Source organism: Poecilia reticulata, chromosome 9 (genome assembly GCF_904066995.2).
Source record: "Poecilia reticulata chromosome 9, P_reticulata-male-v2, whole genome shotgun sequence".
NCBI lineage: Eukaryota > Metazoa > Chordata > Actinopteri > Cyprinodontiformes > Poeciliidae > Poecilia > Poecilia reticulata.
The window spans coordinates 28,399,705-28,536,332 of record NC_088838.1 but is presented as its reverse complement, the minus strand read 5'-3'; the positions used below and the strand labels follow the sequence as shown (position 1 = coordinate 28,536,332).

Below are 136,628 nucleotides of genomic sequence, written 5' to 3'. Positions count from 1 at the left end.
AAGAATGTATTAAAATCACAAGTTGTTTTACTGAGAAAGAAGTTTGGATAAAAATAGTTTTGTTGGCGTTTTAATAAAATTAATACTTCACCCTCTTCATATTATGATTTTTTTCTGTAACATTGACTTTATTCATGTTATTAAAAAAGATATAGTAGCCTGACCCTTATATTTTATCACAAAGTTTACTTGAATTCAAAATAAAAATAAATAGAAACTGTAAAATATGGATGTCCAACAAGATGGCCACCTTGGCTGTCCTGACATCACTTTGAACTATGGAAACCCTAAGAGTTAATTGGTGAAAAAAAAAAAAAAAATCACTTTAATCTTCAAAAACCAAAACTTCAAGATGAATGTATGTAAATGCAAACAATTCTACATTTGTTTGCATCTGTCCTTTCATTCCATGTTGATCAAGTCAAAATAAAAAGAAGATGACTCAAAATCACAGTAAAAGCAGTGATCCTGATTCAGATGTTATCATCAGTGGAGGTTTTAACTGTTTGCCATACCGGCTGTAAGTCCAGGTACGTCTCGTGTTCCTCCTTGTTGGGGTTCAGGCCATCGACGGCGTTGATGTACGCCGGGTCGGCCTGGTAGAAGTGAGGGAAGGAAACGACGATGGGAGCACCTGGAAAGAACCGAGACAGGTTGGCGTTTGTTGGTGACGTTTGCAAAACAAATGAAGGTTAGAAAGAGAGGCACGTGAGGAACAATCTGGAGATTTTCCACATCATAAACAAACGCTGATAGCCGAGGATGGAATGTTCATAAAAGCTAATTTAAATAAGGAGGATTTTATTACAGGCTTTTACGTTGACTACTTAAGTTTTCCTACTTTACAGTAAAATCAATTCAAACTTAAGAAGAGAGAGCTATTGGGTGCATTACCTACAGCTGCAGGTAATGCATTAACATTTAGCACTGAGTGAGAAACACAAGACACAAACGCAGGAAACCAAGTCCTCAGAATTTTGCATAAAGAAATTAAGCTGATTTGTTCATGGAAATGTGGCTCGGTTTCATTTTAATGCATTACCTACACAAAGTAGTTCAAAAAGATTCTGCAGCTTAAGCACAGAAAGTCTATAAAACAAATTGAAAACAAGAGTGTTGTCCGTTTTAGACACACGCCTCAACCAAGACTCATAAAAAAAGAATTGTTATTGGGCGTAGAGTTAAATATTAAAATGAATCAGCAGAATATGATTCAAGTTCTCAGTGAGTCTGATGCTGCCGTTTTTAATCTAAAATGCTTGATTTGCACATAAAACTGCACTTTCTGTAGCTTCTGAAAATATGAATGAAACATAACAATGTTGTCAATTACCCATTTTCTCTGTGTTAGTAACAACTTTTCTAAGGTTTAAATGCAAATTCAAGACATAAATTACACCAGAATAAAAGCCTCAATTTCTACCCTACATTACTTTTTTACATTTTGGTAAATATTATCCTGCTTTTTTCCCCCTATTTAAGGAAGAAAAACTCCTCCCACTCTGCTTTGCCGTCACTTCTAACTTTACACACCCACTATAATATATTATAGGTCCTTTTCCTACTACTTTACTGCTTCAACACACCTGAATGAAATGAATGGTTCTCTACCAGGCCTCTGCAAAACTCGATAAAGTTACCAGTCACGAACATTTTCCCCCTTTTGTCTGAACCTTTATTGCACTTGAGAAGTTTTGAGTTTTGTCTAAAATGCAAAATGTCTATTTTCTGTACAGTTTTGGCTTCAAATCTGCTCTGATTGTTATTTCCTCAAAAAATTGTCTTTTTTGAGTCTGCATACTCCAGTTAATTAATTACTAAATTAATTGGCGATTATTTCAATAATCAATTTATTGTGATTAATCGTTTAGGCCCTATATTTAAGAATAAAAATGTAAAAATAAGCTGCAAGCGTAATCGGCAAGGTTAAAGGATCACAGCAGAGATTGTCTTTATTACAGCAATCCTACTGCACTTAATCAGTGCCATAAACCCTTCCTGCACAGTCAACAGAGTTAATCATTGAACCATTGTTGAGTCAAATCTGATGAGCTCAAACACCGGGAATGTCGGCGACCAGGCAGAGGAAAAGGTCGCCGTCCAAAAGAGTGGACATTTAGGAATGAAGGGGTTAGGAAACTGTGTCATGGGGTTGGTTGTGATTAAAGGGTAGTGATGATTACTGGGTCACTGTGTGACCCAGTAATCATCCGGTTGGTCGGGGTTGGGTCATACCTTCTCGACAAACGCTGACTTTCAGCACCCCGGTGCCGAGGCAGTCTCCCGCTGGCACACAGAAGCCGGCATTGGTGGGATTTTCCTTGGGGTTCATGAGGACGTCGTTGGGGGGGGCGAAGCGGTACGCCTGGATTCCCTTCACCTCCACGTCCTCCACGTACGCCAGGTGAATGGACCTGAGGAACGACAGCAACGTTGTAAGAACAACTGAGCTGCTTTATCCCCAAGTGTTCTGGAACTTTGCTTTGGTTGCTAGGTGACGGGTGGAGCTCTGCTGGGGTTGCTAGGTAATGGGCCGAAATTCATTGGGGTTGCTAGGTGAGGGCCAGTGTCTGCTGATTTGCAACGCTACATTCAGAAAGTTTTCAAAACTACTAATTTTCCAGACACCAAAAAACATTAATTCATCGCCAGAAAACAGCTGAGACTTTTTTTTTTAAGTGTTTGGGTTGTTTTTAGAAACAGTAGAAACCTAAATGGGTTAAAGCCCTCTAGGAGAGTATAAAAACCCAAATGGGTTTTTACTGCAGTAGAAACCCTGGGCCATGGGGAAAAATGATATCCCAAAAACAAACTCTTCAAAATCCAAAAATTCATCTACTCACTAAAATCAATTTATTACCCAGCCCTGCTAAAATTAGAGCGACACTCTGCAGAATGATTGTTTACTGAATAATAAACCCTGATATCCCTTTCCTGGTGTTTATACTTTGCTGCCAGTCTTATCACAACACATGCACTCAGTCAGTAAATGACTTCACACGTACGTACTTCCTTCCATACCATAAACCTGAGCGGAAACCTTCAGTCTCCTCTCTGCCACAGAGCTTTGACTGTAAACAAATTAACAAAACAAACAAACGTGCATACCGGCAGAGGTCAGCGGCGAAGATGTACAGCAGCTCGTTCCTGTCGATGAGCGGGTGGAAGACGGCGCCGTCTGTGCCGTTGATCATGTTGCTCTGATTGGAGGACCACCATGACATTTTCCTGCAGGAGAGAGAAATGAAGCAAGGAAACTATGAGCAAGATTAAGACGTCTGCTTTGTTTACACATTTAATTAGGACTGCTATGTTTATGTTGGACTAAAGAGAAAGTTCACGATTTTAATTAAAGTGACGGTCTGCTGTAGCAATTTTTATTCAAATTATACAGATTATCTGCAGACTTAAAACAACATTTTAATCTCTGAAATTTGATGGAGATCTTTGCAAAAACCTTATTTTATGACTTTTTAAACCATTTCACTTTGTATTTAACAGTTATTTACAAACAAGTCAATGACTTTCTCTACTGAAAGTGGAGGTAGGAGGCGGTGCGTCACCAATAATCTTGCTGTGTGAAAAGTTCTGGGAATGGAACATGCCAAATATTTCTACCTAATCAAAAAGTGGTTTAAAAATCTCTAAAATTATGTTTTCTTAGGCTGCCAATAAATTTTTTGCTCGTTATACCGATGAACTTTGATACCAAACAGCTACTTTGACAAGGAATGTTTCATAGAATCTGTTTTCAGTACACGTTTCACTCAAGTTTCTCATTGGTGGCGCACCTTCTTCTATCTTATTTTCCAGACTAAAGCGCGGAAATAATCTCCCTATATTAGAGTATAAGACATACTAAACGTAAAATATTAACTACTCTGACAGAACCTAACTTAAATGTTCTAAACTATGCCTTAAAGATACGAAGAAACAATTAATGATCAACTTCGTCCTGAATTACCTACAATATATTAATATACTTCCAAACTGCAAAGAAGTCTATTAATAAAATAAATCTCTTAGAATGTATTCCCATTCTTTCCTGATTGTCCAATTATAACCACATTTAAAAACTTCAAATGTAATCTTACAAGACACAGATAAAATCAGATAGATGGATTTTGCTTGTTCATGCTGACCGAGTTAAAACTACACTTTCACCCACATTTTTGTCTCCAAACATTCAAATTTTGCAATCCTTTTTAGCCTAAAAACCAAAGAGCAAAGGTTATCGCCTCTGTGCGTTTTGAAACAGAGCAAACATGGATATCAGGAACGACGGGACGTTTTAGGAACACGCTGACAGAGGAGTTTCATATCATTCAGACCAAAAAGCGTGGCTCAACTTGAAAGTTTACCTCAGGCCATTCCAGGTGTCGATCTTTCCGTAATCTAAGTAGTTCTGCTCGCCGGTGTGAAACACAAACTCTCCCTCATGAGTGCCGTTTTTCTGTGGAGGATGAGGAGGAAACAATGTTCAGACATGTTGTGTTGAGGAGCGACACAGCAGGAAGCAGTGGAAGTGCATTGTCAGAAACGGTGTTTATGACCGGTGACAAACGACCCTCTAAGGAGGGGAAAACAACAAAAAAACATACTCTTTTGCATTTCCACTGACAGGTCTTTTAATGCAGGAACAACACACGCTTTTACAAGAGCAGCAGTAATGTTTACGGCTATAAATTCTAATAATTTCATTGTGTTTACAATGTTTATTCTCCTGTTCGAACTGAAACATAACAGAGAACCAAACACGGTCATTTCCGTTCATTTTCCGATCAATTAGCAAAGCTCCATCTGCGTAACCCTTTAGAGTCATGTGCTTGATTACGTTACTGCTTGGGACAAACTGCAGACGCTGCTCTGTCAATAGGAAGTACAAAATATTCCGTCAGCATCAGGAGATGCCTTTTCAAGTGACATTACCACCAACTTCCCCCTTTTTTGTCTTTTCAGTAACTGAGCAACTAGCAAGGGATATAGTTACAAAAACAAAGAAAAAAGAAAACAACCTCACCTTCCACATCAGACCAAAGTATTCGTCCACTTCTGGCTTAAGTCTGCGGATCTTTGAAAGGAGAGGGTCCTTGAAGCCCCACAGAATCTCATGGACGGTGCGGGTCATGAAAATGTCAATGCCCAGGCTGCTTATATACATGGAAACCATGGGCCGCACATAAAAGCTGTAGGAGTTCAACTCGTTCATCACAGCCTTTAAAAGACAGCATGACAGAAAAACTTCACATTAACACATGGAAAGAGAAGCACCTTCTGTTTGGAATATTTTGCAGTTTTAAGTTCCTGTTATTTGCTTGATTTTGGCCTAATGTACATTTATAGTTTATACGTTTAAAACATTAGAAAATGTCACAATAAAACAAACATGACAGTGAGATGAAGCGAGTTGGTGGAAAACAAATGTCAGTCAAACCAGAGGACAATAAAGCAGACACTTTGTCTCACCACAAACGGGATGTTGACTGTCCTGATAATGTCGACCTCGGGGTCACCAGCTGACTTCTCAGGAACAAAGACAAAGGATTTGGGGTTCAGGGCATAAACCTTTGTGCCGTTTTCCAAGAAAGTTACATTTTCCCTTGGTCGGTATTCCCTGGTGTGGACAGGGACATCCGTTAATCATTGTAGACAATACAACCACTTTGGCACTGAATCACATCCAGCTTAGCAGCGACTGGTGCTAGCTGGGAGAAACGTCTTCATATCTTCTTAATCATAAATTAAATAAGTTATTTACTAGGCCTGGAACGATTAATCTGATTCATTATGATGAATCAGTTCTTAAAATAATCGTTGACTAATCTAATAAGGAATTAATAGTTAAGTATAAAAAACACAAAAATGCCACTTACTGAAAAAACATCCTATTAAGCCTAAACAGTACAAAATATTCATACATTTTTAATTTAAGATATAAAACACAGTCTATTGTAAAAAGTACTTTTATCCTTTATACTTCTTCACATTTTGCTGTTTTTTGTTATTCTGTGTCAGACTAACAAAACAAAACTTGAAGAGAAGGAGAAAAAACATTTTTAATCAACATTTTAACAAATAAACAAAATGTGGAGTCAATTTGTGTTTGAATTGATCATTTTTAAAAACCATGTTCTACTGAAATTACAAATGCAAGTAGGTTAGGAAATGCCTCTAACAGATTTGATACATTTTTAACCTTTTTAGCAAAACAGCCCAATTTCAGTCAAACTAGATGAAGCAAATTAGTTTTCTTTTCTTATTACTTTCACTTCTGCAAAGTACTGTCTGAATAAGTTTGTAATGAAGAACTTGTGTCACTTCCTTTTTCTGACATTTCCTCTGGGTGAGGATTACGTTTTGTGAGAAATAAAATAAAAATAAATTTTTTATTAATCCGTCACTGACTGTGAAACTTACCTGTAAGTGTAAGGGCCGATCTGTTTAACAGACGCCTTCCCTCCTGCCAAAAACTCCTCAGGATTGGTAACGTTGAAGAAGTAATACTCCATGTAAACAGGTACGGGTGGGTTCTTCCATGACTCAAACATTTGACTCTTCTCTGTCAAAGTAATTTCCTGTCAAGAAAAAAAAAAAAAAAAAAACACATTCAAGCTGAGAAACATCACAATACCAAACAAATATTGGTTTGGAAGTGGTGCTGTAAGCTTTTGGTTTCATCGTTGTCTAGGGACGATGTCAAAGCTTTTCACCGTCTTCAATGCCAGGCCAAGAACCTCAAAAACCAAAAAGGGAAGAAGGGCAAAATCTCACAGTGAATCGGAACAAAAAGCAGAAAATAGTCCAACTTCAACAAGCCTGGGCAAAATCCAGATTTGCAGAGGCACGGCCATATTTGGAGCATCAGCCATTCAAAACTACGTGCGGAAAGTAATTAAACACCCCCACAAAGTTAAGGTGTACACCCCTCCATGTGATTTCAAATGTGTTTGGGTTTGAAAGTGAGAAAGTTAGAAAGAACCGGTTAAACAGTAATGTTTAACTTGAGCACTCAGCTGTGAAGCAGCATGTTCGCTCAAGGCGTCTGCTGACTGGAAAAGTAAATCAGCATCTGGGAGTAGAGAAGTGCTCCACTTCCGGGTCGTTCCCTCCGAGAGGTGCACTTCATAGAAGTCGCACATTTCGTTTTCTGTGGTCTTTCACAGCCGAATACAGTTGAGAAAATATAGCATAATGTGTGACTAAAGCTTCCTGTGTGGGCAACAACTTCCACCATTTAAAGTGCTCTAATGGATGTTTTTTTTTTTAAATTACCCCCTTTGTTGCAAAGTTATTCACTGGATTGTTTTTGGAAACAAACAAAAACTAAATTTAAATGAAAACATAAAAGTTTTGATAGCAGAAACATCAAAATATCTTTTTATCCTAACAAAACTCCTCAAATTAAAAATGCACCAATAATCAGAGATTGTTTGGCCAAATTTCTATTGATCAGCTCTGATTGGTGACAAGCTACAATAAAATAAATATTCCCAACATTTTCATTCTTTTAATGCCATTATGTTTGATAATTTAACTATTCCTCAATTTTGTGTTGGGTTCAAAACAAGTACTTCTTAAAGAACCTGATACTATTCACTTTCTTCCATTGAGTCACAAAATAAAATAAAATCTCCAATGATCGATCGGTGCATCTCGACCTAAACTCAGATTAAGCAGAAAAACACTGAACTATGTCTTGGTTTAGGACGTTTTCAAACATTTGAACAAGCGATTTTTAGTTTGGAATCAGCTCTTTAAAGGGAACTACAGGTATTTAAAGAGCCGGACTCTCTGGAGTCTTGATGAGTCTGCTTCTTAATTAAAAAGCTGAAATGAAACCAGATAAAGTTAGAAGAAAAAGGTGTGACCGTCAGCTGAGTAAGAACAAATTGTAACAGCAACAAGCCGCTGCTTTAGAAAAGGCCTGCCTGTCGACTGGCTGCTTCCCTGCAGGCAGCGTACAGGGAGCCTGAACGTGTGACTCCAGCCTGCATGAATCGCTGTGTTTGTCAACCTTGGACAAACACTAAAAAGGGCTTTGGGCGAAGGGAAAAACAGCGATTTATCAGGGAAAATCCTTCCTTTGTCACAAACAAGAACATGTAGCTGTGTTTCCAGTGGACTGAAGGAGAAACAGTTTAATTAGGTTGAAAGTTGAAAAAGACTTCAGCTGCATGACCTTGCTCTTCAAGACTTCTTAACACCTCAGTGAAAAGGAGTGCCATGAATGACAGTTTCTTTTTTTTTTTTCTTCCTCTTTTCAGCTTTGTCACTTGAGCTGAACATTCATTTAAGCAGGATAAATAACAAGGAATTAGGTGACGTCTTTGTGGTAAAAATGATGCCCTCAGGGATGAGAAAGGCGACAAATTCCTGCCACCGCTCCTCTTGTGCTGCTGTACCTTTACATAAAAGCACATTCGGCCACAGATTAGATGGGTTTTTGGAGTCCATTCAACACGTCTGGGGCAAGTCTGATTTATTTGGCGAAAGAGGATTAGCTATGCTGTCATTTCTTGTAACCACCAGCTGAATCAGATTTAGATCCCCTGTTGATGAACTTTTCTCTTAATTTGGGTCCCACCGAGATGCTGCTGCTCTGATTTGGACCTAAATTTAACCCTGATGTGTCTGAGGCGCAGCATCCAAGTTTCTGAAGCAGCAGCAGGAACTTTAACACTTTGATGCATGCTGAACAGAGGAGTGTGAGGTATTTTAAAGGGTCTGCAACTGCCACTAACCCCACCCAACCAGGCTACAAATCCATCAGAATCATTCTGCTCTTACTTATACAACAGCAAAAAGGAAAAAGAAAGACATTCCGCACTTTTAGACGTAGAAAAACATGTCCTATACAAAAGTAGAGGATGCCATTTTCTAATTTCACACTTTTTTCCCTGCGAAAACTTTGATTTAATGATTGCAGATTTGGACTGCGTCCTGGTAAATACCCACTGCAAAGAGAAATAATGAACGAGAGAGTCAGTACTCCAGATTTGACTGCCTACTCACCCAATCTCCCTTCCCCCAAAGCTGCACACCTCCTGCCCCCTATTTACCAGTCTTCTACTACTGCCTCCTGTAATCACTGAAATGAATTAGAATGAAGCCTTCATCCTCACTAGGGGTGCAGCCAAGTGCTTTTTGAGAAATGGACACATTATAAGCATTTCAATGGATAAATGCAGAAATACTAGAAATTATTTTCCCCCATTTTGGCGCCCCCTCTAGCAAGGAGCCCCTATGCATCGAATATAGTGAATTCCCACTTTTTGCGCCACTCATCCTCAGAAATGTTTCACCGGCTCAAAAATGCCCTCAGAGGAATATCATACAACTTACACATCAAGTTCCAGTCAATAAAAAGCAGATATAAGCTTGATTGAATCAATTATTGGCATCAGGTGTTAAATATCCTCCATTATTCCCCTTCAGCGTGCGGAGTTGTAGGGGATTCCAAGCACAATTTCAAAACAGAAACCATTTGTTTAACAGCTGTGGAGCTTTTTGACTCCAAAGTGATTTTTTTTTTCCATTCCCGCTACGATGGAGACGAACAAACACCAACAAACCATCACTAATCATTCAAATCCCGGGGATAATTATGCCCTGGATGAGGTTGCTCGCTCATCCGCGACACACCGAATGCAGCAATGATCTGTCACTGCAGACCGCAACATTTAAAGCACATTTAAAGAGAGACACACATGGGGGGGAATAAAAATAACATGTTCACGGTGACTGCTCACCTTTTTTAGCCGGCTGTTAATCATCGTTTGGAAGACTTGAGCCACGACCAGGGCGATCCCCACAATCAGGAGGTGAGCGCAGACGATGCCGGTGGCGTAAATCGCACAGGATCTCCGAGTCATTATGCCGGTGTGGGGGGTGAGGGGGAAACTTCACTGAAGTCGACAAAAACTTCCAAAAATTTATATGTAAATTTATATATTTGAAGAAGCACAGGTTGAGGAAATGTAGGACCGTAAAAGGGTCGGGTCCGCCGTCTCCAGAGCAGCAGCTGCGGGTTTAAACTTCACTCTTCACCGGGGATGGCGGTGGCGTGCGGTCCTCCCGGTGAGGCTGAGGATTTTTAAATTGTTGGCACTTCTCGTCTAAAAACAACAAAAAAATAAACTAACACAATTTAAACCCCTGGAGAGGAAGAGGAGGACCAAGCTGCTCGGAGACGGAGGTGAAATGAAACAGCGGCTCTCTGCTCATCCGGAGGTAGAAAAACGGCAGCCCACCTCCTCCCCTTCCTCTACGTAGTAGGAAGCCAGTGAGACGAAAGCACAGATGTATAATACTAGACGCTACGCGAGGCCCTCTCAAAATGTTGCAAAACTTTACCAAGCATAGTCTCGGTAAAGTGATACAACTTGATTGACTGCATTGTGTTTTTTTATTTATTATTGTTTTGTTAAAACCCTTTTCATAAACTTGTCAGAATTTGTACAAGTTTATAGAAGTAACATAAACTCCTTCATGATCAGAAACAATAGAAAAACAAAACTAATTTGTGTGCATTTTTTCTAAATAAATCTGGTGCAAAGTATTACAATTTTAGAGAAAATAAAAACAAATATTGAGAAACTACAACACAAAAATAAAATAGCTAAAACTAAACTTAGCATCCTCGGGTGAGTGGTGTAATAATTACAAGAAGAAAAACACTTTGCTTCATGTTGATTAATGTTGCTAAAATTGAATAACAAATAGTTTGGGTAGGTATATTTTTTTACAGGTAAATAAAGTTTAGCAACACGTGTTCCATATTGGTTGATCTGTCTTTTTTTGTGTTGCAGATATTCGCCATCTCATTGATTGTCATTATTGAAGGTTTTAAAAAACAACAACAGATGTGCTGTAAAAAAAAAATTATTGTAAGTTTCAGTGTTTCTTTTATTCAGACAATTACTCTTGAATTCTTATCAAACCCCAACTTGCCACTTACAATATGGCGTACGCGCTGACGTTTGGTTTCCTCTGGGCAGCGAAGCCAACTCGTGTAGCTTCTACTCGTGCATTTCTATAATGAGATGACTCGTTTGGGGCGTCTGCATGGGCGGTGTGTGTTTAAATAAAAAGGAATCAGCTGTTGGAATACGGTTTATAGGAACGTTAATGTAATAAGTCAATAGCAGACGCTTTGAAACATATTTCACTTTATATTCCAGTTCATGCAAATGTTTATAATTGTGAATTGTCTGCTGTGATGATCTGCTGATCCCGTTATTCTTCCCGGGATTATGAATGAATTCAGCAGAGGCAGCGTGGGCTATCACATGGACTCTCTATTGGTAGTAGTTACCCCACCTGGGAGCTCTTAATATTTTCACTGTTATTATTATTATTATTATTTTCAGAGCTCAGATGCCATCAAACTATTCATAACGGTTCACTCTGCACGCTGGTAGGAAATGAGCCGGAAGCGCGGTCCGTTAGCTTTCATACAGAAACCGCTATCTCGCCTCATCACGTCGCCCCCTTAAATAGGCACCGCGTGCGAGATAATGTTGGATTCAAACAACCAACGGTCGTTCAGGCAAGCTCTGTGTCGGGCCTCCGATTGGCTGGCGTCCTCACGGACCACCATTCGAGGACCACCCACTCTGCGCTCTGATTGGTCGGCTGGTGGTGAGAGTGATGTGAAACGCAATCGACTGATTTCAGGGCGGAGCTTCTATAAAGGGGGAACCAAAAACACGAGAGGCTCTCCTCCAACAGAGCGGAGGGGGGAAAAAAAATAAAAATACGGATGTTTAGAGGCTTTACGGAACCACACATGGTGTTTCAGAGGAGAACAATAAAATGTGGACAATTTATGACCTACATTGTACTCATAAGGAGTTTAAGGCCATCAGATAATGACAAACCTTGAGATAAGGCCATGAATTCATTCATCCTTTACCTTGATTTGATTTTAGTGATTTGAAAGGTGTGACATTAAGTAATGGAGAAACTGATAACACTGTTACTTTACAACAAATATCTCATCATATTTCTTTTGAGTTGATAAGACTTTTGGATTAATTAATATCAAATTTGGAGATGATTACAAATCAAATTTTGAAGTAAAATGTTTTTCTCATCTAACAGAAAAATTACTAGTTTTGTGGATACACTATTTTGAATCCAAGTGCAGCAAATCTGACTAGGCCCAGTCAAAACCCATTATACTCACAAGGCCATCAGATAAAGCAAATAACAAATCCACAACTGCAACCTTGAGATAAGGAGCTAGACTTGTTTAGTTTTGAGATTTTGAAGATGTGGAAATAAACATTTAATGAAATAATAAAAATTAAATCCCTCTCACAGTGCAGTGTTAACAGATTCAGATTTACTCAAGTCCCTAATGGGCAATTCATGTTACAGCAAGTATATATGTAAAAGAAGATAAAAAACTATCAAACTATTTGTGGGGCAAGTCAAAAAGTGAGCAAAAATAACAATATGGATCAATTTAAAATGTAGATTTAAAACAAAACTCGCAGTTTCTTTGGGCATAATTTGTGATGCAACTAATTTAGGCCATTGCAAATCAATTACATCTCAGGTGGTGAAACAGCTGCATATGCATTAGAAGAGTAAGGCCTTCAGACGTTGACAACAACAAATCATAAAAACCATAGCCTTGAGATAAGCTGCTGGTCTCACTCAGTTTTACCTTGACCACAATTTGAAAGGTGGGAACTTAAACATCTGAGAAGCCAGTTTTACAATGTAATATCTAAAATGAGCTCAATAAAAATATTATTTTTTAAATAAAGTAATGTATTTTTATTTTCCTAACTATTTAAAGAATAAATTAGATAATATTTGGGAGGATGGAATTCTTTTTTCCTCTGAAAAATGTTTTCTTTTTATTTCCAGGTCCCCTTGAATCAAAATGGACCAAACCCTAGCTGATAAATAACAAAACCTGAAGGTTTCAGTTTACTACCACGAAGACATGTTAAGGATTGTTTGTTACATGGCGTATGCAAAAATATGACCTCATGTTTTACATAAATAAAACAACTTCTGCATGTTTCTATGGGTGATTCACTCTGCTTTGTAGATGTTTGTCCCTTGTCCCTTGAGAGTAAATCTACTTCCTGTTTCAAAGTGCATCATCAAAACAATGTGACACAAAGACAGAAACTGCTGTACTAAAAAAAAAAATCTTTTGCACAGCAAACATGGTGCTTTGCAGTATTTTCCTGCTGGTTCAGTGACTATTGATTTTAGCCTGAAACATATTATATAGTGAGAACTATATAGATGCAAGTCTATGATGTTTTGTTTTCTGCAATAACAAATGCAAAACGTTCATAAAATCTTATAAAATCTAAAACTTCTTTGAATAGTCTTTATTATCTAAGCTGCTGCAGATTATTTTTTGGTTTTTTGTTTCAAAGACAAACCCACGACTGTTCCAGCAAAACCCATCTGAAATGCATCAATGTTTCAGAGTCAGAAAAGGCCAAAGGGGAAATTTGCTCTAGGATTCTGCGGCACTCCAAGCATTTAGCCAGCAAATGGCTGAAACAAGACACTGGAAGCTGCAGGAACCTCTACAGTCAATGTTTACAGGCAAACAACAGCTGCTTCTCTTACGAGCAGACTTCTACCCAGAATTCAGACTGATAAGATCCCGCAGCAGATCCCAAACAAGATGAGAAAGCTGAACAAATCTGACTCCCATCCAGCAGTGACTAGTCACATAATCACCACTCTGACTGCATTTTTTCCTTCTGCAGCGAATCTAAGACGGTTTTCACATATCAGTGTGGAAGATTTGGTTCAATTGGGAACCAAAATTACAACATTGTTATATTTTTATCTGGTGCGGTTTGATTTCACGTTTCATTTTGTCAAATGATCCAAGCTAACTGAAAAACCCGTTCCTATCCTTGCCTTTGGTGGCAACTAGTAAAAAACACAATATGAAAGCCTCTGAAGACGACACTGAACAACTTCCTTCTTCGTGAAATCTAAACAAAAATGGACTAGCATCAGATCTTAGCAGTTGCAGGATTTCAAATTTGTCTTAGGTAAAAGACAATGACCCATTTTTCCTACTAGCTCTAGACACCTATTTGTTTTGGTTGTATTTACTCAGAATGCCCTGCACTATATTTGGCTTCCTGCTTTTGGCCTAGTCAACTAGACATTCATAATTTGAACCAGAGTTTAACTGATCTTAGACCTAGGTTTTTAGGCAGAACAGAGTTCATTTTATGGTCCAGATCTGAGCAAAAAAAAAAAAAAAAACGGATTTTCTCGGCAAACTGGAGTTTGTTTAAAGTCGACTAAACAGAGCTGGTGCGAATGCACCCTATTTTCCCCTTATGAATGCTCTGATATCTCACTGCTGACCGTTCATTTCCTACACTTCAGTAGCTGTGTTTCCATTAACCAAATCAAAAATAAATGTGCTTAATGAAAACACGCCAATTAAAAAAAAAAACAACGTGTTTTTCCCTAAAACGTTGATGCTCTAGATGAGGTTTTGGTTGTATCGAAATAGATGTATTTTGCAAAACTGCAATGAAACACTTTTTTCACATCATACAAGTCACATGATCAACAGCCGGATGTGGAAACGACAAAAAATATGACAGAAAGTGGAAAAAGGGTGATGGTTTGTTTTAATTTCTTTACAGACAATGTGCAGCTCACAGCATCGCACAATTCATCAAAAGTTGTTTCATTTCAAAGTGTTGAATCCATCGGGCGTCTGGAAAATCACCAACTACAGTTTACCCAAAACGCTCCCAAGTATAAGAGGTTTGATGCTCCATCAATAAGACCCCATGAATCATGAATATAGATGCTACATCCGTTGCTGCTATGATTTTTATTGACTTATCACGTCATTCTAAATTAATTTCTTATTTAACGAAAACACAACAATTGCGAAATTATGTTTTTTTTCAATATTAGCAGAGTATCAACCAAGATTTGCGTACATTCGTAATGACTTATTGACCAGCTACTGTTGGTCAATGAGTCCAGCTATAAAAAGCTCTTTGGACTGACTGAAAGGTGAACACGGTCATGCAGCTCCTGTTTCATAATCCATTCATAAATAAAGTTGGACAAAAGACCACGGGTTTGCCTGAGGAAGTGATATACATCACATCATTTGATGTTGCTTGCTGGAAGGAAGTGACTGGGCTGGACTCTCACTATCAATGAAATTGAGTGTTACCTCATTGTGCTAGGCCTTATGGCGGTCCCAGAGGATGGGGGCTGTAGCAGGAGGGCGGCATCTGTTCAAACAAGAGGGGTAAAAAATGCTAAAGAAAATCATCGGGGGGGAAGGATAACAGTCAAGTAATGCAGCAACATTGTTCCTGCCAAAAGAAAGAAGGGAGTTGGGAGGGTGAAGAGGGGTAAAACAGTTCAACCTTTGTAATCGTCTCTTTTTATGTTTGGTCAGCAGAGCGACACTGATGTCTTTCTCTTTTTTTGTAGAAGAAGAAAATGTTTGAAAGCCTCTTGCAAGAACAGATTATGCAAAATACCTACACGTACATGACCAATATGATGGTGCAACTAAGACAAGTATTTACATGCTTCTCAAAACGAAGCTTTTATTTGGAAATGAAACACCCATAAAGCTGTTTGCCTCCACAAACCATTCATTGTGTTCCGGCTCCGCTCCTTCTCCTCTGCCTCCTCCCCCGCAAAGTAATGCTTTTGTATAGCAGTTTCCAGAGCAAAAAAAAAAAAAAAAAGTGTCTCAAGAGCAAGTACATTTATCAGGACAGAGATCCCTATTCATGAGGTTTGGGACAGAAAATGAATGAATCGTTCATACATCCTGCAGTCAACTTCTCAGAGTCGTCTGGCTTCAGATTCCTTATCCGGGAAGAATTTAAGGCCACCAGTCTCACACGCCCGGTAATTAAAATAAGTTCAAGTCATAAACCTCGGGTCACTCTCACGTGGCAAAGGAAGAACTGCAGAACAGCAGAAAATCCTGTTTGGTATTTGATGGGTGGATTCACTTTGAGTTCTGTAGGGACAAGCATCTTTTACCTGGGGGAAGATCACATAATGCGCCTGGAAGGCAAACATTGATTCAAGCCTTTCAGACTGACGTGTCCTTCCCATTAAATTGTGTTTCAGTGTATTCATTTGTCCACAACTGTACAAATATTACGGCCCACGCCCAAGCTCACAAAGCTGCTGGAGGCTATACCTTCATGTATCAACAAAGATGTACAGGAATGCTTGAAGCAAAGCAGCTGCCTGTAAAATGAGCATGGCAAGGCTGTTCGGTGCCAGATGTCTGGCATGTTTCAGGTTTTAGTAACACACATGTATAAAATTATGAGAAAAGCAAAACATTTATATCAGAGGTGTCCAATGTGCGGCCTGGGGGCCATTTGCGGCTCCCGGAGACAGTTTAGAAATGGTCTAAGTGTTTTTGAGTAAAAAGTCGCTGGTGATTTGTGGCCCTACTTAGTATGATATTGAAATGAAAGCAAAAAAACATGGTTAGTAAAATAAAAACACCTGTTGTACCTAAAATTTTCTATTTATGAAATAAAGTTTGTCATTGAAAATTTCTTCAAACAAAAACACAGAAAGTCTCCGTCCTCATGAACTTCTTTTAACTTAGTCACACCAATAATTAAAATGGGCCAAATCCAGTGAAGGCTTTTCAAAGACAGTTCTCATTTATGTTCTTAGGAAGAAACTAATAATGAGACATTGGCCCATATTTTGGTCCACGGTGAAAAAGTTTGGACATGACTGATTTAAATGCCTACTTATATGACTTTGTACAAGTTTATATAGAAACTGTCATGGAGTGACGCATACAGTTAGATGAGTAACTTGTAACATTTGCTTACTTTGTTTACTTTGTTACATTTGAGCAGCTTTAAAAACTGTGCTGCTTGGTTGGTGTTGTAATGTAAAGTCAGTGTAATCAAGGTTGGGTTAAAAGGTTTGGAGAGCAGTTAACAGAGGAAATATTGCGCAAAATTCACATTTTACACTTTATTTTTCTTCCATACTGCTTTTAAAAACCTTAAAGTCCTTAAAAACACCCAGCTGTTTTTGGCAATTAGTTATTGTCTTTTGGTGTTTGGAAGATGAGCTGAAAGCACATTCAACAGGGACCTATCGAGGATGAACATGTTTTGTGTTTTAGGATAGTGTATGAACCCATACGCTATCCTAACCTGTTCTAGGAAGTATAGTAGGGCACCTGTAATATTTATACCTTGCTATTGTGATTATGAATATCAATCTTTTTCTTGTAGGAGGAGTTTGGGTCTCAGGATGTGCCAGCAGCCTTATAAATTTTGTCACAGGTTCAGTTTTATTAGTTTGAAAACGTCAGGAGTTTTTTTTTTTTGCAATGCAGTAATTGGTTGATCAATGCATTTCGGATTGCTGGGGAACAAAAAAATAAAATCAAGCCACTAGCTGAAGTCAGTGTAGAGCGATTAGAGAATAAAACCCAGATCTTTGAAGGCCTGCAGTTTTTCTGAAACAGTCCCACCTCCACACTCAAGGTATTTGTCAGCTCCCTCTCTATGGGTCTTTTCTCTCAAATTGTGTGGCAGGATGACCAGACCTTGGAGGAGCTCTGCTAAAGTTAAACGTCTTATATTTGAGACTTACAAAGGCCACTTTGCTCTCAGGAACCAGAAATAAACAGATTATCTTGTAGCATTCCTCAGATCGGTGTCTTGCAACTCAACAATCCTGTCTCACACATCTTAATTGCAGTCAGCATATAGTCTTCATGTAGGGAGGTGTAAGTTTCTCCAGTTCATGTTCAGTGACTTGCTTTACCACAGGTGAGTCAACTCCAGTAAACATGTGACAACATCAGCAGCGATGATAGGAAATGGGAGAAAATTTTAAATGTCGCAATGTGTCAACAACTTTAAAAAAAACTTGTGTAAACAGAATATTTCATCACTCTATCCACCCGTTTTTCTATCTACCTTTCTAAGGTCAGGTGAATTAATGAAAGCCAGAAATCCCTAGTAGTGTCGTCACTTTCCAGTTTATTGTGAGGATACAGAATTCAACATCAAAAGCTCCAAAAGGTGCATACTGGTACGGAACCCTAATCAGCTTAGGCCAAGATCACACAGCACATCTTGATTCTTAATTACGATTTTCCGCTAAAATCCGATTTTCTATGCATAGTCGTTCATCCCGCTAATTAAACCCGACCGCAGTCAGACTTCTGTGTGAAAGGTTTACGACTTCAAAGCGACGCGCATTCGCTGAAGAAGAACGTTGACGTCACACAGCAGCGCATTGTTTACGGAAGTATTAATGGACAGTATCGTTTATGGACTAGTTTAAACCAGGGGTGCCCAAAGTCGGTCCTCGAGGGCCGGCATCCTGCATGTTTTAGTTCTGTCCCTGGTGGTAGTAACAACCTTTTCAGCATGTCAGTGTTCCTGGTAGGCCTCTAATGAGCCATCATTTGATCCTGGTGCGTTAAACCAGGGAGAGAACTAAAACATGCAGGATGCCGGCCCTTAAGAACCGACTTTGGACACCCCTGGTTTAAACTTTAAGTTTATACCAACTGTTAAAGGTTGTTTTGAATTAGCTGTGACTATTTACATTGTGATGCAGGCATTAGCTTGTCTTGACATATAAATAGCGAGTGAGCTGCTCCTTCACCCTGATGTTCCTTCCCTGGGGGGAAAGGGGTCGGGGGGAGGGGGGGCGCCGATCCATGTTTTCGCATCCACCTGAATAATGTGTAGTTGCGCCACTGATGTGTAGTCAGAGCCAAGAGTGGCAAGAGTGGTGGGATTGTGATGTGATGCACTTCCCTGACAGACTTCTTTCATAAATTCATATTATAATTGTCAGCCATTGTTTATGTCCAAATTTCCATCACTTATCTTCTTCTGGTGCAGAATTATGACGCATGTCACATAAATGACATAAAAGTTGGATAAAATGTGACATTCAGACTGCAGTCATTTTGAAAACACAGGTGTATCTGAATTATCTGTGTAGCCATAGCCTTGGTTCTACTCTGAACTCCCAACCAGAGATTGACGTCCCTTCACCCTGTTCTACTGACCACTTGACGTAAATGTGTGACGTAAATGTCTTCATTTCTGCCCACCCACCAGGGGTCTCAGAGGATGTCCGCATGCTGCCCACATGTTTGAGACATTTTTCAGACAATGGCACCACATACACACAGCAGATAGTGAAAACAATGGATCAGATTGCAAGGAGATAAAGAAAAAGGCTTTTGAAGGAATCTTGTTCACTGAAAAACAAAATATTACCAGATATTTTTATTTAGTTTTTGGCACAAATATGTACATTTGAAATAAGACAAAACTAACTTTTAAGTAACATTTCAGAAGATATAAGAGCTTGTTTTCAGTCAATTATTAATTAATATTGATAAAGAAATTCTGGTTCCACTGGCAGACTATTTCATTTGTAACAAGACATTGTCCTCATTTTACAAGTGAAATAATCTGTCACAAACAGAACTTTGTCACCAAATAAAAATATTTATTTGCTTTTTTTAAACAGGAATAGATACTTATATATATATATACACACACACACACACAGTGGGGCAAAAAAGTATTTAGTCAGCCACCAATTGTGCAAGTTCTCCCACTTAAAAAGATGAGAGAGGCCTGTAATTTTCATCATAGATGTACCTCAACTATGAGAGACAAAAGGAGAAAAAAAATCCAGAAAATCACATTTTCTGATTTTTAAAGAATTTATTGGCACTACACCATAGTGTAGCTGACCAAATACTTATTTTCCACCATACAGTGCCAATAAATTCTTTAAAAATCAGAAAATGTGATTTTCTGGATTTTTTCTCTTCTCTCCTTTTGTCTCTCATAGTTGAGGTACATCTATGATGAAAATTACAGGCCTCTCTCATCTTTTTAAGTGGGAGAACTTGCACAATTGGTGGCTGACTAAATACTTTTTAGCCCCACTATATATATATATATATATATATATATATATATATATATATATATATATATATATATATATATATATATATATAAAAATAAACTGGGACTTACTCAGCATAATTTCTGTTCTGTAGAACATGAAAAACACACAAGTATCCAACACATAAACACAACACAAATATCACATAAATGTACATTACAGATACACAGATATAGCAATTTACAAATAGAAGAAAAGCAGTCAATAGTGTAACAGCATTTAATTCAGATCAAAAACTGTTTTAGTGACACTTCTATTTAGTTGAGGACTTAACAGACTGGTAATCCTGTGTTTCTCATAAATCACGCGGTGATCGATCAAAGTGAGGTAATTTCTTAACATGAAGTCAGGAGGAGAGTTAATTCCTACATGACAGCAACAGTCCTCCAGTTAGAGAAAAGTAAAAACCAAACACAGCCTCCATCTTCCACATGACTTCATCTCTCCTCCTTATCTCCAGCTCTCTCCTTACATCTGCTCTGAAGAAACAGCTTTAACTCTTTGTGCTGGGCTGATCGGCACGCAGGCCGGTGTCAGGCTCACTCCCCGGCGCAGCCTGGCACCGAGCATTGAGTCACAGCACTCCCAACCCAGACGCCCTCTTTGTGAAGGCACAGTCCTGATATATAGGCATGGAGACTGGTGAGGAGGGGGAGGCCTTTTCGCCAGAGGTGATTCATACAAACTGAGCCATTAACAGAGAGAGGTAAGAGGACACTAAACTAAATTTATTTCTATGTTAGCCCATTCTTTGTTCTCCAGAGACAGAAACTCAGTGACTGAAACTTTGTGTACTGGAGCAGACAAAAGAGATGTAAAGCAATACCATAACTCCAAAGGGGAGCCTGAGATAAAGGTGAACCCTTTTCACTTTTAAATGGGACCCATTGTGCAAAATTCACATTTTGAAAGTTTTTATACTTTAAGTGCTTCTAAAAACATCCTAAGCTCTTAAAAAAAAACCACCCAATTAACTTATTTTGGCAATAAGTTAATGTTTTTTGGTGTCTGGAAAAGAAATTGTTTAAAAAAACCTATTGATTGTTAAGTTGAAAGGCATTGAGCTGTTACCTAGCAACCCCAGTGGAATTCCGCCCATTATCTATCAATCCAAACAGAACTCCAGCACATTTTGTCAGCAGCTGTACAATTGCTGCTGGAAAAGAAACGTGTTTCGTTCAATTAATCAATCAGTCAAGTTTATTTACACAGCACATTTCAGCAACAAGGCAGTTCAAAGTGCTTTACGTCATAAAAACACAAGAAATACAGTCATAGGAGACACAGTCAACAACTGAAGCATAACATTTTGTCTGGTGGCGTTATTATATATCAGAATGCTTATCAATGTTTCATTTATAAAGTTTTTAAAGCAACTCTAACGTCTACGTTGTTGTTGACTTACGTCCCAGAGACCATTTGCTGTATTCTTGTTGGTTGTGCAGGAGGCTCTACTAATGCTTGCAGTAGGAAATGCATAGAGTTATGCAGGAAATGTCACACCACCAGTTTGGCAGTATTTGAGACATTTAAAACAAAAAAACTAATCAATAATTATCAATATTGACTGATATGAAACACTTATATCATGATATGTCTTTTAGTCATATTGTCCAGCCCTACGCTTGACAAACGTCTGGCATTCAAAACGGACAGTAATTAAATAACAATTAGAGAGTGTCTCTGCCAAAGAAACGTCATCCATATTTATTCCGGAGAAAAGTACTACAACTTTAAAGTTTATTTACACCAACAGCAGTTAAGTGATTGATCAGCCACAGCATTCCTTTGTCTGGCTAGGTGTGGTCTGTTTCCCACCATTGAGCCAAAGTGTTCCCTATGTGAAAACAGAGTCATTGTTCCCTCCAGGAGCAACAAAGTGTTAATTTAAGAAGTCAAGGAGCCACTGCTGTCACACCCGGTTTACAGAAAGTCACCAAAATAATCTCAATGACCTCTGCAACATTTTCAGAAAACAGCCTAAAACAGTTATTTTTTTATTTTAATGTTGTGTGTGGGTTGACCCTACTTAGCCTTGCTGACCTCAAGTTCAGAGCAGAGCTGGGCAAGAATGTATGCTCTGTGGATTACAAATATAATTTGATAAACCCATCTCAAAAGGATCTTCATTAACAGTTTTTTTCCTCCAAGATCTGCACAAAAAATATTAAAAGATACTGTGTGCATCACTTATATTTAATTACTTGTTTTGGGAAATGACTGAACTGAATTTCGTTCAGGGTTCTCCAAACAACATGAATTTGGTCAGAAGGACAAAAGTGGAGAAACCTGTGAGCAAGAATAACAGAGAAACTCTACAACTAAACTGAAACCAATAATAATGTGTGTGATCCACATAAGTGGAGCACATTGTAAAAGAATGTCTGATTTCGCACAGGGTTGAAACGTTAATTGGAATAATTATGAAGAATCAATTATTGAAATCACTGTCAAGTAATTAACTAGAGTACAGACTCAATAAAAGATCATTTGTTAAATAAACAAGAATATTCTGAGAGCAGTAATTAAGTCAAAACTGTACAGATATATTTACATTTTAAATTTAAGATACAAAAAACTCCTCCTTTGTCTATAAATATGTCATACAATGCAAAACCACAAAATCTTACCAAGTATTTTTGGTCTAGTTTCTAGTGCAAATATTGTAGTGCGCTTGAAATAAGAAAAATTAACCAACAAGTAACTTTTCAGAAATAACAGAGGAGCTTGTTTTTAATAAACAATTCCTTAATATTGATTAAAAAAAGCACTTTTTCTATTGGCAGATTTTTTCATTTATTACATTTTTCCCATTTTTAAGTGAAATAATCTGCCAATGAAACCAACATCAAGGAATTACTGACCTAAAAGCAAGCAAGCAAGCAATCAATCAATCAATCAATCAATCAATCAATCAATCAATCAATCAATCAATCAATCAATCAATCAATCAATCAATCAATCAAATTTTATTTGTATAGCACATTTCAGCAGCAAGGCATTTCAAGGTGTTTTACATAATTTAAAAAAAACAAAAAAAAAACAGCATGTGACATTGAATAAACAGTAAGAAAGAGAGAGATTTTTAAAAAAAGTAGTAGTAGCAGTAGCAAACTCCTACTTATTGCTGAAAAGTTACTTATCAGTTCATTTTGGCTTATTTAATGCATACAAAGATATTTGCGCTATAGAACAAAAATACTTGGTATAATGTATGTCTTGCAGTGCAACAAAGATGTGAGAGAACTGAGTCAAGTTATTGCTGCTAAAGATGGCTTTAGACGCTATTTAGGCATTTTAACATTCAGTTTTTCCAATTTTACTTCATATTCATTTGATATTTTGTTTTTGTACATTTGAGATGAGACTTAAATCAAGACAAAAACCAGCAAGTATCTATTTTTATACACACTAAGCCCAAGAAGAAGGCCCACCGCAGAGCAACCCCTTCAAAGTACCGCATATAACACATGAAAACCGTGCGATGCTTGACTGAGAATGATGATATTCTGTTATTTTAATTCCAACAAAGCGTCTAAAGCAGAAATCCTGAAGTGCAGACAGGGACATATTTTTATTGGCTTCGTTACGAGAAATGCATTGGCAGAGCTGCACATCCTTCTCGGCATATTGTTTTCTATGATTGCTCAACATCCTAATCATTGTTATAAGTGGCAATAAAGTCCTTTCAGGTGGAAAGCCCTCTTGCTACCAAAGTCTCTGATTTTACTGTAAACAAAAACATTTCCTGTGTAACTCGACAGGTTCCTCCAATTGTCCTTGTGCTGCTGATGGAAAGTCTCTAGAGGAAAATTAATGTGGTTCTGTTGTTTTTCGCTTGTTTATTTTTATTCTATTCCATGTGTCTGAAATAAATAATCAAACAATCAAAAGGGATTTCATATTTCTTCTAATATATTTCTGAATGACACAAAAATCAAATCAAATTAAACTGGACCTTTTATTTCTGCTTAATTTTTTGTTTTGTTTATAGAAACAGGGAAGTGTTCAGAAAATGTGCCAGCACTTTATCTAAGTGCAGATCACATTAGGAACCCTTCAACCAACGCAATGTCCCAAAGTTTGCATGTCAACAATAGAGTATGATTGTCCACATCCTAATGTTTACTCCAAGATTTAGTTTTTTCCAAAGGGGCTGTACTTGTTAAAGTCAGGCCATGTCGGCGCAGCCACTTAGAAACCAGATTACAGACAATGATCAATGACATGCGTGTCGTGTTTCAATATTTGTAAGCCAGGATGCTTGAGAAGGAAATCCTTCTTGCAAGGAAGGGAAAGTTTGGCATGGAGAAAAGTATGCAATGTTTTCGCATCAGAAATCATAACTTTGTCTCAAAAAAGACAATGACGAATATAAAGCTCTAAATGCAGATCACTTCTTCAGAAGAATCTTCAGGGCAGAAGCTGAAATAATGGAATAATCCTGAAAAGGCTTCTTTTATTGTATTTAAAAGGCAAGACCAAGCACTAACTGAATTGTTGAAATGATTACAGATAAAATAAATATGCAGAAGATTCTGAAGAAAACGTTTTAGAGGCGAGGTTTGAGCTAGATCTGCAAATTAGACAGAGACACACCCAAGTTATCTGCTTTTGAAACTGCAGGGAGTTTTAAAAGCAGATATTGATAAAAAAAAAAAAATCACAATTTTTTTTTTTTTTCCATTTGACAGTATTGTACTACTTTATGTTGGCCTATGGTAAATCGGTAGTTATAATGTGAAGAAATGTGAAAAGTTTCGAGCAGCATGAATCCTTTTTAAAGTTCCCAGCAGTCTGCTCAACATACTTTGACTTCATTAGATTATGAACGTTGCCACGCGCCACTCATAAGACATTTTGTACCACTTTGTGACCTTTTTTAAAGAAAAAACCTCATTTTTTGCTTTTTTTTTTTAAAGGGAAAAATATATTTTCAACATTCAATATTTTCTGGCTGCGTTCTGGCTGCCATGTTGTTGGCAGACAGTTTAAGCAACAAATTAAGCAATCCACTGACTTCACTGACAAGCTTTACTGAGTTAGCTTGTAGCTATAAATAGGGGTGAAGAAGAGGAAACAGTAGTCTCTCTGTCCCAGCAGAGCTTCCCCTGGTGTTTGAACAGCAGGGGAGTCCGGGGACCTGAACTGAGGCTAATTAACTAATTCATGGCCCCTGAAGGGAACGCCATGTGATTACATCCAGTCAACAACAAGCTCTACGGAGCTGCAGTTCGTCTGGGTTCATCCAGAATCTATCCACATTAGACAGAAACTGAATGAGGAGCAAAGTAAACGTCCTTCCTGGTAAAATACGAGTGAAGCAGGATGAAACATGAAAATAAATACTTGTAAAGTGAAATAATATTTCTCTCTATGCTTCGAAGGCTTAAACAGGTTTGTATACTTTTCCCAGAATAAAGTTCAAGCACTTTTCAAGGTAAGTTTTCAAACTTTTCCAGCACCAACCTTTGGAGATACAAACAATACAAATTAACTATCACTGCAAAAACACAATATGTTACCAAGTATTTTTGATCTAGTTTCTACAGCAAATATTTTAACACACTTGAAATAAGAAAAAAACTAACGTAAAAGTAAATTTTCAGTAAGATATAGAGGCTTGTTTTAAGTAAATAATGCCTTATTATTGATGAAAATGTACTTGTTCTATTGGCAGACTACTTCACTTAAAATAAGACCTTTTCCCCATTTTATAAGTTTATTCACCAATTGATATTTTCAAAACTGACGTAAAAAAAATCCATTTCCAAATATGTCAGGAAAACTCAGTAGCAACTTCTTGAAACTTTAAAACACACATAACTTTTATATTCTTAAATATTCTTGACTGTATAACAGTGTAATTGTTAGTCAATCTGCTTTGCAACAGGAAGATTCTTGATTAAAATCTCAGATGGATCCAGATTTTGTGATTCAGTCTGTACTTAATGAGGAAAGAGACATTTTGATTAGGATGTCAACATAATTCCTCTACTGATTAGAAATGCTGCCATATGCAATAATCCAGCAAAAGCGCTCCCTCTAGTGTTTAAACAACATAAAAGAAAGAGTAACTACAAAATATTTAAGGAAGTTTTTTAAATTTTAAGTGTCTCTAAAAAGGTTGTGAAGTATTTGGTATGTAAATACAACAACATAAAGATTCAAACATCAATTTAATGTAAATATTTCGATGCAATGCCGCAATAACTGACTGTTAAGATGAAAAAAAGCATTTCTGGTTCCTCATTTAGAATGGTAGCTTCATTTATGTTTACCTTCACTGGCGACATTCATGCTGATCGTTTGCTAGATTTTAGTTTCATTGATGCAAATGTAAGAGCCTGGTTTGCAGATAAAACTGCTAGGAATGCAAACCGAACACGACTCTATTCATTTTTAAAACAGTCGACAACTGGGAGGAGTGAATAATGGACAGTTTCTGCTACAAGTAGATCTGCAAAGGCAGCATTTACTATCAGTGAGGGATGTTTTCTTTTTTTTAATCCATTTAACTAAATCTAGACATCGCTATTCTTCTGCATCCTCACTTATTTTACTGTGACAATAAAACATGTTTTATCAGCTTGATTGCAGTAAATAGCTGAATCTGTTCAGTGCTTCAGGGCCTAAAAATTTGTGAAATTAAGCATTTTTTATTTGATACTTTTGAGAACTGATCATAAATTTATCTGAACTTGTTTTTGTTTTTTTCTGAAGCCCATTACTCTAAGCCTGTATTCAAAACAAGAAAGATAAGAGAACATGCAGTTTAAATCCATCAAATGTATGCAGATCTCTCCAATAACAGGAAACTGATACAAGAAAATACGTTCTTCAGAAAACAAGCAGAAGTATCACTGAGCAGGTCAAAGAAAGTAAAATCATCGTCAAAAAACTGCAACCATTTTTCAGTTTTATTGCTACTGCAATATAAGCTGAATTTATTTTAAGAATTTCTTCATGTCTTTCCTAAAGGTGCCAGTAAAAGTGGTGCATAAAATATGATTATTTACTTCGTTGTTGTAGCGTTTAACAGGATTTTTGTGTAATTCTGTCTCACTGTTATCAAGGTGAAACACATAAGGGACATTTATTAGGAACTTTGAGCCACTTCTCGTAGAAAAATTGTTTAAATTCGATTCCCCGTCAATTACCTAAAAAAAATGACGATTAAAACAACTGAAACAGCTTCAACTCAAACAGCTTTCACTTAAAAACAAAACAAACTCCAGAAAACATTGACTGCTTGTAAATCTGGATTTTCTTTTCAGGCTGATTCCTTTGTAAAATATAAAAACAATGAAGAAGCAGAATTCAGTTTTTATTCTCCTCTAATCTGGAACAAACTTCCAGAAAACTGAAAAACAGACGAAACACTGACTTGCTTTACATCAAGGCTGTTTAGCGCTGCCTTTGATTGATAATAACTGGAACATTTATCAATGTATTTGATGATTATGTGACAAAATGTAATGTTTATTGCTTACCTCATAACATGCTTTTATTTTAAAACACTTAACTGACTTTTTGCTAAAATTTTCAACAGAAATAAACTTGACTCGACTTAAACTTGACATAAAAACTTCACACTAGAAAAGGTTCCCCAAACTGAGCTCTCCTGCTCCAATAAAGTGTTTACAGAGTGTTATTTTGACGCCTCTTCGCTGCTCTGTCTGGTCGCTCGCACTAACTGTCTGAAGGGATATTGTGTTGGATATGAGAGAAGGTGATAAATACTTTGAATCCACAGGAGGTGGAAGAGTTTGAAGCTGGACAAACATGTTGCAGTGTGTCACTGCAGACATGTTTCTATTTAAAATGCTCCCTGAGCTGCTTTATTTTTATCCTGCGGGATGACAGCTCGGGTCTGTGGCCTCTGCTCAGAAGATTGAACATGAACAGATGTGAACGAAAAAGTTAAAAACTCTTGCAACAGTCAAGATAATTCAGTTGCAAAACCTACTCAACAATAAACTTCACACTGTTTCTGTCTGTTGGTTAGTTATTTCTTTTGCAAATGTTTTTTTTAATGTTTTTTTAAAAACTGGTTTATTTTTGTGCTTACTGGTCTTAGGATAAATGATGAAAATTAGCCATTTTGCTAATAAACTATTTAAAAGAATAAGATGAAATGACACACAATGAAAACATTCACCAGGTTTAAAAACAGAAAGTTTTTAACTGCTTCTTAAAGAGTTCACAGAGTTACTAAACATAGAGGAACACGGTTCCCCTGCATTGGCGCCACAGACTGAACGTCTCTGTCCTCCTTGGTCTGCTGAGTGAAACAAGCAGGAAATCTTTAAAAAGCAGCACGTCTTTGAAAAGCAGAAGTAGAGCCTCCTGCAGAACCAAAAATAATGCAACAAGGGGTTTCTGAATGGTAAGTCAACAACAAGACACTTGTGTTTTCCAGCAACCATTGTACAGCACATACAGAACCAGTTGGTTCTCTGCTTGTGTTGCTAGGTGACAGGCTACGCTGGGGTTGCTAGGTAACGGTGCATTGCCCGGAGAGTGTAACCTAAAATTCAGGAAGTTTTTGAAACGATTCATTTTCCAGACATCACAAAACATTAAATTATTACCAAAAACCAGTTGGGTGATTTTTTTAAGTGTTTGGATTGTTTTTAGAAGGAAAATAAACCAAAATGGAAGAACATGAAACTTTGAAACTATGTGGGGTTTACTGGTATTTTAAAATTATTTCCCACAATAGAAAATGTATGATATTATTATTATTATTATTATTAATTATTATTATTATTATTATTATTATTAAGTTTCACATTTACATTTTTCATTATTTTAAAACCTGAAATTATGAAAAAATACATTGGTTCCTTAAAAATGACAACATTTCTAGTAGATATGCGTCACTTATTTCCAACACTGAAAAAAAAACAAAATCTTACCAAGTAATTTTAATATGGTTTTAGTTGAAAATGTCTTAGTACAGTGGAAATAAGACAAAACAATCTTACAAGTAACTTTTCAGCAAAAAACTCACTTCACTTTAAACATTTTTTGCCATATTACAAGTGGAGCTAGTACATTTTCATCAATATTCAGGAATTATTGATTTTAACAAACTCATATTTCTTCCTGAAAAGTTACTTGTAAGTTGGTAAGACTTTGTGTTTTTGCAGTGAAAAGGTTAGGCAATATTTGTGGCTTTAAACAAGCAAAAATGTCTCTTTGTTTGACAATAAAGGTTGCAGACCCTTGATTTAAAAAGGCTACCGGATAGGAGGTGAGGTTTCCGCAGGTGACCTTAAACACAGCATGTTACGATATGTTTTAATCACTTTAAATATTACAAGATCCAAAAACTACAAACCAGGTTTTCAGCAGACCAAACACACCGGTTGTTTTACATCACCCCCTAAAACCAGACTTTGAAGATTACCTTAAAGCAGATGAAGTAGTAAATCAACAGAGCAACGGTGGGATCTGTAAAAGAACAGACTGGAGCAGAACCAGAGACACCAACAGGACTTCAGAACTGAGCTGTTCTGAGCCAGAATAAGAACTCAGATTAGACGAGAGAGAGCAGATAAACGTCTGAATGAAGCAGAGCGTGTTTATACCGCACCGACAGATATTTACATCACCGTATCTCTCTCCTTTAGTTATGCGTCTGTTCTGGATCAAACTGAGTGCAGTCATCACTTCCTGTGAAGAGGAGGATGAAGAAAGCTGGAGAGAGTCAAGCGGCGGTGAAGTGGGCAGAGTTCCCCAATAATCAATAATTACAAATATTTTCCCAGATCACTTCATGCAGCGCCTTCTTAAAGGATCCATACCCGTTTTTCACTTTTGTCACACAAAACAAACTTCAGTTGATTTTGTTATTCTAGAGAAACGTAAAGTAGTGAACTTTTCTTATAATGCACTGCAAAAACACAAAATCTTACCAAATATTTTGGTTTAGTGTCTAGTGTGAATATCTTACTATGTTTGACAAAACTAACTTACAAGTAAGTTAAAGCAAGAAAAATTTGCTTGTTTTAAGCCAATCATTCTTTAATATTGATGAAGAAGTATTAGTAATACTGGCAGATTATGTCCCTTATAAAAATATTTTTTTTCCATGTTATAAGTGAATTAATGCAAAAGTGAAACTAATATTTAGGAATTATTGACTTAGAACAAGTTCATATATTTTGCTGAAAAGCTACTTTTAAGTTAGTTTTGTTTTATTTCAAGTCTACTAAGATATCTACACTAGAAACTAAAATTATTTGGTAGGATTTTGTGTTTTTGCAGTGTGCGAAGTTTTTCTTTTTGTCCATTAAAATCTAAAAACTGTGGAGCACATTTGGTTTTTGCTTATTTTTTACGTTCTTTGCATTTGCATCAAGCTTCATCAGAATGCATAGTAAAAAGCAGCTTCAAGATTTAGATGTGGCCTTTGACTAGGCCATTCTGACATAAATATTCTTTCTTGGTCGTCAATGAAATTAATTTCAACTCTAAATCAGCTTAAGTGTAAAATACTACTAAAACACACCAACATTTGTGGTATATAACAAACAGAGAAAGTTTAACTACATTTATAGTGTTAAACTTTTATTAAAAGTTTTTTATTAAACTTTTATTCAAAAACTGAACAGCTGTGTAGAACTACTAAAAGATTAAACAAATGATTTATAATTATTTCCTGGCTACTTTAAACAACAAATCCAAGCCCAAGAAATAGCTTAACAATAGAAATAAATACAAGGTGAATAAAAAAAGAAAGAGTTAAATCTAACAAACACTTAAATGAGCAGTGATACGTTTCAGGAAATAGTCTGTCTTTCCCGTAAGACTCACTTTGAGACAAGATTAGATAATCTGAATGTTTCTGCTACACCAGAACAAACACAGATAATAAACACAAGATCTTCTGACAGTTCCCATCTGGACTGTTTTCATCCAGTTTCCACATTTATATGAGGAACGGATTCTTGTAACAGGAGGGTTAGGGTTAGGCCAAACAAAACTAAAAAACATTAGCATTTTCTGCAAAAACGCAGTCTGAATGCTTTAAGATTAATATTTTTAGTAAAAACTGCAGAAGCATTTAAAGTCAAATGCAGAAAAAAGATTTACAGAAATTTAAGAAAAAAGCAGAAACAGCAGAAAAAAACAAAGAAAAACTGCAGAAGAGGGAAAACTTTCTGTCAACACAAAAATAAAAGAGCATCAGAAATTTATGCTGAACACAGTTTACAAAGCTAAACCGAAAGGTAACAATCAGTCAGTCAGTCAGTCAATCAATCAATCAGTCAATCGGATTTTATTTGATTTTATTTTTCATTTCAGCAACAAGGCAGTTCAAAGTGCTTTACATCATAAAAACACAAAAATCAACAAAGAAAATTGGAAAGAAAGGAATGAAGGAATGAGTGAAGGAAGTGAACAAGAGAAGTGAAATGAGAGTTGAATCATGTTTAGATGGGAACTAACAGGAGTATCATTATTAAGTTTGTGTAATAATGTGTTGTAAACAATCTGAGTCATAATGTTTACATTTCTTTCCATCTTGACAGAAAATAATGAAGTGAAACGTTAATGTAAACTAAACACTTTATTAGATAAAGTGATGAAAAGTCGTGTGGTTTTTGGTTTATGAAATCTTCAGTGATCAAACTTCCTCTGGTGAGTTTTCAAAAACCAAATAACAGAATTAACAGAAATGATTGAAAGCATTCGTTTATTCTGCCTGTCATCTGTTACTGATCAGCTTTAAATATTTTGGCTTTGGGTTGGATCTAAAGCAGCTTCTGAGAGTTCAGAAAGTGAATCTTCGTTCAACATATTGAAAAACAAAACCTAACAAATGACTAATCTGTAAAAATGTGTCTGTTGTTCATTACATCACGTCAGCCTCTCTGGATTATACTCTGTTATGTCTGAGTCGCACACAAACACAGTCTGTAACGGCTCATAAATTTCCCATTAAAAATTTAATCATCTTACTGACACAAGGAGTCAGCCTCACATTCTTCATGTTTAGCGGTAGCTGTTGGGGTCAGAGGTCAGGAGGGTGTGGACAGGTGACCTGCGGCTCAGTGAGAGTGGGAACGTGTTGTACTTCGCTGAAATCACTGGGCTCGAAGTCAAAAGGCCTGGAAAAGTCAGAACATGCATTAGAGAAACACAGCTGTGCAAAAATAAGAGACCACTGCAAAATGATCAGTTTCTCTGGTTTTACTCTTTATAGGAAAATGAACTTTGTTCTTTTATTTTATGAACTACTGACACCATGTCTCTGAAATTACAAGCAAAAATTTTGTATTCATTTGCAGAAAATGAGAAATGGTCAAAATAAGGAAAAAGATGCAGAGCTTTCAGACCTCAAATAATGCAAAGAAAACAAATTCATATTAATTTAGAAACAATAATACTAATGTTTTAAGTCAGGAAGAGTTCAGAAATCAGTATTTAGAGGAATAACCAGGAGGTTTTCAGTGCAGTGGGCTCTTCATTCTTTACAGAGCTGTAGATGGATAAAAAAATGTATCTCATAAAAACATTTCTTCTTTAATTTTAATAATATTTATTCCAGTCACACATAGAAATTACTGGCATCACAATTATTATTGGTGCTTTTTAAAATGATTTACTCTTCACCTTTTTCCAACTGATCTGAGTGTCTAGGAACGATCACTAGCATTCAATGCCTTAATGTTCCCATGGGGAACAAACATGATGTGACACAGAGAGGCTTCATCAGAGCTTAGAAACTTTCTCTGCTCCCATATGTAAACAAAGATGGAGTTATTTAAGCAAAAAAAACTGTGGAGGACAATCTTTTTATTGCTACTAGTAGGATCAAATAATTCTTATTTAAGACATCATCAGGCTAAAGATAACATTTGTCGCTGCTCTTTTGGTCAATGTGAGGGCGAAAGTATTGAACATTTATTTGTGGGGTGTTCTCATACCGTAAAGTTTTGGTCAGAAAACTACTTGCAGAAAAAATGAGAAAGAACATTGTTTTATCAAATTTGCTCATCCTTAACAATTCAACCTTTTATTCAGATTATATATATATATATATATAGTTAATCTAATTATAATTCTAGCAAAATATTATCTCAACATGATGAAATAGAGTGAAATTTTTTAAAATAATTTTAAAGAAACTGACTTATCTTGCCTCTGTTGAAAAACATAAAGAACTCGTAAAAACATGAACTCTTCTTCAGAAATTTAACTTTATCTCATAAGCAGATCCCTGTTATATTTTATATATTTATTTTTGCTGTAATAGACACTTTTTATATGTATTTGAATGTATTTTTGACACTTTTTGTTAAGACATTTCCATAGACAAAAAGATATACATTATTTTATTTTACCAGTTTATGAATATATTTATTTAACTTTTGTTTTTTTGCTTTATTTATTCTACCTTAACACCAACACTGTATATATACCAGGAAGACATGTCTGTATGAGCATAGTGAATGTAAACGTTTTGGAGTTTGATTCATGAACCAGGGATGCACTGATTAACCTTTTTCACTTCCAATACCGATACTGATATCTGATGTTTCGTATTGGCTGATACCGAACCGATACAGAAAAACAATGCTGAATTAACTTGAAACATTTATTTTATTTAGCACAGACATAAATATACTGAATTAAAAGTGCATTTGTAATTCAGTGCTTAAATTAAAGTATGAGATTATGCTGCTGCAAAGAATTTATATTAAAATATTTCCTGCATCTTTACAAGGAGAGGCAGTTATTACCGTGGGTGCAGTCACATAACAAAAATAAAAACGCTTCCAAAGAAGTAAATTGAAAACACAAGACAACAGGCAGATTTACTGCTCACCGTCTCTGTTGTTGACTATTTGCCCGTCCAGCTCTGTTGCCTCCAGAAAACGTAGCTTACTGTATGCGGCGGTAGCACAAACACACTCAGGTTACGTCACTTTGCTCAGAGTGAAAAGCTTTGTCTAACGCTGTAAGAGAGGAAACGCTGGGAGAATCTTTAAAAATACAACCAGTTGTACTGAACACAGCAGGAAAGACAAACAGAGAAGAACTCCAGGGAGGGTTGGGCATGCTGCCTACCTGTTAAACGTTTTTCTCCTCACACTGGAGCAGACCTTCAGTCCTTCCTCATCCTCAGCACTGCGGTAGGTGACAGAAGAAATACACTGTAAATATCTGGTGGATCCTACCGATGATTTAGGTTATAAAACCAACTTAAAGCTGCATTATCTAACTTTTATAAGAATTTTTTTTTAAACATCTGCATTTTGTTGAAAATATCACTATTTTGTGGTAGTATAGTATGAAACAGATAATAAAAAAAAAATTTAAATATCAAAAGAATCAAGCTGCCTTTTCCCAGTGTTCCCAGTGCTAACTAGAAACAACCAATCAGAGCGAGCAGGTGGGTCTCAGCGTTGTCAATCTGAAAGCACAGCCTGTTGTGAATCCTAAGGCTAGCTAGCATAGCCACCAATGACGACGGATGAATGTTGATGTCTGAAGAAGTGACTTCGTCAAAAAAATAAAAACGCTTCAAAAAAATAAAAAATAAAAAAAAATAAAAAATCTTGCTGAGTAATTTTTGTCTAGTTTCTAGTGCAGAAATCTTAGGATACTTGAAATAAGAAAAAACAAGTAACTTTTCAGTAAGATATAGCAGCTTGGTTTAGGTCAATAATTCCATAATATTGATGAAAAAGTGATTTTTACACTGGCAGATCATTTAACTTATAACAAGACATTTTCCCAAGTTATAAGAAAAATAATCTGCTAATGGAATGAGTAGTGAACCATTGGTTAAGAGGTTTTCTGTGTATAACTGTGTAGATTGGATCACAAACTTAGGTTGGACTTATTGTGGCTTCAGTTCATGCACTTTTGGACTTTTTAATAATATTCTAATTTACTGAATATGACTATAGATTTACTGCGTACTGCATGAATGTTTGTTTACTTCAGCTGAAAGCAGAAACCTCATGATAAAAAAAAAAATCAAGCAAATATTTTCTAGAATAGCGAAGCCAACAGATTATCAGTAGCATATGAAACCAGTGAGTGAACCAGTGAGTCATATGGATCCACACCAGCTCCTCCTGCATTCCACTGACTTCTTCCACAATCAGCAGCATCACATGGTGTTTAAATGTGACCTGGGCTGCGATACAGAAGAAGCTAATCTTGGCAGAGTGTGAGAACGGAGACAGACATACGAAGCGGCGGCAGCATGCGGCCTCTCCGGCGCAGACATTCTCCTGCTGGCGGCGTGCTTAGAGCTGTGTGGTCTGCCGTCTGCTTGCATCTCTTTGACGAGAGCTCTGCGCTCGCACTGAGAACTCTCCTGCATTCAGTATCCAGAGAAAAGGAGGACGTAAATAAAGCTACAGTAATAACAAACTTATAGGACCTATAAGTCTTATAAAACTACATTTGATCAGGTTTTAATAAATAAACACAGCGATCCAGGTCATGTGTAAGCCTGTCACAATAAGCAATTTATAAATTTAAATGCATGATGAATTAATATGAACTCAGTAATTTCTGATGATTAATATTTCTGGAAGGGAAATTTCATTTTCAAAGATAATCCAATTTATTTATGGTTTCGGTTTTAAGTGGTTTTTATTTCAGTTTTATTCATTGTTTTTGGTTGTTGTGTTTTATTTTGGATATTTTGAATATCTTCCAGAAGTTAAGTGTTGTTTACAAAATTGAAGTTAATTAGTTTTTGGTAACTATGGAAAACTGGCATTATTATAACATTACCAAAATTACTTGAAAATGGTTTCAAAATGACAATATTATTATTTACTGCCAATTCGCCATAATTACTGGTACAATTTATCCTCCAGAAAAATTTGTTGTCATGACAGGCCTACAGATGTGTTAAACTCAAAGGTCGGGGGCCAAATCTGGCCCTCCATAGAGTCTGGACGCCAGTTAGCTACGTTAATTCAATCTGGAAGATAACAGTTGTGTGCTTGAATATTATTTTATCAATTAAATCAGTTTTTATCTGTATACTGCTAAATAACATCAGTCCCTCCTATGTTTTGCAGAAATTGACGCAAAATCAACAGACACTTTTTCGCCCTAAAGCAAATTTTTGTCAGTGTTGAGGAAAACATTGGGTTTAAATAATGCTAACTTCCAACTGCAGGTGTCAGTATTTCCTACTTCTACTCCACTGCTGCCTCAGTTTTACTTCATGTCAAGTTATCATCTGTGATCGATGAGGAGAGAAACTAAAACTCACATTTACCGTCACTCATAAATACAGGACGATATGGCTGAAAAGCATATCACGATATAAGTGTTTCATATCAGTCGACACTGATAATTATTGATATAAATATTTGAAATACTGCCAAATTGGTGGTGTGACCTTTCCTGTTTTATCCAGTTTCCACTCAAAGCTGTTGTTTCTTATTTTAAGTCTATATGAGCCACGGTGGTGAAACCTTAAACTGCTGCTGCGCCAGTTACTCAACAGGTTGCTGCTAGGTAACCACAAGCAACCCTAGCTGTTGCTAGGTAACCAAAGAGAAAGTGAGTTAGTTGATTCCACCAACCTCTTTTTAGCTTTCAGTGAAAGGTAGAGCAGCTAAAGTCTGTCCTCTGCCTACATCTCCCAGAATGCTTAGCGATTCAGCATCAGAGTTCAGTGAACATTCTATATATTAAATATTGAATATTCTATCATACGTATTATATACTAATATTTATCCTGTGTACATCGCGATATATATTGTTATTGATTTATTGTCCAGTCCTAAGCAAATATCCCCAAAACAAACAATGTGAAAAGATGCTCAATATTATTTAATTCTAAGAGGTACTTAATGAACTCAGTCAGACCTATTTATTAATATTTTTGTTAAAGGGTTTTATCAACACATTCTGGTACAACAGGCCCTTTGAGAACATTCATGACCTTGACATGGCATGAAATGAAAAAAAAGTTTGCTTTAAGATAAAGCTGTGTAGAAATTACCATCTGATTTCCCCTCATGGAGCAGGAATGTGTGTTTGGAGTGTTACTGATTTAAAGACGAAGCAGATGTGCTGAGCTGGGGCCTTTGCTGCCAGATAAAAACGATTAATCCGTGCGCTCGACGCGCTGGGACCACAGGGACAGACAAAAAGGCAAAACGATGTGGGGAGGGTTCTGACCCGTACCTTGATCTGGGTGTTGAATGGGAGCCGGGGGGAGGGCGGGGCGGACTGTGCAGACTGGGTCCTGCAGTTCAGATCAGATGGAGCCAAACATGTGCACTGACTCCCACCCTGGAGTTCCTACAGGAACAAAAGAGGTTTTGAATGAAGACATGCAAAAAAATCTTCAACATTAAAATTAAAATGAGCATGAAATGATGATGGAAGGTTTTTAGAAACATTCTCACTCTGACACTTGCTCAGATTTCAGTTTTCTACAACCAAACTGTGCTGTGGTTGACTCAGTTTAAAGGTTGACTGAGTTTTCTGGGAGTCTGGTCTCCACCAACTGTTTTATTAACTGATCAAGTTTATTTGTTTAGAACATTTCAGTAAAAAGGCAATTCAGAGTCCTTTCATTACAAAACCACCATACAGGATCAATTAAAACAAGCAATAAACGTTACATTTTGTCAAATATCGTCATCAAGCAACTGTACATCAAACATGTTGATCGATGCTCCAGTGTAGTGTTAGAGGCAACACTACACCGAGTTTCTGATTTAAAGGAACTAAGCGTTTCAGTGGTTTTGCATTTTTCTGAAAGTTTGTTCCAGATTTGTGGTGCATAGAAGCTGAATGCTGCTTCTCCGTGTTTGGTTCTGGTTCTACGTTCTGCAGACCAGAACCAGAAGACCTGAGAGGTCTGGAAGATTGGTACAACAACAGCAGATCTTAAATGTGTTGTGGTGCTAAACCATTCAGTTATTTATAAACTAACAGCAGTATTTTAAAGTCTATTCTCTCAGAGTAGGGACTGTAGAACTGGGTGATGTGTTCTGTTTTCCTGGTTTTAGTCAGAACTCCAGCAGGAGCATTCTGGATCAGCTGCAGGATAGATTTTTTTAGTCAGACCTGTAAGGAAACTGTTGCAGTAATCAATGCGACTAAAGACAAACTCATGGATGAGTTTCTCTAGATCTTGGTGGTACATTAGTCCTCTAATCTTGGAGATGTTCTTCAGGTGACAGAAGGCCGACTTTGTAACTGTCTTTATGTGGCTCGGAATGTTCAGGTCACTACACCCAGATTTTGGGTCTGATGACTAGTTTCAGTAATAACCGAAGACAATAAATAAACTGAGAAGATTCATTCTTTAAAGAAAAAAAACTCTGGTGTTCTGGTTGAGGGTAAATTTACCTTCAAGTTCAGAGCATGTTGGAGTTTCAAGCGAAAATGTTCCTGCTCTCTCAGCTGGAGGAAATCCTGACAGTTCGCCAAACTTTCACACATCTTTAAGAACATATAAGAAAAAAAAATTTGAGACCGAGAACGACACTAAGAAAGGAAGAACATCTCAGAGTAAATGTTTTTCTTGGGTCAGGTTTAGTTTTGTGTTTCACCTTGTGAAGGATTCCCTCCAGCTCAACGATCCGCTCCCGCAGCTGATGGTCTTTGGAGCGAAGGGCCTTCAGTTCACTGCCAAGCTGCCTCTTTTCCTCCCTGGCGAAGGTGAGGTCCTGAAGCTGATGGTGCGCCTCCAGGTTCAGGTGACGCTTCTCCTGAAAACAGAAAAAACTAAATAAAAAACAGCGATAGAGCAAAATGTTACCTAAAACAGAATCCTCCTAATATTTCTAGACTCAAATATCAAGAATTATGAGCTCATTTTAAAATATTGATACAAAAGTTCGATATGAATTTTGTATAAATTTACCTGCAGAGGTTTTAAGTATGGAATCTGAAAAAAATCAATTGTAGAAAGATGGATGGATGGATGGATGGATGGATGGATGGATGGATGGATGGATGGATGGATGGATGGATGGATGGATGGATGGATGTGTTACTCCTTTGTTTTATTTGTATTACATGTCCACCCACTAGGGGCACTGTTATGCCAGGAGCATATGTAATGGGTTTGTGTTCTTCTTCGTTGCTCTCTGCATGTCTGTGCGGAGGATGCACATGGCGGAATAAAGCTGAGTAAAGAAACTAGTTGTTTCTATGATTTAACATTGGTAGCAGAGGATGGTTAGTAACTACAGAGTTCCGCCAACGTTTGAGGAAGGAAAGCCTTATGAAAGCTGGAAGAATGAAGTCAACATTTGGACGAGAGTTACAGATTTGGAGTCGAAAAAGCAAGCGCTGGCTGTCGCCCTGGCCCTGTCTGGAAGAGCGCGGGACACGGCGATGGAAATTCCGGTAGATGATCTAAATAAAGACACTGGAATGACAACGTTGTTCGCTAAACTAGATGACTTGTTCTTAAAAGAGGAAAAGGACAGGATCTATGAAGCATACTCAAATTTTGATCGGATTATAAAAGAAGTTAACATGTCGATGGCGGACTATATTATTGATTTCGAGCAGCGTTACTCACGGATGAAGAAATACAACATGGAGCTGCCTGACCCAGTTTTGGCTTTTAAGCTTTTAGACACCGCGTGTTTGGATATAACGGACAGACAGTTGGCTTTAACGGCATGCCCAGATGTAACATTTGCTTCAATGAAGTCCGCTTTGAAGAGAATATTTGGGGGGGAAAAAGGTGCGGCAGCAGAAGGCATTAGCCAGGAGTCCGTGTTTGCAACAGAGCAATGGCGGCAAAAAGGAAAGTTCTGGCGGCAGAGTCCCCATAAGAAAACTTCACAGCTCAACACTCCGCAGCCCGGTACAAACCCGCTGGATAAGTACGGACGACGGTCAAAATGTGCAGTGTGCCAAAGTACTTTTCACTGGGTTAAAAACTGTCCGCATAAAGCTGATAGTGTTAAAATGGCTGATGATACAAAAGACGTGGAAGAGTGCAATTTAACTCTGTACACCAAAGAATCAGCAACAGATGCAGAAATATTCATGACAGAATGTCTTGGCTCAGCAATAATAGACACTGCTTGCACTAGGACAGTTTGTGGACAAGAGTGGCTGGACAACTATAGTACTGTATTACAAAAGAAAAGTATGAAGTCTATGAAAGAGACAGAAACACAAAGTCACAGGCCCTTCAAGTTTGGAGATGGAAAAATCGTCTACTCCATAAAAAAGGTAAAGATACCTGCTAAAATTGGCAACACAAAGTGTAATATAGAAACTGAAGTAGTACCTGTTAACATCCCGCTGCTACTGAGTAAGACCTCATTGAAAAGGGCAGGGACTGTTTTGGACATGGAAAGGGACAGTGTAGTGATGTTTAATCAGCCTGTCAAACTGGACTTTACTAGTTCAGGTCATTACTGTGTAAACATTGTGGACAGTGAGAATAGAAGTTTCATTCACTCTGATAAGCTATTGCAAGCTAATGAGGAAGAAATACTGACTACAACAGACAAGATGAACACAAGTGAAAAGATGAAAGTTCTGGAGAAACTTCATAAACAGTTTGGACATGCCTCTGCTGACAAAATACAGAGACTCTTGACTAATTCTGGCAACAAGGACACAGAATGTGACAGTCTGCTGAAAAACATTGTGAACCAGTGTGAAGTGTGTCAAAAATATTGTAAGACCAAACCAAAACCTGCTGTCGGCTTACCATTGGCATCTACATACAATGAAACTGTTGCTGTAGATCTGCACGAACTTGAACCTGGGGTTTGGTACCTACACATTATTGACCAGTTTACCCGTTTCAGTGCTGGTAGTGTCTTAACCACCAAGAGGTCTTCTGAGATAGTCAGACGTTTTATTCATGATTGGATCAGTGTGCATGGCCCACCACAAAAGTTGTTCAGTGACAATGGTGGTGAATTCAATAACGAGGAAGTGAGAGACATGGCCGAGAACTTTAATATTGAAGTCAAGACAACACCTGCTTACAGTCCATGGAGCAATGGACTGTTAGAGCGCCACAATCAAACTCTGACAGAGATTTTGCTAAAAGTCAAAGCAAGTACTGGATGTGACTGGAGCACTGCCATGGACTGGGCCCTGATGGCAAAGAACTCTATGCAAAGTGTCCATGGATACAGCCCACATCAGCTGGTGTTCGGGCAGAATCCTAACCTGCCTTCTGTATTAATAGACAAAGCTCCAGCTCTAGAGGGCACCACCAAGAGTGAATGGGTTGCCAAGCACATTTCAGCCTTGCATGCTGCAAGAAAAGCTTTTACAGAAGCAGAATGTTCAGAAAGGATACGGAGAGCACTAAAGAAACAGATGCGGCACATAGACGAGCGATATGAAACTGGAGACAAAGTTTTTTACAAAAGAGTGGATTGTCCAGAATGGAAAGGACCAGGAGTGGTGATTGGTCAAGATGGTGCAGTCGTTTTTGTTAGACACGGAGGCACCTGTGTCAGAGTCCATCAACTCAGATTGAGGAAAGTTACTCATGAGAATGAAGAACCTCAGATTACCTGCGTTGAGAAGAACAATCGAGGACAACACACAGTGGACATCATTGAAGAGGATGTAGAAGGAGACACTATTGCAGTAAATCCTGAGAATCGTCATTTGCTTGCTCCTGAAAATACAGAGGCTGAGAGACCGCACTCTGAGAACACCATCATAAAGACAGGTCAAATTGTGACATTCAGAAATGCAGAGGGTGTACCACAAAAAGCCAAAGTGTTGGGACGTGCCGGCAAAGCAACTGGGAAATACAAGAACTGGGTTAACTTGGAGCTGCTTGAGCCAGCAGAAGTGGCTGGCAACAGTGAGTCAGCTGACCTGTCACAGTTGGAGGATCTTCACATCCAGGCAGATGCTGAGGTTACAGATATGCACGAGGATGTTTTTGTGAATAAGGACATATCGTTTGATGAAGCAAAGGAAAATGAAATAAAAAGCTGGAAACAAAATCAAGTGTTTGAGGAAATTGAAGACAAAAGACAAAAGTGTGTCTCTACTCGTTGGGTGTGCACTCTGAAAGAGACTGAAAATGGAATAATGCCAAAAGCAAGACTTGTTGCACGAGGATTTGAGGAGCTAAAGGTTTCTGACCTACAAAAGGACTCTCCAACCTGTGCCTCGGAGTCACTGAGACTCTTGGTGGCAGTTGTATGTCAAAAACAATGGGAACTTCACTCTATGGACATTAAATCTGCCTTTTTACAAGGAATGCAACTGTCCAGAGACATTTTCATCAAGCCTCCTCGAGAGGCTAATAGCACAGGTGTGCTTTGGAAACTGAAAAAATGTGTGTATGGTTTAGCTGATGCTTCACTGTATTGGTATAACAGGGTAAAAAGCATCATGATTGAAGCAGGAGGCATCATGTCTAAGGTTGATCCTGCAGTTTTCTATTGGCTGGATGAGCACAAAAATGTAACTGGTGTACTTGCTTGTCATGTTGATGATTTTATATGGGGTGGATCACACATGTTTTCAGAGTCAGTCATACCTCACCTGAGGTCAAAGTTTAATGTCGGTCGTGAAGCACACAATAGCTTTTCCTATGTGGGTGTAGATCTTGTTACTGAAGGTGAGAAAGTACAAATACACCAAGAAACATACATTCAGCACCTGCAGTCCATACACCTCTCACCCTCACGAGCAGCAGAGTCCGCTTCACCTCTCACTGAGAAGGAGACAGAGCAACTTAGATCTAAGATAGGCCAACTTCTGTGGGTGGCAAGACAGAGCAGGCCTGATGTCATGTTTGATGCTAGTAATTTAGCATCCCGTCTCAAACATGCTACAGTACAGACCATTAATGAAGCAAACAGAGTTGTGTGTAAGCTCAAGGCCAAGTCTGTTGAATTGAATTTTCAACACCTTGGGGACGACGGTAACTTAAAGATGGTTACATTCACTGATGCATCTTTTGGAAATCTTTCAGATGGAGGTACTCAAGGTGGCCACTTCATTGTTTTGATGGGTGACAACGGGCGGTTCTCTCCCATTGCATGGCAGTCAAAGAAAATTAAGAGAATTGTCAGAAGCACACTGGCAGGTGAAACACTCGCCATGTCTGAGGGGATTGATAATGCCATTTTTCTTTCCGCACTCTTTTCTGAACTCAGTGCTGGTAATACTGCTTGTACTCCACCTATAATCTGTGTGACTGATAATTTCTCTCTTGTTGATGCACTTAAGTCAACTAAGTTTGTTGCAGAGAAGAGGTTACGCCTGGAAATGAGTTCAATTAAAGAACTGATGCAAACTAAGAAGGTTCATCAAGTGGTGTGGTCTCAAACAAAAGACCAACTTGCAGACTGTTTAACAAAGAAGGGAGCATCCACAACCTCACTCCTTAGGGCTCTTTATGAAGGACTATGGATTCTTCAGTAAATTCAGTCATAAGATGTTTCACATTCTGTTACTTTGAGACTGTTCTGACAAAAATCTTTAATTGCTATGCTTTCTCATAAGTTTTTTTTTTAGAAAAGTGGGAGATTGTTACTCCTTTGTTTTATTTGTATTACATGTCCACCCACTAGGGGCACTGTTATGCCAGGAGCATATGTAATGGGTTTGTGTTCTTCTTCGTTGCTCTCTGCATGTCTGTGCGGAGGATGCACATGGCGGAATAAAGCTGAGTAAAGAAACTAGTTGTTTCTATGATTTAACAGGATGGATGGATGGATGGATGGATGGATGGATGGATGGATGGATGGATGGATGGATGGATGGATGGACAGACAGACTATATAGATTTTTCCAGACGTTTTTTCTTTGCATCAAATGATTATGAATTAACCTGCCTGCATGACATCATAATAAAACATTTTCTGTTATTATTTCTCAGATGTCTTCAGTCAGGAACTCTGCAGGTGTTTCTCTACAGGTGAGAAACTGCAGCACCTGGTCTGCCAGTGTATGACAAGTGTTTGAAAAGTTTTAACCTGCTGCAGTTTCTCCACTTTCTCCTCCAAATTTTGGATTCTGCTCTGCATGGCGTCAACCTTTTCTCTCCTGGCGGTGATCTCCTTCTGCATGTCCAAAGCCACCTGCAGGCCTGGGAGAGCCACACATGCATTAGTTCTAATGACCAGGATTTTACTAAAAGAAACACAATCAGGGCTGAAACCAACGATTATTTCAGTCATCGATTAATCTATTGATTATTCTGATGATTAATCGTTTAATCCGATAAAATAACAGGCACATTCTGCAGATTTTTCACCTAAAGCTTCTTTATACAATATTACAAACACATAAAAATGCAAATAAACAAGAAAATACAAATTTTATTGCCTAAAATTAAACAACATAGTATTCATTTGGTGTACGCTTGATCATGTGTAGCAAAGCAGCGTAAAAACACTTCTTACATCAAAATGTGAAAAGTTTGGCTCTTTCTGCTTTGTAAAACTACATTTTTTTTCAATAAACCAATTAATAATTGGATTGCAAATGATTATTAGCAGATGATTGTTTTCACAGAATTTGATGTGGGTGAAGCTGGAACTATGCCAACTGAGTTCTGGGCAGAATAAATTTACAAATTCTTGTTTTTAATTCATCTTAATGCAAAACATATATACGTTTATAGTTCTAGCTTAATTACTGCTCTGACTGTGCTTGTGTCTGTGTATTCCAGTTAACAATTAATCAATGACTAAATTAGCTGACGATCATTTCAATAATTGATTAATCACAATTAATCCAATTAATAATTTCAGCCTTTTTATCTGTGCTCTTTATTTTATGAGGAAATATCAAGTGCAGGCCTGTCACAATAAATACTGCTGGATGATAAATTGTCCCAGAAGTTATTGCGATAAAAGATATTATTGTCATTTTGAGACCATTTTCAAGTAATACATAGGTGATGGGATAATAATGCAAATAATTTAATTGTTATGCCATTAAAGATGGAAGATGACCTTTAATTTCTAATGAACATCTAATACTGGAACTGGAAAACATTTTAAATGTACAAAATAAATAAACAAAACACGTAAAACATGTAAAATGAGTCCAAATTAAAAAGGGGCTAGTTGAGACCAAAGCACCAGACTGAATAGTTTTAACATCCAGTTTTTGGCAGAAAAAAAGTCAGAAAAAAAGAAAAACAAACAATCATGTCAATGAAAATGATCTAATTCCTTTTTAAATTATCATGTGATTGATTGAGACTTTTGCTTATTATTATTATTGTTAGTATTGTGCCACGTCTTTTCCTTTAGTTTCAAATGAAGGTGTAACAAACCATGCCCGTCGGCTGCTTTCAGGGTCTTCAGGCTGCGTCGGATCTTATGGAGCTCATCATGGGCGCTGCCCAGCTGGCTCTGGAGCTGCAGCACCACGCCTTCGTGCTCCTCGTTCTTACAGCTGTGGAGCCGCTGCAGGTTCTCCAGCTGCTCTGAAATAGCGCCCACAAAAACACGTGAAACGTCCAAAGAGCGAGCAATCGCTTATAACCAAACAAATGCAACAATGGAAGGGCTTGGTTGGCTTTGGAAACATACCAAAGACAGTTCTGCGTTTGGTTTACACAGCTGGACAGAAAGATGATCTGATCTGATACAAGAGCTGATCTTTCTAGGAGAAGCTGTGTGAGATATAATACAAGCTGCAACTATAACTAATCCTGTCACGATAAATGACTTGAGATTATTTTCAGGTAATATATTGATAGTACCAAAATAATGCAAGTTCACTCTTTAATTTTATAAAGAACACTTTACACTAGAACTGGAAGATATCTGAAATATCCAAAATAAAACACAACTATCAAAAGCAATAAATAAAAAACAACAGACAACAGAAACCATCAATAAAATAGATTATGATGTCACTGTGAGCAAAATGGCCCTTTAAGTAACGAGAAATCAGTTGAAGGAAAACAGTTCCTTTTTTTGTTTATTTTTTCCTCCAATAAAAAGAACAAAAATTTCAAAACAGCATTTTGTATTTACTCTGATGATCGGAAACATTTAGAATCAGAATCAGAATATTCTAGATTGATCGCCAAGGAGAAATTGTTTATTTGTTGACAAATATTAGCAAATACAAATGTAACTTAAACCATAAGTGATATAGTTTACTGTAAGTAAGAAATTATTTAGTATTTTAAATATGAATTAAATAAAAATTAGTAAATAAAATAATAATGTATGCACATTGAAATGTGTTGATCTCTAAAAGAGTCCAGAGTAAACTTAAAGACATTTTATAATCTTAAGCCTCTGTGGTGGATTTTTAAAACTGTGATTTAAAAAAAGCTATATCAGAAGAAATCTGCAAGAGGAAAATACTTTCTCACCATATTGTGCCAATTTTACCTCAAATTAATAAAGTTTTATCTCAATATTTAGTGAAAACAACAGAAATGATACAGAATCAACAGCAGCAGTCCGTCTGTGATGATATAAACTCTACCTACTGTTGAGATTGAAAAGCTGCGCGCGCTGCAGCTCCAGCTGCTTCACAGCTTGCTGTTTGTCCAGAGTTTCCTGATGAAGGTGCTGGTTCTGGTCGGTCAGGGAGTTCTGCAGCTCACGCCTCTCCCGGTCCAAACGCACCAACTCAGACTTTTGTTGGGCTAATTCAGCCTGCAGAGCCTGGCACTGAACAGTTACAAGATGCTGAGCGTAAACTTGGACAGAATGGCAGGTAAGGTATCAATTACGGTAATTAATATAAGGAATAATGGATGACCTGCTAATTATTATTTAGTCTGGGAACCTGCTGGTTTTGTTGTTCCTTTATCTAACATTCTTTGTCTTTTTCCTGCAGAAGTTCCTGAAGTTTCCTTACCTCCTGTGACCTTTGCTCTGTAAGCATCTGCAGGCAGGATTTCTCCTCTGCGGCTCTGAAAAACTGCTTCCTGGTCGACTCCAGCTGTCCTCTCAGAGCCTTCATATCTTCCCTGAATTCAAGCTGCTGCTTCTCACAAACAGACTGAGTGAAAGACAACAAAACAGAGGTGTGATAACATTTAAATGGGAAAATAAAACAGATTCTTACACATTTAAGCATGTTTTAAACTTATTCTAGACCTGGCACAATAACAAATTTTGCTGGGTGTTAAATTGTCCCAGAAGTTATCGCGATAATATTGTTCTTTTGAGACCATTTTCAAATAAAATAATGGTAATGTAAGAACACATTTTCATTTCAAAGATCACTAAACTTTAAAATCTGCTGAACATTTCTTCTGGAAGACATTTTAAATATACAAAATAAATAAACAAAGCAACACATAAAATTAATTATGAAGTCGGTAAACAAAATGAAGACTTTTTACTTCCAGTTTTTTTAGAGAGAAAAAAGAAAAACGATAAATCATGCAAATGAAAATTATTGGGCTAATTTTAATTGATCTTGCAATTTATTTATTGCTTATTGTGACAGGCCTGTCGTATACTTTCATCATTTTTAAGTAAGAGCTGCAATGAATCATACACCTTGAACTTTTCACATTTTGTTAATATATAGTGACTGTAATGCATCTTCATGTAAGACCAACAAAAATTAGTGCAAAATCTTTTAATGGAAGGACAGAATTACATAGCTTTATATGTTCATTAAAATTGACAATCTGAAAAGTGTGGCATGCATTTATATTCAGCCTTCATGAATAAATTCTTTGTAGAATCACTATTACACCTGGAAAGCTTTGGCTGATTTAGTGTGTGTCATTTTGCTCATTCTTTTTAAGGAATTAATCACAAACTCAGATTGAATAAGGAGGATCTTCACAATAACTTATAATATTTTGCAAATAGGCCAAATAAGTTTAGCTTAGGTCTTATCTTACCAGAGAAATTCCTTCCATGTTTTAGCTGCTTCTTATACATGGATTGTAGCGACATAAATGGAGCTTCTTATGGCTTTCTTTCATAAAAGCAGTGTCGATAACAAAAACAATTTATGGAAAAAATGCTAAAACTGTGTTTAGGAACCTTTTAGTAAGTTTGATATCATATTATTTTGTGGTTCTATTGCAACGACAATAAAAAAAATTGGATTAAAAATCGATTTATTACTTCTTTTTTGAGTAATTTTATGGTTGTTTTTGAATGGTGGCCCATTCATAACCTCACAAATGCAAACACTGCTCTTGAAAAACATTCTGATTTGAAATGGATACCACCAAACTGCACACAGTAACTCCATTCAATTATATTTTAAATTTTACTTATTTTAATCGATGCTCTCGTGGAACAAACAGTGGAGAAAACAGTAAGGTAAAATTTTCAATAGTACTGTCAGTTTTTTTTTCCCAACATCTTTAAATGAAATTCTTCAAGACGGCAATAAATCAAACTTATTCTTCTAAAACATTTTTCATGATAAATGCTCACCACTACCTTTCAGCTGATTTATACAAACTTCTTAAAAATCAAGTGGCATTTTTCTCACCAGCCCAACAGAAGAAAATATGCATTAGTGGATTCAGATTTGTTTTGGTGCCATCTGAGGAATAGTTTTGAGGCGGAAATGGGAAATTATTTAAAATCTACTTCTACTTGTCATGATACTTTGACAGAAATACAGCTATTTACAATGAACAGCATCACATTTCATTAGTTTGTATTTGGTGCTTTATAGTTTTATTTGACTTCTCAGCGACTCCACATGCAGATATTCAAAGGAATAATGTCACATCAATGGAAAACAAGAAAAAGACTGAATCACACAGGAGGAGAAGATGACAACTAAAGGAAGGGAATGAAACATTTTCTGGGAGAGTCTAAAAATAGATGTGGAAGAGGCTGATCAGTGAAGTGGCCCAGAAATAAGTTGATATATTGTAATGGGGCTAAATTTGCAGTATTTAATTATTTAAATCTATCAACTGGATTCACTTTGTGACCACTTTCAGCAAAGCAAACAACATCTCTAAATTATCACAGAGGCTTTTAAGGTTCTGGCATTTTCACACAAACAGTGAAGACGTTCTCCTACATCTAATTATCTGCATTTTAAGCATTACAGCTTTTGCCACGATGCTCTGCTTGATATACATAAAGCTTTATTAGAAATTATTAGAAAAACTTTGTCAATATTCCTCTAATATTGAAAAAACACAATTTGGGCATTAAAAACACGGCGCGCCATCCTCCTCCTACTACTTCCTGTCGTCTTCTTTGTCTTTTCCCCCAGCAGTAACATCTGGTTGTTGACCACATGATTGGTGTGATGTGAAAAAAGTGTTTCCATTGCAGGTTTACGAAATACACCAACTTCCATACAGCTGGAAAACCATCTACTTTTATTTATTGAAACACGTGAATTTTTCCAAAATTGGTGTGTTTCCATTTCCATTAAGCTAATTTATTTTCATAATTCCAGTTTGCGCAATTATATGGTAAATGGAAATGCAGGTAGTGTGAACATCCATCTGTCCTACTGAACCAATACAGGAAAACAGAGGCCAGGTCTGGGAGTACTTTCTATGGTACAGAAAAAGTAATAAAGCAGCACTAAGTAGCAGGTATAGCTCTTTCCATTTTTTTGTCAAGGAAAGAGACACAAAAAGACAACGGCAATGGTATCATATAAAGAGAAAATACAAAGTCATCGGAACCAACAGGTTTTAAATACTGTGTAAAACATCAATATGAATTAATGGAAGATATTTATAAAGTGGTCCAACATGAATGTTAGAGATTAAAATAAACTACTGACTGGGAAGAAGAGATAATTCAAAATTTACCGATGCAAATATATGAATCTTTCTGCCTTTATAACACCTCTGACATGGATGGACATCTACAACAATGAGCAGGGAATAATTTTAACTGTTTAGGAATGTTTCGGAAAGCGTTACATCATGTAGTAATCTGCTGCTTTAGTCACTCAGACTGATTTTCCTTAATCTACTGAAACATCAACCTGAATGTAGATTTTTAATAACACAGCATGACAGGACTGAGGCGACGTAAGTAGGGTTTATTCTCGTACTTTAAGTAGTTGAAGCTGTGACTGCAGCTCTTTGACCTGCTGTAGCGATTGGTCTCTCTCTTTATGGGTGGCAAACAGTTCAATCTCGGTTTCCAGCATCTTCTTCTCCAGGTAACTAACCTACAACGACACAAGCAGAAATCACAAACCCGAGATAAAGAGACTCATTTCTGCATAGGGAGAATTTTCACAGGTTGACTGTGATGTTGGGTTGCTTCCTGCCAGGTTAATCAAACTTTAACTGTATAAAACAATGTAATTAGCGCTATTGTAGAGAATAACATCATGATTTGATTCTTTACCTTGTCTCTGTAGCTGGAGACGGTTAACTCCAGGTCACTGATCTGACAGAGCTGCAGTGAGGTCTGACTTTCAGCCAGGTTCCTACACAGACAGACTGCTTCAGTGACCGGGTGAAATATTGGTCTAGAATGTCCTGATTAACTCAGCATGAGACACACATTCAACATTTTCAGTAAGAGATTCAACATATTTACTTTAGCAGCCTCAACTTGTTGCATAAGCGGTGTTTGGATTTGTCTGTGAACATCGCCATCTCCTGGTCAAGACTTGCAATAAGGTTTTCCATCCTGCAGAAATGAAATGCAGAGACAGTTTCACAACCGAAACAAAACATTAATCGTTTCAGTTTAACAGGTTTTGACAGCAGTAGTTAACAACAAGTCAAGTATGCTGTTGTAAATTCGTCCTTTACAGTTATCTACTAATTGTTTGTATTATCTTCTTGTTTGTGGTTAACTCTGACTGAATGTTGGTTTTATTTCCTATTTTAACAAGAAGGTATGCATCTTGATGTGTAATGCAGTAGGAACATTTCACATTAACACATTTTCAGAAGCAAGGCAGTTCAAAGTGCTTTACATGAGCTAGAAGGAAATACAACAAAAACAAAACAAAAAGAAAGACAAAAAAGTACAAAACTAAATATTGGTTCCACATGTTTGATAAGAATATGTTGTCCATAATTTATAAACTAATAGGGGTTTCTTTACATCTTGGGCTTGTTCTGGATTAGTGAGGTATAAAATTAAAAGTTGGATAAGTATAAAAACTAGATGTTGGTTCCAGTTGTTCTGGGTTGAGTTCTAGATTTGCATAAAGCTAAATGTTGGTTCTCCGTGTTCGATTCTTGTTCTGGGTCACTAAGTAAACTAACGAGAGTTTCTCTATTAAAAGTATAAAGCTAAATATTGTTCTAAAGTAGTAAGTATTATATAGTTATAAGTAATTTAACTGGAACATTTATAAAGTTGATAAGCAATTTGCAGCAGATCGTATACCTTTCTTGGTTATTTAATCCTTCATATTCGCTGTTCCTCTGTTGGTCTTTTGACTGGTGTGGAAGAAAAGAAACATTATGCACATCAGGAACTTAAAGGTACTGAACGAAATCCTTAGTTGAGTTTTACTACTTACTCTAAAATATGTCCAGTGTTGTTTATCTGTGTCCTTGTGGACATTTTCATATCCAGATTGTGATTCTTGATGCTTCATAGTCTTATTACCGGCCGAGTTGTCCCCAAACTGCTTTTCATAAAGTATGTGGTAAACCCTCCTTACACACTTTGCCAGTGATTCTACTTCTCTTTGAAGAGCAAACGCCTCTTCTTCCGTCTCCGGAAGCTTCCAGACCTTCGACATTTTGACTTTCTGAAGTTCTTCCAACAAGTGCAGCATCTTCGCCATCTGACTGACCTGTTTCCTTGAGTCCTTTAACCTAACAGTAAGAAGATCTGTGGGTCAAAGTAAGTTATAGCACCTTCTGTACAGGAATGAATTAAATGTATGTTCACCTAAGGTCAGTCAGGGCGTCGTTCTCCATCTGAGCTTCATGCAGTTTAGACTTCAGGTGCATGATGGCTCTTTGTGGACTAAATGTCTCCTCTTCCTCACTGTGTGCCTTTATTTGAGAAGGTAAAGCACCAAATTGAGATCGATCAATATAACAGCACAGGGAATCAATGGCTGGAATGAACATATAAACCTTATTAAGATGTAAATGAGACAGGTGTTCTACTGCATTTTCCAACGCATCCATTTCATTTGTTGAGCCTCGGTCTCGCTGCACCTCGTCCTGTTTTAAAGTATCCATGCAGTCGACAATAGCCTGAGTCAGCGTCTCAATGTGGGCTGAAAAACCAGCAGATTCTTCAGCTGAGTCATCTGCCACCAGTGAAAATTTAGTTTAAAACATATTGTGGGCAGCAGCATTGTAATCGTTGCAGAGAGCAGAAAAGAAACACTTTAGACAGGCTGAGTATTTATCTGTTCTTCTTTGCGAGCATTTTTATTCCAAAAGTCTTTGAGAAAAATGTGCCATGAGTGCTGGATGACAACACATAATACAATTGGAGCTAAATGAACAGGATTTTTCTTACGTTTCCTTCACATATAATGTGATGAAGTTCACATATAAAACCTGTTTATTTCAAACAGGTTTTTAACTAATGTTACAACCACAAACTTCTGCCTGTCTTATTCACATAATGTGTAGTAGAGCCACACAGAGCAGCAAATTAGGGCTGCAACCAACGATTATTTTAGTTATCGGTTAATCCATTGAATGTTTTGACGGATTAATCATTTTTTATAAATTGCCATTGTGCAGATTTTATTTGATTTGTTTATTTAAAACAGGTTTTTAAAAACAAAGTATATTTTATACAATATTAAAAATTCATAAAAATGCAAATAAACAGTTCAATTCCATATTTAAATAGGAAAATAAACACAGCACCGCAGTGTTTATTTGAGTGTACACTCAATAATTTGTAGAAAAAGGATGCATCCGCAAAGAAAAATAAAATACTTCTAATATCAGCGTGAAAAGCTCAGCCCCTTCTGCTTGACTTAGCATCAAAACAGGACTAATCTGTTGAATGCTTTTTGATTAACCGATTAATAACTGGACAGCAAAAGGTGCTTAATAGGAGATTTGTTTGTTATAGAATTTGAACCAGGTGAAGCTAAAAATGTGCCACTTGAGTTCAGATTTATATATTTTTTTGATCTTAATAGCAAAATGTATATATTTTTTGTACTGTCGTGTTCTTTCAGCAAATGGCCTTTTTTGAGACTGTATAAAGTTAACAATTAATCTATTACTAAATCAGTTGATGACTATTTCAATAATTACTTGATTCATCACATTTAATTGGATTAATCGTTTCAGGCCTACAGTAAATCACTGTGAAGTGGAAAAAAATGACACATGGTTTTCCAAAATGTTTAACAAATAATCTTAAAAAGTGTGTCAATTATAGCCCAATTTATTCTGATAGCTGTAAATTAAATCCACTGCAATCAATTGCTTTTGGAAATCACCTAACTATGAAATAATCAAGCTATGTGCCATTTAATGTATGTATAAACACAGTTTTGTAAGAAAACATTAGTGAATAAACAGCATCCTGAAAACGAAGGTACAAACCAGACCGGTCAGTGTTTAAAGCAGAGTTGGGTTAGAAAAATGAATTCAAAGTTTGAACAGCTCATCATCCAAAAATGGAAAAAGGCATTGAGAGAACTTTTATAAAGAACCTTTAAAAAAAAAAAAAAAAAAGCTATTGAAGTTTGTGGTTGTAAAATCACAAAATGAGGAAAAGTTCAAGGGGCGCACTTCATTTTGAAAGGCCCTGTAATGTTAAAAAACGAGCATTAAAACTTACTTTTGTGGCAGTTTCGTTCGGGCGATCTGTTTCTGTAAGGGGATCCAAACCTCCTCAAAGCTCCGCTGGGTGCATTTTGAATCTCCTCTCGTATGTCTTGTATTTCCATAGTCTGCCTGTTGAGTTCTTCACTGCTCAGAAAATTCACACACGTGTCATCTATAATCTGCAGTTTAAAAGATGTTTCTGCAGACATTTATTCTTTGGAAAAAATACTCACTTTCCACAAATTTTAATAAAAAAAAATACACATTCAAGTCAATAAAATCACACCAAACAGTAAATATTTAGAATATTAAATAATCTGTCGTAGTCGTGTACCAACTCAACCAAAACATTTGTAATATCCACTTAAAATTTTCATTCATCTATGATGTTTTCCACTTATCTGAGGTTTGATTTGACAAAAAGGCAAAGCAATATTCAAACGTAAATACGTTTTCAGCAGCATTACCTCAGTTCATCCAGAGTCCGATTAAATCTCAGACTAAGGGAAGCGCTTTGGGTTACTGTGAAGTAAGGAACAAATTAACAACAAAATCACACTGTAAACACGAAGGCAAAAATAAATAATTTAAAATAAAATTTTAGTTAGCTTACCTCTGTCTGCTGCATCGTTAGCCACAGGAGAATCAGCAAAAGTTAAAATGTACGAATCAGTACCAACATGAGACTTCTGAGGCCCAGGAGGTTTTGAATAAGACATTAATAGTTAAACAAATACAAAAATAATAACAGAAAAAAAATATCAGGCTAAAAGAACAGCCAACAAATCGTTAAGATTCATCTCCATGGAAACAGCGTCGGAAGCTAAGTTGGCTAATTGTTAGCAAGCGTTCAAAATTACCTCTTAAAGATGTCGCAGCATATTTACGGAAACTGCCTCGAGTAAAGTGAAATCCTGCATATGGTTTCTATAATATTAATAGGAACTAAACCAATAAAATATAGTTCACTTTCTGAGACAGGATACTGGAAGGTGTTGACATTAGCGCCACCGACACTTTGAAAACGCACGTCATAGCAACAAACCCAGGCGTCATGACGTTTCAGTTCCAGGGTTGCATGATGGTCAGCGTAGTACACGAGCAGATTAGCGCTAACTTGTTTATTTAGGGTGTCGCTCTTGGACTCGGACCGAGCATCCTGAGGATTTTATGACATTTTTAAATAATCGCAGGGATGAAGATGGAACAATGAGAAGGTGAAGGTTACAGTTCAGTGGCAGAGCTGTTATCCTGCATGTCGGCGCTACTGGACGAGGTAAAATTAGGGTTTTTATATATATTTAAGCTAGCTGTATGCTACAAAAGCTAACGGTGACGAGTTTATTTCTTTTCTGTTTTTATTTGTAACTAATAAATGATTTCTACTTACCTAAAACTATTATCTACGATTAACAAATAACTAACACAAGCATATCATTTACTATTGCCTGCTTTTGTCGTACAGTGTTTCCCTTTGTAGGATTTTCTCTGACCCACTTTCTCATAGACATTGAACTACATTAACTTTCATGAAACAATTTTATTATTTCTCTATTCTTTAATAGATCAATGCTGTTGCTTTGTTTATCACAACGTAACAATCAGGATATTTTGGTTTTCTGTTCTAAGAACTTACAGTTCAGACATCTGACACCCAGTAGGTGTGGTTTGGGCGACAACTTTTAAATACGCTGTTCTCTTCGGTCCTTTGAGGAATCCCTGCTCTAGGGGTCTTCTTGGACTTTAATGTTAATTGGATTTTTAAATATGCTCTTCTGCAGGATGAGAGACCTTCAGGGCATTGACAGTCTGCTCTTGAATGAGCTGAAGTCATGCTGTGCAAAGGAGTACAACTTTCTCCCCAGGGAAGCAGGCCTCAACCTGATAGAGTCTACATCCCCGGAGGTGACCTACTTTTTAGGATTTTCACACTTGATTAGTGAAGACAGGATAAATGCTGTTACCACAGATTTCCTCCAAATGGATAACAATCCTTCTTATTAGATTCACAGCGGAGTGTCTGCAAAGTGCAGAGACGGCAAAGTGGAAGAACTGCGGAGCCTGACCAGTTTCTTTGGCTACAGGACTCAAACCTTTGTGCAAGCTGTCAATTTGCTTGATAGATTTCTCACCATCATGAAGGTAAGAATTTCAAGTTTAACACTTATGTTTTTAAATTCAAAATCTTCATATCCACTTTCCACTTTATGTCTTAGTAGCAAGTTGGAAATCTTCAGATTTTCCATAAATTGATATTTTTTGAAGTACATTTCCAAAGAACTTCATGATGCAAATCTTGCATTCATTCTATGAGCCGGTACGAACTGTGTGTTCCTCTGACATGAGTCAGTTGTTCCAAAGACCTTTGGACATGTAGTTCTCTACCGACATGTTAAAGCAAAGATCATATGAAGTTGTTGACATCAGGGCTGTACAATGTTAGGAAAACATGATATTGTGCACTGATCAGGCATTTAATGGCCAAAATATCAATTTCTCTCCAAGCAGCATCATGGTGTATTATTTATTTTACACAATATTTAGAATTCCTAAATGGACTTTCTGAATCATTTGAAAGAAAGTTTGTTGCAGTTTATATTTTGCATGTTTGATCAAGGTAGTCAATCTATTGTTTCTGTCAGTTTCAGTTTCTTATTTATTTTAAATTGGCCTTTATACTCCTATGACTGAACAAATTAAATTTGTGTGGTTTTTACGTTTCTAGCCAAGCTATTGGTGTATTTAAGTGTTGTATGCTGGTGTAGAGTTATCAAATACATTTATACTTCATTACATTTATGTCTGTGTTAAAAAAAGAAATACTTAAAGTCAATTCAGAACTGTTTTTCTGTGTCGTATTAGTACTGAAAGAAACAAAAATTTCTAACCCCTCTTTAAGTTAATCATGAATAAATGAAGCACAGACCATTGGACGCTGATCCAGATGCATTTCTGCCGTTGGGACAGGTGCAGCCCAAACACGTGCCCTGCATCGGGGTGTGCTGTCTTCACATCGCTGCCAAAATGGTCGAGGAGGAGAGCAACGTCTCACCCACCCATGAACTCATCCGCATCAGCCAAAGCAGGTTCACCGTGTCCGACCTCAACCGCATGGAGAAAATCATCTCGGAGAAACTCAGCGTGGATCCCGACATGGTGACGGCTCTGACCTTCCTGCACCTCTACCACTCCGCCATTGGCTCCCTGTTTGGTGAAAGGTAAGCGCTCTTCTCTTCCTGCTTGTTGTTGGGGTTTTTTCTGTGATGGCTCCAGTTTCCATGGAGCCGGTTAAACAGATTCTTCTTCATGAGGTCTGTAACCAGCGGATCACAGTGGGGTTCCCTTTATATTTTAAGGGAGGAGATCCCAAGCATTGGAAGGCTGGAAGCACAGCTAAAAGCCTGCTTATGCCGTCTTGTTTTCTCTAAAGCCAAAGTAAGGATTGCTCTCAGGTGGCAATTTGTCAGAATAGCGGTTTTTGCTTTGAATCTCTGAAATGTTTGTTGTATTTTTTTTTACAGCCATCAGTGCTGGCACTGTCCCTCATCGCTCAGGAGTTTGAAGTCCTCCAGTCAGCCACGTTGCTGAAGATCATCCAGCAATTCCAAAAGCATCTAAAGGTATTTAGTCTCTTCACACTGAAAGTGTTTGTGTTTCACTTTTTGAGTCGAGAATTTAAAGGTGCAGCATGTACTGTTTACAAGGTTTACCCCAGAAAACTTGCTAACCCTGGTGGTTGGGCACTAGGGCAGTCATTCATCCACCAGCGCGTCGTGTTTTTGAGTTAAAAAGTGTTTAAGGTTGACAGGAAATTTGAAAATATCACTTGATAATTATGTGTTATTGAAAGATTGGAAGATTAATATCTGAACACCAACTATAAAGCCTTAAAAAATGCAAACATTTTAAAAAGACTTATTGCTTAAAAATAATCAATGTTTAGCCTGGTGGGGGCACAAGTAAATCCTGGTGGCTCGCCAGGCTTATAAAACACTGGAGGAAACCCTGTGTTTATAAGAAATATATTTTTTACGTCTTTGTTAAAACTGTCACCATTTCGTTAGTTTGTTATGAAAAAATTTATCTCATCCACCTTCGCTCTGAACTACTGTTGCTGTTTGAAGAAATTCAACACTCCTGAGAAGTGTGTTAGCGCTGTCGATCAACCTCGTGTAGTTGCTGCTCAACGTGTTAGTCAGAGAACCAACTTACCCTTACAGGAAAACCATTTATCCTCTGTCATCAGTGGCTATGCTAACTAGTCTAGCATTCACAACAGGCTACGCTAGCAAGAAGGGGTCATGGAGAGAGGATGAGCAGCCAATGCGTGTTGCATTGGTTGTTTCTAGGTAGAGTTTAATTCTTCACAGATTATCTGTTTTATATGGTACATACATATGGTGACAATTTCAACAAATATGTAAAAAAATATATTTTTTACAAAAGTTACATGCTAGACCTGTGCTGCTAAAACATGTAAAAGTCATACCACTTTCTTCAACCGTAAGAATAATAAATAAGCACTTTGAATTGCCTTGTTGCTGAAAATGTGCTAAACAAATAAAATTACCTTAAAATAGAGAATAGTTTGATTTCTTGATGACAGCATGATTTTAATTTTTTTATCAGCAGCCTCTCAGTTGCTTCCTGTTTACCATTTCTGCAGATCGGTGACAGCGAGCTGCTTCACTGGAAGGAACTCGTGACCAAATGCATGATGGAATATCGCTCGAGTGAATGCAACAAACCAGACAACAAGAAGCTTGTTTGGATCGTTTCACGGAGAACGGCACAGAGTCTGCAGACCTATCACTTCAGCGTTCCCGGTCTGCCGACTATTCCTGAGATGAGCTGGGATGAGAGCGAGAGGTTGGTACTTTATTCTAATCCTCTTTTAATATAAGTCCATTAAATGCATATTATTGACAAACTGACAAAATATTTCTTTAGATATGATGGTTTTATGATATTTCAGTCTGAAATGGGCAGAATAAAATCTCATTACCTAAGAATGATTTTGCGCAAAAATTGAAATGAAAATGTTTTGTGTAGCTCATTTACCTATCCTAACCTGTTTAAGGACACATAATAGGTCACATTTAAACAGAGAACCAACAATTATCCCTACTGCTGTTAAAATAATCTAAGATATTAATACAGTTGAGATATAGTTATTGACAATTACTAACTTTTTTCAGTTTAGATTCAGAAACTCAATAAAATGGAATTATGACCTAGTGTAATGCAGGGTATTACAATCTTTTGCCATTTACAAAGTCTAAAATTCTGATATTATATGGTTAATTAGTCAAGCTACCTGCTAAGAAACATCCTGCAGTCAGTTTTAGTCATGCTACTCATATCTTTCCAGCTGCACTTTAAAAACAAAGTGATTTTAATCAAGATTAGTGAGTGCCTCTCCTTTAGTTTCCCCACCATGACTGTCACAGCATTTCCCAACCCGAAGTATTCCCAAACAGATTTTCTTTCTTGGTAGTTGACTGGCAGCAACGGGAAGGGGCAGAGCGACACTACTGGCTACGAAAAACCTAAAATAATCTTTGCAAATGTGACATTATCCACAAGTTCAGCCTTCGTGGACTAAACAGCTTCTGTGTTGTTATTTCTAGCTATCAGTGATGTAAACACGGCTTAGTGTTGGATAAGAAAGCTCAGGATGTTATTCTGTCTGTCTTTGTGTTTGGTTCAAAGAAAATATTACTTACAGAATTAGAGGCATGCTCTAATTCTGTAAGTAATTATGATGATTATGATCGGCCACCGATCATAATCGGCCGATTTCCGTGAAAAAGTGTATGATTCGTCTCTTGTTGCCGATCACACAAACCGATCACCTGCTTCTCATTTCGCAGCCTGCCTGTGCAGCTGGTCTCCTCTTTCCTTCACACTGTGCAAACGCGCAACAACAAATCCTAAGCGATGTGAAACTATAAAACACTGAGTGATTGAGGACGTTTGCGTGTTGCGGCGGAAAATTGAAACCCATGGGGTGAAGCAGGTCAAAATGCATCAACACGACGAATCTAATACGACATAAAAACAATGGCATACTTGAGGAGTTTGGCTACATCTAGGCTCTCTGCAGTAAAAAAGACATATGGAGGATCAGATAGCAGGTAAAGCAGCGCACAGTAGCAGGTAAAGCAGCGCACAGCTACAAACACTCACCCGGATTAGCATGACGGTCAGAAAGCTAAACAAATAACCTGCAAAATTATTTAAGTCTTCGAGCTGCGATGTAAGACGCTGGTTCTGCTCTCGCTGTTGAACCGCTGCTATGCGCTACAGGTAGTAATATTTCACAGACTGAGCGCCGCTTCTGCTCCACCTGGTAGTGACTCTCACACCGAACCTCTGCTTAAAGCTGCAGCATCTAACTTAAAAAATAAATTTTACATACGTATTAAAACTTTCGCTGTCCTAACATGAAACGGAAAATCTCTGAAAAAATAATCGATTTCCTCCCTGCTCTGCATAATTACTCCGCTCAGTCAGAAACAGCCACTCAGAACTAGCAGTAATCAGCTAGCCGCCATGCTATCAGGAAGTTTTCATTCAGTAACTCAGGATTGTGTATTGTAATGGAACCTGCATTTGCCTTTGAATGTTAAGTTTTATATTTGAATCTTTTGGCAATGTTGAGAGGTTTTATTTTGACTCTTTACATTATTTAGCCTCTTAAGAGCCTTCATATGTTTTCAGTCTGTTAAAGATAGTATTACCGGTAGCAGTACAATTTGCAGAATGCCTGTTTTGTTTTGTTTTTTTCTTGGAAAAAGCTATTTAAAAGTTTTTGTCTAAATTAAGGTGAATGCATGGTTACTTTTTCCACATAATGTAACCGTAGTGCTTACGATTAAAAAAATAATAATTATGTGATCGGTATCGGTGATTGGCCCTCATGGGTGATCGGAAAAAACCTGATCGGCACATCTCTATACAGAGTATATGAACAGGTCTAAATGTGTTTTCAGCACTGTAGTCCTTGTACATGCGCAGAACTAAAAGGAAAAGCAGAATCTAATGTAGAACTGGGAATTACTACGCAGTCCAGAAAGCTGGAAAAGAATTTATCTAAATGGATTGTTATGGGAAAGAGAAATTTGACAAAAACAATTGAGTTTACAGAATATTTTCTTATTCTATTATTTAAAACAAGAACGTCCTATGAGACTTATTATCTACTGATCTAATCTATTGATCCTAGTGTATATTGTCATTTATTTATTATCCAACCAGTGAAAATGGCTCTTTGTACTGTAAATATTGCAGATTTTTGGTTTAGACCAAGTTCCCTTGTTTTTTTTAGTTTCTGTCTCTAACACTTAAATGTTTTCAGAAAGAAATTAGAAATATTGAAATTGGTTGTAAGTGTTAATATTTTTTTGTGTCACACAGCGAGGATTCCTGTGAGGACCTGAGCAGCGTGGACAGCAGTCCCTGCGGCTCTTTAGGAAGCGATGGTGAAGGCGCCTTCTTCCCCTCCTTGTTCCACCACTGACCAAACAGCTGACCAATGTGAAGCAGAAATCTGCAAAGTCTATCAGTTTTATATGATTCCAGAGCAGACATGTGTGTTGATGTGCATGTTTTGGATCTTAAAGGTGAAGCTGTGTTACTGGTGTCACTGCTGCTAGACCCTGCCCCTCAATGCATCTAAGCCTGCAGCTTCTACTATAATATTACAACAAAACAAAAACTGATTTATTACTTCTTTTTTTTTTTTTGCCCCAAAGTCAAGACAACTTTGTGTGCTGCAGGCAAATAAACCCCAACTACACCAGAAAATCCAGGTATTTAAATGGCAATAAAATTATTCTAACAAAGAAATTACTTCAGTTTGTGAGTATAGAACACAGGTGTCAAACTTGAGGCCTGTGGGCTAAAAACGACCCACCGTAGCTGTTTATGAGGCCCTCTAAACTCTAAACGGCCACATAAATAATTGTGAACTTTAACAGTTGTGTGCTTAAGTAATATTTATATTTTAGTTGTCAAATCAAATCATTTTTCATTTGTATAGAACCAAATTCTGTGAAAAGATGCTAAAAATTGTTATATTTAAGAAATGTTAACAGTTTTTTAACAGGCAGTTTAATCAATTCATTCTGCCATAACCTACTCTTTGAGGACTTTCATGATCCAAGCCAAAATGAAAATGAGTTTCACACCCTGGTGAAGCGGCTGGAGTAGCTCACACCCTGCCAAGCCTCTTTTTCTTCTGCAATTAAAATGCAATTATCTGATTTTATTTCATTTTTTTCAACAGAAAGCAGGTAATGTGGTCTCCTGCATAGAAGTAGAAGCAAACATGTTCCGGAGACAACTGACTTATAAGATATATTTTATTATCTAGTTCTTGGGTGCCCATCCTTTTCTGTTGCTGCCCTGGGCAACCGCCCATATCAAAACCCACCACTGTTAGCATGCATGTTAGCCCTACCTTTCAGCTTGAACACATAAAAAATAGGGATAGAGTTACAGAGCACCTGGAGATTCAGTCAGTCTGTGTGTGTGTGTGCGCGTGTGTGTGTGAGAGTGAGTGTGTGTGTGTGCAAAATGTCAGATTGTTCATGATAAAGTGCCTGTGTTACATCTGCTTGTTGTCTGCTTCTGTGATAAATATGTGACATATCTTAAAAATAGTCTAGAAAATTGTAATACACTTGGCAGCTTGATAATAACAGAACTTTAAAGTCTTCTTCCAATTTGCTTCTCTTGGTGTTTTTGCCCAGCTGTGACAAATTTAAGGAGAAACAGCGAAGCACAAAGGACCCAAGGATGCCTGTTACATTGCACATTCAGTGTTGAATACCAGCCAACATCCTCGCTAGCTGGTTTTTATACTCTGTACCATTTAATGGCATGCAGTGTTCTGTATAAACACACATATGTTTTGCTTACATTATTCTCATGTGTCATTGTAATGTTAATATGACTAACCTGTAAATGCATGATGCTTTCAATTGTGAATATGCTTGTTGTTCATGCTAACCAAGATAAGCTCACATCTAAGACAAAATGTTAAAAAAAAATGTAAATAACATGAGAAAGAGATTATAAAAAGTTGTTTTGTGATGTCACATACCAGCTACTGTATGTACTGTATATTGTATGTGGAATAAAGAGAATACAAATAACCCTTATAAATAAAACCATATATTTTTACCTACTTGTGTGGCTTTTATTTACAGGACTGTAAAAAGGTGGATTAGATTATGTGACAGATTAGATGTTGGACATAATTACACCCATTTATCTTATTTAAAATCAAGACTGTTCTGTCTTAAAGCTGCAGCATGTAACTTCAATTAAAAATATGTTATATAATTGTTAAAACTGTCATGTCGTGAAACCAGAGCAGAGTACCCAAAAATTGGACTTAAGAAATAATAGCACTACTTCAACATAGTTTTACTCAAGTAAAAGTAAAAAAAGTATTTAGTAAAAAGTCTATTCAAGTACTGAGTATCTGATCAAATGATCAATTATTTAATATCTTCAAATTACATCATCAGTAGGACCAAAACATAAAGTTGTGTGAATTTTGGTATTTTCAGAGCCAAAATGACGAAAGTAACAAAACATAAAAGCAAGCAAAAGAAAATGTTTAAAAAGTTCTTTCAATAGTTTCTTTCAATATAAAACTTATAAAACTTTAACAAAAACTACTCAAGTACTGAGTAACTGATCAAATGATCAATTACTTAATATCTTAAAATGACATCATCAGATGGAACAAAATATAACGTTAAGTGGAAAATTTTGGTATTTTAAGGAACAAAATGACAATAATTCACAGAAATAAAATCAAGCAAGGGCTGCACAATGGTGCAGTTGGTAGAGCTGTTGCCTTGCAGCAAGAAGGTTCTGGGTTCAATTCCCAGCCTGGGGTCTTTCTGCATGGAGTTTGAATGTTCTCCCTGTGCATTTGTGGGTTCTCTCCAGGTACTCTGGTTTCCTCCCACAGTCCAAAAACATGACTGTTAGGTTAATTGGCATCTCCAAATTGCCCCTAGGTGTGAGTGTGTGTGCATGGTTGTTTGTCCTGTCTGTCTCTCTGTGTTGCCCTGCGACAGACTGGCGACCTGTCCAGGGTGACCCTGCCTCTCACCCGAAACGTTAGCTGGAGATGATAATTGAGTAAATGTAACTAGTTACAACCCAACTGTGCATGAAACAGATTATCTGTGAAAAGATCGATTTCCTCTCAGATATTATTGGCATCTGAAGAAAAGCACCACTCCCGACCAAAAGCAACCAATCAGAGGTCTTAGCGCTGTCAATCATCCTCATGTACGTGCTAATAAATGTACTAATAGATGAGAAACAACTTACAGAAAAACTGTTCATCCGCCGTCATCGGTGGCCATGCTAACTAGCCTAAGCACTCACAACAGCTGCTAGGTAGCAGAGATCAAATGGAGGAAGAAATAAGAGGGATGAGAAGCGCCACAGGGAGAATGATTGACAGCTCTAAGACCCACCTCCTGCCTCTGATTGGTTGCTTTTATTTAGCGCTGGTAGAAGGCAAAGGAGCTCAATTGTTTTCACAGATTATCTGTCTCACAATTTCAACAAATTAAAAAAAAAATTATGAAAGTCACATACTGCAGCTTCATTATGGTAATTACCCATCAGGAAGCCTGTAGTTGCAGCCGTTCGCCACCAGAGGGCGGACCGAACAGGCACTGACTCAGCAAGCCAATAGAAATTCAGCGCTGTAACGGTTGTTATGGAGATGCTCGTTGTTGCTCATGTCTGTCTGTTAACAGGTAAATATAAATGATCAACTCATTAATAGCAATATATAGGATGTATGAATGTGTTTGAAGTCCATGCTAATGGGGGGAAAGTTGTCCGTTTGTCCCTGAGTGCCTAATGGTGAAATGTAATTTACTTGTTAGTTTGTAGCTTAACCGTTACCGGTGATGTTGGGATTTGGGGAATCTTTTTTTTATTATTATTATTTTCTAAGAGAAGTGAGCTAAGTTAGGTGAAGTAATTCATTCGTGCAGAAGTTGTTAATAATTTACTATTTGAGCAAAACTGTAAATATTTATGAAGCAAGCCAACGGTAATGGCTGTTGATTGACGGAGACGCTCAGCTTATTGTTGCTCTGTTAGCAGTCGCTTTCAATAAAGAAACCACACTGATTTCTTATTTAGAGTGCAACAAATAGCAATCATACAATGCTCAAGCTAAGTGGCAAATCCAGACATTTCCATGCAGTACAATTTATAAATCAAAATACAGAGAGAACATACATTTTCCTGCCCACATATTTGCAACCTCCTAATTCATATATAAACTATATCAAAAATACGTCTATGCAATTTGTTATGGACAATTTTCAGGCAGAGCAAGCAAACCAGCTGAAATATTTTATTATTATTATTGAAAAGAAAATTAGAAAAAAAGAGAAAGTTTTTATGCAATTGCAGTTTAAAAACATGATAGATTTTGTGTTAATAATTCAAGTGAACCTAAAAAAGTATTGTATCCACTAAACTGACTGTAGATTAATTTGACTAAAACAATTCTGATCAATAAACTGTGACTAAAACTATTTGACATTTTAGTCAAAAAAATAAAAATTTGCTTTCAAAATTAACACTATTCTTTACAGGAAGAGAGGGGCTTTTATCATATACTGATAGAGGCTCTATCCAACGTTGAACCAGCCCTGGCAAACAAATAGATTTAGAATAGAATAGAATAGAATAGAATAGAATAGAATAGAATAGAATAGAATAGAATAGAATAGATTTTATTGATCTCCAAGTGGAAATTGCTTATATACTATCCGCTTCTCCACCCAAAGTGATAGGTATATAACTATAAGCAACATAAAATATGTGTGATATTGTAAGTAAATTAAATATGACATTTTAAATAAGTTATTTTTAATAAGTAGGTCAAATAAATAATTTACTTAATAAATAAATAAATATGTATTTGTTTAAAATCAATAAATGATATGCAATTATTATAATATACTTCATTTATATATATATATAATCTATAAATAAGAGTTTTTAAAAATCAAATTATTTTGATGAGAAAATAAAAATGTCATGCTTTTAAATGATCTGAAACTGGAAATGTTTAGGGTGATTTATGTCAGAACAATCGTGCTTTCTGGTTTTAACTCTGCGTGTTTCCGCTATAAATTAAAAGCCCGTGGCATCTGTGGATGTTTTGCTTTGCTTCCAGGATGTTTCCTATTTTAAAAGCTTCCCTTATCTATTTCTGCCCCTCTGAGTCTATTAGTAGACAAGCTCGCCTTTGTGCTGCAGAGAAGCCTGCATCAGTGTGAGCGGGTGGTGGAGGAGGAGGTGCTGCTGGTGGTGGGGAGGCTGCCGGTGCTGTGAGGACTGGGCTGGTCGTGCAGCTGACTGGATGTTGACGCGCATCTCCGCTCACTCTCATGATTTTATCACCAGCAGCCTGAGGAGGACCGAGAGCGCACCGAGCCGCGGCGTCTCCACCATGCATCATCCGTCTTCTACGCGACTGTACCCGTCGATGCGCCCCGGTTCGCCAGCTCCAGCACCGACCACGACAACATAAAGGCTGCGGCTTCCTATCGGGAATGACAAGGCTCCCAAGATGGTTCGCATCGCCAAGGCCCTGGGCTTGTTTATCCTGAGCGTCGTGGTGCTCATCCTGTCGCTCATCAGCTACGTGTCTCTGAGGAAAGACAGCCTCTTCGGCACCGGGAGATATTACTCCGGAGGCCCGCGGATTATGTTTCATGCAGGCTTTAGGTGAGTACGGATTTTCGGCTGCAGATTGAGGGCAGTTAATGAAATGCAGACTGGGGCTGGTGTGAATGTAAACAGAGGAGTGTGGCCTGTTTGTGGGTCCCCGCATCTCCGTTTCTCATACTGGACTTCAGCTGAAAGGTGAGCTCTCCAGAGTGCTGATGTTTGTGCCTGTACCTTCTTAAAAACAGTCCCAATTTAGGAAATCAGCTGTATATTCACTGTAAAAACATGCAGGTTATCATAACCAGTTTCTATGTTTCTTTGAATATTAGAGGGATAACAAATCCACACATCAGCTCCAATCTGAACTAAAGATGTCGGATCTTATTTCATTGAAATGTTTTCAAGCAGTTCTTAAAAACATGCAATGTGATTCTATCTATCAGTGTCATTGCTTTTAAACTGTTTTGTAATTTGTTTTAAATTTATGTGTTTTATTTTTTTACTTTTCTGTAACCTTGTTGTTGGGTGATTCAAATTTCTGCCCATGTCCCTCTTGAAAATGAGATCTGGATCTCAGTGACGTTTTACCCAGTTAAATAAAGGAACGATAGAAACTTTTAATTTACTAATAATTGGACACCAATTTATGCCCCAATTTAGAAATTCCGAGCAGTTTTACAAAATTTCTGCTTGTTTTGTGTCCCAGGAACAAAACTATTCCTAATAGTTTAAGGAGGTTTTTAGAAAGAGATCATTAGAGATTAGGGAACCATTTTTGATTCAAAAGTCTGGAAGATTTGAATAATCAATTGTTTTCTCTTAATCATTTTTCTGAGAAATAAGATTTAGGTCCCTTTAATTGAGATATTTTATGTATTTTTGGTATCTGTCAGTGTTTTTCTTTGGGTGAAATGAACTATTCTTGATATGATTCTTAGTATCTTTTTTTTTAATTCCTTAATTTATTGATTCCTTCTGTTGCTGATTGTTGTTTTACTTTGACTACACAGAAAGCTTTCCATTTTAGTTAATTACCTGTTCCATTCAGGATTAGTCATTTTTCTCACTGGCCTGGGTATTGGCAACGCTGTAGATTTTATTTTAATCTGCTCGAGGCTAAGTACGCCCACCCACTCTGTCCTACAATAAAACCACAAGATTGATCCACACTGAGCTCTGGTTCCCTGATGCTCTGTTGGTCTGTGAAGCATTTGGACACTGGCTGATTTTTTTTATCCATTTACACCAACCTTTGTGCATATTCATATTAACTCAGTCAAGACAACAGAGAATCAGTCTCTGTTTTACTTGAAATGGCATCAATAACATAAAAACAGTCTAACCTAAACTTAATTTCTGAAGTCAGATTGGGAGGCATTTCAGAGTAATGTTGCAGCTCAAAGATCTTCTTTCTTCAAACCGTCCAGAAACTCAGTAGATCTGTCTGATGTCAAAGTGTTTGGTTCAGGATGACCTGCAGTTCATTCTTTAAGTTGCTGAGATAATATGTGACAAACCAACACAAAGTAGAACAGGAGTGTAGAGTGGAAGATCACTTTCATCTGAAAAGTGTGGCATGCACTGTTTACTTTTTTGTCTTCCATCTGTGTTGCTACATGTCTCTGGATGCAGAGAAACGGCTTTAGACAGACAGACAGACAGACAGACAGACAGACAGACAGACAGACAGACAGACAGACAGACAGACAGACAGACAGACAGACAGACAGACAGACAGACAGACAGACAGACAGACAGAGAGATATTTTTTTATGTCATTACACAAAGGCACACCAATGAATTTGGCAAAGAAATATCATTGCTTTAATATCCAAGTCCATGGAAAATACTTAGCACTTAGAATTAGCTCATAGTTAAGAGCAATTTGGAGAGACAAATGAATGTTTTTGGACTTTGAGGGGAAGCCAGAGTACCCAGAGGGAACCCACTCATGCACAGAGAGAATATGTAAACTCCATGCAGGAAAGGCCCCAGGCTGCTGGCTCCAGTGTTATCAATAGAACAGAAACAAGAAGCTTTAAAAGCAAACTCTGCATTTCTTTTTGTTGTTTTCAGGTCTCAGTTTGCCATGAATTTCCTGGACCCTTCCTTCATCCCACTGACAAACGCCTTGAATGAGGAGCTCCAAGGAAAACCATTCAAATGGAAGTTCAACAAGACAGCATTTTACAAGCAAAGGCAAGAGCTTAGCCACCACTTTTTACATATATATCTTCGGTTGATATTTTTTATATATATATCAAGGAGCGCAAACAATTTAACTACAACAATACCACAGAAGAAGAAATAAAGAGAATGGGCTCCCGATCTTAAAGCCACACAGTTATAGCAATAAAGCAGTTTTCTAAGGTGTTTACCGTCAGGTAAAGGGACAATCCAAATAACAAAAAGAAGACATTTTGTGTAATTATGACAAAATAGGAATACAACCCGGTTACAAATGCAGGGAAAATACTAAAAGAAGCAGAAATTAAATCTGTACCTCTGAATGTTTGGTGCTGAAGTATTTTTTGTTTTTCAGGAAAGAAATTTTCAACTACATCGACATTCCCCACAACTTCTCCCTCACAAAGGACAGTGTGCGCGTGGGCCAGCTGATGCACTTTGACTACTCCAGCCACAAGTACGTCTTCTCCATCAGCAACAACTTCAAGTCTTTACTCCCTGAGGCCTCCCCCATCCTCAACAAGCACTACAGTACGTGTGCGGTGGTGGGAAACAGCGGCATCCTGACTGGGAGCCACTGCGGCCCCGTGATCGACCAAGCCGACTTCGTCTTCCGCTGCAACTTTGCTCCCACTGAGTTCTACTTCAAAGACGTAGGCAAGAAGACCAACCTGACCACGTTTAACCCCAGCATCCTGGAGAGGTACTACAACAACCTGCTGACCATTCAGGACAGGAATAACTTCTTCCTGAACCTGAAGAAGCTGGAGGGAGCCATCCTCTGGATCCCCGCCTTCTTCCTTCACACCTCCGCCACAGTAACCCGAACCCTGGTGGACTTCTTTGTGGAGCACAAGGGTCAGCTGAAGGTCGAACTGGCCTGGCCAGGAAACATCATGCATGATGTCAACAAGTAAGATGTATACAGAATAACACTCGTCAATATTAGCATCTGATTTCATCTTATTTCCATGTATTTTCCAACACATGCTGTTAAAGAGGCGGCGTTATGTGTTTTCCAGGAACACAGTATAATTTTATAGCACAATCAAGTAACTATGTTACCCTCAGTAAAATGCTGTTTACATCAAACACGACTTAAAAGAAATTTGACTTTGCAATTTAACACCTTAAATTGGGCCTCTGACTTTTCTTATTTGTAGTTTTAGTTTATTTGTTTAGCACATTTCAGCAACAAGGCAGTTCAAAGTGCTTTACATAATAAAAAAGCAAAAATACAAAGTCATAGAAACACAGTCAGTAATTGAAACATTAAGGAGGATTGTTGATACATTTTTCAGTAATTATGTTTCAAAAGCAGCTCTGAACCGGTGGGTTTTTGTACTGTTGCGTATTGTAATGCTAAGCAGTCCAGTGATTTATAATCTAACAGCAGTATTTGAAAGTCTTTTCTCTCAGTATAGGTACGTTAGAGCTGGTGTGATGTGCTCCATCATCCTGGTTTTAGTCAGAACTCCAGCTGCAGGGTTCTGGATCAGCTGCAGCTGGAGGATTTTTTAGGCAGACCTGAGAAGACGCTATTGCAGTAATCAATGCGACTGAAGATAAACGCATGGATGAGTTTCTCTGGATCTTGCTGAGACATTAGTCCTCTAATCCTGGAAATGTTCTTCAGGTGATAAAGGCTGATTTTGTAACTGTCTCTATGTGGCTCTGAAGGTTCAGGTCTGAGTCGACCCAGACCTTATTATTGAACAAATAAGCACATCTGAACTAGTTTAGAAGTATAAAAATACTTAAATTCCAGCATCCTTGATGAACCCAAAAAGTCCAAATAAAGCATTTTTTACCTTCACCACACCTTCCTATTTTTGCATGTGTCAGGACTCCAATCTGTGCATGAATGACATGCTGTGAAAGAGAGACTGAGAGAGAAAGAGAATTACTTAAATTGTTCGTAGTGTTTGGATTGATTCCTTACTTAACTTCTCATTTCTCCTACAGATACTGGAAAACTAAGAACCTCTCTCCCAAGCGTCTGAGCACGGGGATCCTCATGTACACGCTGGCGTCTGCCATGTGCGATGAAATCCACCTCTACGGCTTCTGGCCGTTCGGGTGGGACCCCAACACAGGCAAGGAGTTGCCGTACCATTACTACGACAAGAAAGGGACCAAGTTCACCACGAAGTGGCAGGAGACTCATCAGCTGCCCAGCGAATTCAAGCTGCTGTACAAGCTGCACAGGGAAGGCGTGATCAAACTCAGCCTAACACACTGCACATAGACGTACGAGTGCCAGATCGTTTCACACATCACTCCGGAAACCACGACCCACAGATAGCAACCCATTCCCAGCATTTGCTGTGTGACACATAAGCATGATAGATGGCATTTGATTTTTAATCTATAGACAGACTCATAGTTTATTTTGTCTTGATAATGACCATCTTTCTGGGTGTTTAGATCACACAAATGTTCAATATGTTGTCGTGCTAAGTAGAACTGTCATGCTTCTATGATTGTCTTTTGCATGACTCCTTACTATAGCGTGACCATTTGGCAAGAATAAACATCCCTTCCAGCCGTAAAGTCAAATCTTCCAGCTCTGATTAATGCAAATGATTCACCTTTAAAACAGTGTGCTGATTATTTACACTGAAATCACTGCCTAATCTCAGGGATTGAGTTAGATCAGTGTTGTTTCTAATCAGATTTTATGCTTCAAGAGTGGTACAGTTCTTCTTTTCAGGATTTTATCCCCATGATTTATCAGACAATCTGCACTGCTCTCAAAGATGGTATTGTTTACAAGATTGTCACTATAAATATCTTCATGTTTGTCTTTTTAATTTCTATAGATAGTGCCACTATCAACCTTAAATTATGTTGCAATGCTTCACTTACTTTTTCTTACAACTAACATTCCAACAATAAGCCATAAATTCATAAACAGACAATATCTATTACCATTTATTGCAGATATAGGTGTCAGCCTACGTTTTATACTTGGACTAAAGATATTTCAGCAAAACGGGAAGCATTTAAAGTCAAAATTAAATATGCTGTTTAATAAATTTACATGAGACATTTCACAGAATATGTTACTCAAATTTAATTACTATAACAATATATAACAAATACAATCTTCATACTAGTTTTAGTCACTTAACAGTCCATGTTTTACTTTTACAATTAGCCTGGATTTTAAAAAAATATATATTGATTGATAATTATTGAACTCAAATAAGTTCCAAAATGGTTTCTTCAAATGTTTGAAGATTAAGAACTTTAAATCTGAAAGAGTTGTTTTTTTTTCAGCTAACATCTCAGCTAAATTTGTAGTTAAATGCATTAATTATATTTTAAATCTTAACTGCATTTTCAATTTTTAACCAATGCTTGAGAATCAAAACTGCTGAATGTGACAAAATGTTTGTCATCCGTTCGTTAATGACTGAAAAACTCACAATGTTCACTGAAATAACTTAAAACTGACAAAAGTAATAATGAATAAAACAATTTTGAACATTAACCAGTAAAAATCAGACATTGCTTCTGAAATGTGATTTAACAGAATCAGCTGGAAAAAAAAATACAAATAATCTAATGTAAAACAAGCAAAAAGTTAAGTTATAAGTACCATCATTTCAGTCCAGGCTTGTTTCTTCAGTTTTTTCTATTCATGTATTTTAAGACTCTGTTAAACCACAATTCAAATTTGAATGTATGATTCCCATTGGCTAATTTTCAGTAAATTTTTATTTATTATCAGTTCTGCCCATTTTAACTTATTTCAGTGACTATTGTGGGCTTTTCGGTCATTAACAGGCAGGGAACAACAGTTTTCTCCACGTATGTAAATGGCGCGAGCAATGGGAGGGAATATGTATGTTTTGGACAAAATTGTGTGAAGTAAACAATCTAGAGGTTTAACATGAATTAAATGTAAATATAATAGAGAAGATACAAAACTTTTTTTTAACTACAAAAATGCTGTTTCACTACAGAAGCCTATCTGGGACATTTCCAACCTGAAATGAATTAATTTTATGTGACTTGCTGCATTTTGACTAAAAGCATGAGGATTCAATTTACTAACATTGCATGGAAAGCTAACAGATATTTAGGCTAGTTTTATAAAAACCTTTTTGCAGATTGTTTGAGGGTAAATTTAGAATTTTGAAGTCATTTGTATTCCTAATTGTATAATCAATAATCAAAATCTTTCTATGAGACTAGCTAGAGCAAACCTAATGCTATCAACAGTGTGGACCAAAATCGCAACATAAAATACAAGAGATTTTTTTATTTTAAAATGTTATCTGAAATAATCCACCAAATCCAACATGAAACAGGGAAAGAACCCAAACAGTAAACATTTACCACGTGATTTTAGGCTTTAACTTGATGTTAAATACATAGAGCAACTCATTCAGGTCTAAATTGTTTGTAGTGTTTCATCACCACCCTGTCACAGAAGTTTTATTAATTTATATAAGTTTCATATTGACATAAACAGTTATATGAACTGTCGTTACCGTCTGTGCTTACAGCCAAAAACATTACTGTGGATAAATATTTGACTCCTTATGGGTTTTTGTTTTGTTTTTCTTTTTGGGCACACTTAAATGTTTCAGATCATAAGACATTTTTTTAATTGAAGTTAATGTTGGTTGAGACAAAATTAAGCTTTTATGTAATGAATGAAAACAGGATATACACAAACCTGTCTCAATGTGAAAATGTGATTTCACACTCTGATATAGTTATATATAGTTATAGATTTAGGATGCAATTATTTTCTCGATGTTTCATTTTTCACATTTTTGAGGGTCTGTCCAGCTTTTTGTTTTAAAAATGAATTTAGCAACAACTTTATATAAAAAGCAGTTTTTTATCGGTTTGTCTGATATTAAAAAAATTTTCTGGAACATGTTTGTGTGTTCAAAATAGTAAAAACAAACTAAATTTGTCAGTAAATACTTCTTCATACCTCTCACTGTACATGAAAAAACACATTTGCAGTTTGTCATATTAACTCTTACTTGATGTCATAAATGGATAGGAATAATTTCTGTGGTTCATTTATAAAGGGACTGACACTAATTTTTGATTTGTATGCTGCATAAAATCAAGCACTAGGTAAGATTTTAAGATTTTTTTTTAACTTTAAGATTGATGTTAAATATTTTTCTTTCTTCTGCTAAATAATGATGTGGTATGGCTCCATGAATGTCCTTCATTTGGATGGATATCTTTGAAATATTTCCTGGTTCTGAGATGAATTTTGGACAGTACGAATTCATGTCAAAAGCCGGTACATAGAATGTGTGTAAATTTAGCCATTATAATAAAATCTGTAAGGGTTGTTATGCCAGTTAATGTAAAAGCCAAAATAACAGTATATTGCTTTTTGTGCATTAAATGAACTGACACTGACATGTATCGCATAATGTATTTTTATTTTGAAATGCATCACTACACTTAGTCTGTCCCAACTCCCCTTTAAGAGTCATGGACTTGTGTTTTCTCTGCACGGCATCTTCGTTTCATGATGCATAAGAAAGCTTGGCTGCTTGTGTACATGCCATAAACAATGTACTGGACTGTGGTATCTGGTTTGTTTCAAGAAAAAAAAGAACAATTGTTCTTAAACTGTCATAAATGTTTTAATTATAATCCATGATAAATAGCCATTATGTGCCTGCGAAATTCTTTCCATTAACGTTTCAGCGTGTCAATAAAAAATGTTTTTCTCTGATATCAGTTCAGAGTTGTGTTACCAGTTTGCCTAAAAGATAGAATATATACAATCTTAAGCTAATCCACTTTTGCCAGAGAATTCAAACTACTTTTCAAAGCATCAACAATCTTCACACTAAACTGTCTTAAAATGCTAAGTTATACATATTTCACAATCTATTATTATTTGTATATCTATAATTCTAGAATTTTTAAATCAGTTACTTAATTTTTTTCTTACCTGCACAAGTAATACTTGTATACCTATAAGTATTTATGGACACACTAAGAATTTTTCTATATTTTTTTCCGACCTTTTGTTGCCATATTCATCATTGTGTCTTTTGCAACAACAATAAATTGAAATCATGTGAATTTATAACTACTATTTCTAGACAAGCAAACATTTAACATTCTTTAACTGAGGTTATATAGAAAAACTTGACAACATCACAAAACAATGAAAATATAATGAAGATTTCTATGAACAAATCATTAGCTCTCTCCATCAGTTGGAAAACAAATAATTCTCCTTTTATACGGTGTTTTATGGGTTTTTTTTCACCTTGTAAAATGAACAGTCGTGTTTACGATGAGCAAAGGTAAACCAATGATCAGAACTGTACTTCTCTATTTACACCTGACAATAATATCTTAAAAGTCTTACTGAATTTAGACAAATAAAGACATATTATAGAGATAGATTTAATTGTGGCCAATTGGTATAATGTAGAATAAGTGTGGATTGAAGGTATTTTACCTGGCTTTTCAAACCAAAACTAACTGCAGATTTAATGGTGATTGTGGTTTAATTGGTCTTGATTTTCACACTGTTATACAATATAGTCAGTTTTTTAAGAAAGTTTTTTAATATGGGACCATCCTGTCTCTCTTTCTAATGTTACCTTGATAATTCCTCACACTTCTATAGCCTTTACCCAAAAAAGTGGTTTGGATTGTCTGTGATAAAATCTTTGTTGTAGTAAAAATACATGAGAAAAGTTCTGGATAAAGTTACCTCTTTATCAGTTATCACTCTCATATCTCATCTCATCTTTATCATTTAGACCATTTATTCTTCTATTTAGTCCCTGTAAACGGCCTACTTAAATAAGACGTCAGATTGTTTTTGCTTGTATTTGAGCTTTGTCGTGAAACATTGAGAAAAATAATGTTTATGTCTCAAGTGTGATGTCATTTAATCTTATCTTTGCATACACTGCATAAAAATATACATTACTTTTTACCTCTTCCAGCTGCCAGTATTTCCCCACAAACGGCACGGTACAAAAACAAAGCGAAGTAATGGAATCCACACAAAAATGTATCTAATTTCCAGGTGTTATTATTCAAAGGCAATTCTAAATAAATTAGATTTCAGACTTTATTTATAGAAGCTCAGTGTTTCAACAGTTTTGCAGTTTTCCGGAAGTTTGTTCCAGATTAGATGAGAATAAAAACTAAAAGTTGTTTCTCCATGTCTGGGGGAAGAGTAGAGTTGTACTAGAAGACCTGAATGATCTGGAGGGTTGATAGAATGACAACAGGTCTACATATTCAGGTTTGCAGCTACTACTAACTTTATGTAGAATTTTATTTGTACACACGAATACAGTGTTTAATGTTGTTTTTGATGTGTGTTTTTTAATTCTCCTCTGTGAAGATGTTGTTATGTGCGTTTTTAAGTTAGATACCCTGTACCTTCTAGTCTGTACCTCGACACTACGAAAAATACAACGGATAGTGTGGAAAGTTCTTAAAGCTACCATATTTTTTGTCGTTTCTCTAAGAATTTGACCCTTTCAAGATGGTGGTATTGGTTACGTGCGAAACGGCTCGATTGACGTACTGTGACCGGAAAGTGCGTCGAATGACGCTGGTGACGCACTCCTTATTTGAACGCGAAGCGGAAAGCGCGAGTGAGCAACAAGGTAACAGTCCGGCGATGTGATCTCTGAGGGGAGTTTAAGCTTTTTCAGCCAGCAAACGGTCCTGTGCAGCTTTTTAAATAGTTGTTTCGAGAAAGACTCTTTGGAGCTTAGACTAGTTTCACTTGTCAGAAAGCGAAACTTTAACGGTCACCGAGAGCAACGATGGCGCAGAACGGAGTTCATCTGGACCGAGAGAGTTTCTCCTGTTCAGTCTGTCTGGATCTGCTGAAGGATCCGGTGACCATTCCCTGCGGACACAGCTACTGCATAAAGTGTATTGAAGAGCACTGGGATGAGGAGGACCATAAAGGAGAACAAAGCTGTCCTCAGTGCAGACAGACCTTCACACCGAGGCCTGTCCTGGTGAAAAGCACCATGCTAGCCGCGTTAGCCGAGCAGCTGAAGCTAACTGCACTCGGAGCTTCTCCTACTTATGATACTCATGCTGGACCTGAAGATGTGGCCTGTGATATGTGCACAGGAAGGAAAGTAAAAGCTATAAAGTCGTGTTTGATGTGTTTGGTGTCTTATTGTGAGAAGCACCTGCAACCTCATTACGACGTGGCTCAGTTAAAGAAGCACCAGCTGGTGCAGCCCTCCAAGCAGCTCCATGACAGCATCTGCTCCCATCACGATGAGGTGATGAAGATGTTCTGCTGCACCGACCAGCAGACCATCTGTTACGTCTGCATGGTGGATGAACATAAAGGTCACGACGTGGTTTCAGTTGCAGCAGAGAGGAAGGAGAAGCAGAAAGATCTGGAGGTGAAGAGAGGAGAAATCCAGCAGACAATCCAAGATGGAGAGAGAGACATGAAGCTGCTTCAGCAGGAAGTGGACGCCATTAATGACTGTGCTAATAAAGCAGTAGAGAACAATGACATTATCTTCTCTGAGGTGATGCGTCTCATTGAGAGAAGAAGCGCAGAGGTGAAGCAGCAGATCATATCCCACCAGGAATCTGAGGTGAGTCGAGTCAGAGATCTTCAGGAGAAGCTGGAGCAGGAAATCACTGAGCTGAAGAGGAAAGACGCTGAGCTGGAGCAGCTCTCACACACAGAGGATCACAACCAGTTTCTGCAGAAATACCCCTCACTGTCTGCTGTTGGTGAGACTACACACTCTGTGTGTCCTTGGGCCTGCTATGTAGACGTGACGACAGCCGTTTCAGATCTCAAAGACAAACTTCAGAACATTTTACGAGACTGTTGGACAAACATCTCACTGACAGTCGCTGAAGTGGATGCTTTCCTCCCGGATCCAGAACCTAAAACGAGAAATGAATTTCTAAAATACTCTCAAGAAATCACCTTGGACCCAGAAACCGCTCACAAACAGCTGTTGCTATCCGAGGGGAACAGGAAGGCGACCCTGATGCGTAAAGATCAGATCAAGAGCCATCACCCAAAGAGGTTCTCTGCTTTCTTCCAGGTGCTGAGTAAGCAGATCCTTACTGGGCGCTGCTACTGGGAGGTGCAGTGGGCCGGACTGGGGGGCTACGTCGCAGTCACCTGCAAGGATGTGAAGAAAACAAAGACTTCGTTTGGCTGTAACGAAGAGTCCTGGGCTTTGTTTTGCCAAAAAGAGAAAAATCAGTTTTTGCACAACAAAATTAAAACCCCCATCGCTGGAGAAGAGTTCTCCAGAGTGGGAGTTTACCTGGATGAGAGCACTGGTACTGTGTCGTTCTACAGCGTCTCAGAGGACATGAGGCTGCTCCACCGGGTCCAGACCAGCTTCACTCAGCCGCTCTACGCCGGAGTCCAGCTCTGGTTCCGCATGGGAGACGCCGCTGAGATCTGTAAACTGAAATAAGTCAAAGTTCAAATCAGGATGTGTTTGTCCTACAAGTAGTTTCTCTTTTAGTTGAAGCTTTGTTTGTTTTCTGATTGGCTCTCCTTTAATTTTTGTGCATTTATGTTGACTTTGTTTTACTTTGTAGGTTATTTTTATTATGACTGACTTTATAGATGATGTTGTGATTTTTAGATAAAAGAACAGGTTCAGCGTAACTAAAGAATTGTGGATAGCCCTTTTAGGTTTGTTTTGTTAAAGGTGAAACTGGATTAGTTTGAAAATGACACTAAACAGAATTAAGAAAAGTAGTTTTAGTACTGATTAAACCAGTTTTCAAGCAAATAAATTGTGTTTTTCTTTTTGTTCCATTGAATTATTTCTTTTTACTTCTATATTGTATAGTTCTCCAGTTTTCAAGTTTTAATTTTAAGGATAATTATGAATCTTACAAATAAAAAAAGCAGAACACGAAAACCCCTTCAAACAAGCCATATTTGTTTGATCTTAAAAGGCTATCTATTGTACATTTTTATTATTCTATTTGTATTTCAGTTACTTCTAAAAACAACTCCAGTGCTTCAAACATTTGTTTTTGGTAATGAATAAATGTTTTGGTGTCTGGGGAATTAATTGTTATGAACACCTCCGGATTGTTAAATTACAATCGAGGGGATAATGGGGTTACCTAGTAACCAAATGCCATAAACATGCGTGATCTCTGGGCTTTTTAAAAATAAATTTGTGCATTCATATGTGGCACTAAGAATTATTTGACTATTCAAAGGCACCCCCAACAATTTTCTATTTTATCACCTTTGTTTTGATTGTTTACGCCAGTGGTTCCCAAACCTTTTCTCCTGGGCCCCCCAGTGGTTTCCAAACTATTTTTGGGGGCCCCCCTATGGCTTACAAATAGTTGTCTGGTTGAACGATGTGTGTGAGCGAGGGTGGGGGATTCTTAAAGACTCCCTGTTATATTCAACCCCGGCTCCAGACTAACAAGGGGGTGGGGGCAATCAACTTTTTGGGGGCAAAATGAATCGTAGCTGAACATAGACAACACCAGTAGCCTATAAGCTACTTGTTAACCATAGACATAAGATATCCTTATATTATGTTTATGTTAACAAGCATAAGGTGATGTATTGATATTAGCTAGCTAGTCATCTTTTAGCTAACATTACCTGCATCCAACAGCTTTACTCGACAGTCTGTTAGTTTGGGGGAAAAACTGTGCAATGTTCTTTGCGTTTTGCTGCCATGATTCTAACACACACCTGAGTAGCTCTGCACAGCAGCAGCAGGTCTCCTTCACAGTCGCACAGGTGTAAACCCAGCGCTAGCGTCGTAGCGCTCATGTTGCTTTTAAAGGCGGCTCGGAAAAACAGGTTACAACATGTTAACAGATTAAACAGTTTTAACTTCTGATAAAAGTGACAGAGGACACAGATATGGGAAGGGCGGAAGTTCCTACTGTATCAAATTGACAGAGGAATAACAGAGAGTTGGCCATTCTAAGGTAAAAACCCAGCGCATACAATGTTCATGTTTTTTGTTTTGTTTATTGTTTTCATCCAGACGGCTTCCCGCGACCCCCCCCCCCCCCCCCCCTTGGGGGCGCGCCCCACAGTTTGGGAACTTCTGGTTCCCAAACTGTGGGGAACCAGAAGTGGTGCTGGCTCAAATTCACCAATATGGTTTGAGTAATTTTTGGTGTAATACCATTTTATACCAAAAGATGGCAGTAGTGGCGCATGAGAGAGAAACGGACTTCCAAGCCTTATGCAGAAGAAGCTGATTTAAAACGTAGCACATTACACTGATAGTCAGCAGCGCAGTGCAGCCAGCCACTAAAGAGTATGTTTTCTGTTTTCACAGGTGGGTTAGTTTTTATTTAGTTTTTAAATTTTGTCTAATTTCAGGACCCTGTTTTGTTGACATAAATTCTATTTTGAGATATTTCTGTATATTAGAAGTGAATGTTTACTGCCGCTGGCCTAAATGCTAACTAACGTTAGTGCGACCGTTAATTTCCCTGGGTCCAAAAGCTAACAACCGTTAGCATCTCAGTTGAAGACGTTAGGCTGTTTTACGTTATTTTCCCCGTGATATTGGATTAGAGGACAGTTACAAAGTATATTGTATCATAGATGTATTCAAACATAGGTCCATTATATGTAAAAAAAAAAAAAGAAGATTTATTTATGTTAGTACTGTAACGTATGTTCATGATTGTCTATCCATGCTAGTTAACATGTTACTTTGTGTATAATAGACTGTACAAACAACTGTGTAATTATCAAATTGGTAATCTTAATGTTTGCTCATATATATGATTAAAGCATTTAGACATGGCTGTTTTGCTTTTAGTAATTTTAAAAAACGTTTAAATAAATACAAAGAGAAATCCAAATGTCACTAAACTGTGACTCATATATTCAGCAAATGATTGATTTGACATAAGAGTCTAGGAAAACATCAATTAGATACTAAAGTTTTGTTGTAAAAAGGGTTCAACGCTGTTTCTCTGTCAAACTGCATTGATTTATCCTCCCTCATGTTCCTCCTCTCAAACAGAGTCACTCTCAACAGATTTCCTTCTTCCCTCACAGCCAGGGGCAGTTTGTCAGCGAATCCGGTGCTGATGCGCCTTCATTGCACAAATTCATCACGTGTAGAGCAGAGATCATGGTGCTTTAATTTCTCTGAAATTGAAACTTAAACTGTCTCTGAGAGAAGAAATGGCGCAGAAAGGAGTCCAGCTGGACCGAGAGAGTTTCTCCTGTTCTGTTTGTCTGGATCTACTGAAGGATCCGGTGATGATTCCCTGCGGACACAGCTACTGCCTAAAGTGTATCAAAAACGTCTGGGATGAAAAGAACAAGAAAGGTGACTACAGCTGTCCTCAGTGCAGGCAGACCTTCACACCAAGGCCTGTCCTGGTGAAGAACATCATGTTGGCAGGATTAACTGAGCAGCTGAAGCTAACTGGACTTGGAGCTTCTCTTACTGAGCAAAGTTATGCTGGACCTGAAGATGTGGCCTGTGATATTTGTACTGGGAGGAAAGTAAAAGCTATAAAGTCGTGTTTGATGTGTTTGGTGTCTTATTGTGAGAAGCACCTGCAGCCTCATTACGACGTGGCTCAGTTAAAGAAGCACTGGCTGGTGCAGCCCTCCAAGCAGCTCCATGACAGCATCTGCTCCCATCACGATGAGGTGATGAAGATGTTCTGCCGCACTGACCAGCAGACCATCTGTTACGTCTGCATGGTGGATGAACATAAAGGTCACGACGTAGTTTCAGCTGCAGCAAAGAGGAAGGAGAAGCAGAAAGATCTGGAGGTGAAGAGAGGAGAAATCCAGCAGACAATCCAAGATGGAGAGAGAGACATGAAGCTGCTTCAGCAGGAAGTGGATGCCATTAACGACTGTGCTAATAAAGGAGTAGAGAACAATGACATTATCTTCTCTGAGGTGATGCATCTCATTGAGAGAAGAAGCTCTGAGGTGAAGCAGCAGATCAGATCTAAGCGGGAATCCAAGGTGAGTCGAGTCAGAGATCTTCAGGAGAAGCTGGAGCAGGAGATCACTGAGCTGAAGAGGAAAGACGCTGAGCTGGAACACCTCTCATACACAGAGGATGACATCCAGTTTCTGCAGAAATACCCCTCACTGTCTGCTGTTAGTGAGACCAAACACTCATCCAGCATCAATGTTCGTCCTCTGAGGTACTTTGAAGATGTGACAGCAGCCGTGTCAAAGCTGAGAGATGAACTGCAGGACATCCTGAAGGAGAAATGGACAAACATCTCACTGAAAGTCCCTGAGGTGGATATTCTACTGTCAGAACCAGAACCAAGGACCAGAGATGACTTCCTAAGATATTCACAGGAAATCACCTTGGATCCAAACACAGCTCAGATGAACCTCCTGCTGTCTGAGGGGAACAGGAAGGTGACCCTAATGAAACAAAGTCAGTTCTATCCCGATCACCCAGAGAGGTTGTCAGTTAAGTTCCAGATCCTGAGTAAACAGAGTTTGTCTCGGCGATGTTACTGGGAGGTGCAGTGGGGAGGACAAGGAGGACGAGGAAGTTATGTGGCGGTCGCATACAAGGATGTCTATCAAACAGACAGTGTGTTTGGACAAAATGATAAATCCTGGTCTTTATTTTGTTGCCCAAACAATCATCAATGTTGGTACAATAGCATCCGAACTCCCATCCCTGGTTCTGAGTTCTCCAGAGTCGGAGTTTATCTGGACCAACCAGCTGGTACTCTTTCGTTCTACAACGTCTCAGAGAACATGACTCTGATCCACAGAGTCCAGACCAGCTTCACTCAGCCGCTCTACGCTGGAATACAACTCTGGTTCAGCATCGGAGACACAGCTGAAATCTGTAAACTGAAATAATTATAGCTGTATAAGAAATTAATTCAATGAAGTTAATTGTTTTTTTTGGGGGGGTGGGGGGGGGTTGGTCTTCCTTAGATTATTTTTCTTTTAAATATCTGCTCATAAAAGTTTGAAATTTCTGTCTCTTGAGGTTTTGTAGATCAGTCACCAATCAGCAACTGATTTCAAGGTAGCAACAAATTCCCTTCAAGTTCCTAAAGTTTAAAATACTTTTAATGAGATGCCAGAGAAAGAGCAGGAGGGAATTTTCCCAGTCAAAAAGATTATAGTGTAGTATTCTACTGCCCATCCCCCACCGGTTGCTGACCAGATGTACTGCTACAGTTTTCCCTCAGACAAATTTGGCTGTTTAGAAAATATTTCTGGTTGTGAATAATTGTGTGGAAACTACAGCTCACAAGCTGAGTGGCATGTTGCAGGCTGGTTAGTGTTTGGTTATTTTGGTTTATTTTAGTCCCAGTGTTAATCTAGAAATAGCAGAACTTCCAAATTCTGCATTTTTAGTTGTCTTTATTTCAGAAGCGATTTTCTTTTCTGCTTGGTCATCCTTTGTTCAAAGGAAAGTTGGTTATTTAGGCAAGAAAAATCATTATTGGCAAAAATATGACTTGTAACATTTACTTAAGGAATACAACATTTGAATTTTATGTTGGGTTAGGGTTTTTTATTATTTAGAAATAGAAAATGTAAGACTCGGCAGCAAGTCTGAGTAATTTTGTTCAAAGTTATTTTTATTACTCCTGAACACTTACATTTTATGTTAATTTTTTTATTCTCAACTGGTATGATCCTGAAACAAGGTGACTTCTCTTCAATTATTCTCAAATTATCAGTTTTCAATACACAAGAGGGCGCTCTTATCTTAATAGTTGCTTGAAAACAAAATGTTTTAAATTCTGTTTATGTGCTGCTAAACAGCAGCTTATAGGTAGATGGAATTATTGGTTTTTACACATTTTTGAAAGTTTAACAGGTTTGTTTTGGTTTTGAAGAGTCTGCTTAAGTCCCTAAGTTATTTTTTAAACTTTAAATTCACTTTTAGCTGCTGAGTTTTAATCAATATGACCAGATCAACCTGCATGACAAGTTCACCTTTTCTTCGTAATGTGAGCTGGTTCTGAAGTCCTGAACACAGTGGGGAACAGTTTGACCCACTTGGGTCTGCATCAGAGCAAGAAGTCAATAGCCAAAAAAGATGGACTTTTTTTTTAGAGTTAACACTATAAAAAAGTGAATGTTAGTTTATTTCACCTGCTCAACTATAAACTAAGCTTGTAATACTTTCATAAAACAAATTAAATCAATCTTTGTTTTATTATAGAAAAAGAATGTACAGATTAATGGTGAAACCAAACCTTGGAAAGGAGTTTTTCATGTTTGTCTCACGAATAGAAATTGATCCAATTTGCAAATCATTTCAGACTCATTTGGGAAAAAAATATATAAGAATTTTGTTTATTTTCAGCACAAGATCAGGATATGGATCACTCTTCCTCTGAAACGCCTTCTGTATTTTATTGAGGTTATTAAATTAATTAAATGCAGATTTATGTGCATTAAAGTTGCATTTCAGTAAATGTCTATGGGTAATTGTGGTCAGATTTGCAACAAAATTAATGAAAATGTAAAAAAGCTTGGTTTGTACTAGATAAATATCTTGTTATGCCTAACTTTTTGATCTCTTCTAATTTTTGTCCTTGTAAAATAATTACTTTCTCTATCAACCACCTCTCCTCAGGGTTGAAGATTGTATTTGACGGCCACAAATAGCCCCCTATCCCCAGTTTTAAATAAAAGCGGGACAGTTACCCTCAAAATGTAGCTAAAGCTTAAAGACTATCTGAAGGTAATGAATGTTTATCTTTATATTTCAATCCTTATATTTAATCTATTTATTGTTCAAATTTAGCTGGTGTTAGTAGTTAATAGCTTGGTTTATTTGGATCAAATAAGTCGGCGTCTGTCTCGATCATCAAGATTTGAATCACATCTGATTATTTTAAATTCACCAACATAATCTCACAGCTCAAATAACCCAATCATGTTCTCCTTCCAAGCTGCAGGCTCATGGGAGTTTGCTGATGAAACTTTCCGTATTCACTTGAAAGCAACATCAGTGTAAGTGATCAAATCATCTTCCCAATACGAAGCTGAGCTAAAAACTGATGCAAACACAAGAGGGCGATGTTGTCCCGGGTAACGAGTGTAGTGGAGGTTAAAAAACTGTTAGATCACGTTAGTGCGTTGACTAAACATAAATATTTAGGTACATTATGGCGAAAACATCTGAAATTGAATGATTCTCTTTATAAAATCTGAAAAGCTGCATAATTTAATATTTTGACTTAGAAAATTCACTATTTACGAGGCTACCACTGAATTTCTTTCTTCTAATCTACGTTGTATAATTCTCTATTTTTTTCGAGCTTTAATATGAAGGGATAATTATGAACCAACTACAATAAAACAGTAGTCCAATTTAAACGGTCAAAGAATTAACAGAGCAAGACTCCTTTCAAAGTGGAAGACATTGAAGTTCCCCCTTAATAATCAGCGATAAGATGTGTGTGTGTGTTTTGTTTTGCCTTAAAAATAACAAAAAATAGCAGAACACGAAAACTCCAAACATGCCATAGTTGTTCAATCTTTAAAGGGCATGTAATATGCAAAATTCTGTTTTTGTTCCTTTTTATTCTTCCATTTGGATCTTAGCTGTTTCTAAAAACAGCACCAATGCTTCAGACATGTATTTTGTAATGAGTTAATGTGTTTCGGTGTCTGGGAAATTAACTTATGAACACCTCCGGACTGTTAAATTACAGTCGAGGGGATTATGGGGTTACCAGGAACCATAGTAAACATGCAAATGGAGATCTGTAGCGTCAAAGCTCGCTGATCTCAGGGCTTTAAAATATAAATAAATAAATGTGTGCATTCATATGTGCCACCAAAGATTATTTAGCTATTCAAAAGCACCACCAACAATTTTCTATTTTATTACTTTTGTTTTGATTGTTACGTTATGTGGTGCTGGCTCACATTCACGGAGTAATTTTGGTGCAATACCTATTAATACCAAAAGATGGCAGTAATGGCGCATGAGAGAGAAACTGACTTCCAAGCTTTATGCAGAAGAAGCGCGTAACAGAGCGTAAGACTGATGAGTCAGCAGCACAGTGCAGCCACTACTAAAGAATATGTTTTCTGTTTTCACAGGTGGGTTATTTTTTATTGACTTTTTCTAATTTTTATAATTACAGGGCCGTGTTTTGTTGACATGAATTATATTTTGAGATATGTCTGTACATGAGAAGTAAATGTTTACAGGCGCTAGCCTACGTGCTAACTAACGTTAGTGTGACCGTTAATTTCCCTGGGTCTAAAAGCTAAAAACCGTTAGCATCTTAATTGGATAAGTTAGGCTATGTTACGGTTATTTTCCCTTTGATTTTTGGATTAGAGGACAGTTACAAAGTATCTAGATGTATTCAAACACAGGTCCATTATATGTATAAAATTGGAGATGTATTTATATTAATACTGTAATGTATGTTAAGTTCATGATTGTCCATGCTGATTATGTAACAGACTGTACAAACTGTGTAATTACCAAATTACTAATCTTCATATTTGTTCATAAGCAAATATGATTAAAGAAATGCCATGCAGCATTTAAACATGTCTGTTTTGCTTTTAGTAATTTAAAACATGTTTAAATAAATACCAAGAGAAATCCAAATATTCCTAAAGCAGTGGCTCATGAATCAGCAAATGATTGATTTAATAAGACAGACTAGGAAAACTGAATTAAAGGAAAGACAACGATTGGATACTAAAGTTTTGTTGTAAAAAGGGTTCAACGTTGTTTCTCTGTCAAACTGCATTGATTTCTCCTCCCTCATGTTCCTCCTCTCAAACAGAGTCACTCTCAACAGATTTCCTTCTTCCCTCACAGCCAGAGACAATTTGTCAGCCTATAGTGCTGACACGCCTTCACTGCACAAACTCATCACGTGTAGAGCAGAGATCAGGGTGGTTTCATTTCTCTGAAAGTGAAACTTAAACCGTCTCTGAGAGAAGAAATGGCGCAGAAAGGAGTCCAGCTGGACCGAGAGAGTTTCTCCTGTTCAATCTGTCTGGATCTACTGAAGGATCCGGTGACGATTCCCTGCGGACACAGCTACTGCTTGAAGTGTATCGAAAACATCTGGGATGAAAAGAACAAGAAAGGTGACTACAGCTGTCCTCAGTGCAGGCAGACCTTCACACCAAGGCCTGTCCTGGTGAAAAACATCATGTTTGCAGCTTTAATTGAGCAGCTGAAGCTAACTGGACTTGGAGCTTCTCTTACTGATCAGAGTTATTCTGCACCTGAAGATGTGGCCTGTGATATTTGTACTGGGAGGAAACTAAAAGCTATAAAGTCGTGTTTGATGTGTTTGGTGTCTTATTGTGAGAAGCACCTGCAGCCTCATTACGATGTGGCTCAGTTAAAGAAGCACCGGCTGGTGCAGCCCTCCAAGCAGCTCCATGACAGCATCTGCTCCCATCACGATGAGGTGATGAAGATGTTCTGCCGCACCGACCAGCAGACCATCTGTTACGTCTGCATGGTGGATGAACATAAAGGTCACGACGTGGTTTCAGTTGCGGCAGAGAGGAAGGAGAAGCAGAAAGATCTGGAGGTGAAGAGAGGAGAAATCCAGCAGACAATCCAAGATGGAGAGAGAGACATGAAGCTACTTCAGCAGGAAGTGGACGCCATTAAAGTTTCGGCTGATAAAGCAGTGAAGGAAAATGAGAAAATCTTGACTGAGGTAGTTTGTCTTATCCAGAAAAGAATCTCTGAATTGAAGCAGCAGATCAGATCTCAGCAGGAAACCGAGGTGAGTCGAGTCAGAGATCTTCAGGAGAAGCTGGAGCAGGAGATCACTGTGCTGAAGAGGAAAGACGCTGAGCTGGAACACCTCTTATACACAGAAGATGACATCCAGTTTCTGCAGAAATACCCCTCACTGTCTGCTGTTAGTGAGTCCAAACACTCATCCAGCATCAATGTTCGTCCTCTGAGGTACTTTGAAGATGTGACAGCAGCCGTGTCAAAGCTGAGAGATGAACTGCAGGACATCCTGAAGGAGAAATGGACAAACATCTCACTGAAAGTCCCTGAGGTGGATGTTCTACTGTCAGAACCAGAACCAAGGACCAGAGATGACTTCCTACAATATTCACAGGAAATCACCTTGGATCCAAACACAGCTCAGATGAACCTCCTGCTGTCTGAGGGGAACAGGAAGGTGACCCTAATGGATCAAAGTCAGTTCTATCCCGATCACCCAGAGAGGTTGTCAGTTAAGTTCCAGATCCTGAGTAAACAGAGTTTGTCTCGGCGATGTTACTGGGAGGTGCAGTGGGGAGGACAAGGAGGACGAGGAAGTTATGTGGCGGTCGCATACAAGGATGTCTATAAAACAGGATTTGGACAAAATGATAAATCCTGGTCTTTATTTTGTTGCCCAAACAATCACCAATTTTTGCACAACAGCATCCAAACTCCCATCCCTGGTTCTGAGTTCTCCAGAGTTGGGGTTTACCTGGACCAACCAGCTGGTACTCTGTCGTTCTACAACGTCTCAGAGAACATGACTCTGATCCACAGAGTCCAGACCAGCTTCACTCAGCCGCTCTACGCTGGAATACAACTGTACTTCCGGTTTGGAGACACAGCCGAGATCTGTAAACTGAAATAATTACAGCTGTATAAGAAATTAATTTAATGAAGTTAATTATGGTTTCTTTGTTGCTCTTCCTTTCCTTTGATTGATTTTTTTTTTACAAGTGTGCATTATTTTCTACATTAAATTTAGTAAATGAAACTCCTGTCTAGTTATTTAACAACATAATAAAATTAGTTATCAGTGGTAACATCTTTGTAAATAACCTTAGTTCACTGTTTAATTACCAGGATTGAACTGAAATCCATGCAGCTGATTCTGAATCTGTCTTGTGAAATGGATTGAATTGACTGTAAATGTATAAACTGGAAGTGACCCTACATGACATTTGTCAATTATATAAACAAACTAAATTGAAACTGCATCTTTGTATGAATATTGATTCAAATATATTTTTCATCATTGTGTTTGGTCTTCTGAGAAACTTTAAGATGGAGGCATGATCAATGATATGTTATCTGTCATTCAGGAAATATCCATAATCTATCAAACTATGAATTTATAATATTCCTTTAATTATTCACTTTGATAAAATACATTATAATTCTGTATATTTTGTCAAACAGCACCTCTAATGGACATTAGTACAATTCTTTACTGTTCAATTACTATAAGATTATATTTATTTCTTTAAGCATTAATCAACTCTTACAGCCTCCCCAAAAATAAGAAACAAGTCCATCATAGAAATTAACCTGCATTTGCATTTGGGCCTAATTATACTATTTTAAATCATGTTTCATTTATTCCAACACTCCTGGAAAAAAACAGGTTGGTAGGTTTTTGAAGCAAAAATTAACCAACGGATGCAATATTGATTAACTGACATTTACTGACTTCAGTGTTTTTCTTTAAATGTGTATGAAGTCCCATATTCTGGGCACACACAGACACACGCACTGATACCTAAAGGCAATTATGAGCAATCAGTCACCCTGGTATTGATGTTTTTAGACTGTAAGAAGAAGCTGGATTACCTGGAGAGAACCCACGAATACATGGGAGGAATATGCAAACTTTGTGCAGAAAGAGCCGAGGCCGGGGTTTGAGTCCAGGAACATCTTGTTACAAGGTAAAAACACAAGCTATTGATCCACAGGGCAGATGAATAAATATAAATTAAAACTAAACTGTAAGGGGCATAAATAAGTTTAACTGTAACGGTATGCCTTTTTTTGTGCTATTTTTATCAGATAGTTCAGATTGATATGAGCTGAGGAGTTTGACTCAGAAATATATATATATCTGATAAACAGATATAATACTTATTGTTGGTTAGTTGTAGTTTAGAAAAGGTTTATGTTAAAAGCAATAATTGTTGCTCCTTTAATTTCCCCACAAATGCTGCGTATGGTTGCATTGATGCCATCTGCTGGATCACTTTCGACACCGCTCTGTAACACAAACATCTATTAGATCATTACAAAAAGAAAAGAAAAAAATACTTTTTTTTATAATACTTAGCAATTTCATAAACATAAAGTATTTTATTCATTGTATTTGTATGTTCAGTACATGCCTATGGGTCCAGGTCCATCACCACTTGTGACAATAATATTTTTATAAGAATGTTTTCCAAATGGAAAGGAAAATATGAAAGGTTGCATTTTTATCAGTAAAACCTAAAAACAAAACAAAAAAATGAAACCTTCAGTTAATATTATGACTGTAAAATCAGTTTATTGTTGCTGACTGAATGTTTAACTTTTTTTTTCCTATGCTTTTAACATTAAATTACATCTTACACAGATTACAACAAATAACAAATGTGACTTTTCCAATTATAATGATGAGGTGTATTTTATTTTTTAATTATGGACCAGTTATGACAGACATCCGAACTAAGAATGCAGAAAACAAAAAAAACTGAGTCATTTAATTTTCATTGAGACACTTCCAGCAGATGTGATATGCATCATTTGTTACAACACTGCTGTGTAATAACTCAGTTAATTTTTAAGCAGAAAATACATGTCAGCTGTATTTTCTCAATGTGAAATAAAGAAACAACTGTGAACAAGGTTCTGATCGAGCTTGATCCACTTTCCTCCCCAAATTTACTTCCACTTAAAACCATGATACTTTTTAAAAAAACTTCTAGAATTATTTCTTGATTATTTTGGCAGAATGACCGGTTATGATTATTGCAAGCAACAATCTTAGAATGCGGAACATTCTAAGATTCTCATAAGGGGAAAATCTAGACAAAAAATTGTGCCATGGAAACTTGGCTTAAGTAATCTAACTGAAATACAGGGTATTAGTCCCTGACTGACCTGTTTTAAAGGTCAAATGCAAAATGCAGTGTTTGTTCTTCTATTTGGGTCTCAACTGCTTCTAAAAACAGACCAAGTGCTTAAAAACGACAACTCCCAGTCGTTTCTGTGTTTTTTGGTAAGCCATTTAAAAACCTCTTGATTGTGGAGTTACATTCCACAGGCACTGCACCGTTGCCTAGCAACCCCAGCAAAGCCCAGCCTGTAACCTAGCAACCTAAGTGGAGCTCCAGCACATGCAGTAAAATGGCTGCTGGAAAAGACAAGTGTTTTGTTGTTGACTTACTATCTAAAAGCGTTTTTTCAAAAATGTACGGCTGTATAATTGCAGATCTGTTTGCACCATTTATTTGTATTTAAAGTGACAAGAGGCCCTAAAACAACTCATTCTGGAAAGAGCTGAAAATAGTCAGAAGTGAACAGACTAAAATGTCATCATCTGAGAATCTAAAAATGATTTTGTGCAAAAAATGTTATGAACATGTTTTGTATAGACTATAGACGTATCCTAACCTGTTGAAGGAAGCTTGAAGGGTCACCTTTAAACAAACAAATAGACATAGCATATGTACTTGCAAGATTTATGTGATGAGAAATAATGTAAAAAAAAAAAATATTAAGAAAATACTATTATGAGTATAATATTAATACTTTTAAGAATTTATAAAATTACTCACAGAAATCAATAAAAATAATAGCACTTTGTAAACTAGCTAAGTTTCTTTGTATAAATTCACTTTGTGCCTTTGAAATTCTCAAACATTTGTTTTCATTTGCATTTTCTAATCAGGTAAGACTAATGAAGAAGTTTGTTTATATATATATATATTAAGTTCATAACTATATACTTTATTGCTTCTTTGTTTTGAAAACAAACTAGAAGGACAAACTGACAAAAGTAGTTTATTCTGTTCTTGACACAACAAGAGAAACCAAAAGAAATATGGGAGATTCCAATAAATCTTTGTCTAAATACCATTTTTTAAAGTCTGTTTCTCTTACGTTGTTGGTGCTGCTGCTGGGAACATTAACAAGAGCACCACCTCCTGACGGGGGCCTCCTCCACCTCATGGCTGGCCGTAGGGCTGCCGTTGGGTTCAGAGCCGGGGGCCCCATACGTGCTCTGCTCCATCCTCTTCATCACTAGGTTCAGCAGGGTGAGCACAGCGGCATCCACATTCACTCCTGACACAGCGCTCGTCTCAAAGTAGGGGACGCTGAGGGAAACAGAAACATTTCACAAAACTGTACAAGATGCAGCATCTTCAAATCAGTTCATGAGATCGACAAATATTTTTATCTTTACATTTTATTTTGCTTAAATGTCTTTAAAAGGATATCTCAGGAAAACAATCCTATCAACAGATAAAAGGCCAATCTTCCTTATTGATAAAAACTGGTCAGTTTCCACTCACCCGTATCTGTCAGCCATCTCTCTGGCCAGTTTGGCGTTCACGTTCCTCGTGTCTCTGATGTCTGCCTTAGTGCCCACCAGCACCACATCTGGGTTATCGCAGTATGCGTTGGCCTGAAGCTGACCTGCACAAACACAAGGGAAACTGCTTCAACTAACCTGAAACCACGAATCAACCAGGCTTAGAAATCAACAGGAGGGAAACGAGAAGACACAACATACTCATCCAGTTCCTGACGTTAACAAAACTTTGCTGATTGGTCAAGTCGAACATTAACAGGAAGCCCATTGCATCTCGGAAGAAAGCCGTTGTTAGGCTGCGAAACCTTGGAATGAAGGATATTTACCCATTCTAGTAAAGAGCATCTTCTTAACACACATCAATGTCAAAAATGTCAAACTTACCTCTCCTGACCCGCTGTGTCCCAGAGCTGGAGGTGGACTCTGAAGTTCCTCTCACTCGTCCCATCAGCACCGGTTCCCGTGTAAACCTGAACCAAACAACTCCATCGTCATTTACTTGGAAAACCAGGACAGCTTTGTTTCAATCAGGATGAAAAAAAAAGTCATTAGGGGCGATCCTCAAGGCTCTAACTTTGTTATCTTTATTCTCCACCTAGGTCAGATTATATAATTTCAACATACGTTATGCTGATGTTACCAAACTTTAGGTTTCTTTCACCAAATTACCAACGTCCCTTAGAATCAACAATAAACCTTAACATATTTAACATTGGTTCACTCCAAGGACATGTGATCTAGTCAGCCATGTTCAGTGTTATCAACATTCAATTCAATTGAAAAATACTTTATTGATCCCAAAGGGAAATTAAATGTTATTGTAACTCATTTAATTAAAGAGTTGTTGTAGATGGTAATGGCTGTGGGCAGAAGTCTCTGACTGTTTGACCATCACAGTTCTTCTGATGGTCAAACTCTTGTTTCATTTTAAATGCAGTAATATCTTAAAACATGATACATTTTAATGTAGAGCATCAATTTAACATATGATGTAGAAATTCTAGGGATATATTACAAACAGTTTAAATCAGATATTTACATACACTGAATAAAAACACAAATCAGACCAAAATGTTCTTGTTTTAGCTTAGTTAGAATGACCAAAATGATTTATCTTGGCATGTTTTTGTTTCATATTGAACTTGTTTATATAATGGAAGGAGTTTAGCTAGTTTTATCTTCCCCAGCACTCACCACTCTCTTTTCCCTGAAGTCAATTCCCACCGTGGTCGTGAACTTCCTGTTGAACTTGCCATCCGTGTACCTGTAGAGGAAGGTGGTCTTTCCCACGCCTGAGTCGCCGAGTGCCAGCAGTTTGATCAGATAGTCATAGTCCCAGTCCACCATTGTGCTGCTTGGTTGAACCTGCGAACGACTCTCTGCGGATTTTTATGGGAGTTCAGACACATTAGAGTGATTTTCAGTAAATCCTGACAGGGCGAGTTAAATTCTTCCATCAAAGCTACTGTTTTCCTTCTGCATGACCATCAGAGAGGCTTAACAGCACATAATAACTCCCTGATCACAGAAGGACAAGCACATGACTGGGGCTGGATTCCACATGAGCAGTCAAATGCCTCTGGAGTTTTTCCTGAATTCGCTCAGCAAAATAAGAATCCTTTCATTGACTTAGAGAGCTACGCCGCTGAGGTCATCGTTATGAGATGTGGCGCTGACTAGGAGCAGCCTGACAATCAAAAACTGAGTGGATTTCATTTAAAAATGATAAACAGTCAATTACTATTGCTAATGTAGGTATCGTAATACTTTAAGGTGATTGAAAATTCAACCAAACAGCAGTAAGTAGCATTTCTGTGAAACTGACAGATTATTTAAAGAATGAAGCAGATTTAGTTTCCTAAAATTCTCAGCACTATTGAATGTGACAGGAATCTTACCGATCTATCTGCTGGAAGCACAAACATCCAATCAGAAGCCGTTCACCACTTTATGAAATAAAACTATTAGCTGTCATGAAGTGAAGGCACATTGCAGACCCTGAACCTTTTCTCTCGCCTCACATGTGATCCGGGGAGGAGTTTCCAGCCTGAGATCTGGGCGGAGCCGCGCTTACAGCCTGTTTACTGCTGGTTCTCGTGAAGGAAAGGAGGGTTGGGAGGGGAAGAAAAGTCAGAAAATTCTACTAATAATGTGCCGCCTTGGATTTTAGTTTTAAAAAACATCCCAGTGAGGAATATGGCCCACTTTACAGACTGTGTAATCCTGCTTCTCTTAATATTCTACAAAAACAACAAAATTTAAAGCTGACCTAAAATTCTTTCTTTATATGGTCTATAGAAAACATGTTATTTACATTTTTACACAAAATTGTTCTTAGTTCATTTTAGTCTGGTCAGTTCTGCCTATCTTGAGCTTTCAGAATCAGATGTTTTAGAGCCTCTTGTCACTTGAAATCCAAATAAGCTGCTGTTGGTCACGCCTCCCAACTCAATGTTTACACTCACCTGAAAATGGCTGCAAATAAATGCGCAATTACACAACTGTATATCCTTGAAAAGCAGAAGTAGAGCCTTCTGCACAACCAACAAGAATACAGCAAGTTGTTTCTAAATGTCTTTTCCAGCAGCCATTGTACAGTGTGCATACATCTGTAAAACCAGCTCCACATGTTGGCGCACCACCTGGGTCGCTAGGTGACAGGTTGGGCTTTGCTCGGGTTGCTAGGTAACGGCGCAGTGTGACTCAACAATAGGGACGCTTTGAAACGGGTCGTTTTCTACACATCAAAAAACTTATTGCCAAAAACCGTTTTTTGAAAACAGTTTTTGGCCGTTTTCAAAAAACGGCCAAAAGCTAATAAAATAACTAATAATTTTAGTTATTTTGGGTGGAGGGGTGTTTTCTTTTTTTAAGCACATGAATTGTTTCTAGAAGCAGCTGAGACCCAAATGGAATTACAAAAACATTGCAAAACATGAATTTTGCATAATAGTTTGCATTTTAAACCATTTTTTTCTATTAAAATAAAGTCATTTATTGAACATAAGGCTCCATAACATTACTTTTAATTTGCTGTAGCGACACTGAAAATCAACGAGCAGTGAGAGGTTTCTTTTATTTTCCTAGAACCTAGAAGCGAGAACAGTAACTCTTTAGAGAAACAAAGTCCTCATTATGACCCAACTGTTTTTCTCTAACAGGGTTTAAAATACTTGTGCAGATTATTCGACTGGCTGCTCCTTCCTTCAGCCTTTCTGTCTTTGCCTTTGGAGATGGAGCCTTTTCCTGTTTTCCTGGATGACGGAGTCTTCAGAACCGGGTTCTGCTGCTTCCATTCAGACATGAGCTCCTTCTGGACGTCCGGGGGAAGTTCAGAAAACACCTCAGGGTCCACGTTTCCCGGGATGTTACAGTCAGATGACCGGGGGAGCCATAATTTGTCCTGCTCCATGGCGTTTTCTTCAGTAATTACTCTCATTCCTGCCGGCTGCTGGTGATTCATTCTGGACCAGTCTGCTTTCATCGATGAATCGTTTTCTGGAGGCTCGTGTTTCGACATGTGGCTTTGCAGGGAGTTCAGATAATCAGGAGATAAAAGTTCCTTCTGGATTTCTTCTGGAAGGAGCCTGAACACCTCCGGGTCAACGTGCGGTGGCGGTTTGGTTTTGTCCGAATTTATTCCCTCTGTGCTGCAGGACGCTTCATAGTTTTCCTCTGATTGTTCAGAGTTACAAGTCATTTGACCTTTTGGTGGAACATTTCTGCTGCATTCACTGATCTGATGGTCCAAAAGGCAACTGTCAGCATTCTGGGCTGAATTATTCTGCAGGAACAAAACAGCAGAAGAAAAGCTTTAATGATCTAATAAATTACTAACAACAGAGCAACAATGCACAAGATACACAAAACTAGATCAGTTAGATTAGCATATTATAGAAATTTGATTAAAGTAAATGAGTCAATTTCATAGTTAACAGATAATTATTTTGTTAGCTTTGATGAAAAACAATATTGATCTTTTATTTTTCTGCTCAAATAGAAAAAAAAATAATTATTTTTTAATTCATAAAAAGTTGCATTAAAGCCCATGATTACCTGGTTTTGTATGGACAATATCTGGGTTTTCCTGGGTGATGCGTTGTGCGTGAAGAATGACGTGATGGCACCCTTTCCGCTCGCAGCCGGCCCTCTGCTCTGCAGGTTACTGAAGCAGACGTTGATGAGTGTGAGGTGAAATGCCGTGCTGCAGTCCACCATCTTATGGAAGAGCTTCACAGCCAACAGGACCAGCTGTGACACGGCGTCTTCAATGTTCCCTGGGGATAATTGATCATTTTGAATTTTCCCCAAAATGAAAGGAAAAATAGAATATCTCCATTTATGCAACTAAGCTTACGCCTCAAAGCTTATCTGATTTTTATAAAACTAAGTTCAAAGTGCATCAAGTTCACTTTTGGGGCTTTACATGTCGAAAAACTAAGAGATTTTATTTTTAATGCATATAATGAACCTAAAAATGATTTAATTTGGCAATAATAACTGAAAGAATTTCGACGCATGGAGAATTTTTGCATCAAGTTTGTGGAAACAAAGAAAGTTATTACGCTCATCATTTACAATCAAAAACTAAACCAAAACCTGAAAATGTTACTAAACATATAGTTCAAATTTGCACATGTATAAACGGACAACCATTATGTCCTTTTGGGCATTCTTCAAAGCAATATTAATGTTTCATTTCCTGTAACTTCAGCCTACCAGAGACGATCTTCTGTCCGACGCCGCCTGGGATTGGGCCCTGGCGGCTCTCCCTGCTGAACCACTTGTTGGTCGCTGAGTATCTTCGTATTGTGAGCCTGAAGGTTTGAGGCTGACGGCCATCTTTGTGCATCCTGGTTTTTACAAGCAAAACACAATTTTAAAAGAAAAATTATGTTTAATTCCAGAAACACGCGGATTTAGTGATGACCCGACCTTTCCACCAGACTGCCAAGCAGCTCCTGGATCTTTGCCATGACTTCCTTCACTGAACACATTTTCCTAAAGGAGTCTTCATCACTGAGAGACTGGAACATAAAGAGGACAACAATGTGGCCAGTAAATACACCAACATTCACTTATAATAACATATAATCATAATACTGGAGTTTGCAAACATCACACTTTCTGTATGGAATTCTTAGTGATAAAACAAATGAGTTTGAAAGGACAAAAGTATTTAGATTTGAGTGTGAATATTTTATATATATATATATATATATATATATATATATATATATATATATATATATATATATATATATATATGTTAAATTAACAAGCAGTAAATCGGTAAATTAAGAAGCACTTTCCTTGTTTTTTTGGTTGCAGGATTATTTAATTAATAAAGAACTTAAAAAATATTCTCAGTAAACCACAATTTTATTTTGTGGAGGTAAATTTGGGGCTGAGTCCTACCTGTGGGGCCCCAGTGGGTGTGACGGCTGATTCATCAATGCCGAGAGCCAGATTCCTCAGGCGCTGAGCGGTGGTACCCCCCAACTCCCTCGCCAGGTCACCCAGAGGGCAGAGCTGCAGGTCTTTCACACTGACTAACCCCAAAGCTTGAAGCCTCTTGGCCGTTTGGTGGCCCACGCCTGAAAGAAACCCCAGAAACACAGAAACGGAACATCAACACCATTTAAAATATCGGAAGGTGTTCCCCAGGGATGTGTTTAAGCCTCCTTTTATTCCTTATACTTCGAAATGAGACGTGGCAACTGCAAACAGAATCATTTGTAGGTCAATGACCCAGTTATTTATGCTTTGTTAAGTTGCGTTACTTTTACTGAAAGCTGCTTAAGATCAAATTGGTTGTGAATGAAAAAAAAAACAAAGTTTATGACTCATTTCATTCTTTCATCAGGACAGCTGGCCCTACAATTGTCAAACTAGATGGCAAAATTATAGAGAAATTAGGGCGATATGGACAAAACAAGCGTTTTATATCATTTGATATCAATAATTATTGATTTGTTTTTTGGTTTAAATATCTGAAATACTTCCAAACTGGTGGTGTGACCTTTCCTGTTTCGTCCCCAGTTTTCACTCACTGCTGTTGTTTTTTACTTTTAAGCAGTTGTGAGGCACAGTGGTGAAACCTGAAACTGCTGCTGCGCCAGTTACTCAACAGGCTGTTGCTAGGTAACCAAAGAGTGAGTGAGTTAGTTGATGCCACCTTTCTTGTTTAGCTAGCTGTGAGAGGCTGAGCGTCTAAAGCCATTCCTCTGCCTACATCTCCCAGAAGGCTGTGCGTTATTATTGAATATTCCATCAGACGTATTATCTATTCATATTGATTTTGTTTCTATCACAATAAGAATTGTTATCAATTTACTGCCCAGCCCTATGAGAAATGACTTCATATAAATACGTATGAATTTGGCTATCTATAATACAAGATCAGTTAAACTTGTTTTAATATTAAGCTTTTGTTTTAAAAAGTTTAATTGTAAAAAATCTTTGAATGAGTTAATCCAGCTCTGAAATGTTTTAGGGTGGGTACCTGGTACTTTTCTGAGGCCACTCAAACATCCCATAATATCGTCAACGTTCTCCTGCAGTAAAACCGTTTGCTGGTTTGGTTTGAAGGTGCCTGAAACCAGTTTGGCCAGCAGCTTGTTTGTGGCGACGCCAGCACAACCAGTCAAGCCGATCTTGCTGCGGATCGCGTCTCTCATCTCTGCTGCAATGTGCGAACCAATAGCCAGCCTTGGATGGTGGCTAGCGTTAGCATCAGCACCTGCACAGGGGAAGGAAAACGGGCTAAAGGAGAACCTTTAGGTGTGAAACTGAAACTGCCAGGCAAATATTTCACAGATGTTAGCGTCTTCGCTCTTTCACAAGGCAGTTTCAGTCAGCCAGATGTTCAGCTGCCAACCAGAAGAACATTTTTAACTTACTGGAATGATTGAAGACATTTCCTTTAAATGAGAGGCTGTCGGACTCTGATATCCGAGCCAATCTTTGTTCAACCATTCCTGTGACATCCACAAAGTTTTCGTCAAATCCAAGCCTCTCTACCAGCGGACAGAAAGACAGCAGGAGCTCTGAGCAGGAAGCAGAAAGGCAAGGTAAGCAAAGAAATGTAAAGTATTTGAGAGTTCTGCTGCAGAACACACAACTTCATTAATCATCAACAATCTAAAGAGTTTTCAGTTTTACAGCTGCTGACGATGCATTCACAAGAAATTTGCTTACCTTTGCTTGCTTGTTGGCTAAAATCTCATACTTTTCCACTAAATTCTGGTTTCTTAAAAATTAAAAATCACCTTTCTTGTGACAACCCCAAACCAGAGCTGGATAGAGTACGCACAAATTGTACTCAAGTGATATTAGCACTACTTCAACATATTTTAATCAAGTAAAACGTAACTGTCCAAGAAATTAATCAAATAAGAGTAAAAAGGTATTTGGTAAAGAATTACTCAAGTACTGAGTAGCTGATCAAAAAACGTCAATCATCTAATATTTAAAAATCACATCAACAGATGGAACCAAAATATAGTTATGTGGAAATTTTGGTATTTTAAATAGAGGTGGGTGATATTGCCCCCCCAAAAAAGTCACAATATATTTTTAAATACCTCAATAACAACAAGCAAAAAAATATTCCACATTTTTTGCTTTTCCTTATTTTAATTTTATTTATTTATATATTTATTATTAAACTTTCTATTATAATATATACTTTTAAAAATATTAATATATAAATATATCACACAATATGTTTAATGCGTCAAAGAAAATACAAAATATATCAATAGAAATGTAAACTAAATAAACCAACAAAAAAACAGTCTGAAATCGGCTACCAAATGGTTTTTGCTTCTAAGGATGTGTCTACAGACTTCTAATTAATGGGGTGTTTTACTTATTTCTCACATTTTTTCTTTTAAAAAGCCTCGTGAAATATTCCCCAGGCTCACCTGTGACTTGGTAGGACATTTCTCTGTAGTGTGTCAGGTCTTCTCCTTTAACCAGCACCAGTTCAGGACATTTCTCCTTAGCATCAGTAACAGACATCAGCTTGGTGACGCCCCGCTCCCTTGCCACATAGTTACAGGTGACTATGATGTATTTCTGCTGTACACCTGATGATATGAGAATAGGTTTCAATTTTTACCTTGAAAACAATTATTTTTATATTCTTTACTGGCTTTGTACCTAAAGGGACATCTCTTAGAGCTGGGTTTCTGATCATTTCCACCTGAGCATAAAAGCAGTCCAGGTCAAAATGCAGAATAACTCTGTGTGCCGATTCAATGACTGGCCCTGAAATTAAACCATAAAACAAATCACACACAATATTCGTCATAGCTCCAAGTGAACTTAGGTTTCTAGCGTCAGAGTTTACCAGAAGCAGCAGCTGGAGAAGTGGCGGGACAAACCGCAGCTGAATCCACGAAACAAGTTTTCCACTCGGTTTCATCTTCCTCCACCTCACCGTCACTGTTATCCATCTCAGAAAGATTAATGTTAGCGAGTTTGTTTACTCTGCAACACCAGACGTGACGCCCCGAAGGTCCTCACTGCATAAACGGGAGGTAACGCCTGCATGAGCATCCGGAACAAACGTCAACATCGCCGCCATATTGACAGTGGCATTTTTTGTTCTGACTGGAAAAAAAAGTGGGCAGAAATATTCCAAAAGTTCATGTAATGAATTAATAGTAACCAAAAACCGATCAGTAACTATTACAACGATTTACTTTGAAAAATACGGACTACCTGATAGTTTTAGTACAGATTAGTAAAACAAAATAATCAAAAAAGGATAATGTTGGATAATAACTTTCAACGATTGAACAGTCGACTTCCATAAACCTCTTCATCACCAGAATGTCATAAAAAACACTTTAAATAGTATTTAAATACTTTCAGTATCCTCCCTCAACCCCATTCCCTAATGTAGGATTGACTCTATTAATACTTTTAAAAATATAGCTGAAAAGTGTAGTCATAATAAGTAAAACTGGGTTAAATTAATTTATTTTTTATATTTTTGAGGTAGTTCAAGATTGTTTAATACTAATTTATCTGACTTTTTTTTACAGATCACTTTCAGTTTTGTCTTAGATATCACCATTTTAACAACTGCAATGGGCATAAGTCAATGTATATTTAAGATAAAAAAGATTGTTAAAAATGAACTAACGATAAACAGTGCTTCTACTGTTCCTGGTTTCCTCTCACAATGTGGCGGATGTGCAGTCTACTTCAACAGTATACAACAGCGCCATCTCACGTTGTGGATGAATTACTGCGGAAAGTAAAATCATCTTAAGAAACAAACAATGTTTCTTAAGTCAATGAAAGTAAGCAGAGTGATTATAAATATGTATGCGGTACATTTCTAGAATTATTTGTTTAGTTATTATAATAATTATTTAATTTCATAATTTATCGCGACGTTTGCACAGCCTATATAAGTGGGAGCTAAATGCCCGGCTGAGGTTCGCTGTTAATGTAGTCTAATTGTTTCGACAATTTTCCGCCATGTTTCCTTCCTCTGGTCTTTTTATTCACATAAGCTGTCCTTTTTCGCTACGTGGGCTTTGTGAGAGGCCTCATTGTTTATACAAACACGCCGCAGAATCGAGGGAAACGTTTGGTGGCTTGTATAAATCACCCGTGGTGGATTTAACAGGTCAGTGGGTTTACATGAGTTAACTTAATGTTTCTAAAGTTTAATTTGATGCGTCAGCGCATTTTACATGAAAAGAAACAAAAACACTTCCGCATTGTGTGACCCTTTCACCTGGTTTATCTAGAAAAAGCTTTGAAGTCATTGAGAGATTATGAGTCAAGATGAATCAAATTAAGGTTGCAACCAAACATTTTAGATTTATCAAAAAGAAAAAAGTATTTTATAGCTGTGTATTTGCTGTGCCCGATATTAGAGTTCATAAAATTATTTCGGATGCTTTAAAAGTAAAGTAAATTTTAATGGTTCCAGTCTTAATCAGTTATTTTCTACACCTGATAACTATTAATGGATGATTGTTGAATTTATTTTCATTGCAGTAACATGATCTTACTGGAAAATGAGGAAAAAGCCAACCTTTAACTTGGGTACATTTATTTTGTTGGGGTTTACTAAGAAAAATGGGTGTAGTATTTTTAAATCTCATTCTTTATCAGCAGGACAACACTTAGTGTTTGATCATATTTGTGTTTTATCATAGTTTGGGTCAATAATCCTAACGTGTCTCTGTTCCATCTTTGTGTTGGATCACAGAGTCCTCATTGCTATAAACGTACACCAGAAACACAGAAATTAGAGATTTGTTGGTGGAAGTGTTTTGCACTGAATTAGGCATTGAGATTTTTTTAAATCTTAACTTTTCTAGATGCATTTCAGTTTCCAGTGGCATCCCAAAGGGGGGGACTCCAGGTGCCATGACCCCTTTTTGAAAAATGTTGCCTTCCCAGAAAGTCATGTTCAGGTCATAGAAAGGCATACATACTCATCTTCTTCAATTAAGACATAAATGTAAAATTCGATAAACACATACATGTAGAAAATTTAAAATTCATTAATATAAATATATTATTTTACTTGTCTGGCCATCTCTATGAAAATTTTCTGCTGCTTTTCCATTGACCATAAAAATGGAATTACAAAAATAAATTTGCTTAATGGAAACGCACCAGTTTAAGAAAAAAAATCATACTTTTCTATACAAAGATTTTCACTTGGATGAAGCTTTATTTTTCCACAGCCGTATCAAAACCAAATTATTCCGCAAAACTGGAATGGAAACTTTTTTTTTCTCTTTTTTTTTTTTGCATCACACGAGTCACATGAACTACGACATTACTACTGGTGGAAGTAGTAGGCGGATGATGGTGTGGCATGTTTATAATGACTTATCGCATGACCAAACTTATTCACATGTGATTTTAACAGACTTTCTTATGTAATGGAAACTTTCCAATTGCAAAATTTTGTTTTTTCAATATTAGCGGAATATCTACAAGGTTTTGTGAACATATGTAATGGAAACTCAACTACTGTTAATTTTACTAAGGAGTTATTTATGCCTTGTGTGTGTTGCACAAATGGTAATATCTATTTTTTCTGTGACCAACAGGGGATGAGTGTGACAGCGATTTTACAACAGTTAACGACAACTCCCTGTATGAGCTGGAACAACTCGATAAGCAGATTGAATCTGTAAGGCACGAAGTGGAGCAGGAGCAGCGGCGGCTCTCAAGCTATCAGACTAACCAGGCAGACAAAAGCAACAATAAACTCTCAACAAAGTTTGAAACAAACCTTTCTTATGGATTTTCTTCTAGCAAAAACCATAAATCACACGTTCAAGCAAAGAAATATGTGGTCGACAACTCCAAGCCGAGGACTGATTTAGAGTACGATCCGATGTCCAATTTTTCTGCTGCTTTGCATTCTTACAGCTCATCAGGAAAGGAAGCGAAGAGCCGACCAGACGGGAAGAGCTCCAGGTCTTTTGGTGAAAAGCCGTCCACTCATCAAGCCCAGATGTACCGACCGCGATCCCCAGAAATCCTCGACGACGACTCTACTGAAGATGGTGTCCTGGTCATTGATGTTTCTCTGTCACCTGACAAAACGTTGGATCAAACTCGACACACTTCTGACTCAGGAAAATCCTTCCAAAATACAGAAAGAGACTTGAAGGAGATTAAGGCGGTGAATGTTTATCTTGATTTTCAACCTCAGATGGTAAAAACTAAGGTGGTAAATACTGCTTCCTGTGATGAAGCAGACAAAGTCCCTGAGATCCACCCTGCGTCTTCTACTTTGGACAAAACAAAAGATTACAGCAAGGTTGACAAGAATGTAGTCGACTTAACCGGATGTTTAGAAGAGCTTGAAAGAGAGTGTGAGAATACTGGTTTCCAGTCCCCTGAAAGAAAAAAGAAATGGACTGAACCTGGAAGTTTTTCCTTTCTCTCAGATCAACCAAGCAATCCTCCGATGGAGTCGACTTGTAAAGCTGAGAAAAAATGTAAATCTCAAAATGTACTTGTTTGTAAACGATCAGATCCCAACACTCAACTTAAACAAACCTCAATAATGGACCAGGACAAACTCAAGGTTCAGAGCCAGTTATGCGTTTTACACAATGGTGAAAAAACAGAGATGAAAGATTTCACCAACCAGAAACAAGTGGAGGCAGCACAAGGCAGCAGCCAGATTCAAATTCACAATGTCAGATCTGTGAATCCACACAGCAGATCTGAATCAGCGGAGCAGCTGCTGCAGGAGGAAGATGAAGCAGTGATAATAATAGACTCCAGTCCTGAGGATGAAGATCACGAAGATGAGGTAAATTACTCTGAGCTTTCTGAAAGCGACCCAATGGAGGAATGCTACCGGATCTTCATGGAGGCAAACACCGAGGAGAAGGGAAGCGAGGAGCAGAGCGGCGCGTCTGTAGGTGTATCGAAATGAGTCTTTATTTTAGCGTGAAGATTTTCTGATTCACTCTTTCTGTTCCAGATTGGAGCCGAAGTGGAAACACCAGAGGAGTACGCTGCAACTCAAACTTTAACCGGGAGGAAGAGGTTGGCTCACGAAGCCAAGAACTCGGAGGTAAACGCTCCAAACATCATAGTTCAATGTCACATGACAAACTCAAGGGCCAAATGTGGCCCGGCACAGGTTTTTATGTAGCCCTCTAGTAGGGCTGAACAATACGGCTGAAAAACGTATCACAACTTAAGTGTTTCATTCATAATTATTGATTATTAATTAGTTTTTAAATATCTGAAATATTACCAGTTCAGTGGTGTAACCTCTCCTATTTTATTCAGTTTTCACACTGTTGTTTATAAAGCAGTTACGAGGCACGGTCATGAAACTTTAAACTACTGCTGCGCGAGTTACACAACAGGTTGTTGCTAAGAAACCACAAGTTCCTCAGCAAGTTGTTGCTAGGTAACCGTGAGTGAGTGAGTGAGTGAGTGAGTGAGTGAGTGAGTGAGTGAGTGAGTGAGTGAGTGGGTTGGTTGGTTGGTTGTTACCACCAACCTTGCTGTGAGAGGTTTAGCAGCTAAAGTCTTTCCTCTGCCTACATCTCCCAGAAGGCTGTGCGGTTCTGGATCGAAGTTCTGTGAAATTGTTGCTATTCTATCGGGCGTATTATCTGGTGATATTGATCACGTGTCTATCACGATGTATATTATTGATTTATTGCCCAGCTCTACCCTCTAGACTCCATAGGGACATGTAATTGAACTCTCAAGATAACAGTTGTGTGCTTAAATATTATTTTATCAATCAAATCAAAGCAGGGGTTTTTTCCCCAAAATTAGCCCATTCAGTCCTTATAGTTTGTATTTTTTATTTTTATTTATTTATTTATTCTACAGTTGTGGAAATTCAGACAAAATCAACAGACTCCCCTCAATTTTACATGATTTTTTTTAACTTAAATCTTGTTTTTGTGAAGTATATGAAAACAAAAACACGTAGTTGCCCCATTTTTCCTTAAGCATTATTTCTTTGAATCTTAGGGTGAGAGTTATTTTTTTCATTGAAAATATTTTATGACTGGAAGTTTACTGCAAATCTGCAAAAATGGTCAAACATTGGGGTTTGTGATTCTAACTCCCACCTGCAGGTGGCAGTAGTTCTTACTTTTACTCCACTGCTGACTCATAGTTTGTGATGGATGTGGAGAGAAAAGAAAAAGTCACATCTAAAGACATTAATAAGTGGAAATATTGCAAATATTTATAATTTAGCTCCCAAAATCAGTGATTTTGATTGCAAAAAGTAACTGAAAAAAATACCCTGAAAAAATTTTATATTTATCTAATGCAGAAACAGCTATTTATTCATATTTTAGCGTTGAGTTAATGGGTTTTAGCTACACATTCTGGTAGAACCGGCCCTTTTAGAAAATTATGATCTTGATACGGCTCAAAATTAGTTTGTTAAACTTTTTCCACTTAGCAGCCACTGGCCAAGATGAGACCTCAGCCTCAGGTTTTGGTTCCTCTGCGGGAGCCTGGAGCTTCAGTGTCCCGGCCGTCCATCTGTGCTAAGGTCCAGCAGGTTCAGTACCGGGCCTTGGCTGCTCCGGCTAAACCGGGCCAGAATCTTCTTTCTTCAGTGAGTCAGAAAAAACCAGACACACAAACCGTTCCTTCAACTGCAACCCCGAAAAACCTTCAGGTTTATCCAGGTCAAAATGGTGAGTTTTTGGAAAAAGTGAAGTGTTTTAAAGTAAAGTACATTTATATGTTATATTAAGAATTAACCAATCAATAATTGGATAGAAAAAGGTGCTTATTGCGAGATTTAGAGAGTGTAGCTAAAACTTTTCCACTTGAGTTTTGAGTAGAGCATTAGTTTTTTTTTGTTTTGTTTTTAGCTAAAATGCAGAATGTATTTTTGTACTGTTTTGGCTCAATAACTGCTCTAAATGTTATGTTCTTTCAGGATCAGCATTTCAGAAGTTGAAAATTTTTTTGCTAGTTTTTCTAGATTTCTGAAATTAAATTTCTGAGCTCCAAAAGTCAAAAAAGAAAAAAAGAATTATGCAAAATAAAAATTGATTTAACTCAAAAAAAATTCCAAAAAAAGTGAAAATTTTAGTTTAAAAAGTAAAAATGCTAGACTTTTGAAACTCAGAAATTTTCAAGGATCTTGTCTTTTTTTCTAAAAAATTTAGTTTTTCCTTTCAAATGTTCAACTTTTCAAGCTCAGAAATTTTAATGTCTCTTCTAGAAAATCTCTGAGGTTAATCTCACTATATCTGAGTTTAAAAAACCGTCATAAGATACGTCTGTTGTGCCATTTTAATGTTTGTATCGTTCCCTGAATGCTCTCTGCTTTGCATTTCTGCACCTCAGCTTATCTGAACTGCGTCCCTCTGGGAACTGCGGTTATCGAAGTGGGAAGCGACCTTCATCTGATCCTGCCGCAGGGCCACTTCCCTCTCTCTGCCACCTCCTCGTCCAGCCCAGTTTCATCGGTTTTGACTCCAGTGAGTCGGGTCCATTCAAACCCTAACGCAGTCAGGCAAACTGCCGCTCCAGCTGCGGTTTTCGCTCCACCTAAATATCGCTCCACACAGCCTGTGCTCATCGCTGCTCCGGCGCGACGACCCGTGGTCAGCATGGCTTTCGGATCGTCTGTCCAGTCGACAGTCGGCGCTTCCACAGCTTCTCAAGCTTCGACTCAGGCAGCTGTCAAGGTAGAAAACAAGTAGATGTGGAAAAACGTACAGCCAAATTCCTCCAATGCTCTGTGGAAAAGTAATTTCTCCCTAAACCTAGTTACTGGTTTGACTGGCACTATGCCACTTTGGAGGATTTTTTTTTTTTTTTTTTAATTCAGACAAATTAGAGATTTTGATGTGAAAAAAAAAACATTTTAGGCTGGTTTGGATTGTTCATTTTTAATGGATGTAATTATTTTTTAAATTGTATTTATTCAGGTTTTCTTTGGCTACATTAACACAGACGGTAAATGTGACTGAAATCCAACTTTTTCACATTTCTGATCTTCTCACCCAAAAAAAAATTATATGTGTATATATATATATATATATATACATATGTATATGTATACTTGTATATATATTTGTGCTACTTCTGTATGTGAAACTAATTCAGAAATCAGATTTTCAAATAAATTATAGTAAATGCTCCACAAAAAGCCATTTTCTATTAATCATACTCATTAGTTTCCTTCATCTTATGATCTTGTCGGCTCTCGTTGCTGAAGAAACTTTAAAATTGATTCATAAACGGCTCGCTACATTATTGTTTCTGTAAATTGTGCGCTGCTGTATAACTTTAACGTTCTTTTTCTGCACTTTCGGGTCATTTTGGGTCGTAAACCGTTCACACGGAAGTTTGTTTATGGCCGAGTTAAATTAGTAGTATGAACGACTAAAAATAACTTATTTAAGCAAAAAATTGAAGTTGAGCATCAAGATCTGCTGTGTGAACGCAGCCTTTGATATTTTAATGTGCTTAATATGAACAATCATGACTAAAAGTATAAACAGAAGACTTTTGAAATGGGGATGATGCTTTTCACTGTATTTCCTTTCAGCCACTTCCTGTGAAACGAAAGCTGAAGCAGCAAAGTGAGGCAGCGAAGGACAAGGTGCCTCATGACGTCCGCCAGCGTTACGTGAACATGTTCACAGAGGAATTTCTCAAAACGACAGCTGATGTCAATGAAGCTTTTGAGAAGGTGAACATTCAGGCCCCTTTACTCTTTACTGACACGATTGAGTATTTATTATGATCCATCCTGGCGTTTACTGATGGCAGGCCCTGACGGAGGAGAAGAGTGTGTACAATCGCAGCGTGAACAAACTGAAATACCTGAGCATTGCAGTGAACGCCCTCAAGAGACTCAAGAACCAAAGTGCTACTGCTAAAAGTAGGAAAAAATATATTATTATTTAAAACGGATCTGACTCAATGTAACATTCAGCTGAGTTAAATACTAATCTGTTTTGTCACACAGAGGAAAAACAGACCCAGAGTCAAAGACCAAAAGGCAACATCCCATTTAACCAAAGGAAGATGAAGGAAAATGGTGAGAATTTTTCATTTTCCTGAATTTTGAATATTTTAGCCTCTTCTGAGTGTTTTCTTCTTTCAGCAGGTGATTTGGTGTTGTATGAAATCTTGAAGGGTTACACTTTGACTGACGAACAAATGATAGAAAACAACTATCCTGTCCAGCACCCAGAAAAACCCGGTTCTGCTGTTCTTTTTTCTGACAAGAAAGTGAGCACAGACTGTAAGTAAAGCGATCCAACCTGACTGTGTTACCAGCAGTTCCCTTATTGAGCCACTAGAGGACGCATTCAACTCGTGAATTTGGAGGAAACCTCTGATAGAATCTCTTTAAATCACTTATTTGTCTTTTTAAAAAAGCTCTGAAGAGGATCTGCTGTCGCTGTGGCGCCACCTACTCTGTTGGCAAAACAGGGAAACACCTCAGAACAGAGGAGTGCAACTACCACTACGGGAAAGGAGTTACAAACCGAGGTCAGAAACCAGCTTGTTTTTAGGGTCTGCTGTAGTTTGATGTTCTGCAAATCAGGCTGAAAAATAAAATCAGATTTTTAATTGAATTATTACATCTTTTCTCAAATGGAAATTAGAGAATGATTTCAAAAGGTGACCTTTATTTCAGTCACCCCTTCTGTAAGTTGCACTGTGAGAGTATTAGGGCAAAGTTATGAGAAGTTTTGCTTATGAGAATATAGTCATATTAGCAGAAAAGACACAATTTTACTAGAAAAAACATCTTTAAATTATGAAAAAAATTTTGTTTTAACAAGAATAAAGCTTAGCTGTTGGAAACTGATGTGACAGACTCAGTTCATGTTGTCCTTTTTTCAACACAGTTTGTACCATTGTTTCAAAGTTCTGCTACATAATTTGATGCTAAATTATTTAACATTTCTATTAAGGATTATCTCTAAAACTTATACCAACGTACTTCACAAAATGCTCATAATTCCTCATTTTTATTTTACTTTTGTGTTGGCGTTCTCAAAATTACTACTTTGTCCGACTTTATTCTAGTAATATTCAAACTTTTTTCTGCTAATATTATGATTTGAAGCCATTATCTTGATAAAAAAAAATCATAGCCTGTCCCTTTATTCTGTCCAAATAAAACACTCTTGTCAAAAAAGATGGCCACCCTGGGCGTCACTCTGAACTACGGAAACCCAAGAAGTGAATGTTGGAAAAAAATCCAGATTTTCCAAAAATTCAGTTGATCAATAAAAACGATTTATCTCCCATTCCTACTGCAAATGGGGAAATATAAAATATATTACAAGTGAGACTGAATAAGCCAGTTAAAATGCATTATGTGCAAACAGAGTGAAGCATCAACAGTGTTTTGTTTGCTGCAGTTCCAGGTGGGGTGGAAACTCGCTATAACTGCTGTCAGGGGGTCATGGGTGCGCCGGGATGTCAAATGTTTAAGGTCAGAACACATTCAGAACACATTTCACTGATTAAACGGGACCAGTAAAAGTTTAACATTAGTTTTTCTTTCACCCAGCTGCATGTCCATGATTACCTCAGCCTGGATGGGTTTGTATCTACTGAACCCAGACGCCCCTCAGGCTACAGCTGTCCTGGAGTTTACTCCTTGGATTGTGAAATGGTAATTTATAAAAACTTTTATTTATGTTTGGCTCTTTCTAGAATATGTGTTTACGTGATTAAAACCTGTACGAATGGCTTCAGTGTTACACTGTTCAGGGCCTGGAGCTGTCCAGAGTGACGGTGATCAGCTCCAGTCTGCAGGTCGTCTACGACACGTTTGTCAAACCCGATAATGAGGTCATTGACTATAACACCAGGTAACGTCTCCACAGATGGAGCCCAGCGCCCAGTTTATGTCTGCAGTTGCATATTTATGTAAAAAAAAAATCATAACATAATGGCAATACATGACAATTTATCAGATAATCTGTGAAAAGATCAATCTTATCCCAGTTGTGCTACTGCCTTCTAAAGAATTGCACCACTCCGTCAAAAACAACCAATCAGAGCCAGGAGGAGTGTCTTAGCGTTGTCAGTCATGCTTGTGCACGCGCTTCTCGATGTGCTAATGGAGGAGAAACGACGTACCTTCCAGTTAAACAGTTTATTTGCCATCATTTTTGGCCATGCTAACCAGACTTAGCATTCATGACAGGCTATGTGTGTGGGGAGAGTGTGAGTAGTGTGTACCCAAGCATGATTGACAGCACTAAGACCCTCCTGGTTCTGATTGGTTGTTTCCAGTTAGCACTGGGAGAAGGCAGAGGAGCTCGTTTTTCTTATTTTGTTTTTTTTTTCACAGCTGTTAATGATTACTTTGGTAATCAAGTATTGTGACAATTAATCAAGTGCAAGTGATCACATAAAATATTGGTAAAAGCTGCCATAACAGGAATATTAAAGTTGGATATCAAAACTGGCCCAAATTTTCATTACGGATTAGGGATGCATTACTTTTCCGTAATTATTACTTAAAGAAAAGTAATAATTACCTTTAATTTTATTTTTAAAGTAATATTACATTCAGAATGCAAGTTGTAACTTTTCCTCATATTTCTGTAGCTCAGAAAATCAACCTATAACAATAATGGCTCATATTTCAGTCAACCTGGACAGACGTTAAACAGAAATCAAGCAGACTCGCTCACTTTTTTAATCCAGTTTTTAGTTTACATATTCATCTTGCTTTGCACAATATTTTATAGTCTTTGTACAGAAAAGTTTTATGGCATATAAAAATTAAAACCTACAGCTGTTGCTGAAGTTAACATAGAATAATTCAACAATGTTTGGAAAGTTGAACCATAGATTGGATTTGTTGCATTAACCTTGTGCTTTTGGCTGCTTTTCTTCACATTTCCCATTGCGCCAACTTTCTTTATTCATTCTCTCTGCTGTTAATCTGTCTGTAGGTTTTCAGGCATCAGTGAGGAGGATGTGAAAGGTAACCACACCTCCCTCAGGGAGGTTCAAGACACTCTGTTGAGCTTCATCAGTGCTGACACTATTCTCGTTGGACATGGCCTGGAAACAGACCTTTGTTTACTGAAGGTGATTGTTGCAAACATTTGTTTTTTTCTCTCTCTTTGTTAAAGGAGGATAATGATCTGAAATTGGGGATTCTTGCTCAAATATCAGGCAGTTCTGTATTTAATTTTTTGTTAAGTTTAGACTAGTGACTTGTAAGACGCACTTTGTTCTCTAAATCTATTTTAATTCTGACTGTTTTATTTTCACACTAGCTGTTTAAATTAATGCCTAATATTTTAGAGATATGAAGCTTTAAATAAGTCATAATTTTATTCTTGGTGTCTTTATCCTTAAAATGTCTTAGACTTAAATTAAGGCCTTAAAATGTCTGAAATTCATTTCAAAATGTAAGTTGGCTTAAATGAATTTCAAGTCTTAAATGTTAGCTGGTAGGACTTTGTAATTTCATATATTCTATGTAGTTTATCTTCCTTGATGAGGTTGATTTAGGCTGATGCTAAATAGCTGCTAGCATACCTTTGCTAGCTAGCTTTTTTGTTTATCATTGGAAAGTATAAATTTATTGCCAGCTGACTGGATGACATTTATCTTTGCTACTGGCTCACATTCTGTTGCAAACCCATATATTACGTGTATTTGTGCTAAAAAGCTTGCAACTACTAAAACATAAAATGTGTATTTTATTTTTTTTGTACATTTTTGTCATGCTTGTCTTAAAGCTGCAGTACAAAAATTTATTTATATTTTTCCATCTATGTTGAAACTGTCGCCATGTTGTGACATTGTAATATGAAGATTGATCTCCCACCTCATCAGTGAGCTGCTAATGCCAAGTACAACCAATCAGTTAGGAGGTGGGTTTTGGTGCTGTCAATCACTCTCATGTACACGTTAAATGTGCTGTCATTGATGGCCATGCTAACTAGCCTTAGCATTCGTGGCAGCCTATGTTGTGGTGAACTTGGCAAAGAGCAAACGGGAGGAAGTGAGCATGAGTGATTGACAGCGCTAAGCTCCACCTCCTGGCTCTGATTAGTCATTTCTGTCTGAATATATTCCTGCAATTAGTACTGGGAGAAGGAAGAAGAGCTTGATTTCTTTTCAAAAATGATTATCTCTTATACTGTTCATGGCATAATGGTAATTTAACCAAATGTGTAAAAAAAAAAAAAAAAAAACTTTTCATAAAAGTTGCATACTGCAGCTTTAAGCTTAATCCATACGGTCCTTAAACGCCTAAATGTGAGTTGGTAACACCTGCAGAAACCCTGTTTTATTAAGTACAATGAAATTATTAAAGCAGGCTCAATCAAGTTATTTTATTTATCAAGTGTTTCTGAGCGGCAAATGAACGCCTAATAGCAGCATCCATGTGCAAAAGACACCAGCCATTTTTCTGATGCATCACAATTGGCTTTTTTATTCACCTGTGCATGTTGGAATATGAATTAAACTATGGAGGGTCTGACGGGAGCTTTTTTTTTTTATTTTTGTGCTGTAGCTGCTTCATGGGACGGTAGTAGACACTTCGGTGGTCTTCCCCCATCGTCTAGGTCCGCCCAATAAGCTGAGCCTCAACAGCCTCACCGCTGAATACCTCAGGAGGATTATTCAGGAGAGTGGTGGGTTGCCACTTTACAACCAACTGGTTTTGTTTCTAATCATAGTCTGTTAAACCACAGCCGCTTCAATCATTGTAAAGGATTAACTGAATATAAACTAATAAAGGAATGGAGTGTGTTTTAAAACTGCAACATGTTAAAACCGTGTGCCGCTGTTTCTCCCAGTTTGTGGCCACGACACTGGAGAAGATGCAGCTGCCTGCATGGAGCTCATGCTGTGGAAGATGAAAGAAGATGGGAAACTGAAAAAATGAGGAACTGCCACTGATTATACATGAAACATGATATGCATGATTGTGTATTTGAAGACGAGTAGGGCTGTTTATTTGTGTTTATAATTTGATGCGTTTTCTGCTAATGGACATTTGAGTTAAAGCCCATGTATAATGTCTATATGAATATTTATGAGACTCACGGATAAAGCTACTCTAAGTGGTTCCCAAATAAAGGCATAAAATAAAATTTCTGTTTGTTGTCCTTCCCTGAGTCATAATCAGTCTACGAGGATTCAGTTTATATCTCATTATCTTCAGGTGCGGCTAATTAGCGCAGCTGCAATGTATGACGTCATTCCAAATCAGGAAAGGCCAACAAACCTGATGCTGCTCCAGTTGTATAGGAACTGGGAATGGTCGACTTTGCAGTCTGAAAAATTAACTGGAAATAATCAGAGGTCGGATTTCCCACTGGGAGCAACTCCATCTAGTTCCATGAACTTCACTTTTCAATATGGCCGCTAGCTCCTAGCATCGACAGTAAGAAAAAACCATGTTTATTTCTCAAGACACAAAAGCAAGAGTGCATCTTAAATCAGTGTTATATGTAGCGCATTTACACTGACCCAAATTAAAAGTAGTGTTTGTTTATCGAAAGTAAAACCGCTTCTAAAGCTGTAAGTGCGGTAAAGGAATTGCAGACAATGGGCGTCGCCATATTGAAATTCTGCTACGGAGTATTTGGGGCAACCTTTATTTTCGAAATATGACTCGCATGATTTTTTTTACTTTTTTTTTTTTTTTTTGTAATATGACTTCGCCTTAAGATCCCAAAATTCAATTTATCTTTTTATATTTATATTTCTTTTAAGCTTGTCCTAATAGGGATACTGTACTTGAGTCAGTTGTTTTTACTATTTTAAACAATGAGTTCTGGGCCATTTTGGATCATTTAATATTTATATTTATTGTGTATCTATGTAAAGTTTCACCTCACCTACCTAATAGAATAACATTGATTGGTTGCAATAATATGACTTTATTCTCAAAATATTTATTCTTATTTTGACTTCTCGTACAACTTTATTCTCAAAATATAACTATTTTCATATTGTTTCAACTTTATTACTATGACTTCATTCTCATACATGTTTTTTTCTTGCAATATATAATTGTTTTTACTTTATTTTGGACTTTTTTTGTCTTATTATCTTAAAATCCTGTCATAAAATTCTGACTTCTTAGCTCCCATGTGTCTGTTAACAGTAACGCAGCATGAAGCCAGTCTCAGCGGTGACAAACACAGGTACCAGGTCCCAAAAACTAAAATCTAAAGTCTGTTACTCTGCTTTTCTCTTTGTCTTTTTTCTGCTGCAGCATCTCTTGAAACAGAAGCTGCAGCTCTTGAAGAGGATGAAGATGAGGAGCAGATCTATAATAAGGAGGAAGGCCAGGACGTCCAGGCTGTGGTACTGGTACCAGGTGAGTTCATGGGCCTGAACCCTCAGGTGTTTGGCTCCTTTGTTCCTCATGGTGAACTCGATCCAGAAGACGGCCTCGTCCCGAGGAGTCATGGGTCTGTCATGGTGGATTTTGGACAGTCTCATCACGTTTTCTTTGTATCTGTGGATGAGTTTGTACAAGTATCTGTCAGTTTTTAACTCATCAATAGGGAGATTGCCACAACAGCAGCCATTTTTAACCCTTTACAACAATTCAAAGGTGCATCTTGGGACAATGGCACATTTTCTCTTTAACAACTTTGAAAATGTGGACTTTTACATTTAAGCTTACAAAGCTAAGCATTGTGATATTTTTTTCTGTGTACAGAAATTAGATCATGATTCTTGGTTCACTTTATGATATGCAAATTCATTGGGAGACACTTGTATTGTCGATTTCTTCAAAAACTGAAACCTTTAAGTCATCCAAATTAACTGATTTGATAATTTCTCTGTTATTCAAAACGTACGATTTGTCATTAATGACGGTCTTGATTGCATCCCTGAGGCTCTCGGTTGTCATGAAGTTCAGGTTCTGAATGACTGCAGCTCCTTTGGCCTCCATGTGCACCATGTTGTCTGGCTGGTCAGCGAACATGGGGATTCCCACCATGGGAACGCTGTGGTAGATGGCCTCATAGATCCCGTTTGCTCCACCGTGAGTGATGAAAGCTTTGGTTTTAGGATGACCTGACAGAAACCAAAGCATGAAACATGTGAGTGTGAGTTAATTTTCAAACTAAAGCCATTGAAGGTCAGCGGTGTATAATGATAAAAGATATTTTACATAAAGTCATTTCAAATATCTTAAGCCAAGTGGTGAGTTGTTTATACTGTACAGGATTTGGCGAATGGCGTGTTTTTCTTTGAAACGGTAACTTGGCTTTTATTCAATCAATAACTTGACCTCTACAGTAACTTCTGCTGAGCATCTTTGTTACATTTCAGTGTTGTCAGAAAAAAACAGGCAGTCTGACTGCACAAATATCAATCCAACATTTCTGCTGCCACGTTGTTTGTCTCTGAATGACACAAACTTCACTCACCCAGCAGGTCGTTCTGAGGAATCCAGCTAAATATCCTGGTGTTGGAACCTAAAGTTTTTGGATTTTTACCGTTGTATCGCCACAAGACCTAGAAACAACACAGAATGCTGAGAAAGCTTAAGAGAATTTAAATGTTTTTGATGTTTCAACCTTGCATAGTGATTAGACTGGAGGTTTGGAAAATTTGAGTACTGTCATTCCAATCAAATTCCTGCTTGTAAAATCGATTAACCTTTGTCTTTGAATATTTAAATTACTTTATCTTGAGGAAAAAAATGTCCAACCCTTCAGGCAATTTTTTTTCTTCATCAATCACTGAGGTACGTTTAAATGGCCTTGTACTTGTTTTTTTCCTGTTAAAAGGGAGTTTTTCCTCTCCACTGTCGCTACATGCATGCTCAATACGAGGGATAACTGTAAAGTCAACAACACAATGTAGAGCTCGCAATAAAGGAGTAACAATATATATCATGATATACACATGATAAAAAATTTAAATCAATAATTATTGACTCAATACACATTTCTATATGTTGCTAGTTTTATCTTATTTCAAGTTTACTAAGATATTTGCACTAGAAACTAAAACAAAAACAGTTTTTGGTATAGTTTTGTGTTAAGATTTTGTGTTTTGCAGTGAGGTTGGTAGCATCAATTGACTCACTCACTCTTTGGTTACCTAGCAACAACTTGCTGAGTAATTTTTGGTTACCCAGCAACAACCTGTTTAGCAGCAGTTTAAGGTTTCGCCACTGTGCCTCATATTTGCCTAACAGTAAATAACAATAAACAGTAAATAAAAATGGGAAAGTCAACACCACCAGTTTGGCAGTATTTTAGATATTTAAAACAAAAAACAAATCAATAATTATTGATATCGACTGATATGAAACGCTTATCGTGATGTTTTTCAGCCATATTGTCCAGCGCTATATAAATGTAATTAATTTATTTAGGAGATCCTTTAATATCAAACTACAGCAACGTAAACATGAGAACCCTAACCTTTACAAAGTGAAAACATTTTTTAAATCTGAAGACATTTTTTAAGTTGGAAACAGTTTATATTGAAAATGAGATTTTCTTCTGCGTATATAAAGGTCAGATAAATTGAATGGAATCTGCTTGTGCCAGTAGTGAATGAGTTACTTATGACCCAATAAACCTTTGGGTGAGTGTCAACACCCATCTGATCAGGGCCAAGTTGGGAAAAGTTGCATCAGACGATAAAAAGAGGTCATTTGGAGAAAACATTGAACATATTGCCAACCTTTTGGGGAAGCTGAGCAAGGGCTGACGCTATTAGGTTCGCCTTCTCTGTAGTTACATTCTTAATCATGGAGCCCAAAGTGAAGACCACAATGCCATTCTCTCCAGAGCTCTGCACAAATTCTTCCATGTCCTGAAATATCAGTAAAGTTTTAGAGTAAGTGGATTTGGTTTTTTATGGAGACAGAATGTGATTCGTTTATATGGTTTTTAAAAATTCCTACCTTTGATAAAGGTTTAGCTGGTCTGCAGTGGATCCCTCCAACAAATTTAAAGTTGGGCAGGAGTGGACGAGGAAAATCAAAATCCCAGTAGGTTCTCATCAACCAGATATCAGCTTTACCCATCAACTCGCACGCACTGGTGGGTGTTCCTGATACAAAGCATTTTATGTAATAAATAATTTATAAAACGTCATCTGCCGCATAACTGTATACATAGTTCTCTGGGAACTTTGTAGCTGACAGCCATCTTGATAGGTATCTGTAACAAACTGTTGCTATGATGACAATAAACAAGCCACAAGCTTAGACCTAGCTTATAAACAATTAAGGACATTACAGCCATTAAGTTTTAAACTTTTTTTCCCCATACTTTTTTGTCAGTCTCTCAAAGACATAGTTCAGCTATGCTTTGTGCTGCGTTTGCCTACCAAGATGGTGGTTCAGTGGCACGGATCACTTGTGGTTCAGACTTGTGGGAGCCATGCATGTTGAGGATTCTTGTTGAATTGCTCACCTTTGACTTCTGAGTAGTATTCATCGAACATATTCCACATAACATGGTCGATCACGACGTCCTGCAGAGCGTAGAAGAGGACGTTCCACAGTCTCTCTGAGAAGTCCATCTTGTCCGTGAGTTTGCTCATAACTCCAGGGACAAAGGAGGGAGGAGCAGGTAGCTGACCACATATCCTCTCCCAGTTATGAGCCAAGGAAAAACGTAAAGAAAAGACCAGGGGGATTCCCAACATGTCCGCTGCCAGGTCGCTGCCAGGTAGGAGGGGGTCAGCAAAGAGCAGGTCGTAGTTTTCTTTCTTCAGCTTCTTCATCAGGGTTTCTGATTTCACCACGCCATCTAGCATCTTAAGACTATTCTGTAGGTCAGTTCTTATAATATCCATATATTTGATATAAATCTGGAAGTAGTTCATGTGATCTATCTCGTACATAGAGAACTGACTAAACTCCTCCATAGTATCCTCCATATCCTCTAATGGAACGGAAACATTAAAAGGCTCATACTGGAAGCGAGACGGTTCGCTGCTGTTCATGAACATCGATGCACTCGGAATCAGCACTGTCACCTGGTGTCCTCTGTCCACCAGTGTCTCCAGTACCGGCTTCATGTTGATCCAGTGGCTGGCCTCAGTGTACCACACCAAAATCTTCCCTCCATTTGAGCTTTTTGCAGCACAAAGCAGCAGCAGGACGCAGACGGAGAGACGCAGCTCCATGGTGGCTCTGTGTCTGCAGATAAACCAGCTTCCGTCTTTTCAGCAGGTTCACCTGAGAGATATTTATTAACTAAATGAACTCTGACACTGCCCTTTTGGTACTGAAGTACAAAAGATAACAGCCTCACCCCATAAAAGCAGCTGGAGGTAAAGGGTTATAACGGCTAACCTAGCAGCGGGTGAATCAAATATGTACAGGAGAATCTTTATTGAGCCTTTAACTGGCTGTACGCTGCAAAAACACAAAATCTTATAAAGTATTTTAGGTCTGGGTTCTTGTAGGAGTGCAATAAATCAACAACATATATAGATGTGATCAGTATCTATAGATAAAACATCTGATAGAATATCAATTTCACTGAACTCCCATCCAGAACCGCACAGCATTCTGGGGCATATGGACAGAGGAAAGGCTTTAGCTGCTCAACCTCTCACAGCTAGCTAAGAAAAGTTGGCGGCATCAACTAACTCACTTTTTGGTTACCTAGCAACGACTTGTCGAGTAACTTGTGGTTACCTAGCAACAGCCTGTTGGGCAGCTAAGATTTTGCCACTTTGCTTCATAACTGTTTAAAAATAAAAAACATCGGCATGGAGTGAAAGGAGAAAATCGGTACAGAAGATCAAGAGGAAACTATAAAACAGGAAATGTGACACCAGTTTGGCAATATTTCAAATATTTAAAACAAAAACTAATCCAATAATTATTGATATCAACCAACCTTAATATAACCAGTATTATTTATACAAAATAATTAATTAGTTTATTAATAAGTCAGAAAATTCCTTAGGTTTGACTGCTGGAGGGTGTGGCAATTTGTAGAAACACACACAGACGACAACGGTATGGTGAAATTTAAGTGATATATTGATATTTGCAATATTTACAGATCAGTGCAATTCAAGAAGTCCTAGCTGTATTTCTCTTTTTCCAAGAGGTTCAGTCTTTTCCAGATTTGAAGAAGTTCAGTAGAATTGTTGATTCTTTTCCTTCCAGATTGGAAGGAGTTGTGTGGAATTGTTTCTTGTCCTTTGTTGGTTTTACAGATCTAGCTCGCCAGTCTGGTTTGCTCAACCACAGACATTATCATGGACTTGGAAAAAGTATCCTGGAACGGGGCTCTGTAAAAGAAACCTGGCCTGTGAGGGAAAAAACACACAGGCCTCATGACCAACCCTGGGTTTTGTCCAAAGAGCTAAGAAATCTTACATGTACATGTTTTTTTCTATGTTGTAGTGACATTCAATACAATAATTAAACTCTAGTGAATATCAATTCAAGTATTTTTAGTCCAACTATTTCATATATATCGATCACATTGACCGAGTTCAAAACCTTTCATGGGAGGCTAATGCTAGCATACTAGCTGCCGTAAAACAAAACACTCACCAGTTCCCACTTGACAAACCGTGTACGCAAGTAGATCGTTCGGAACCACAATCACACGTCTGCAGGTTAAGAAGCGTATGAGTGACTAACTGCACATTGTCCTTTGCTAGAAGCATATGATAGGCTAACAACCTACCTGTACCAGCATCGGACAGCGTCTCCTACATAGACATAAGAGTAGACCCCGCATTGGCTGCTCCGGCGCAGGAAATATGGCGGCCATATTGGAGCGGTCGTCCCTCGTACTTTGCTCAACCAAAATAAGATACCTCAGCACTGTTGTTCAGATCGATGAACTATTGATGTGAGGGCTCCACAGACAACATTTCACAAGTGAGATGGACATATTATAGTGTATATTTTGTGATTAGAATATTACTTTACTGTATTTATGTCCACCGGCGAGATACCAGCTAATATTAATATATAACAGTGCTAGGTGTAATACGGGGTTCAGCCCCGCTATGAAGGCTAACAGATTCCGTAAATCTGAAAAGAAATTTATTATTCTCCGACATTGACTTAGATTATCTGACACAAGAGCCTATATTAGAAATGAAACAATGTAACATAGCTATATTATAAAACTCATATTACGTGTTATAACATTCACCAGCAAAGTTTACACAGGTGGTAAGACTATTATTTATATGTAATTCTTTCACTCTGTAGATAGCCTACATCCCAAATCTTCCGTTTTTGTTTTGAAGGTTTCCTAAAGACGCGATGTGAGGAAGAAGTGGGAAATATTTTTAAAGAGAGACGGATTCACTGTACAGCATGGATGAATCTCACATCGGATTTTGGACTCAATCTCAGCTGCTGAATCTCTGAAGCTAGAAATCCTCGGCTGGAAAACGTATACATATGTATGTATATACATGCATGCATGCATGTATATACATACATAGACATAATTTATTAAATAAATTATGTCTATGGTCTCCTACTTTACCTTCTTTTTTTTAAATGGCAGTTGGCAAACAACTTTAAGGTACATTACCGCCACCTTCCAGGTTGGAGTATGGATCAGAAGCTCATAGCCTCCTCATAATACCCATTATTCTAAGAAAATTAAAGATACTATCAAAAACTATATCCTGATGATCTCTGAATCAATTCTCTTTGAACTTATTTTTATTACTACAAAGCTCACTAAGTAGTATCTCTCTTTCCCCTACATACTTGTTGCATTCTAAAAAGATATGTTGTACTGTTTCTAACTTTCCACCAGTGACGTGCGGTCAGGGGAGGCAGGTAGGTGAGGCAGAACCTCACCTCTTATCATGGAAAAATAATATATAATAAAATCATTTATATTGCTATTTTCACCCTGTGGTTTGTACTATAAAGTATGTATTTTTCACTTAGCTTAACCAATTCTGATTCGTTTTTTCTTAAAAATCGCTGTATTGTCGCATTTTCCCATTCAAAACCTCAGGAGCAAAGCCGGTGAGGCAGCAGCGAGCTCAGCCTCACCTGCGATTGCGCAACCTCTCGCTAACTGCACTGGCTGCCATTCTATGGGAACATGTTCGTCCTGTCTGTACGCCAGCAATAAAATGGCTAAAAACATTTAATATATGGCCTTATTTTCCATAATTTAGCTTATGCATATAATGTACAGTGTTTTTTTGTCACAAACTGTGTGTGTATCGTGTTTTGTGTGCGGAGGAGCGATAAGAAACGGCAGAGAACAGACTCGAGGTGAGGCAGGCAGTTCTCTTGCCTCATGGCAGGGGGCGCTCATGATCCCAGATATTGTGACTGCACAACTGCAGAGTAAGACACAGTGAGCTAGCCATTGAGCTAGCCACACAGTAAATAAGTAAAGTACAGCGATATATTTGTTTTCTTCTCTCTTCCGACGTCAGCATGAAAGACTACATTTCTACACTTAAACAGTTTTCTAAAGTGGATTTTCAATTGATGCAGGAGATAATAACTAAAGGAAGACCAACACCGGAGCTGAAAGTTTTACTTCAAGACAGTTTGATGATTCTCAAACCGAGTAGAAAAGACATGCCGAGGATCGACTTGGCTTTGGATGAACGGATGTTTTTGTGCAGAATTAGCGGTGCATGGATTTCATTGATAAGTAAAGGTAAGACAGCAATAAGATGTTTTTTTTTTTTTTAATTAAATGTGCGTTTTGTGGGCTACAGTTTATGTTTAAATAATTCAGTAAAGTAGAAGCGGTAGCTAATCTACCACCGTAATTATTTATTAATAAAACATTAAGCTTAAAACGTACTACAACAACAGACTGATCTGTTCTGTGTGCAAAATTCTTGAATGTTTTTTGGTGTTAAATCCTAAAACATGAAGTGGCATTGTTGTCAGTTGCTATGGCAACGAACCATAGCAACGAGTTGCTATGGCTTATTCATGGCAGGAGGCGCCGTGAGCCATACCATGGCGCCATTTTTAAGTAATGTATGTATTACTTAAAAATGTAATACATACATTTTTAAGTTTCACTGAGTTAACGCGGCTATGGATGACATGTAAAAGATTAGTCTTTTTGGCCCCCAGCGTTGTATGCATGCGCGAAATTTCCGTAGGTCCAATAACATGTATGGTGTCTAAGTCATAAGTCAGTGCCTCACCAGCAATGAACCTCACCGCACGTCACTGCTTTCCACAATAACTACAACAACCTGTATTATGTTTATTAATTAACTTAAGCGTACTATTTAATCCTGTGTGTCCAAACCTAATTCTAGAAATAACATCTTCACTTTTACTTCTGTTACCTTTTCTAATTTCCCCAACTTTTTTTTGATATTATAACTAAACCTCGCTTTGTCGTCTCTATCCCACTGTTCTTACCATTTTCCCTTGAAATATTCCTTTATAATATTCTTTATCTCATTTTTACTTATCTTAATATTCAAATCAACAATTTCCTTTCTTGAGGCACTCTTAGCAAAACTATTCGCCAACTCATTTCCTACCAAGCCAATGTGGGCTGGAATCCAAACTAATTTAACCTGAGAGCCCTGATTTTGAATCCTGGAAATTAAGTGAATTATATCCAATATAATATCTTGCCTTGATTCTGAATTTACCTCTTGAATACTAATTAATGCACTACTAGAATCTGAGCAAATTAAAAACTCTTTTTTCAATTTCCTCTACCCATTCTAAAGCCATTAAAATGGCCATTTACTCACCTGTATACACTGTCAGTTTGTCATTTATTCTTTTATTTTTCATAAAGTTTAAATCTGGAGCAATAAATGATATATCTACTTGATTGTTTACCATTTTTGAGGCATCTGTATATATTTGAATATATTCTGAATATTCTTTTTTTTATATAATTTTCCACTTCATTCTTTCCCAATTCTCTTCCCTTTTCCAATAACTTTATATCAACTTCAGCCTGTTCAAAAACCCATAACGGAATCACAGGAGTAACAACCACAGGACTAATTAGAAATTTATCAATCCCAATATCATTTACTTTATTTAAAATTATCCATCCAAAACTATTAATTTGCTTCTTTTCTTTTTCTTGACAAGGTTGTAGTGTCATACGTGGAGGATGGGCTTCATTATGTCCTTTAATATTTGCCCAATAAATTAAGGCTAATTGTTCCCTCCTGAACTCCAGTAGCATCTGACCCATCTCGACCTGTAGAGCTGAAACAGGAGTTGATTTCATCGCTCCGCAATAAAGTCTTAATGCCTGATATTGTGTTTTTTCTATCTTTGCCAATAAACCACTTGAAGCTGAATTATATAAAATACATCCATAGTCAAAGATTGTCCGAATTAATACGATATAAATTGTCTTTAATGCTTTCCTGTCTGCTCCCCATTCTCTGTCTCTCAGACATCTCAAAATATTTAAAATTATTTTACTTTTTTCCACTATTTTATATGTATTTTCTATGTGAGTTTTTTTTTTATTAAACCATATACCCAAATATTTAATTTGCTCTTCCCTTTCTATAATATTCCCACTCCTACTTTGGCTGCTGTTTTCTCAGCCATATAAGCGCAACCGTCGCTGACGTGCGCAGATCATGTGATCACTAAAACCTCGCGAGAACAGAGTGATCTCGTTTGGTTTATTTTGTTATAATGAAATTAAGGAGAAGAGGATTTTATTTTTAAATACATCTTTAAATTAAATAAATAAATAAACTGAAACAAAAATGGAAATAATTATCCGGGTTACATTAACATCATGAAATTCAAAACACTATACCATTAAATGTGTCATTAATGTACAGTGGTAAACCTTAAGACTTATTTTTTTATAAAATATTCTACTACTAAATGTAAAACCTCATTACTATGCATTCAACACACAATACACAAGTTTTCTTATTTCATGTTTTTATTTCAAACATGAATTTGAATTCAAAAGTGATTGCCTGATAATGCCACTTCCATGAACAAACTGTTGTTTAGCACTTTTATGATAACATCAATATGTTAATCTAATATTTGTTTCAAGACATTTTGTGCCACGTTTTCTCTGAATATTCATGATAACTGTAAAAGGGTTGATAGAGATGTTTCAATTAAAACCATGAAAAGAAATGAGACAAATCACACAAATATATGCTTATTTTAAAGGCAATTTTAAGAATGCAACACTCATTGGTACAACTTTATCTTATGAAATATCCTTTTGCTCAGGGATCAGATTTTTTCACTTCAGTTTTTTCATTCTGCTTTTCTCTTTGTCTTTTTTCTGCTGCAGCATCTCTTGAAACAGAAGCTGCAGCTCTTGAAGAGGATGAAGATGAGGAGCAGATCTATAATAAGGAGGAAGGCTAGGACGTCCAGGCTGTGGTACTGGTACCAGGTGAGTTCGTGGGCCTGGACCCTCAGGTGTTTGGCTCCTTTGTTCCTGATGGTGAACTCGATCCAGAAGACGGCCTCGTCCCGAGGACTCATGGGTCTGTCATGGTGGATTTTGGACAGTCTCATTGCATTTTCTTTGTATCTGTGGATGGATGAGGAAAAAATGTTAACCATCACTTTTTAAACATGTATATAATGGTTTTTGCATCGCAGTCCTTTAAAAACAGCTGTTTTTACGGTGCCCTCTCTTTTGTGACACACTTTTTACTTCCACTTGAAGCTGTAATTTGAAAGCATGGCCCTCCAGAGAATTAGGAGCTAGTATAAAATCCATCCATCCTTCTATTGTCTTTACACCCTTGTCCCTTAGTGGGTTCGGGAGGGGTGTTGGTGCCTATCTCTAGCTAACGTTCCGGGCGAGAGGCGGGGTCACCCTGGACAGGTCGCCAGTCTGACGCAGGGCAACACAGAGACACACAGGACAAACAACCATGCACACACACACACACACACACACACACACACACACACACCTAGGGGCAATTTAGACAGACCAATTAACCTAACCTAACAGTCATGTTTTTGGACTGTGGTAGGAAACCGGAGTACCCGGAGAAACCCACACATGCACAGGGAGAACATGCAAACTCCATGCAGAAAGACCGGGACCGGGAATCAAACCCAGAACATTCTTGGTGCAAGGCAACAGCTCTACCAACTGCGCCACTGTGCAGCCCCTGGTATAAAATGTACAGCATAATTTCACAGTTGTACTGTATTCTATATTTTCTATAAATTACTTAGATTTATTTTTTAGGTAACTGTGTAGTTATGATAGCAATCACAAATATTGGTCTTGAAAAACATTCCCATGTGTAATACACTAATATAACAATAAGTGTGATTTGTTTCATATTTTCAAACAAATTAATATTTATTGGTACCTTCATTAAACAGTGGAGAAAATAACGAGACTAAAGATTCTGTCAATACGAACAGTTTTGACAGAATAACAGTTTTTTTATCACGATGTATGATAAACGGTACAATAAACGCCCAACAATAGCATAAGGTAACTTACGATTTGTCATTGATGACGGTGTTGATTGCATCTTTGAGGACTTCAGTTGTCATGAAGTTCAAGTCGACAACAACTGCAGCTCCTTTGGCCTCCATGTGCACCATGTTGTCTGGTTGGTCAGCGAACGTGGGGATTCCCACCATGGGAACGCCATGGTAGATGGCCTCAAAAACTCCATTTGCGCCGCCGTGAGTGATGAAAGCTCTGGTTTTAGGATGACCTGACAGGAGCCAGTTATTACACATTTATTGTTCATTTCTGTGCAACAGTTCAGACGCAAAGGCTTTTTGATACGCGAAGGCGCTCCAGATAAAAATCACATATTGGTGCAGTTTTCTTATCAGTGTTGTGCTAGAAAGTCTGTCCAGACTCGTTTGTCACATTTCCAGTTGCACATCCTGTTCATAGCAGTTTTTTATCGCTTTATGTTTTTGCTCATCCTTTAATGTCATTGATTTTCATTGTTTCCTTGCGTGACATTGTGATTTCACTGTAAATTTACTAGTAGACATTATGTTTTGGTGAACCGTACTTTTGCTTCAAGCTGTTTGGTTTACTCACCAAGCAGGTCATTTTGGGGCATCCAGTCATAAAGTTTAGTGTTGGAACCCAGAGTGTCTGGTATTTTCCCACTGTATCTCCACAACACCTGCAGACGGAGAGCATTTCAGTGTGGCTAACAGAGTCAGTGCTTTAGCATGACCATCACAAAGCCCTGATCTCAATTCAGGCCTGACTCCTTTACACCAGTTCTGTCTGGAGGAATGGGCCAAATGTCCAGCAAACTATTTCTAGAAGTATGAAGTAATATCCAAAAGGTTTGACCCATGCCATGCAGTATAGAAATAATTTTACCAAATACTAGGGAGTTGCATTCACTCTTCTGAACTTCAACGCTGGGGCATTTAACTTTTATAAAAAAAAGTTTTGTCACACATTCGTTAAAACTGCTGCTATGTAATGACATCATAGTATGAGACAAATAATATGTGGAAAAATCAAGATCCTCTGTCTTCTCCCGGTGCTAACTAGAAAATACACAGTACGGCCAAAGCCAATCAGAGCCAGGAAGAGGACTTTAGCTCTGCCACTCACCCTCATGTATACGCGACTCACACCCTCCCAATTGCTCTCTGTTAGCAGAGTCAGCCATGAATGCTAAAGCTAGTTAGCATGGCCACCGATGATGCTGAATAAACAGATTTTCTGGAATAGTGAGTTGTTTCTCTGCCATTACAACAATGAGCAGCACATACATGAGGTTGATCGACAGTGCTAAGACCATCCTGGCTCTGACTGGTTGTTTTTGGTAAGGAGTGGTGCATTTGCACAGACACTAATAACAGCACTGGGAAGAGGTGTAAGCATTTAGGAAACAGAAATAATTTTAGGAATCCTAATTGATTAACAAAATATCAAAAGTTAATACTGATTCAATGTCAGAGTGAGGGAAAAAAAAGGCTTTTATATTATATTTTTTATATAGGCTATTAAAATATCTGGGTTCAACGCTATTCTCAGTTTGGGAAAATTTATCTATAGTGGACAAAAAGTCTGTGCTACTCAGTGGTTGTTTATGATGACCAAGCAAGAGAAGTTGTACATATTGTAGTGAAAAATCCTGATTACAGTTGACATTTGGGGATCCTACTGACCTTCTGTGGAATCTGAGCGAGCGCTGAGGCGATCATGTTTGCTTTCTCTGTGGTCAGGTTCTTTACCATCGATCCTAAAGAGAAGACAACGACCCCAGCATCTCCAGAGCTCTGGACAAACTTTTCCATTTTCTGTAAAATAGTTACATTTTCAGCTTCAGGAAACCAGTTAGTTGGCTTCAGTCAGAATTGTGTTAGTGATGTGGCTTTGTTTACATCAAGATTTAAGTATGTTTAATTAAATTGGTGGATTATAACTGCACCTTTGGCAAAGGTTTAGCTGGTTTGCAGTGGATCCCTCCAACAAATTTGAAGTTGGGGAGGAGTGGGCGAGGAAAATCAAAATCCCAGTAGGTTCTCATCAACCAGATATCGGCATTACCCATCATTTTACAGGCACTGGTGGGTGTTCCTGTTATAGTAGACAATGGAAGGGTTATGTCACCTATTTTGACAAAATATTATCCACGTCTTTGTCTTTTTGTGATAATTCTAGATTACTTACCTCTGATTTCAGAGTAATATCTGTCAGCCTCTTTCCACATAACGTGTTCCAGGATTAAGTCTTGCAAAGCATAGAAGATAACGTTCCACAGTCTCCCCGAGGAGTCCATCTTGTCCGTTAGTTTGCTCATTGAACCAGGGACAAAGGAAGGTGGAGCAGATAGCTGACCGCACAGCCTCTCCCAGTTATTAGCTATTGAGAAACGTAAAGAAAATACGAGAGGAATGCCCAAAATGTCCGCAGTCAGGTCGCTGCCGGCGTAGATTGGATCTGCAAATAGCAGGTCGTAATTTCCCTCCCTCAGCTTCTTCATGATGGTTTCCGATTTCACCACTCCATCCAAAAACTTAAAAGTTATCATCATGTTCCGCTTCATTAATTGTATAAATTTAATGTAAATCTGAACAGGGTTCATGAAGTCCATCTCATACATGTTGAAATGTAAGAAATCCTCAACAAACCTTTCCATAACATCCAGGGAGACGTCGACATCAAAAGGTTCATACTGGAAGCGAGACGGTTCACTGCTGTTCATGAACAGTGATGTGCTTGGGACTAGGACCGACACCTGGTGTCCTCTGTCCACCAGTGTCTCCAGTACCGACTTCATGTTGATCCAGTGGCTGGCCTCAGTGTACCACACCAAAATCTTCCCTCCATTTGAGCTTTTTGCAGCACAAAGCAGCAGCAGGACACAGATGGAGAGACGCAGCTCCATGGTGGCTCTGTGTCTGTATAGACCAGCTGTGGTCTTTTTAACAGGTCTACCTTGAAGATACTGATTAACTAAATGAACTTTGAATTTCTGCTCTTTATACAGCATAATGCACAATAACAGTTTACCCCTGGAAAGCTCTTAGTAAGGCAAAAGGTAACAACTGCAAATATAACTTCATGTCTTAATGTACCTTTGCTAACCCTTTGGCTGCCCCAAGCACAAATGCTTTGCAGTGCACCTTCACCCAAAAACGTATGCATTATACCACAAACTTATTTTGTGGTCTAATATTTAACGACTCACTTAACTGTAAAAGGATTGTCCTAGGCAAAATTTACCTTGGAATTTTTGAGAATTGAGGTAAAATTCCATAAGTGAGCTGTGTGTCAAATTTTTCAAGGACTTAAGTGAACTCCTACCTGTTATAGGCGTTGACTATAACTGGTTAATAATTGTGGGAGGCTTCAACAACCATGGTGACAACCCCCAAGACAGAGGGGCAAAAAAGCTGGCTGATGCACTTCAAAACTTTGGTTTGACTCAACATGTTAAACAGGCAACACAAAATTGAGGAAAACTCTGGACCTGATTATCAACAAGGATGTAAATATTTCCAGTATCTGTGTAATTGATGTCTAATAATTTCTGTGGTATTTTAAAGTACACCTGAGAGATAATTATTAACTAAATGAACTCTGACTATGTCCTGTTGCTACTGAAGTACAAAAGATAACATCCTCACCCCATAAAAGCAGCTGGAGGTAAAGGGTTATAACCACTAACCTAGCAGTGAGTGACTCAAATATGTACAGGGGGATCTTTATTGAGCCTTTAACTGGCTGTACACTGCAAAAACACAACATCTTACAAAGTATTTTACATCTGGGTTCTTGTAGGAGTGCAATAAATCAACAACAATATACAAGTCCTTCTAAAAAAATTTGCATATTGTGATAAAGTTAATTATTTTCCATAATGTAATGATAAAAATTAAACTGTCATATATTTTAGATTCATTGCACACCAACTGAAATATTTCAGGTCTTTTATTGTTTTAATACTGATGATTTTGGCATACAGCTCATGAAAACCCAAAATCCCCGTCTCAAACAATTAGCATATTTCATCCGACCAATAAAAGAAATGTGTTTTAATACCCAAAAAGTCAACCTTCAAATAATTATGTTCAGTAATGTACTCAATACTTGGTCAGGAATCCTTTTGCAGCTTTCAATGCGGCGTGGCATGGAGACAATCAGCCTGTGGCTCTGCTGAGGTGTTATGGAGGCCCAGGATGCTTCGATAGCAGCCTTAAGCTCATCCAGAGTTTTGGGTCTTGCGTCTCTCAACTTTCTCTTCACAATATCCCACAGATTCTCTATGGGGTTCAGGTCAGGAGAGTTGGCAGGCCAATTGAGCACAGTAACACCATGGTCAGTAATACCATGGTCAGTATACCAGTGGTTTTGGCACTGTGAGCAGGTGCCAGGTTGTGCTGAAAAATGAAATCTTCATCTCCATAAAGCTTTTCAGCAGATGGAAGCATGAAGTGCCCCAAAATCTCCTGATAGCTGCTGCATTGACCCTGCCCTTGATAAAACACAGTGGACCAACACCAGCAGCTGACATGGCTCCCCAGACCATCACTGACTGTGGGTACTTGACACTGGACTTCTTGCCTTTTTGGCATTTCCTTCTCCCCAGTCTTCCTCCAGACTCTGGCACCTTGATTTCTGAATGACATGCAAAATTTGCTTTCATCCGAAAAAAGTACTTTGGACCAATGAGCAACAGTCCAGTGCTGCTTCTCTGTAGTCCAGGTCAGACGCTTCTGCTGCTGCTTCTGGTTCAAAAGTGCAGCACCTGTAGCCCATTTCCTGCACACGCCTGTGCACGGTGGCTCTGGATGTTTCTACTCCAGACTCAGTCCACTGCTTCCACAGGTCCCCCAAGGTCTGGAATCGGCTCTTCTCCACAATCTTCCTCAGGGTCCGGTCACCTCTTCTCATTGTGCAGCGTTTTCTGCCACACTATTTCCTTCCCACTGAGGTGTCTTGATGCAGCACTTTGGACACAGCCTATTCGTTCAGAAATTTCTTTCTGTGTCTTACCCTCTTGCTTGAGGGTGTCAATGATGGCCTTCTGGACAGCAGTCAGGTCAGCAGTCTTACCCATGATTGCGGTTTTGAGCACTGAACCAGGCTGAGAGTTTTTAAAAGCCTCAGGAATCTTTTGCAGGTGTTTAGAGTTACTTCGTTGATTCAGATGATGAGGTTAACTGCTCGTTCAGAAAACCTTTTCATGATATGCTAATTTTTTGAGACAGGGGTTTTGGGTTTTCATGAGCTGTATGCCAAAATCATCAGTATTAAAACAATAAAAGACCTGAAATATTTCAGATGTGCAATGAATCTAAAATATATAACAGTTTAGTTTTTATCATTACATTATGGAAAATAATTAACTTTATCACAATATGCTAATTTCTTGAGAAGGACCTGTATATAGACGTGATCAGTATCTATAGATAATACATCTGATAGAATATCAATAATTTCACTGAACTCCCATCCAGAATCGCACAGCATTCTGGGGAATTTAGACAGAGGAAAGGCTTTAGCTGCTCAGCCTCTCACAGCTAGCTAAGAAAAGTTGGCGGCATCAACTAAATCACTCACTTTTTGGTTACCTAGCAACAACTTGTCGAGTAACTTGTGGTTACCTAGCAACGGCCTGTTGTTGGGCAGCAGCAGTTTAAGATTTTGCCACTTTGCTTCATAACAGTTTAAAAACAAAAAACATCGGCGTGGAGTGAAAGGAGAAAATCAGTACAGAAGATCAAGAGGAAACTATAAAATAGGAAATGTCACACCAGTTTGGCAATATTTCAAATATAAAAAAAGCTAATCCACTAATTATTGATATCAACCAACCTTAACATATCATGAATGTAGGAGCTATTTTCCCATTTTTTGGTTAAATCTTAGAATTTAAATAGTTTAGTTTATTCTTATTGTTTATTTCCTAGTTGATTTATCATTAGAATTTTTGTTTAATTTGCTGTTTAGAATAAGTTCTTTGATTAGGAATTCACTTAATTAGTTAATTAATTTCAGGTTGGGATGTGGGTATTTCACGGTATAAATAGGTGGGTCTTAGGTAGCATATTATGCACGTGGGTGGTCATAAGGTTTTTTACCAGCCTACAGAATCAGCCAATAAGTCATATCGGTTTCTATTGTCAGTCAGAGAGCAGGTGCAGGAATAGGAGTAGAAGCCTGTAACCTTTTGCCTGATCTGCAAATAAAACCAAAGAACTATATTTTGACCTTTGATCCTTTTTTGCTGCGTAAACCAGAATCCACGGTGCATCAGGTGACTATTTGAGTTTGATTCACATTTTCTTTAGATCACCTTCGAGTTTTGAGTTTTTTTATTTTTGAATTTAAGTTTAGAGACAAATGGTCACTACATCAAGTAAAAAACCCGACCTTGGAATTTCTATCAACGATCTCAATTCTGCTGATGGCTGCGTAAAGTTTGGAGGAACTGTCTCCTTTGTTCTTCGGACGCCGACAGCGGGAGGAACGTGCCACGCCCACAAGCCATTAAGAGGCCTCATCTACAAACACTCAAGTCTTTCTTCAACGACATCGGTATGTACGACATCGGTATGTACGATGATTGCTAATGCTGTAAAGGAAAACAGCCAAACGAGAGGAGTTTGATGATAGCGATCAACGTTTGTCGTACAAGTTCGTCGTCATGAAGATTAATGAAAGACTGAGTTAAAGCGCTGCACCTTTACGCACCGCCAGTGGGTTTAAGATAAAGATAACAAAACTACAAGCAGTTCAAGGTGTTTTCGCCAAAATGTTCTGATGGCATGAATTCCTATGTTGAAAAGCGCAACTCCAATTCGGCGCTAAAACTTAATCCATGGGCCGATGCATTTGTTCCAGAGAAAAATATGGACGATGTTAAAATCTCCTCCGTCATCTCTGAGCAACAAGTTGTCCGGCTGAAACAAAAGCCAGCAATTCAAATCGTTCATAAGCCACAAAGTCTCTGTGATCAATTAACTGTTAATCAAAATCCGAACACAAGCAGGCAGCAGCGACCAGGTCAACAAATGGATCAACAAGCCAGTATTATTGACATCATGCAGCGGCAGAATGACATCACTGCCATGTTGGTTCAGCAAAACCAAAACTCTGTCTTGCCACCAAGAAACATCCCCGTTTTCGATGGCGATCCTCTTCAATATAAATCATTTATAAGGGCGTTTGAAAACGGCGTGGAGGCCAAAACGTCCAACATGAGTGACTGTTTGCATTTTCTAGAACAATACACCAGGGGGCAGCCTAGAGATCTTGTGCATAGTTGCCAGCATTTACCGTCAGACCTGGGCTATCTTAAAGCTAAAAGTCTTCTTTCTGAGCATTTTGGAAATGAATATAAAATTGCACAGGCCTTTATGGATAAAATTAACAATTGGCCAGCAATTAAAAATGAGGACATCGAATCATTGCAAGCATTCTCTCTGTTTCTTAAGGGATGCTCAAACTTAACTGAACATATCATTTATATGAAGGAACTGGACTTGCCATCTAATATGAGGAGCATAATCCTAAAGCTTCCCTATAAAATGAGGGAGAGCTGGAGAAATGTAGCCTGTGACCTGCAGGAAAACAGGGGTAAGAGGGCATTGTTCACTGATCTTGTTCTTTTTATTGAAAAGCAAGTTAAAGTTGTATCTGATCCACTGTTTGGTAACATCATGGCCCTGCAACAGCTTAACTCTAGAACCAGCAGCTTTACCAAACAGAAAAGGAGGGGTAGCTTTGCTACAAATGTTGTTGCAGTGAATGAGTGTCCATCTGGAGATGAAGGCAAGTCCTCAATGGGCCTAAGCTGTCTGTATTGTCTCCAAAGTAATCATGCTGTTGACAAGTGCTTCAAGTTCAAAGACAAGCCACATAAGGATAAAGTAAACTTTATTAAGGAAAAAGGCATGTGTTTTGGCTGTTTAAAGGTGGGACACATAAGCAGAGAATGCAGAAGTCGTTTGGTCTGTTCTGTTTGTCACCAGCAGCATCCCAGTGTCCTGCACATCGACGAGGAGAGCACAGGAGTTTTCTCCAGACATCCACAGAATCCTCTGAGTACCACCTCCACAATGACTCAGACCTGTGGTCATGTCAGGGTCTGTGATGAAGATAACTCAAACCTTTCTATTGTTGCAGTTCAAGTCAGGAGTCCAAAAACCAACACCACTGTGCAGACCTATGCATTTTTGGACCCGGGAATCACAGGAACATTCTGCACTGAAAGTTTGGCCTGGAAGCTGCAACTGAAAGGTAAAAGAACAAGTATTCAGCTGCAAACAATGGGACATAAAGACATTGTGAGTACAAACATAATCTCTGGACTCCAAGTAGCAGCACTTGATAAAGATGATTTCATTGACCTTCCAGATGTCATGACACAGAAACTAATGCCTGTTTCAAAGCAGAATGTTCCACAACAGGAGGACATTGATAAGTGGCCAAACCTGCAAAGCATCAAGCTCCACAACATAGATGCTGATGTAGATCTGCTCATTGGCACAGACGCACCTAAAGTAATGGAGCCATGGGAGCTGATCAACAGTCAGGATGAAGGCCCATATGCAGTTTGGACCCGAGTTAGATGGGTCATCAATGGTCCACTCTGTAGTGAAAGGAACAAAACAGGCTGCCATTCTTTCACTACAAACAGGGTTTCTGTTAAACATCTGGAAACAATGTTGATTGAACAATACAATCATGATTTCAATGAAAAAACATCCCAAGAGCAGATTGAAATGTCCAAAGAGGATGTCAAATTTATGAATATCATGGATAATCCATCAGACGAAGCATCAAGAGGGATGAAAGCAGAGGACTTCTTGAAGCACAGCAAATGGATTAATGGTCCTGAGTTTTTGCCAGAGTCTGAAAATAAATGGCCTAAGCTGGAGGTAAAGTATGACTCGCTTCCTCCTGATGATCCTGAAATTAAAAGGGATGTGACTGTTAATGCTGTTGTTGAGGAGGCTAAAAACCCTACCAGTTATTTCATCTCCTACTTTTCATCCTGGTTGAAGCTAAAAACATCTGTAGCTTGGGTTTTAAAGCTCAAAAAGCTCCTCTTTCAGCTGTCCCAGAAAAGAAAGGAGTTTTCTGCCACGATGCATCAGACTACAGAAGATGCAGATATTAAAAAGCAAAAGGTGTCACAAAAAATGCAGCAGTTTAAAGATATGCTGAAAATTCAATGTTTGACATGTGAAGATCTGGCTATAGCAGAGCATTCCATTATTCTCTTTGAACAACATCACAGGTTTGGACCAGAGATCAGCTCACTCGGAGCCAACAAGACTGTCTCTAAAGACAGCCAGCTGTATAGACTTGATCCAGTGGTTGATCATGGAGTCCTCAGAGTGGGTGGACGTCTCAAAAGGGCTGCTATGCCACCTGAAATTAAGCATCCGGTCATCCTGTGTAAAGACATGCATGTGGCAACATTAATTCTGCGTTACATTCACAATCTACTTGGCCATGCAGGAAGAAGCCACATGTTGTCCAGAATGCGTCAGAGATGCTGGATATTCAATGCAAACTCTGCTGCCAGAAAAATCCTGTCTGACTGTGTCACCTGCAGAAGAAATAGAGGTAAGCTTCTGGAACAGAAAATGGCTGACCTGCCACAGGAAAGGGTATTGCCAGACAAAGCTCCTTTCACAGAGGTTGGTGTTGATTATTTTGGCCCCATTGATGTGAAGAGAGGCAGAAGTCTTCTTAAACGTTATGGAGTAGTATTTACTTGCCCAACTAGTCGTGCTGTTCATTTGGAAGTGGCTTATACCCTCGACACTGATTCCTGCATTAATGCAATTAGAAGATTCATCTGCAGACGTGGTCCAGTCTCTTCCATCAGATCAGATAATGGCACAAATTTTGTGGGAGCCAATAGAGAGCTAAAAGAGTCTAGCTGTCTTGAACCAGAGTGAAATTCAAAAGGCTCTGGTCCAGGATGGTGTAAATTGGCATTTTAATACCCCTGCAGCTTCACATCAAGGTGGCATCTGGGAGCGCTTGATTTGTTCTGTTAGAAATGTACTCACCTCAGTTTTAAAGCAGCAGGTTGTGGACGATGAAACACTGCAAACTGTTTTCTGTGAGGCTGAAGCCATTTTGAATGACAGGCCCATCACTTTGGTATCTGATGATCCTAATGATTTAGAAGCCCTCACACCAAATCACATCTTGATGTTAAAGAGCAAACCTGTTATGCCACCGGGACTGTTTCAAAAACAAGATCTGTACCTCAGACGCAGATGGAAGCAAGCACAGTATATGGCTGAACTCTTTTGGAAAAGATGGATCTCTGAGTATCTGCCTTTAATGCAAGAACGACAAAAATGGATGAGACGGAGAAAAAATGTCTCTCTTGGAGATATTCTCTTGATTGCAGATGCTGCAGCACCCAGAGGATGTTGGCAGATGGGGAGAGTCCTGGCAGTCAAAGCTGATGCACAAGGCCTGGTTCGTTCAGCGCAACTTCAGACCAAAACCAGTGTGTTGGAGAGGCCAGTGACAAAGCTCTGTCTGCTTCTGGAGGCATCAGCAGACTAAAGACATTTCTATCCCTTCTATTATCTTCTTTCTTTTTTTTGCAGGTTCATCATTAAGGAAATGAAGAACCAGAAGAATTATGTCTTTGCAATAATATAGTTTGAGGTTGCTGTTAGAATAGCTCCTTTAGTGATAGATGTAATTGTGACTTTTAATGCACAATTAGGGGCTGGAGTGTATGAGCTATTTTCCCATTTTTTGGTTAAATCTTAGAATTTAAATTTAGTTTATTCTTATTGTTTATTTCCTAGTTGATTTATCATTAGAATTTTTGTTTAATTTGCTGTTTAGAATAAGTTCTTTGATTAGGAATT

General features: G+C 37.7%; 11 protein-coding genes and 1 long non-coding RNA gene across 26 annotated transcripts; 7 read left to right on the top strand and 5 right to left on the bottom strand.

Moving 5' to 3' along the window:
• Window positions 1-458: 458 nt before the first annotated feature.
• Window positions 459-10,220, bottom strand: scarb2a (scavenger receptor class B, member 2a). Its single transcript, XM_008418000.3, has 8 exons — window positions 9,750-10,220; window positions 6,418-6,575; window positions 5,467-5,614; window positions 5,021-5,215; window positions 4,362-4,453; window positions 3,109-3,228; window positions 2,236-2,414; window positions 459-634 (listed from the first exon to the last, which is right to left on the bottom strand). Exons 1-8 carry the CDS (start codon window positions 9,870-9,872, stop codon window positions 474-476), a joined length of 1,176 nt encoding a protein of 391 aa, XP_008416222.2. The 5' UTR covers window positions 9,873-10,220; the 3' UTR covers window positions 459-473.
• Window positions 10,221-31,933: 21,713 nt separating this feature from the next.
• LOC103469925 (uncharacterized) lies at window positions 31,934-54,673 on the bottom strand. Of its 5 annotated transcripts, none has more exons than XM_008417996.2 (21): window positions 54,243-54,673; window positions 54,097-54,151; window positions 53,643-53,773; window positions 51,959-52,137; window positions 51,768-51,874; window positions 51,391-51,691; window positions 51,255-51,307; window positions 50,451-50,543; window positions 50,256-50,337; window positions 49,954-50,073; window positions 46,801-46,944; window positions 46,427-46,610; window positions 45,251-45,403; window positions 43,941-44,053; window positions 38,556-38,714; window positions 38,353-38,445; window positions 37,177-37,293; window positions 35,211-35,338; window positions 34,078-34,137; window positions 33,836-33,894; window positions 31,934-32,114 (listed from the first exon to the last, which is right to left on the bottom strand). In XM_008417996.2, the coding sequence occupies exons 1-21, from the start codon at window positions 54,346-54,348 to the stop codon at window positions 31,999-32,001; spliced, it is 2,553 nt and encodes an 850-aa protein (XP_008416218.1). In that variant the 5' UTR covers window positions 54,349-54,673; the 3' UTR covers window positions 31,934-31,998. The 5 variants fall into 5 exon arrangements, 4 of the variants coding, with proteins under 4 accessions (XP_008416218.1, XP_008416219.1, XP_008416220.1 ...); XM_008417997.2 differs by having other exon boundaries at window positions 51,959-52,104; XR_534425.2 differs by having other exon boundaries at window positions 32,057-32,114; window positions 33,836-33,965.
• A 67-nt stretch (window positions 54,674-54,740) lies between these two features.
• LOC103469924 (cyclin-G2-like) lies at window positions 54,741-62,818 on the top strand. The gene is made up of 8 exons (XM_008417995.2): window positions 54,741-54,905; window positions 55,411-55,534; window positions 55,634-55,771; window positions 56,597-56,847; window positions 56,986-57,064; window positions 57,151-57,249; window positions 58,296-58,498; window positions 61,049-62,818. The coding sequence occupies exons 2-8, from the start codon at window positions 55,412-55,414 to the stop codon at window positions 61,149-61,151; spliced, it is 996 nt and encodes a 331-aa protein (XP_008416217.1). The 5' UTR covers window positions 54,741-54,905; window position 55,411; the 3' UTR covers window positions 61,152-62,818.
• A 1,499-nt stretch (window positions 62,819-64,317) lies between these two features.
• On the top strand, window positions 64,318-74,276 carry LOC103469923 (alpha-N-acetylneuraminate alpha-2,8-sialyltransferase ST8SIA3-like). Of its 2 annotated transcripts, XM_008417994.3 has the most exons (5): window positions 64,318-64,425; window positions 66,098-66,421; window positions 68,441-68,563; window positions 68,907-69,464; window positions 70,517-74,276. In XM_008417994.3, exons 2-5 carry the CDS (start codon window positions 66,264-66,266, stop codon window positions 70,797-70,799), a joined length of 1,122 nt encoding a protein of 373 aa, XP_008416216.1. In that variant the 5' UTR covers window positions 64,318-64,425; window positions 66,098-66,263; the 3' UTR covers window positions 70,800-74,276. The 2 variants fall into 2 exon arrangements, with proteins under 2 accessions (XP_008416216.1, XP_081466984.1); XM_081610858.1 differs by lacking the exon at window positions 64,318-64,425 and having other exon boundaries at window positions 65,951-66,421.
• Window positions 74,277-76,163: 1,887 nt separating this feature from the next.
• On the top strand, window positions 76,164-78,358 carry LOC103469922 (tripartite motif-containing protein 16-like). Its single transcript, XM_008417993.3, has one exon. The coding sequence runs from the start codon at window positions 76,351-76,353 to the stop codon at window positions 78,001-78,003; it is 1,653 nt and encodes a 550-aa protein (XP_008416215.2). The 5' UTR covers window positions 76,164-76,350; the 3' UTR covers window positions 78,004-78,358.
• A 1,269-nt stretch (window positions 78,359-79,627) lies between these two features.
• Window positions 79,628-82,422, top strand: LOC103470640 (tripartite motif-containing protein 16-like). Of its 3 annotated transcripts, none has more exons than XM_081610847.1 (2): window positions 79,628-79,863; window positions 80,598-82,422. In XM_081610847.1, the coding sequence occupies exon 2, from the start codon at window positions 80,727-80,729 to the stop codon at window positions 82,398-82,400; it is 1,674 nt and encodes a 557-aa protein (XP_081466973.1). In that variant the 5' UTR covers window positions 79,628-79,863; window positions 80,598-80,726; the 3' UTR covers window positions 82,401-82,422. The 3 variants fall into 3 exon arrangements, with proteins under 3 accessions (XP_081466973.1, XP_081466974.1, XP_017162172.2); XM_081610848.1 differs by having other exon boundaries at window positions 80,578-82,422; XM_017306683.2 differs by having other exon boundaries at window positions 80,563-82,422.
• A 4,063-nt stretch (window positions 82,423-86,485) lies between these two features.
• On the top strand, window positions 86,486-88,153 carry LOC145552954 (tripartite motif-containing protein 16-like). The gene is made up of 2 exons (XM_081611145.1): window positions 86,486-87,289; window positions 87,407-88,153. Exons 1-2 carry the CDS (start codon window positions 86,486-86,488, stop codon window positions 88,151-88,153), a joined length of 1,551 nt encoding a protein of 516 aa, XP_081467271.1.
• Window positions 88,154-91,301: 3,148 nt separating this feature from the next.
• LOC103469909 (ras-related protein Rab-27B-like) lies at window positions 91,302-94,732 on the bottom strand. The gene is made up of 6 exons (XM_008417965.3): window positions 93,748-94,732; window positions 93,044-93,228; window positions 92,234-92,319; window positions 92,051-92,154; window positions 91,830-91,953; window positions 91,302-91,631 (listed from the first exon to the last, which is right to left on the bottom strand). The coding sequence occupies exons 2-6, from the start codon at window positions 93,194-93,196 to the stop codon at window positions 91,442-91,444; spliced, it is 657 nt and encodes a 218-aa protein (XP_008416187.1). The 5' UTR covers window positions 93,197-93,228; window positions 93,748-94,732; the 3' UTR covers window positions 91,302-91,441.
• Window positions 94,733-94,906: 174 nt separating this feature from the next.
• On the bottom strand, window positions 94,907-100,696 carry poli (polymerase (DNA directed) iota). Its single transcript, XM_081610843.1, has 10 exons — window positions 100,206-100,696; window positions 100,016-100,123; window positions 99,778-99,942; window positions 98,752-98,898; window positions 98,355-98,591; window positions 97,268-97,446; window positions 96,785-96,876; window positions 96,569-96,702; window positions 95,906-96,126; window positions 94,907-95,633 (listed from the first exon to the last, which is right to left on the bottom strand). The coding sequence occupies exons 1-10, from the start codon at window positions 100,309-100,311 to the stop codon at window positions 95,004-95,006; spliced, it is 2,019 nt and encodes a 672-aa protein (XP_081466969.1). The 5' UTR covers window positions 100,312-100,696; the 3' UTR covers window positions 94,907-95,003.
• On the top strand, window positions 96,787-113,461 carry LOC103469911 (RNA exonuclease 1 homolog). 5 transcript variants are annotated; one of them, XM_008417970.2, is made up of 17 exons: window positions 101,249-101,498; window positions 102,946-104,273; window positions 104,340-104,432; window positions 105,798-106,038; window positions 106,700-106,833; window positions 106,924-107,043; window positions 107,910-108,053; window positions 108,134-108,245; window positions 108,333-108,404; window positions 108,471-108,611; window positions 108,749-108,862; window positions 109,744-109,817; window positions 109,896-110,000; window positions 110,084-110,199; window positions 111,295-111,433; window positions 112,875-112,995; window positions 113,161-113,461. In XM_008417970.2, exons 1-17 carry the CDS (start codon window positions 101,348-101,350, stop codon window positions 113,247-113,249), a joined length of 3,294 nt encoding a protein of 1,097 aa, XP_008416192.1. In that variant the 5' UTR covers window positions 101,249-101,347; the 3' UTR covers window positions 113,250-113,461. The 5 variants fall into 5 exon arrangements, with proteins under 5 accessions (XP_017162170.1, XP_008416191.1, XP_008416192.1 ...); XM_017306681.2 differs by lacking the exon at window positions 101,249-101,498 and adding an exon at window positions 96,787-96,907 and having other exon boundaries at window positions 103,271-104,273; window positions 106,700-107,043; XM_008417969.3 differs by having other exon boundaries at window positions 101,247-101,498; window positions 105,801-106,038; window positions 106,700-107,043.
• Window positions 110,656-128,682, bottom strand: LOC103469912 (UDP-glucuronosyltransferase 2A2-like). Of its 4 annotated transcripts, none has more exons than XM_081610846.1 (7): window positions 127,935-128,682; window positions 117,766-118,388; window positions 117,252-117,400; window positions 117,029-117,160; window positions 115,759-115,846; window positions 115,183-115,402; window positions 110,656-114,833 (listed from the first exon to the last, which is right to left on the bottom strand). In XM_081610846.1, exons 1-7 carry the CDS (start codon window positions 128,654-128,656, stop codon window positions 114,551-114,553), a joined length of 2,217 nt encoding a protein of 738 aa, XP_081466972.1. In that variant the 5' UTR covers window positions 128,657-128,682; the 3' UTR covers window positions 110,656-114,550. The 4 variants fall into 4 exon arrangements, with proteins under 4 accessions (XP_081466972.1, XP_017162175.1, XP_081466971.1 ...); XM_081610845.1 differs by lacking the exons at window positions 110,656-114,833; window positions 115,183-115,402; window positions 115,759-115,846; ... (1 more) ...; window positions 117,252-117,400; window positions 117,766-118,388 and adding exons at window positions 124,207-124,839; window positions 125,779-125,998; window positions 126,340-126,427; window positions 127,434-127,565; window positions 127,697-127,845 and having other exon boundaries at window positions 127,939-128,130; window positions 128,400-128,550; XM_017306686.2 differs by lacking the exon at window positions 127,935-128,682 and having other exon boundaries at window positions 117,766-119,332.
• On the top strand, window positions 119,605-124,683 carry LOC145552847 (uncharacterized). Its single transcript, XR_014088968.1, has 3 exons — window positions 119,605-119,695; window positions 120,584-121,977; window positions 124,594-124,683. It is a non-coding gene; the product is annotated as an uncharacterized LOC145552847 (long non-coding RNA).
• Window positions 128,683-136,628: the final 7,946 nt, after the last annotated feature.

Coding starts and splice junctions, on each gene's coding strand:
- scarb2a (XM_008418000.3), bottom strand. CDS start 9,872: ATGACTCGGAGATCCTGTGCGATTTACGCCACCGGCATCGTCTGCGCT. Junction 3,229..4,361: donor GACACCTGGAATGGCCTGAG/GTAAACTTTCAA, acceptor TCTCTCCTGCAG/GAAAATGTCATGGTGGTCCT. Junction 2,415..3,108: donor TTCGCCGCTGACCTCTGCCG/GTATGCACGTTT, acceptor GTCGTTCCTCAG/GTCCATTCACCTGGCGTACG.
- LOC103469925 (XM_008417996.2), bottom strand. CDS start 54,348: ATGTCTTATTCAAAACCTCCTGGGCCTCAGAAGTCTCATGTTGGTACT. Junction 50,544..51,254: donor GGATTAAATAACCAAGAAAG/GTATACGATCTG, acceptor TCATTTCTGCAG/GATGGAAAACCTTATTGCAA. Junction 32,115..33,835: donor AATAGTCAACAACAGAGACG/GTGAGCAGTAAA, acceptor TGACTTTTCCAG/GCCTTTTGACTTCGAGCCCA.
- LOC103469924 (XM_008417995.2), top strand. CDS start 55,412: ATGAGAGACCTTCAGGGCATTGACAGTCTGCTCTTGAATGAGCTGAAG. Junction 55,535..55,633: donor TAGAGTCTACATCCCCGGAG/GTGACCTACTTT, acceptor CCTTCTTATTAG/ATTCACAGCGGAGTGTCTGC. Junction 56,848..56,985: donor GGCTCCCTGTTTGGTGAAAG/GTAAGCGCTCTT, acceptor TTATATTTTAAG/GGAGGAGATCCCAAGCATTG.
- LOC103469923 (XM_008417994.3), top strand. CDS start 66,264: ATGGTTCGCATCGCCAAGGCCCTGGGCTTGTTTATCCTGAGCGTCGTG. Junction 66,422..68,440: donor ATGTTTCATGCAGGCTTTAG/GTGAGTACGGAT, acceptor TGTTGTTTTCAG/GTCTCAGTTTGCCATGAATT. Junction 69,465..70,516: donor ATCATGCATGATGTCAACAA/GTAAGATGTATA, acceptor TTTCTCCTACAG/ATACTGGAAAACTAAGAACC.
- LOC103469922 (XM_008417993.3), top strand. CDS start 76,351: ATGGCGCAGAACGGAGTTCATCTGGACCGAGAGAGTTTCTCCTGTTCA.
- LOC103470640 (XM_081610847.1), top strand. CDS start 80,727: ATGGCGCAGAAAGGAGTCCAGCTGGACCGAGAGAGTTTCTCCTGTTCT.
- LOC145552954 (XM_081611145.1), top strand. CDS start 86,486: ATGGCGCAGAAAGGAGTCCAGCTGGACCGAGAGAGTTTCTCCTGTTCA. Junction 87,290..87,406: donor GATCTCAGCAGGAAACCGAG/GTGAGTCGAGTC, acceptor CAGTTTCTGCAG/AAATACCCCTCACTGTCTGC.
- LOC103469909 (XM_008417965.3), bottom strand. CDS start 93,196: ATGGTGGACTGGGACTATGACTATCTGATCAAACTGCTGGCACTCGGC. Junction 92,320..93,043: donor ACTTCAGGGAAAAGAGAGTG/GTGAGTGCTGGG, acceptor TGTTTGGTTCAG/GTTTACACGGGAACCGGTGC. Junction 92,155..92,233: donor GACACAGCGGGTCAGGAGAG/GTAAGTTTGACA, acceptor CTTCATTCCAAG/GTTTCGCAGCCTAACAACGG.
- poli (XM_081610843.1), bottom strand. CDS start 100,311: ATGGATAACAGTGACGGTGAGGTGGAGGAAGATGAAACCGAGTGGAAA. Junction 99,943..100,015: donor TCTAAGAGATGTCCCTTTAG/GTACAAAGCCAG, acceptor TCATATCATCAG/GTGTACAGCAGAAATACATC. Junction 97,447..98,354: donor TGGCCTCAGAAAAGTACCAG/GTACCCACCCTA, acceptor GGTTTCTTTCAG/GCGTGGGCCACCAAACGGCC.
- LOC103469911 (XM_017306680.2), top strand. CDS start 101,348: ATGTTTCCTTCCTCTGGTCTTTTTATTCACATAAGCTGTCCTTTTTCG. Junction 104,274..104,339: donor AGGAGCAGAGCGGCGCGTCT/GTAGGTGTATCG, acceptor TTTCTGTTCCAG/ATTGGAGCCGAAGTGGAAAC. Junction 112,996..113,160: donor GAGGATTATTCAGGAGAGTG/GTGGGTTGCCAC, acceptor TGTTTCTCCCAG/TTTGTGGCCACGACACTGGA.
- LOC103469912 (XM_081610846.1), bottom strand. CDS start 128,656: ATGGAGCTGCGTCTCTCCATCTGTGTCCTGCTGCTGCTTTGTGCTGCA. Junction 118,389..127,934: donor TACTCTGAAATCAGAGGTAA/GTAATCTAGAAT, acceptor CACTGAGGCCAG/CCACTGGATCAACATGAAGC. Junction 117,161..117,251: donor CAGCTAAACCTTTATCAAAG/GTAGGAATTTTT, acceptor CTGATATTTCAG/GACATGGAAGAATTTGTGCA.